The sequence below is a fragment of the Tachysurus vachellii genome, chromosome 2, assembly GCF_030014155.1.
Source record: "Tachysurus vachellii isolate PV-2020 chromosome 2, HZAU_Pvac_v1, whole genome shotgun sequence".
Lineage (NCBI taxonomy): Eukaryota > Metazoa > Chordata > Actinopteri > Siluriformes > Bagridae > Tachysurus > Tachysurus vachellii.
The window spans coordinates 13,297,744-13,438,070 of NC_083461.1; the positions used below are offsets into that span (position 1 = coordinate 13,297,744).

Here is a 140,327-nt window from a genome sequence, read left to right on the forward strand (position 1 = left end):
TATTAACAAAATTAAATATCTAGCACCACACCTACTCATGGTATCACATCTGATAAACACATGTATAATATTATGAAAGAGGCCTTGTTATTAAAGCTTATTTGAGATGAATAGCTTAGTATATTTTCAGGACAAACCTGAATCCTCATGCTAGCACAAACAGCACAGTAATTTTTTTCAGTTTTGTGTTTAATATTTGGAAGGTTATTACATTACAATGGATAGGAATATTCTATACTATTACAAAGAGAATAGCTGAGATGTGATCACAAAAGAGAAGTTCAGAGCACAGGCTAGACTTCAGTAACCGTAACTAGAGAACTTCTCTCCTGTTATGAGAGTCTGATATTGGCTACCATGACCCAAGTGCATGTTGAAATCTGTCAAATGGGTAAAAACATTTATAATTACAATGTGTGTATACACATATATATATATTTATATATTTATATATTCATGGTCTTAATCTTGGAACAAGAAATTAATCGTAATGGTGCTTCAGTCAGCCCAGAGATGACCTGCAGTACAAAACAGTCTAATATGATGATAAATATACAAGTATTTCAAAATTCTGACTTCATTTTTCTTGGCTGAATCCTGATTTTTGATGATATATCTCAAAATATTTTGTACGCCTTTCAGTGAAGCCCATAATAAATATGGTGGTCCAAGAATCTCTTTTGGCCATTCTGTTGCACACTATTGTGGAACATGGGCTTTAAATAAAAATGTCCATGGTTTGGTCTCAAGATCCTCTTTAATAATGTATAGGAGTCGTGCCTTTAAGGTGATCCCAGTTGTTGTATAGGGCATATAATCCTGACATGGCTAATCCAACAAGGCCTCCTCTGGCAACTCCTTTTAGTCCACCTAACACAAACATAGACACAAATTAGAAATACCAGAACAACTAAAATTGCTAAATATTTACATGAAAAAAAATCACTCACTGTTTATGCTTGTGTTTTTTCTATGGCTGATTGATTTTTATGTTTCACTCACTTGTGGATTTAAACATCATCCCCGTTAACGTCCCAGCAGCTACTGTGTTAATGTCATCTTCTGCTCCTCTGGCCTTTTCTATAGCCACACCAAATGCACTGTACAGCAGAGCTGTGGAGAGACCGGGTGGTGATTTCAGTAAATGTACCTTACCCTAAGTGCTTGTGAAAGCAATCTATAGCACTCTCATTAAAATGCATCACTTCACATGTCTTACCTATTGATCCTAATGTGTTAGCCCATGATGCTCCCTGTCGTGTGACCATGTTTATTATTCTGAAATATAACAGTTAATGAAGAATGTGAGTACATTAGAAAGCTTTTCCATATTATTATTATTATTATTATTATTATTATTATTATTATTAATAATAATAATGCTTCTTATACACAAATCCAATTTCAACACCTTCATGTCATCCAGACAAAATATTATGGTGGAAACACATCTGAACAATTTGATTCAAAATATTGTTCAAAAGTAATTTGCATTTATTGTCCAAACCATAGAAACAAAGACCATAAAAAGATAATTTATACCTCAAATAACTGTTCAATATAGATGTATATTTAAAATGAAGCCACCTTCATAATACAGTAATGATTAAAATAATTAGTATTAGTCCCTTTATATTATATTGATATATGACAATTTTATCTTTACAAAAATCGTGCATTCAAAAAAAATGGTGATATTCAAGCAAGCTTATTATTTAGTTTATATATTTTTCCTTTCATTAAAACCACATCAGCTACACAATTTATGAGTTTGTAAACTCCAATTAATCAGTGGTCAGTAGTGACTGGGAAGATTAAGTAGGTTATGAGCCTATTTCAGCATTACATCATTTGATATGTGCACGGTCAAGATTCCACACTTACTGAACATTTCTGGGTTTTGACCATGCCATATCTCTGGTCTCCTTCAGACCCAGACGAAGCCCATTCACTGCTCCAAATGCGGTCCCTAAAACACATTAGACACAATCCTTCAAATACCAGAGTTCCTGCAGGTGAACATCGAAGACCCGGGCCAGACAAAAGACCATCTCACCAGTTATGCAGGATGCTCCAATGGTGAAAAAGGCTAGTTCAAAACGGCCACGTGTTTTGCTTGCTCCAGTTGGCAATATAAATTCTTCTGTGTCCTAAAGAGAGACGAGACAGATAGAAAACCCAGCTTTTACTACGTATGTCAGTGTTTAGCAGGCTTATTAATATAAAGATAAATCTAAACTCATTTGTCTCAAAAACATCACATTTAAAATAAATACATTTTAAAAACCATGCAGAAAATGACAATGCACAAACCTGCACAAGGTAGCGAGGGTCAACATTGAGGTAGGGTGAGATGGGGTTCATTCCAGTCACTGGGTATGAAAAGAACAGCATGAAACACCCACAAATCTCCACTTTACCACGTGTTCATGTGTTAAAGAGTTTTAAAGGTCACCAAAGCGACGTGATCTCCTTTAATGACGTGATCAACAAGCTATAGACGTGTGAACACCAGTGAATTATGGGATTTCATAAAATACTCTACATTCTCCACTATGCTTTTAGACAGGATGAAAAATGTGAAGGTTCAAAGTTTGACTAGCTAACAAAACAATCGCATGGTGTCAGTTTAAGCAGGTGAAAATAAACAAGGCTTTACTCACGTGGGACTCCAGAAAGCGTCGTGTTTGAATACTCAGAACCTCCTCCACCAAACATGCCACCAAATCCTCCTTTATAAGCACCAGATGCTGGAGCACTGTTATCCATGATCCCCACAATGACAGACTAAATCAAACGAACCTGAAGTGGTGACACTGGTGCTAACGGTAGCTACAGCTAAAGCTATGTGAGTAAATTATTCAGACTTCTTTACTAGGGGCGGTGACAGTACCTTTAATAGACTGTATACAGAGCCAATAACTCTTCTTGTTAATCACAACGCAGGATATTTGATTATGTATTTAAAAAACGAGTTCTTCTTGATCGCCGGTTGTGTGGAACATCATGTCTGACCTCCACCACGCCGTGCTGCCGGAAAACAGTATGGAAGGGCATCGCACTGCCGTAAATGAACCTGTGATACGGGTTAAACGCTCTAGAATTCAGTTGGAGACTGTTCTAAAAATCCAATTAGTCAGTTGCATAATTTAGTCTTAGAATCAAATCGAATATATCATCTTGAAAATGTAGTGTTCTTCCCACCTTTTTTGTTGTTGTTGCTGCATTACAGCATTACTATCATTTTACGACACTTCACGACAGTTCGTGTATGAGGTTGTCCCCTTCAAACACAGTTGAGTGTAAAACTGAATGTGTATTAACATAAGTGTAAGAAAAATACGTCCATTGTTTGTGATACTTTTGATCATTTTAAAGCATTTATAAAAACGGAATATATTAAATATGTCATGAACTTGAATCTGCTTTTCTGGCCTCTTTTTTTCTTTCTTTCATTGTTTATGCAAATATCCAGATATTAAAGTTTTAAAAAGCTGAAAATGTGTATAATATATTATATAATCATCACCATCATCATCATCATCATCATCATCATCATCATCACCACCATCATCATCATCACCAGCACCATCATCACATCATCATCATCGTCATCATCATCATCTCTTGAGCCTTGATTGGGCTTTAAACACTAGATGGCAGTCAAGAGCTAACTTAAAACACTTTGCTTTCAAATTGCTTAACGTCAGGAGGAAATCAATTACATTCCAATAACGAAAAGTGCATAAATGTGTAATAAATATAAATGATAATACAGTTTGTAAAAAAAAAAAATAAATAAAAATAAAAAATGGACCGGTATATATTGTTCTACACATTTGAGTGTTTTCCCAGTGCTAAAACACCAACACTCAGGAAGTGCTGTTAATCACCTGAATATTGTGATTAGGTGTGTTGGAAGCAGCAAGACTCAAAAACTCAAATATACAGGACAGAAGGTTCTCCAGGACCAAACCTCTGCTGTAGACTAATCGTGTTGATCTCCGGTAATCTCTAGAAGCTGCATAGCTTTGTGGGAGAAATGTCTGTTTGACTTCAGTCTTTATCAGTCACAATGGCTGTTTAAGCTCTGCTCCTTCTTTCTGCTTCTTTTCCACAACTTGAGGTGGAGCAATAACATTTGCCATTGTTGTTATTCTGTGAGCTCAGACTTTCTGGCATCCACACTAAATTATCCAGGGCTTTCTGTGGGAGCAGAAATGGCTCAGTGTTCCCCAACAAAAAGGCCATTGAGAGCCAGTGGAAGGCCTCCCATGGGCACCCACACTGTCGAACATACTAAATCGCTGCAGTGGAGTTGGAGAAACGGCTCCCTGTGGAAAATGGCTGATGTGGGGAACAAGTTTGATGTCATTGCACATGATTCTCAGACAATATTTATTTTTCACCATAAGTGTTTTTTCTTCACCAGGTTTTTTTCTTCCTTTATGGTTTATCATTTTTACTTATTTTACTTGCTTACTTACTAGATATTCTTTTATATTTACTTTCAGATTAAGCTTTTAAATTTACTTTATGGGCAAACCAAGGCACAACAAAGTATGTTTGATGAATTCAAATGGACACACACAGACACACACACACACACACACACACACACACCAATAGTACCCCAAAGGGACAGGGTTACCATGGTGACATGAAAGCTGTGCAATGCCTCTGTACTTCAAACTGCTTTGGACAAGATGAGAGGAAAAGGCAAAGCAGCTTTTTACAAAGCTTATCTGGAATCTTTAAGAACTACACATCTTAAAAATGTCTGTAATAAATGCTTAATTATGTAATGTCTGGGCGAGATAAAATGCAAATAGTTTTTTGTTTGTTTTCTATTTTAAATGCCCATACAACTGTATAACTTCTTCTTGTCATAATTCCTGATGACAGCCTTGATTAAAATTCATTCTGTACATGTTATTGGTCAAAGTCATACAATTTACATTTATTTTAAGTTTTCAGTTATATTTCAGAATCAGAATCAGGTTTATTGGCCAAGCGTGTTGACACACACAAGGAATTTGGGTCCAGCTGTTTGTGACTCTCAAAAGTACAGACATAAATAACAGACATAAGACAATGCAGACGATGAGAAACAATATAGACAGAATGAGTATTAAATATGAATATAGAATATGAACGATCAGTTATGTACATAAAGTGTGGGAGTGCAAATATCAATATTGTGCAATATTATGCTTTTTGTACAATATATAGCAGCAGTAGTGTGTGTAATATATACAGATGATGTGATGACTGACAGTCCTGATAATGCAGTACTTATAGATATGAGGCAGTGAATATAATTATGGTGAGTTGTTGATCAGGGTGATTGCCTGGGGAAAAAAAACTGTTCCTGTGTCCGGCAGTTTTAGTAAGCAAAGTTCTGTAGCGCCTGCCAGAAGGGAGGAGCTGAAAGGGCTTGTGCCCAGGGTGCGAAGGGTCAGTGGTCAGTGGGTTCTGTTGAAATGTCACTCAAATGTGTCTGAAAATCGGTTTAGTTTCAAAAAATATTTATTTTTTTACCATGTGGCATTGATTACAGATGTCTATGCAAATATTCAACAAAATAAAGGAAATTAGATCTTGTCCTTGATCCATTACTTGCTTTGTGTGAGTCCTGAGCTCCTCTAGACTATTGGATGCTGACTGCAGTCGTTCCTTCCCACCAGGTTTGGACAGTGTCCAGGACTGAGGAACCAGCGTAGGGGTCCAGACTGGAGCCAGACTGCTTATTCCCCCTCCTGAGGGTGGGCAGGAAGAGCAGCAAGATGAGGAGAGGAAGAGGAGTGGACAAGTATACAGAGGGGAATGGGACACAGACCAGCATGCAACACCACCCTGCTGCTCCAACCCATCTCCTTTCATGTGTTTACAACTGCATGTTTATCTCACACCTGTTTATCTAATTCTATTCAAGTTTCATGATGAGTGGAAACTTCAGAATTCAGTCATGTGTCAGTTCAGGCATTATATTATCTTTTATTCTCTCCAGTACTGAGTGTTTCCCTTTATATAACGAGCTTCTAAACTATTTCAGGGACCATTCAGACATAAGTGCATTACAGGAGCTCATATGGGCTAAAACAAATTTCCAGACACACTTTAGACCACAAGATACATTTTTTTAATCAAAATAATTCAAATATTAGAATTCTAGACACATCAGATACTGTAAATATGTAAGACACCTTTATTTAATTGTGCCATTAGCGATTATTTACCATTCCTAAATTTTCCTGAACCAAATTCAATTTTTTGGATCAAATATTCTGTATCATTTTATTGTTTACTTTTTGAATATATATTTTCCTATTTGTATTGAAATTTACATTTACATTTACATTTACAGCATTTGGCAGACGCCCTTATCCAGAGCGACGTACATAAGTGCTTAAATCTCTAACATTGGATACATTAATGCTGGCTCACTAAGTTACATACTGTACTTAAGATACCATGAGTTTAAAACATTTGTTCAAAGTTACAATGAAAAAGTGGCAAAGGGTGAAGTGGCAAAAGGCAAATTTCAGTTACATGCAAGTTAATGATATTTATATATTTATATTTGTCTTTATATCATAAAAAATATCTGACTTTTTGGAAAATAAACAAATCCCTGGGACAACTCGGCTCTCACTAGAAGAACCGTGGCTTTATATACAGTATATATGTAACTAAAGTGTGTATTCAGCAGTTTGCTGATTGATGCACTTGATTCTCAGATCTTGATACTCCAACTCTCCAAGACAATGTGAGTAAACAGTGATGGTTTCCTGTCTTACATAAAACTGAAAATATTTGGGAGAAGTGTGTGTGTTTGTGGAAAGAGATATCTCACACAATAGAAAGGAAGTGTTCCTCGAAGCATGAGAGCACACCGCACCCACTTCACATCCTCCTGCTAGACATGTCATGTTTGTGTTCATTGTTTCAAACCATTGTTTTTTTTTTACTACCATGGTTTCATTAAGCCACAAATCTCACACACACCGACACTCACAGTGGATCGATCAAACCATAAATATTTCATTATGTGAATGATCTTGCATCTGAGAAATTGGAAATATTAAATTAAAGTACATACTGTAAATGTAAATATATACATATAAATATATGGCATGTGGATTCCAAGCACGAAGAAATAGGAAAAATTTAAACAGAGTTCCTGTTAGGCTCATGTGAAGGGAGGAGATGGGATGATGTCCTCGGCCATGTCAGATCATTAGACAAGGAAGGAAAGAAGGAAGAGGAAGGAGGGAAGGAAACAGCTTCTATTTTTATTCAGTGTTGGGTCAGAGGCTCCTGAGCATGTTTGTAGGAAGGTCACATGCTTCCATTAAATGGGAAAGTGTAAGTGTGTGTCTGTCTTTCCACCCAAACCATCAGCTTGGCCCATTATCTGCTCATTAAACTAGCCTCCTGTGTTGTGCATCATTATTTGTGTATTTGTGTGACTTGGACATGGTGAGCTGAAAGGTCTCATACAGAGCTGAAGAATTCAAGGGATAGGAGGAGGCGTTAGATACTGAACAAGGGCAGACGAAACTGGGCTTTTAATTATAGCTTACAGAGATGGAAAAAGAGGAAGAAAAGACAAGACAGAATGGTCTTATATGGCAGCTAGCAATTTGGGTGAGAGAGGACTCATTTGCCACACAATGCTTAGCCAATAGTTGTTTTTTCTGTAGGACTTAATAAATCAATTTTGTTTGTTTGTTTTGTGCAGCCGTTATTTCTTTCTGATGATGGTTTTGCAGTATGTTTGTTTTGCTCTCAAAGCAAGAACACGTATCTATTCATCTTATTATATGAAACGAGTTTCCATAGAATAGACTTCTCAACCTGTGGACTTACCTGAGCTAGGAAAAATTCAAGGAACCATTTTAAATAGTTCTCCATTTCCACTGAACATGCTAGATCAATGTTAGCTGTGAAATCATCTCCCCCTCAATAGTTTAGTCATGTATTTAAAGCCAAAGTTCAGAGAGATTGTGGACTGAGATTTGTTGAAAGAGGCTAGGATATGCTGAGGACAGAATAAAGCTGTTTTCACCATTTCCTACATGTGTCTTCATTACAAAAAGTAATTGAAATAATCATGTTAATGTAAGTGTACAAGCCAGCTGAACATACGAGGAAAACAGCAGATGATGGGTGTGGTACTGGCTATATCATATATAATACATGCTGATGTCATTCTGGTTTCCTGGCTGTGTGAAATTATTTTATTCCCCAATCTCCTTCTTCAAAACTTGGAACACGTTAGATTCACATCTGTACTCCAGTAAGACACTGACTGTGGTGAGCAGTTGGTTCTACATCTCTTTAGTGTGGGACTAAAACAGCTACTGAGCACACAGCAAGGATGGAAAACACAAACAAATGATAAGTGGTAATAAATAAGGTAAAAGGCAGCAGATTTGTAAATTGTGAGTATTTTAATTTTTAATTTTTTTTTTTGCAAAGCTTAAGGCTCAGTGCTCTTAACGCTCAGTCCAAACTGTTACTGTCTACAATATGCCGTGGTGTATGATATTTTGCAGCTGCAGATCCACCCATGGGACAGCCGAAACAGTTCAAACTGCCATCAGCTACACTCTCGGCCTGCTGCAACCCTAGCTAAGATTAGTATGTGTATTGGCACATAAAAGCACAAGAGAAAAAGCGACAAAGTTAGTTTCTTTTAAAACTATGATTTTTAATATCCTGCTATTGCTTTTTTCAGTACAGAGTTTAGTCTTTAAAATGTCAGTTCAACACTCTTTTGCTTAATTTCACACAGTTTGATCTGAAAAGATTCAAAGCAGACAAATTATCAAAGTCGTTAAAGATAAAGTTCTTTAAATGTTAGTACCAGAGGCAAGAAAAGATTAATCAGATTATATAAACAAAACTGTTATTAGCTCACACTTTACATAGAAAGGCACAGAAGTCAAGCAACACTAAAACTCAAAAAGACAAACCAAATGGCCCAGCAAACTCTATTATGCTATATTAAAAAGGGAATTGAAGCAATGGCTACAACATTATGCTGGGTATTAAATAATATTGTTCTACAAATCAAAATAATAATAATAACCTGATTGGCATTTTGTCCCTATTAAAATGAATGATATTTTAACACCAGATTTCCATGAAATACCACAAATCATGATCGACTGAAAAACTTCTCCTCAAATATCAATTTCTGTAATAAGGCATAAGAGTTCATATCAGAAAACATGATTTAATGTTATTTCATACATACAAAATGTGATAGAAAAATACATTTTATAGCTGTTACAATGGTTATAAATAGGACCAGACATTTCCAATGGAATAAACATGACTGCTTAAAAAAGGGAGGTGCAGTTGACTGGTGTAGATCATATTCATGGAACCAAACACACACACAAACACACAGCCATTTACAGAAGTATAATACTGCTCATAAAAAACAAATGAAACAGGTAAAATTTAGAACCCAGTACTCCAGTTTCGAAGTTAATTGAGAAGTTGATTCTAAATATTTTCCTGTGCTGATTCCCACATTCCCAAAAAAAAAAGAAAGAAAAAAGAAAGAAAGAAAGAAAGAAAGAAAGAAAGAAAGAAAGAAAAAAAACAGACTTCCTAGACATTTAAAGAGTACTTTATATACGGCACTACATATAAAGAAACAGAAAAGAGATACTGAAGATCCAGTTATAACAACCTTGATTATTCTTGTTAATCATATTACAAATTCAAAAAAGCAATCTCCATATTCTCAATTGAGTTTCTAATCTAATCGTTTCCTGGTTAATGCTGGGCTCTGTAATCTGGAAGACCTGCTGAAAAACCTCATGTAACTTGGCAAGAGCAACTCAATTGCATAGAGTTTTAGTTTTAATTCTATTTGTTTTCTTTTCACAGTTCACTTCTTAATAGTGTACAATTAAAAAAGAAAATCACCTTCTACTGTACAACACCTGCTGTGTCATCTGCTAATTCTGAGAAATAATAGTAATAACTAAAAGCTTCTCTTTTTTGCTGAAAATATTGATAAATGCTGTCCTGACGTGAGCTTCCTAATGGCGGAGCAGATGTTACTGCTGAACCAGAGTGAGAATCACAAAGTAACCAGTAACTAATATACGTAGTCAAATGTTAGCAGGCATGAATGTAAATAAGAGTTAGAAATAATCTTTATGCATAAATGTTAAAACAAAAAAAATAAATCTAATTTGCTTGGTATGATTTTGCATTCCATTCCATTCCAAATTTAAAAAAAAATGGAGGAACTGATTATAATCGATATGTTGTCATAAACAGTGACGGATATCATTCAATCGCAATGATCATGTAAAATAAGGCACTTTAAAAGTTAAAAAAGACATTTTGGTCTCTAAAATCTTTCCATTTTGTAAAGAAATAAATTTTTTTCTTCTTTATTAATTTTGTACAGTTTGACATCACATACTGTTGATTTATAAAAAAAAAAAAAAGAAAGAAAGATATTGTGAAAAATAGAGTAATTTTACCTGCAGCACCCTCATATCAAAATGCATGAGCTAGTATTTAGTGCTTTAAAATTTTATTCTATTTGCGTTTATTCAAGATGCTGATGGGCGAGAATGGCTTTTATCGGTGTACATTTAAATATTGAATTATCTTCAAAAAACTTCGCAGACTTCCCCTGCTCATCTTCATACTCTCACAAATGAACATGCTGATCCACATGAACACATTACACAGCCACAAAGCTCCAGTCCTGTATGTCTCCACAACCTAATGAAAGCTCCAGCTTCATGCTCAATCAATATATTCTATTATTAATTCTGAAAACTGTTTGTGTGTGTGTGACTGTTTCTACATGGCATTCTAAACCATATTATTGCTATTATTTATGTTGCTGCAGTGCAGGCTGTGGAGACTAGATCACCTGACCCTGGAGGTCCTTGGATGTACAGTTGAGCTCAGGGGGACTGTCACTGCTGTGTTGTGTTGTATTTAGAGAATTCAATCTGATTCCTTGCTCACCAGCAGGCTGCGAGTACGAGACAAGTGAAGGACGAGAGCCAGAGAACTGGTCAGCACACAGGCAATGGTCAGGTCATCATTGGGTGAAGAGTGGAGAGCTCAGAGGGTCATTGGTTAGTTGCCGGTGGCAGCTGGGTGGTTAGGAAACAAACGGACAGACAGATACGTAAAGGGGAAAAAAACAAAACAAAAGAAAGGACACATAGGAGGACACAAAAGAAAAAAGATAGAGAAGGAGATTAGTGTCCGCTAGTGACAGTCAGATGACAACATGACATTACTAATCAGAGCTACTGTCAGAGAAACTGTTTAATATCTACATTAAATACGGCAAAATCATGATAGCCTCATGATTTCACGCAAAAGCCCAAACTCCCAGGTGAAAATGGTTAAAGAAGCAGAAAGGCGAATCAATTACAGAATTCAAAATTAAACCACCACTTAATGGTTAGTAGCAGTCAAAATATGATAGGTGAACATGATTTATAGACCAGAGTAAAGAGGTAAATAAATGAGTAGCTTGTCCTCTGACTGCTATTAAGCATTACAGTGTCATTCAGTCCAAAGTCATGAAGCTGCTAGTGATAATGGGTTTGAATTCATGAGTAGTTAAAGAGATGTGATTGCAGAAAATCAAGAGATAAAAAACAAAAAGACTGCATTTTTCCCTTGCAGAATACAAAAAATGGTCTTTTTTGACTCAAGCAAAGTTTATTGTCTTTAAAATTTGTCTATTTACAATGATACAAAAACACAATGCTAACGAAACAGAACACCAAAACAACTGCTGAAGGCGGGGTGAAGAATAATGAGAAAATAAAAATAGACAAAACTACAATATTTCATATGTCAAAGAATATAAAATGTACTACAGAAAATCATTGGAATTTCTATACTGTTTGCGCCTCTAGAAACACGTTCTGCATTTTTCTCTAGCATATATTTAATATTTTTCACATATACAATATAATCTGAATTTCATAAATTTTTGATGCTGTAGAAATATTGTTTTCATAAACGTAATAGAAAAACACTACACAAGTAAATACTGTTTTTTTCCCCCAAATAAGACAATGGCAACAATAAAAAAAAAAGCAAAGAACTTTACAATAAACCAAAACATAGAATATGTAATATTTCTTCAGTTCATCTTCAGTGTGCCAAGAGAAAGGGTTTCTCAATAACATCACAGAATTCTCATCAGTTTAACTCTTACAGAAAGGACACTCTTGAAAATATTGTGATGATCGTAGAGCTTGAAAAACCTCGGTCCCAGCACAGTCCACCATCCTGTACTTTGTCCATCAGTCTAACCTATGAGGTTTCATCTGTCTGTCTATTTCCTGACATTGTTTTGCTCTGTCTAATAACAGACAAAGATCTGTTGATTTAAGAAATTCAGTGCAAACGATGTGCTGTATTTTTATGAAGAGGTATTTCAGTATGGGGAACTATTAAGAGTTCATAAGCACAGCATATCACTGTTGAATTGAAGAGGAATGCACTCTGAATATCAGCTGTGTTGAGTCTAATACAGAAGTCTGCTCAGATTTAAAACTTATAATGACTCTCCTCCCCAAACAATTCATACCCTTCATAACATACTGTCAATTTCTCCCAGGTGACCCTGACCATGACCTTTGTCTTATGCCTAGTGACCTTTACATTGGTGACATTTTGCTATTTTGAGCTGCTGTGCTGTAGCTAAATACAACCTATTTAAATAATGTGATAATCTTTATTAATCTGTGACATTGTGATGAAATAAGCATTTAAACCTTAAAAGGTAGTAAGAATCCTAAAGAGTCATAACTCAGCAAGTTGCACAGCTCACATTTGTTGATTTTCATTATAGTTTTTCTATTAATATGATTAAAGACATCATTTAAGGTCATGGGCAGAAGGCCAGATGAGATATTTTGACATTTTGTGCAATTTTACAATTGTTTTTTATTAATCTAGTCAGTTTTATTTCTCAGTTATGTGTTATGTGTTTACAGTGGTAAATTTAATTCAATGTCAAATCAGTAATCTTACTATTACCATCACATTTAACTTCCATAAACCCAAAGAGTTGTTTGATATGACTAATCTAGTATAGTTTCATTATTGAGCCATCTCTGAAAGCTGAGTCCTTAATCCTCTTAGATATGTTTTTCTATAAAAACAATGGTCCAAAAGCCTTAATAAGAGCAGTAATTATGGAAAAATGTCACAGGTTCGTCAAATACAAATTAGGTGAAATTATATAAATAAAAATGAAATGTCATTACATAAAAAAAATATGTAAAACAATAAAGTTAAGACAAACTGATTACTGCTTAAGTTTGACAGAGTTTATATATATATATATATATATATATATATATATATATATATATATATATATATATATATATATATATATATATATGCAGAAAGTTACATAATGGGCATAATTTTTGTATTAAAGTAATTTTGCTGAGGAAAAGCTTCTAAACATGCTCTGCAAGGCTGATGTAATATTGCATAAGATGTAATACTGGGTTTACTACAGTACAATGAATATTGTTGCTTGTTGATCAATTTTACATTAAATGTGTTACACTTATTTGTAATTATGTTGGTCTTCAAATATCAGACTTATTCTTGTAAACATGGTAAACAAAAATAATAATAATAAAATCCCCTTTTATAAATTAATATGGAAAAAGTTAAAACACATTTCCAGGCACAGGATAAAACTGGCGGAATGGAAGACTCTAAACATGAATGTATTTAAGTATAAGAACGAAATACTAAGACACAGAAAGTGAAATCATCAGAAACTAAATGAGAGAAAGAAAGAGAGAATCTAATAAGTAAACTCCATTAGCCTTCATTGACTGAGAGCCATAAGGTCATCCCATGGTCATCAGTGTAATAGAGCTCTAGTTAACAGTCCATATGACTGCGAACAACCCAAATAACTCTTTCTTTAATAGCTGAAGTTTAACTCCAAAACATGCAGTGTGATAAATCCACCTGTGAAGCCATCCTGGATGTAACACTTATACCTTGCTTTGTAATAGTGTCATTAGAGCTGATTTTACACAGTGCATTAACATGTGCATTTGGAGATTTTGACCTCATGAGGTTAACAGATATGCACTAGGGTTGTACTCAGGATGTACAGGATGTTCACAGGGAGTACAGAGTATGTATATCCCACATTATACAACCACATCAAATTATTTAAAAATTTCATTTACCTCACTAGAGGAAAACTAAGTTTAATCCATAAAAATAATCTCTACCACTTCTTCTCCTGCCATGTGGATAACTACAGGCATACTCTATACTATACTTGTGATGCTAATCAGTTTAATAGCACAGTGTATGCAATAAACATCAATATTCAGATACACATGTTAATACAAGGTGTAAATGGAGCTTATGCATCATCTCAGTCTAATCTAATGCATGTACTTGGATGATCTATATTGGCTTAAGTGCTACCTTCTTAATATTACATTACTTACATAACCGTTTTAACATGATATTTTTATATATGTGGTTATAAACTAAATATAGTGTTATTCATTGTTGCCGCCACCACCAGTACATACCCAACTTGTGAACATGCAAACACACACACACACACACACACACACACACACACACACACACACACACACACACACACACACACACACACTTACTTTCAAGTTTAATACTTGCCATATAAGTGATATGTATTATAAACTAACAGTATCAGTTTCGGAATGGCTGAATAATTGTGGATGATAAAGATGCCCATAAATAAAATGAAATTTTTAGTTTGAACTAAGACTGAAAGTGTAAGAAACCTCCAAATTCATTCTCTCTCTCTCTCTCATTCTCTCTCTCACACACACACACACACACGTATTGCTTGAACACTGGGGCTAAACTAACCTCTTTCTGCGGTCACAACCCTTTGGTAAGGATGGACGCGCATATCCTGCCTTCGTACTTTAGTAGTCACTGCACCTGCTCAGAACGTAACATTACCAATAAAATAGAAAGTAACATCAGATTATTAATCATTACAGCGCATCAACAACAAAACACTGAAAAATAACTAAACGAAATACATCCACATCAACCTTGTAAAACACAAATAAATCACAAAAATAACAAAATGAAATTCATTAGAAGCTTAAGGGCTCTGTTTTCATGATGCAGAAATCTTCCATTGGAATGTGCAAACATTTTTAATAGATGACATAAGACAAGTGTTCATATTGCTTCACTTGCTGAATTATGACAACAGAGCCCTTATAACCATCTCTTTCTCTCTCTAAAAAAGGACAAACGTCTTTTACAAAGATAGATTAATTTCACACATAATCCTATAGCTAGATTTACATTGGCACATTGCAAGTGCTTCAATTGCTATTACAGTTTATAACACAGTCAGCTATAATACTGATAATACTTTGAGAACACTCAGACATGAAGCAAGCTCAGGGAATGTAGCTGACATGGTTTCAAACTGTAGGAGGATATTTAAATCACAGTGATAACGACAAAATTATTTTATTAATCGTTAATATTGTAGGTATCTTTAATTTTGAATTATTTCATAAGTCAAAGACAAACCAAAATAATCCAAAGTTTTAAAAAAAGGGTAAACTCTGGAAAGTTAAGACCAGTGTAAACATCAGTAGTAATGATTTCTTGTCTTGGTTTGTCTTTTTTGTAGTTAACAAACAGTTAGAGGGGTTTGTTTTTTTTTTTGTTCTGCAACTGCTATATAACAAAAAGTTAACATTTCTGAGGAATGCAGACTGTCCACGAACTGTACTAGCCTTTTGTGGGGAAGGCCATACCTAAAAGAGTAAGACAGAGTGCTAAAATTAGTTTTTTGATCCCAAAAATAACAGACAGCATCCGGAACAAAGATATTTGGTGACGGTAACTTAGAGTAGATTACGAACATGAATGGGGACATAAGCACAACACAACAAGAAAGAAACAAGTACTTACCTAATACACCACTGGAGTCAATAGGATATTCAAGGATAGAGGTGGCAGGGGCCAGAGTATAGGGATACTCATATGGGGTGTAGATAATACCCGACTCAGGGGTTTGCTGCATCAGGGTGGCAGTGTGGTGAGGGGTGCCAGCAGGCATGAGAGCAGAGGTCTGGATCTGTCGGATGAGAGGCATGAGGGTGGGAGCAGCAGGAGCAGGAGTACGCAGGGCTGCAGCAGGCATCACTGGGGAGGGGCCGGTGATGATTCGAGGAGCCTGGGCACTGGCAGCCAAAGAGAAAGCCAAGGCTGCTAAAGAAGAAAAGATAAGAGAGACACAGGTGCAAGAAAAAAAAATTTAAAAAGAGGTCAAAGGAAGGGATGCAAATAAAAATAAAAATAAACTGCTTACCGTGTCTTATTTTGTTGAAAACACAGCAGCAACATACCCCTCTATGCACATATTACACAACTGCAAATGTAAATATTGCTTATCTACACTACACTCTAACCAGGAGTACAGATTATTAAAATGTTAGCCCTTACATGATTTGATATTGGCATCTCGGTATGTGCCATTGAGAATTGCCAGCTCCATCAGCTGCATCTTTTTCAAGTTGTCTTCACCTTCGGCCTGCCAACACACACACAGACACACACAGACACACACAGACACACACAGACACACACAGACACACACAGACACACACAGACACAGAGAGAGAGAGAGAGAGCGAGAGAGAGAGAGAGAGAGAGAGAGAGAGAGAGAGAGAGAGAGAGAGAGAGAGAAACTGAAATCTAATGAAATGGCTTTGTAATATGGTACATATCAATGTTATTTTAAATTGTCATGGTTTTGTGTTGTTTTTTTTTTTTAAAGAACCAATTATGGAGACTATTAAGCAAAAGCTTTCAATAGACTCTATTTAAATACTCATTGTATTACTGTGTAAAAGCTTAGTTCATTCATTCATTCATTCATCTTCTACCGCTTATCCGAACTACCTCGGGTCACGGGGAGATTGTGTCTATCTCAGGCGTCATTGGGCATCAAGGCAGGATACACCCTGGACGGAGTGCCAACCCATCGTAGGGCACACACACACTCTCATTCACTCACGCAATCACACACTAGGGACAATTTTCCAGAGATGCCAATCAACCTACCATGCATGTCTTTGGACCGGAGTACCCGGAGGAAACCCCCGAGGCACGGGGAGAACATGCAAACTCCACACACACAAGGTGGAGGCGGGAATCGAACCCCGACCCTGGAGGTGTGAGGCGAACGTGCTAACCACTAAGCCACCGTGCCCCCCTAAAAGCTTAGTTAAACTGTGCAAAGATCCAATCTGTGTGTTACATTAGTGCTGGGTTTCAGATGTGCTAGTCTTGTTCTGTATATAAAAGATAGGGTTTCCCCACTTGCTAGTAAACTGAGTGTGAGTTGCTTCAACACTGTCCAAACAAACCAGCCAAAATGAACATGCAGAGCACAGAGGTTAAAGATACAGCTCATGTTTCTCTCAACAGCTTGGAATCAGTGCCTTAGCTTCTCATGTTCTCTCCCTCTCCTGTTCCATCTCCTTCTGTCACTTCACAGTCTATTCTACTTCTCTTACTGTCAACTTCCCATTCTGCTGTCTGCTTGTTCTGTATTTTAGCAGTTTACTCACTCTGGCCATTCCACTCATCCTTCCTTTACAGTCCAAATTCTCAGAGTCTCTAAAGTGACGGTCATTGTTTCTTCAAATTATCCAAACTCATATGATCATTTCTCCTTCTCTCTTTGTCCCTAATTTCAGTTAAAACTTTACCAAAATGAAACTTTACTTTCTTATAGAAACTTGGTATTTCGTAAAATAAGCTTAAAATATATAGAAGTTAGTAGTTCAAATTTGGACATGCACAGAACTGACTGTGCTCACAGCTGCAATGTGGAGAAGCTGTGAATATGGTAGTTTTAACGATCTGCTGGATATTACAGCATGGGTTCAGGTCAGGTCAGAGTAAAGCAGGCCACAGAATGATCTAAACTATGTCAGCAAGCACAGTGGAAAAGAAAAGCTGATCCATTCAGAGTAGGATCAGAGTGTGCATGTGAGTGTGCCCTTTGCTTACAATGCCGATGTCTGCCTGCCAAATGGCCTCAGAGCATGATATGGGTCAGCATGGGCAGTGCTTAGCAGTGATCAGTGTGATATTCACGTTGCTTTCCAAACCAGTGTAAAGGTTGCAAAGTGCATGCTTGACTGTGAGCTCAACGGTATAATAATACTTTGCAAACCTTTTTAAGCAAATGTCTTTCAAAGACACTTGTCGCACCACACTGTTGGAGCACGGTGTGGTCCCACACTGACACACTGTAAAAATAGACAGCTGGATATTTTTAGTAGTCTGGTAGAATCCACTCCTATCCTGTTAGTCTGGGTGGAGGCAGTGGAAGTGGAAGTACATTGTTAAACAGGACACCATATGCTTGGTTGTGTGCACACATGCATATGTGTGTGCTAATATATGTAATTTTTTTTGTCCTACGCAAAAGTGTTTTACGTTATAAAGGTGAAAGTGGCACTGTGTTTAATCAGGAAAGCTCTATAAAAACATTTTCTATATATAATCTGTGCAGACGAACTTTTCTTTGAGAAGTCAGTTTCTCCATAATTACACTCCCCACTTCCCACAAAAGAAAACACTGCCAAAAATGACCACAGCTTATGGAGGTTAACTGTGGTTGTGTGAATGTTATTCATCACTGATACTGAAGTGGAAGTTGGCTATTTTACCATCATCTGACAAGTACTGTACCACTTTTTGTTTCATTACAGTCTACAATTATACGAGATCTACCACAAATGTTGATCTTAGAGTTTGATGCATTTATCTTCAGCCAATGCCTCTTGATGTCAACACTGCTAAAATCTAGAAAGAGTCTAGCCTCCATTCACTATGTACCACCAAAAGGGCACAACTGTCAATCATAGATCATTGAAGTCCCAAGACGATTTCCATGGCAGCATGATGAGCCGCACATTCCACATCACCCCTGAACCTGAAGGTCTATTTCCAGTCACAATTACACACAGCCATTACACACTATAACCATTCTTCAGCATACTATTTATCTCCCACATTGAAGTCTTATGTTTCTATGGGTATAATATTTATGGACCATTTCACAAGCTGTAATATAGAGTGAATAACAGTTCAGCACATAATCTACTTTTCCCTGTAAAATGTACAAGTATCTCCTGCTAACCTGCTGTCACTTTGTCAAAACCTACAGCTTTATCATCATTCTGCTCTATGCCTGTTGACAACACAGAGCTTTCTGTGATGGCCCCAGTGGGCACCTAGAGTCCCGACCCCTCTGTCTCATGTCTCTCATTAAATTTTTAAGCACAGCCAATTAGGCCCATTAAAGCTGTCCACAAGGCTCACCTTTGAACATCAGAATCTAGTGTATGCATGCGGCTGCCTTTCTCTTCAGTGCCAGTCTTTCTTTCTGTCCCACACTCTCTTTTGCCTCTAAGGACTCAGTAAAGCTAGGGTGAAAATGGCTGTCATGCTGAGCACAGCTATTTGAGCAAATACATTCATCAGTGCTTATGCGGCACTTCTTTTAACCGAAACCCACAAGTCTTGTTTGTTGAACCAGATCAATGTGTTTTTGCCAATTTGACATTTTTCTTAAACTTGGTGTTCTGATAAACACATGCAGATTAAAGGGGGAAAGGTAAGAGTGTAAACATGCTACTCACTGCAGGGACAAGCAGCTTCTTAACTTCCTCCACAGCTCTCTTGAGTTTTATCTCAGCACGGTTCTGTGAGTCTTCAACTGTGATAAGCACATGCAAGTCCTCGTTCAGATGCTCCCAGTTAGGCTTTCCACGGTTCTGCTCCTCCTGTACAGATTAAAGGATGGGAAAGCATATCTGCGTTACAATTTGTATCGGCTGTACGTATCTCTACCACATGTAGAATTGACTTTGCAGGAAAAAATTTAAGTACTTATGTGCAGCTATACTACCATGTGCCATGCCCAGCTGCCGTATCTAAATAAATGCTCACATTTTTTCACCTTGACATTGGTTGTGACAAAACACATTTAAAGTGATTTACAGCACAGCACTGTTACATTATTGATTCTGATTGGCCAGAGGTTATTTTGTTTTTTTTTTAAAAACAGCATTATTGAATTCTTGAATCTGCCTGGACAGAAGGTATGGATTACAGATTTTTAGTAGCATGACCTGGTAAGCAGTGCTGACTACAAGGTAAATAATAAATGAATGCTTACCATACTTTCTTATTGTTTCTTTAGTAGCAGCTAATTCACATGTGGTCCCTTTACATCATTTCTGTCTAATAATGAATAGAATAAAAGTATGTATTTTACCAAGCAAAACGCATTTTTTGCTACAAGGACACTGTCCAGGACAGTTGTCTCAGCAACATGACAGGCTGTGTGTTGGGTTTTTTGAGTGTTAAAAGAGAGGATGATGGGAACAACTGTTTACAGCTGTTATAACGTGGTATAAGAAGAATAAAGCACTTTGTGACATGCTGTTATAATTCTAACTTTAGGTTACTGTTTTGGCCAAATGTGGTTTCATTAGCTGGGTTACCATCTCATTAACTTTTACAACTTTTACAACACGAAGCTTGGATGAACAGCACAATCATTTATGATAACGCCTTTCATCTTTGTGTAGTATTACATATTGAAGAAAAGTGGTTTTCGGATGTGGAAACATTAGAAAAGTAGCATCACAACAGGGATGCACTGTATTTACTAATTACTGTCTGCCTGCTCACAAAGGAGTAATTACTTGATCAAACATACAGTATACACTCAGTAACAAAAGATGTTCTAATGCTCTTGGGAGATAGTTTCATGTTAAAAGTGCTTCTTTGAAGTGTGGAGATAGAAGATGTGGAGATGGTTGGTGTCAAAGCAAGACTGTGCCATGAGTTTATGTATTTGACCTATTTGTTAATGACTGCATGTCAGAAATGGCTGACATGCCTAGGGGTCAAATTATTTACACCTTCAAGCAAGTAGTAAATCACTCTGTTTAGATAGTAAGACTGGAGGTGACTTATTGACCATTTTACAAATCACTCTGATTTAGAACCAAATTATAAGATTTAAATAAGTGTATATAAGTCCATATGTATCCCGGTCTAGTGAAGGTGATTATAACTAGTCATAGAAAATTAGGACATCAATCCTATAGTATTCTTTTAACCTATATACTCGTAGAAACAAACAGCACCCAAAGGCTTTTCTTTCATTTAGAAACATTACCAAACTGCTTCAAATTTAAATCTATAAAGCAGGGGAATGTTTCACACCCTCCTATGTGTGTTTTAAAGGGGTTGGGATTGTAAATCTACTTTGGGTGGAAAAAATAAAATAATACATGGTTCCAGATGGTATCTCTGTTTGAAGCCTGGCTTGTTTAGTCCTGGCTGTTTTCTTTACAGCCCCTTCTCTTTTTTTCTTTATTTATATAACATTTTATTTTTTAATGTCAACCATTACTGTAAAAACTCATTGGTGACTACTGTTAGCTGATAGAAATGGCAACCTCATAGAAGCAGCATTTAATTGCAGTGGTAAAATCCTATATTTCAGACATGCCTCAGCATAGAAAGCTCCAAACACAAACCTGCACCAACACATTTTCATCATGTCAATTTAAATACACTCTATTACCATCCGTCTGATGACAGCGCTGGTAAAATTTGTGATGGTACAGCTTGGAGAAAAATGGCACCATGCCTGGGGGATCTTAGTTCATTGCATTTCATTAATTCCCCCATCACTCTGAATTAGAAATGCACAGAATCACATCTGCTGTATATTTAGTGCTGCTCTGCTACCAGTTATCAATCTGCAACCACAGACAGATAGCTATGTTCTGCTACTCGATGGTCATATTCCTTCAGGCCAAAATCAAGTGTGCTGCAAACATGTACATTTCAGTGTTCATCAGCATGTACCACTTCTCAACTCGAATATACTGTTATTTCAATACAGTACTGCCTTTAGAAGATTAATTTAATTTGAAAATATAAGCAATATAAAATATAACATGATAGCTTGGACTAAATGGTAAAAACATATTGAAAAATTCACCCCCTCTTGCTCAGCTCTAAAAAGCAAAAACGCTCCCTGTCCCATCCTAAATGTCTTTCTCTAATAACACTCATTTTTATTTTAATTCAAGTCATTTTCAAGGCACCCTTGGAGGCAAACAAAAAGTCGTGTTGTGTAGGACAAAGAGATTCTGAAATTTCGAAATGAGTGGCCTAAATCTGCATGTTCACATGCATTTGATATGCACAAATCCAGTATTTACAGACATAAGCATTCATATAAGCATTCTAATGCAAATAAAATATCTATTGAAGAGGAAAAGGGCAAAAGAACAGCAAAAGCTCACCTTCTTCTTGTCTCTCATGGAGCCTTTGCCTCGCACCATTATCTTGCAGCCTGTCTCAGCCTCCAGCTGTTTGGCAGTGAGCCCACGTGGACCAAGGATTCTCCCCACAAAATTGAACTACACAGAAATGAGAGAAGAAGAAAATATGGCATTTAATTAAAAGACATGAACATTAATGCACTTGTTACACGTGTCTTGCTATCAAAACAGTCTAGTATCCTGAGGAAAAGACCGGTCACTGATAAGCTAAATCATAACAGCTGAGTGACTGATATGTTGACTGACTTACTTGTATGTAAATTTGTATTTAGATATACATCACTACATACTTTATATACTTTATACTTTTACATGCGTCACAAATTGCAACATAAATTTAATTACAGCAACATATGGGTTGTAACACATAACTCAGCCTATATTTTTTTGCTATTTATTAATTGTTTTGTAAAATTCAGAAAAAGAAATCTCGGAAAGAAATCACAGAACATCCTGTGACCAAGATCTCCAATGTTGAAGACACAAACACACTGTACCAACACTGTTTCATGTTGTTAAATGTCTAATGTGAACTAAATCGTGCTTAATATAATTTGATCAAAGAGGCCTGAGAAAACTCTGGGGAGATTCGGAGGAATAGTCTGTCCTCTGTAATGAACATCCAGAACTCAGTGATTCTTATGAATGAAGCATTTGTAAAGAGAGATCTGTCCCATCTTTCATCCCATGACACAGGTCAATTTTTCACATTGTGCTTCCAGGCCTAAAACAGCACGACATCCATTTAAGACATTTGCTTATGACAAATGCTTTGAGTCATTCAATTACTGCTCTGATTTTATCTGAGGTGATTTTTCTCTTTATATCTGGTCACATAAAAGTGCTTTTTTTGGAAATTCATGTAACAAATGGTTTGCCTATAGCATCTGTGCTTTTGAATAAGCTGAGTTGACCATATTGCCTTAATGCCTTGATATAAGTGGCCACTGTTTAAGACAGGTGTTCTCATTTCAAACCTAATTCATATTTAATTAATAAATCTGTAAAAAAAAAAAAAAAAAAAAAAAAAAAAAAAGGGGATTTCCACAAGGATTTTTTCTTTAAATTATGAACATGAACTCAAAGTACATTTCATTGAAGTTAATTTGCATACATCATTTTATGACCCCATTATAAGAAATATTACACATCAAAAATGAAAAAGCACAGATTCAGTTTCTTGTGCTATTAAATATGCTGAAACAGAGAAATAAAATGGCACATATGGAACAGAAAGCAGATGTATACACGTAATGATAAAGTTACCTGATAACATGACACAGCATACAAAGTAACACATTGAAAACTTTCAATTAAAGACAAATGAGTGTATCAAGACCTTAAAGAGGAGACTGTGCACTGTTCAAACTTAAAGACCTCCCGAAATTCACACAGAAACCTTAGTTATTCAGTGTTAACAGCATATGCAAAAATTACATTCAAAATATAGATATGTTCCTAACTGTGCTATACGTCACCATATCTTTGCACAACAAAATCAGTTCTTCAGCTGGACCTTATGGAAAGGCTTACAAATGACCCAGCATGAAAAAGGTCACATAACACTGAGCCAGTAAACTGAGCCGAGAGTTTTGACTGGCACGATAAGCACTGTGAACTGAATCGCTTAGAGCAGGGATGTGTAACAGGGAATATTATAAAGTTAAAGTTCATCAAATTAAATTACTCATTTGTGGCTTAATGTATTTTAATAGGATGTATCCAATAGCCACCTGGAATAACATGTTTTGTTTTATTGGCTGATGGATACACTGATCTTTGGGTGCTTGACCTTAACTGTCAGGATGGCAAAGTGATAAGCCAGACAGCTGTCTCTCTCTCACACTCAGGGTCACAATGCATTCTCTTCCTTTTAAAGCCCATCTCTTCTCAGCCCGATCACAGCTGCGGTGGCCACCGAGCCTCTGTGCTGTATATTTAGAGTTGAGCTCATCAGACTACCGTGCGGCAAAAGGCTGTCTGTGTCATTGTTGTTCACTGTTTTGCCAAAGCGTCATCTCTCCAGTACATCACAAGGTTAAATTTATGAGAATATGGGCATGTGCAAAAATCTGTGCACACAGACACGTGTCCTTTTAGTTAGGGTCACAGTTAGGGTTATGACTAACATTATAGAGACTGTAACAGACTTTGCAGTTCAGTGGCCCACGTAGTAACATCTCAGCAATTTAGTATGCTTATTATAGTCCTCAGGTGTGGCTCAGTCACAAACAAACATGCACAAAGAATATTAATGATGAACAAAAAATCCAACACATAATTGAATTTCTCACATCAGGACTTTTTTCCTTGTGCCGTTTACTAGTTTTGCTAAATTCATTTGAAGTGCTCAACTTTAAATTAACAACAACAAAGAATCAGACAAATCTCATTACCAACCAACACAGAGAACGAGATGAGGAAAGGAAAGGGGAGGGAATGAGAAAAGGGAGAGGGAAGAATATTAAGGGAGAGAGAGAGATTGAGAAGCAGGGGGCAGCAGTCTCACAATCACTCTCTGTGATTATATCGTGAAAGAGAGAGAAAGTGCAACAGAGTGGAAAAAATAATCAGAAGGTGAATGTAAACACCTCTCATCTCTGCCTCTCTCATCTCTCCATCATTTCCTTCAAAGCTCTCATTTGTTTTGTTTTTCATGAACAACAGGTGCTGGAGAGGCAAGAATAACTTGATAGATCATTCTTCCTAAATGAGGCAGCTCAGAGAGGAGACATAGTCCAGAGTCTTACGTGCCGCTCCACCATCAGCTCTGGGCAGTTTTACAACGCTCCCCTGTCACTGCTGAGGTATTGTGAGAGGCCTGTCAGGGATTATCAGAATACTGATTATGTTGCAGGAGATAAATGTTACACTCTAAACAAGCACAATGACTGATTACATACATCCTAACTAGGCACGTGTGCTTCTTTACTTAATCTACAACAGATGCTGCGTCTACTCTTCCACAGTGTCAATGTTTGTATAGTATTTCTATGTTACTTTATTAAATTCTTTGACAGTGTGAGGTTCAATGTCAAATTATATCCAGAAAACTCCAGTCAAACACCAGGAAAGCCCCAGTCATACTGACCTGTTATAAGCAGCTTCACTTATTGTCCAACTCTGACCCATATTTTGAATATTTGCAGTATATGATTGCAATGTGAATGTAAATTTTCACTAGTTTACAACCAAGATGCAACAATTATATTTCTTCCTGATATAAACAGCAAGAAAGAAAGATTAATAATAGCTAAACAACAGATAAAATGCATCACTCAGAAGCCTTTGCCATATGTTTCTCTTCCGAACTCAATTTCCCCGACCTCACTGTCCCCTTTATCATCTCTTTAAGAAAACAAACACAAATCACTCAACATATTATCTGTATAATAAACACAACCCGTACCCTGGCATGCCTCTATACAAGTGCCATTAGTAATAATAAATGTAGCACATGAATGTAAAATGTGGATAATCACACATTTGCTATTAGCTGCATTGTGGATGAATCAACAGCTATTTGCAAGTATTGGTTTCTATTCAGGTTGTTTAAAATCATTTTGAATACTTGTATATTACCCTTATTTTAATATTTATGATTTCAAGTACATACAAATTATCCTTTCCTACTGTTAAAATAGGCACATTTTACCTACACTAGTGACTAGCACATCCAATGTGGATACATGACTACAGTCTAACCAGAAAGATCCGTTTTAACCCCTTATAGTTAGTCTAAAAACAGTTTAAAGAAAATATGAGCTATTTGAAACAGCAGTAAATAAATAAATAAATAAATAAATAAATAAACAAATAATGACAAAAATCGCATGGTTGTTGTTTAACTAGGTCCAAAATGATGTTATTTCTCTAAATAAGGAGGTGTGGAATTAAATAATTAAAGAATGTGCCATCCTCCAAGGTTAATTACAGTCATTAATAATCAGCACAGAGTTTCTAATCAAAGTTCAATTCGCCATGAGACCTCAGTCATTTTTTTTTTTTTATCAAATTTCTATTTAAGTAAATTTAAATCAAGTCTCTTAACAAAACACATCATTGGTTATTACATAAGTAAAGAAATAAACACGTAGATAACTAACTATATACTATTCACATAAATCCTGTCAAACGAACAGCACAAACAGCCTCAACAACACAATGTTTAGAACATTAATTAGATCTTATTTCTACCAGTATATTGTGATGCAATAATTTTTTTTTTTTCTAATTTGGATGTTTTATTCAGCATTCAAAAATATACAGATACATAATACAATAAATGTAAAAAAGAACACAAGCACAATAATTTTACTCACCTGGGCTCATAATATTTCAAAAAAGAAATCTTTCAATCATTTTTTTTTTCAGTCTTATTAACCTTATTATTTGTCTAAATATAAACAGAATTAGAGGCAAATTTGTCATTTTAAATTTGTAATTTAATGAGCCACTGTAGTTGATTTCACTATTAAGATATCATTAACTTTGTAGCCCTGTCAGGTCAACCTTATCTTTTCTGACTTTCAGGTTTTTTGTGGTCTGTGGGAATCCTGTGACCAGTAGCAGCTGCCATAAAATATTAAATTAAACTGAAATTTGAAGTTGAATAAAAAGGTAATAAGGATGTCTAAATGGGGATTGTGACAATATTACCAGCATCTGTTTCAAGACCTTAAGGATAAAGAGAATAACTGCAAGGATAAGCAATGGTATCCCACTTACGTCTGGATATTCTTTTACAGGCACATAAAGTTTCTCCTGAAGCTGTGCGATAGGCCCCACGGCGTCTGGGAGCTCCGATGTCCTTTTGTCTGTACTACTGTTCAGTGTGTCATTGTACATGTCCTTCCGTACCCGGCCAATCTCTGCCAAATAGAGCCATAAAAACACACAATTACACAAAAGTACTGAGAGGAATGCACTTCTAGGGAAAAAAGAAACGAAAGAGAAAAACAATTCGAGAGGTTGTTAGGACAACTCAGAACTTCAGGTAAAAGATAACTTGGCTAAATCTCTTCAAGACCCTAAATCTCTCTTTGCATTCCAATAGGAACAAGCTTCCTATCTGAACACAAAGGCTGCCCTAAACGCTGCCTAACTTAATGCCTCCTGCTGAATAAAACATAGCAATAGAGATGAAAAACGTCTGTTTGTGATAATATTTACCGACAGATGTTCTGATAGTATTTATCCTAGAAAGTGTATCACACAGAATTAACTAACTCAAATGAATTTTATTACACTTTCATTTCACAATCACACTGCATGAACACAACTCCCTGAAGGAAAGTGAGCAAAACCAGTCATGCACATCAAAATTATCTTAAGTATTCACAAAGAATTAACCCAACAACAAATAGATGCAATTCAGAGGAGACTAAACAAGCCCATTATTTTTTACCAAAAACTCTTTGTAGAATATTGGATGAAAGAGACTCCATATATGAATGTCTGTTCAATGAGGAACAATGATGTTTGAAACGGCTACATCAAAGTCCAAAAGAGACTTGCAGATTGCTGTAATCTTAATATAACCCTGAGATGAGACACACATTGCCTGAAGGGCTCCCATCAGATTCTCTCAGCTGGAGTAAATCTTTGGACTGAGCATGCTTAAAGCAACTGCTCTGGTATAATATATATCACAAGCACTTGGCTGACCCTGTCTCTCAAACCACAGGGGTCCATAAGCATGTCATCGGCACCTTATGATATACAGCCCAGCCACGAACATGCACACAAATCAGCACATACCAAAATACTGTAGTTCATTAGTATTAACACTGCTACACAATATAGCCACTGGTTTATGAAGCAAGCCACGAAAGGGAGGGAACAGAAGAGGAGGAGTAGCAAGAAAGGAATTTTAGTAAAATGGTCTCAAAATACAGAAATAAAAAGTGCCAGAGAATTTGTATTGCGTAAATGTTGCTCAGAAAATTGTGATGATTTTTTTTCCAGCTAATGTTGCGATACAGGTGCCTTAAAGCAGTTAGCGTCCAACTTGACTAATGTACAGAAACACAACACCTACACACACTGTGTCACCGAAAGACATGTAAGTGCCCTTATCCTTAAACAGCTGGGGTGAACTATAATTGCCACATCCAGTTGAGGTATTATTACAGCACCTTCAATGGCACTAAAAGCAAACATTACAGTCTGCTGATCAGCAATACAAAGCCTCCCTATTGCACACCAACCACCTTACTGCAATCCATCATTTTAAAGTGAGGGAAGAGACAGCAGACAGATCTCAATTACAGTGTGTGTCTGTTTACTGCCATCCGAGTCCACCAGCTCAGTGCTCCATCATGATACAGTGGCTCAGCTATGCTATCATGTAATGACCACATCATTAAGCCATAAGGCATAAATATCACCTCCAAAATCTGGAGTGACGTTCATATGTCTTAAAAATACAGTGTCACTGTTGAACAATTTAATTGCTTTAATCTTATAATAAAACACTGTAATTTTGTGCAAAAATACATGCTCCAATGTTTTGTACCTAAGGTGCTGCAAAAATATCCACAATGTCTAACCTTTTACATTATGTTTAAAGCATTTCACTGCATGTCGTACCCTGTATGTATGTGTATGTGACAAATAAAATTTGATTTGATTTGATATTTGTGCAACATCACGAGTTGACTAAATACCTGTACTTGTATATATTGTTTCAACGTAGGACAACCTGCTGGGCAAAAACTGATCTGATATACTGGACAGTGTGTGAATGTCATTTGCTGAATAATGAATCCATTATTTAGGGAAGTCTGAAATAAAATAAAGCACAGGCGGTTTTAAGAACGTACTGTCCATGGAACATAGGCTCAGAGTCTGCTTTTCTATATAAAATAAATTCAATTTTGGATGTAAAAGCTGAAGAAAAATAGTTATATAGATGTCATTTGTTTTTAGCCACGGTGCTTTATGAATTTATTATTTATGCTTTATGAAATTAAATATTAAGGCCTGGCTATCAATTGAATTGTTACAGTCAAAATGGAAGTCAGAGATCTCATCTGGCAAAGAGGTGGACATGATTTAATGCCAGATGTCACAAAGTTTCCATGGTTGTTTGGAGAAAATATTCCACTGCCAGATAGAACTCTCAATCTTCATGACTATGAGGTATTATGGGGAGAGACAAAAGGGTCACTCTGCTTCACACCACCTTACACTGTGTGCAAGGAGAGGCAAAATGCCTGTATAAAATATATATACACATGTGTATATATTTCACAGGCTTTTTGTCTCTAGTGTACATACATACACACGCACACGTGCACACACACACACACACACACACACACACACACACACACACACACACACACACACACACACACACACACACACACACACCAACGTACAAAAAACATCTCCATGACTGAATGCTGCTGCTACAAAGCTAATTATTGGATGTTAGCATCCGATTTTTGTTATATTGATGCAGTTGCCCCCAACTATCACATTAGACTCCATGCTACGGTCTTGCATGCAGGGTGAGAGGATCGACCTCAGTGTCTTTTTTATAAGTGTATAAACAGGAAAAATCACACTGTGTAACATCCTCAATTCTAATTTAGGGCATTCTCATGTATGGCAATTTTGGCTATAGCTTTAAACATTCAAGAATTGGAAAAGATAGACATGCAAAGCTAAAAACAAGTCATGTGCACAAGATGTTTTATGATTATAGAGAGATGTACTTGAGTATGGATGTAATGGTATTGTGGCTAGCTTAAAATGTACAAAAAAGTGCTCACAAAAACAGAAGGTACAATTTATTACGCAAAAGTGTTCTGGGGGGATAAAAGAGCAGGCCTCAAACAGGGAAACAATCTGGGTACTTTTCTACTGCCAAAAAAAGAGCTTGTTCTTGACTCTCACACTTTGGGAGCCACCACACCCACAGCTAGTCCCAGCCAGAAAAGATAATCTTGTATTTTCACTTCCATCAATGTGAACAACCAGAATACCATATATAATGTGATTGGGGCAGTGGAAGCATAAACAACACTGTGATGATATATGGCATTGTGTTTGGATGACAGGTATCCCCTATGCGCAGAGTAGCTACGGGGCAGGTAGCCTGAAACAGCAAGCTTCTGGCAGGCATTTAGCGAGATGGCATTTAGTAGGAAAGTTAATTTTATAGAGTTAAGCACTTCTATCTTTGTGGAAAAACTGCAGTGATGTGATCTTAATAGACTAGCCTGACAGAGTGGTTCATCAGCAGTGCAATCACAAATAAAGAGATCACTCATGAGGAGTTTCTTGGTTTACATGGTTAAAGTGAACAGTGACATTGGTTGAGTCTAAGAAAACCAGTCTATAATAACTATAACTAAAAGAGATGAGATACTATAATAACAGTATAGTTTGAGGTTCTTAAATGCAGTTTCCACAGCACTGTCCTGATGAACACAGTGATGTAGTACCAGTAATAGGGGTTTCAAAATGGTAATTCCATCTCCTAGAGTTTCCTGGAAATCAGAGACACTCAAGGTGAATAGAAGTGTCAGTTTTTTCCCCCATAAGAGCATTTTTTTTTTTGGTTTGTTCTCCTTCAGTAACCACATTATCCTGGTCAGGGATTTAAAAGGTGGCCATGAGGTGGAAAAAAAACCCTGGAATGAAAGCCAGTTCACTGCAGACCACCATGTACACGGATATTCACACATTCACACCTAAGGCCAATTTAGTATGATTTCCATTTTCTAATGGAAACCCATGCTGACACAGAGCACATGCAAAATTCCACACAGACAGACCTAACTTCTTGTTTAACCAGAGACCCTAGAGCTGTGAGACGTTAACTCTACACAATGCATTGGTACCGGCTGTGCCACCAAGACAGCCACAGATTTCAGATCTAATGTAATATCATCCTTTTGAATGCTTAAGTCACCAAGCAACATCCTAAAAGTGTTCATGTCGCACATGACGTAACTGCTCCTTAAACAACTGGTTACAGCTTCTTAATTACAGCGGTGTCAAGAGCACAGAAGCATCCCTCTGAACACATATATTTAGTGACGTTTCACTCTGACTGCACCTCCTTCATAGTCTGATGTGGTTTCATTGTTCTCCACACTCTTCTGCATGTTCGCGCCTCTCTATCTGTCTGTGTAACATAGCCTAGCTAGAAAGTTATAGCTTAATGAAATTTAAATCAAAGGGCATTCATGTCACAAGTGTTCACCAACTAAAAGGTCAAAAAAAAACTCGCTCTGAGTAAATGAATAAGGTCACTGTAACAAAGACCTACGCTTTTTTCCTGGAATTCACTCCTAAGCAGCATTCTGTCACTCTACAGTCCCAATGCCATATTCAGTAAGTCTAATAGTAACAACATACTGATAGATGAGTTATGTGGTCTGTTACTCACTGTGGGTGCACAATGGGACACCAGTTAAATACAAACACCAACTGCAGCATGCTGAAGCAGAAAGGACACAAGGACAACCAAAGGTCATAACAAAAGAAACAAGCTCACATGGCACTTTGTGTATGGGACACCATTCAAAAATAAACACGCATGGCTTACAGCTTTAGATAATTCTAATAATAATCTCTTCACATCAAACATACATGACCAAGCCTTGTGTGAGGCGTCCACTAGCCTACACCTTGGCTTTTGCTTTACAAGCAACACATATTTTTGAGACAGCTAAGCCTACTGAAATAATATGGTACATTTGTAAACTCACCCAGACACTCTAAACTATAATTAGAGAGCTTCTTTTAGAGTCAAGCAAAGTGAATGAAGGCGATAAAATAAAGACTTCTCACAATGTAATTGTACAATATTTGTATTCTTATGTTTACCAGTCTCATCCAGTACACATATACTTCTACATTGCTACACTTTCACCTTTGCTCCCTATTACTAGAAAATATGTAAACAGAATGTGTTCAGTTGCTCATCTGTGTGTATCTGTATAAATCTTTAAATGTATATATGTTGTAGTAGAGTAATGACCTGTAATCCCACTATCTGGTGTCACCCAAGAGAGGACAGGTTCCTCTCAAAGTTTTGTTCATCCTCGGTCACCTCAGGGAGTTGTTGTTGTTCTCTGGTTTGCTCTTTAGGGATCTTAACTTATATTCAGATTTCTGTAAATAACTTATTTATTTGCTTTACAAATAAAATGGTATAAGAAATTTTATTGTCTAATCCTTTTTTATATTAAGACCTGTTAGAGAGAAATAGAGTAAAATTGTAATAATGTTTTGACCAAAATCTCCATGAAGGCTTATAAAAGCTATTATAAAAGATAACTATGTAGATCTTGTGCTGCTCTTACTAGGCTCTGGTTGTCTCTATCTACAGACTGCTGAAACATTCTACGCTGTCTGAATCAGACATTAATTAGGCAGGCTTTTCAGGCGCAGGTTCAACACGACTTTGGATCCTTTCCCAGATTTTGTTACTCAATGCTTTAATTAAGATCATTTAATAAGCTGCATAAAAGCAGAGTGTGTGTTCCTATTAGAAAACATAACATTGTCATGCACACAAAACAACACCAACAAACTAAAATCATTCGGCAAAAGACCTTTTTTCCTCTTCGGTCCTGTAATTCTGTCAAGTGTTGAGAGTTCACTAAAACAAGACTTGAATAAGGGGAAGTGAAAACAGAAGCTTGGTAAAGTTATTTCTGATCCACATAGCTTTAAGAGAACTAACCAGTTTAGTAGAACACAATCTGTGAGGTGATACACAGCCAAAGTCACTGTGCATATCAAGCAGCCTGGCTGAATAGCCTCCAACCCTTAGAGCCAATACTGAGGACATAAATCTGCCAAAATTTCCTTCTCTCCATGCAACCATACACAGTTACTCTTGCTTAATTCATCAAATTCAGCAATAAAGTAAGAAGGAACTAAGTCATCATCAGGAAAACAAGCTCAGCATACAAAAGATAACTTTCCAACTCTAGCCAATTTTAAGCAGTTAATTGTTTAGAATCCTAATGCATGATATTGGTTAACGCTATTAATGATACTTATTCATGTCTATTCAAGCAGGAATTTAATTACACGCTCACTCTTAGGCAGTAATCCTAAGTAAGTGCTGCAAGCCAACCTGTAAATCATTACTTCTTAAAGTGGGTGACTATGAAGCATAGCCAGATAATCCAGGATATTTTTTAATGATGTTACTGCATTTAAGTGATGTCATCTTAAATCTATAATAAAGTAAACATGTGGATGTTTCAAATCAACAATTTCTCTCAAGGTGATTGGTTTAGACTGCAATAGAAAGTCAGGTTAGAGGCTACATTTGCGTTATACGAGTAACAGTTTCAATGTCTGGTTATTTGAATTTGATGTTTTAGGACTGATGTGAGGGGCCCCACATGTTCCACGCCTTTCATTTGAACTGGCCAGAGCCCCCTGGTGACCGTCAGCGCGCTTGCGCACAAGTTGTGTGTTGACTTCCAAGCAGCAACGCCGCCCTCGCGCATTCTTCACCTACTTACAGTACATCTGAGTTTATTTATCATTAGGCAACACCGACCACCCTGCTTAATCTCACAGTGGTTACTCAAACAGTGCTTTTTTTTATTGTGCTAGTATTGCTTTAAAAAATTAGCTTAGTTATACACTGAACACATGGTCTTTCTTTATGAAAAATAAAGTATTAGACAGTGCCACATTTGGGGTGTTGCCTCCGCATCCAGCACAAGACGGAACTTTACGCACCGACTCTCTTCACTGTGATGGAAAAAAAGTATTTTGGCATCTGCAAAGCAACAAGCTACTGATTTAATAAATACAGAAAGATATTTGTGTAAGTTTTTACCTTCGTCCAGAAGCCGCTCTAGATGATTGAAAATCCCACAAAAGTTAGGCAGGCTGCTCATCAGTTTCTTGTCGTTCATGAGCTGCATGAGATAGTCGGGACTCGGCTTGGGTTTTTCTTTTGTTTCCATTTCCCCCACCATATTTAAAAACGTCTACTTTAAATGTAAGAAGATTCAGTTATGATGAGAACACTAGACTCCACCAGGCTCCACTAAACTCCACCAGACCCCACTAGACTACACTAAACTCCACCAGACCCCACTAGACTACACCAGACTCCACCAGACCCCAAGCAGTCCCCACTAGTCCCCACCAGACCCCACTAGTCTCCACCAGACCCCACTAGTCTCCACCAGGCTCCTCCGCCACAGGCGCTTTACTGAGTCTCCTCTTCAGTCCTTAGTTCTCCAGCGAAGTCCCGCTTTGACTCAGAAGATTTTCAGTGTCTTGCTTACAAAAATATTTGTTCAACAGTTCAACAACAACAACAAAAAAATAGACTTCTGAAATCACTGTTGTGCGGGAATTATAAGGGTCAAAAAAGCTCCGCAAACTGTCCGGACTCCCGCATGACGGGTCAGATTTGTTTTGTTTACTCTCGGAGATTGTAACGATATTTACAGGCCATTCGAAATCTTTGGACAGACACTTCTTGGTGACACGTCAAGATGATTTGTAGTACCGATTTGTAGAAACAGAGATCCTGAGAGCTGTTTGAAGTTTGTAGACGAGCTCTGGAGCTGAAACTCTTCTCCGCTTGGTGTGTCGGTATTCAAGAGACTCTGCTGCTGCGCTGCTGCTTTCCCAACGCCCGCGGTCATGTGACCATCCGCGCGCGCAGCCATCAACCAAGCCAGAGAATAGGAGGAGAACATTTCTACATTTCTACTCTCTCTCTCTCTCTCTCTCTCTCTCTCTCTCTCTCTCCCTCTGTCTCACACACACACACACACACACACACACACACACACACACACACGTTTCATTCACTTAAAGACCTCCACTGGTCCCACCAAGATAGAAAAATATTGTCTATTGTATATTTTGTAATATTTTGTAACCAACTGGTGTACAATAGAAGATAAGAAACCTGCAGACTGAAGCATTTGCCCATGCACGAGGGGTTTCTTTTGAATCTACAGTATTTGGTTAAACTGCTGTCTTTGGACTGAATTTGACCCATGTGGATTTCTTTCATTTCAGCGAAAGTGAATTTGAAGAAGACAAGTGACTCTAAAACAACTAACATAGAGCTTCAATAAACATAGTAAAGGCTCTTGAATTCCCCACTTTCTGTGTATTCCTTTGTATCTCATACGGTCGCAGTTTCAAAGGGAAAAGTGCAAGGGTTTAAGACTTGCTTCAAGCTGGGTTTAAAAGCATTCAAGCAACTCACTGGCCATTTGATTAGATTTAGCTTCCACATTAGTGCATTTTGAATGTATACAGTTCAGTACTTTTAAGTTCCTAGCCACCAGTGGAAAGGAACCACCATGATTGCACCAGTAACTGGATGTTATACATTATGTTTTTTGTAGATAACTGACTGTCACACTGTTACATCACATGACTGCCACATAGACCTTCTCCTCACTGTTTTTTCAAAGTTTGAAGAACACAGTTGCCTAGAATGTTTTTGTACATGATAGCATTTCATATTTCCCTCGCTGAATTTAAGGGGCCAAACCTGATCTAGCATTACATTGCACCTGTGCACAAAGACAGAACCATGGCTTTGTCAGGGTTGAACTGGAAGAATTCAAGTTGCTGCAGAGACTCCTCGCTTCAAACCCATTGAACACTTTTGGGATGAACTGGAATGCTGACTGGTCCACGGGCCTCTAATTCACACTAATTCTCTTAAGACAGAATGAACTACCATGCTACAAAATCTAGTGGAATACCAGCCCAGAAGTAGGGGGTTATTGTAGCAGCAAAAGTGGGGCTAAGTAGTTAGTGATTTGCTGGTGTTAGGGCATCATAAAACAAGGCAAATTAAATGCCAATATTACCATACTTGTTAATCCAAATCGTAGGTGTAGAGTTAGAGAGTATGTCTATTTTTCTGTAGCTTATTTGTCTTCTAGCACACCATCAGAGACAGGTTTTTGCCTAGATATAAATTTGATTGACAGAATAATGTACATAGAATCTAAAAAGCATACTCAGGAGAATAAAACCTCATACAGTATATATTTTAATATCCTACGTAGTATAATAGCCTACTATATATAGTATAATACCCTACATCTCTCCGGGTAAGAGGTAGGTATATAGCAATACTCTTTTCTGTTCTGGCACAGAGATGGTGAATTGAACTTCCCCTAGATATCCGGACAGCTGAGTCACTGGCATCTTCAAACGACGTGTGAAGACCTACCTCTTCCTGAAACACCTGAACTAGCACTTGTCCTTGTTTGTTATATGTGTATATTAAAAAAAACTCTGAACAGTTTTAGGTTGATGGTATGGTAAGCCTGTAACCTAGTGAACCAGTTAATGTATTCATTTTTGTATGTCGCTCTGAATAAGGGTGCCTGCCAAAAGCCATAAATATAAATGTAAATGTACATAGTATAAAGCCCTGTACTGCTAAAACATCTGCTAAAATGCTACTGCTTTATAAGTCTTGTGCTGAGAAGGGTCCAACCAAATAATGTCATGTCAGCAGCAGTCTTACACTAGTTGGGGTAAAGAGGGGCTTCCAAGCTGTGGCATAGAATAATTGTATTTCTATTACAGGTATTACAGCAATTCATCTTGATAAAGATAGGCAAGGTGGCCTCTAAGTGTAAATATTAATTTACAGGCAACTACTACAGTTGTGGTACAGGTCCAAAAGAAGCCAAAGTGATTTCTCAATGTTTGTAATATTTGTCCAACCATGATCTCCTCTCTCTCTGTCATGCAGACACACGAGTGAGGGAATCGGCTGGGTGTTAATTTGCTGGGCCGTGGAAATGAAAACAGGGATAGTGTTAGGCTTGCTGGCTGGGCATCAGAGGATCGGAATGCAGGCTGTTTAACACTAAAGTTCGACAATCTCTTGAGCCCCCACCAACACCATGGCCCAACCGCTAAATAAATAGAGAAGTAATTAAGAGAGCACTGAGAAGTAAGGCTGTGTTTCATTACTGCTGCTCCTCCTGAGGAAGCAAGAGACAAGCTATTACATAGAGATTATTGTAAGTACAATGATATCGGTCTTAAATAATAGCATAAAAATCCAGAACTCTTTAATAAAATGATATTTGTTTAACAGACCTCACACTGACACAGATAATCACTTGAAATGGTACAAATGTAGAGCAATATCTGACTCACTGTGCTGTTATTGCTTTTCATTGGCTTCACAGTCTGCAATTACTATAAGCTGACAGACTGAAGTGACAACAATTAGTGAATGAATAGATCTACATCCTTCTGTCCATTCCTTCTGTCCATTCCTTCCCTTGTTCCTTCAGTCCTCCTCTGTAGCTCTTAAGCCAGTGTCATGCTTCACAAAAACTGTTTCAAAATACAGTTGCAAAAATCTGAAGCGTTATGATTAAGGTCATGGCAGTAAGAGAAATGTAATGTAAGACACACTTTCTATCAGTATAATATCTATATACTCTTATGCAATACGTTCACTACATTGTAAATATATCATTATTGCATGAATGATTTTCTTAAATAATAGCGGTCATTTCTCTAGTGTATCAGTGGGTACGATCAAAAGTTGGGCAGAGCCCTTAATACTTTTTGCTTGGCCTGTACTTTCTCAAAAAATATGCTGCCATGGAAAGAAAGTGTCTGCAACATGAAACATGCATTTTAAAAAAGCTTGTGAAAATAATTCATGTAGAATATCCATCTAAAGAAATTAGTTTTAATTGCAGGAATCTTGAAGATAAATAGTGATAGTCAGGTGGAACCCTCAGCATGTTTATTTCTCACATGAGGTGCTGAAACAGATGGCAACACTGTTAGACAAACTGTAAGAAACATTCCCACCTGTATCCAAGTGTGTAATTACTTTGCTTTTAAAGACATTAGTGCATTAGAGTGAGAGAGCGAGAGAGCGAGAGAGAGAGAGAGAGAGAGAGAGAGAGAGAGAGAGAGAGAGAGAGAGTGAGAGCGAGAGAGTGTGTGTATGTATGTGTTTGTGTAAGTGTGTGTGTAGGAGTGTGTATATTTGAGCATGCAGTTTTTCTCAAATGTTTAACATAAAGCCTAGATCTGGTCAGAGGTCAGGGTCGGTGCTCCGTATTAAACTGGCTAGTTCAACAAAGAACATCATGATAATATTTAATGTTACATACACTAGAAATGACACATGCCTTCAAAATGATATTTGTGGTAAAGTAATTTGTGGACAAAATGTAAATGGAAAGAACCAAAAGAAATGCCTCTGCCTTGCTCTAAATGTTGTAGATACCGCTGGACGTCACCTGTTACTTGGTAAAACTCTGGGTGGCCTTCTCTAAAGGCAATTTTAAACTAGGAGACAATTCGTCCTGCGCAAACATAAATATCATTACTCATTTAAGAAACGAAATGAACAAAATAATTTGTTATCCATTGGTCATTTTTAACTATTAGTTATAGAAGGACTTTTACATAAATTCTTGAAATGTGTGGATAAATATAATCTTTATAACAATTAATTGTTTTTGTCAAGCAGCTGAGAATTTTTTCCTTTCTTTTTTTTTTTAAAGAATATTTAAAATATTCACAAATTGTCTTATTATTAACCAGCAATGACAATGGATTGTAACAGTTTGTACCAACAGCCTGAGAAACTCATGTGACATGCAATTCTATAACACCACCAAAAAGCTTGTTTTTTACTAGACAGATATAAAATATTTAATATATTATGTTGAATTTGGGAGCAGCACTATGGCACAGTGGGGATTTTTGCTATCCCACAGTCTATGTGTGGAGTCTTACAAGTTCTTCTGTGTATGTGTGGGTTCCCTCTGGGTTTTTTGGTTTGGACTGGCTTTTCAATCACAGTTATTTCATTGTACCCAGAGTTCTTAGTATAAACTCCAGATCCACTGCAAATTAATTAATTAATTAATTAATTATTCACTTTGTGTACTCAAAAGTAACAGCCCTTTCAAGAAATACATGAACATGGAAGACCTCTTTAAATCTGCAGTCATTTTTAGAGATTTAGTGATGTAAGCACATAATGTATGTGTGTACTGTCTGGCTCAGAGCATTATTATATACTATTTATCATCAAGATGAGTTTAAAATAGTTATTTTATGCTTTTTTTGATAGATTAAATTAAACAATTATTTTTAATAAGATATTGAAACCGATCTGTTATTTCAAGTCTGAAATTTAAGAAATAGCAGAAAGCGTTTACATATAAATTGAACCATAGCATAACAGCATTGACACCTAATGATGTGTAATAGAGAAAAGTATTTCTCTTATTGTGATGAAATATCCTCTACACTTCACTGACCTATTTTAGCTTTCTACCTCATATTCTTTCTTCCTCCTCTCTTTCTCACTCCATGAAGGCTCATTGGTATTCACTAATAAAGACCATAGAGACATAATGCAGGAGTCAAAGCCTTGTTACAGAAATAGATTTATTACTAATCCATTATGCATAGTGGGTAATGTAACATATCAGATACACTGGCTCACAGCAGGAGTAGAGAATTTAAGTGCACTGAACATTAGGCTGAGAGGCAGTGGGAGCAGAGACGAACCCACAGGCCTCTCAACATACCACCCTGGAATAGACTCATAATCATGCCCTGCAACTATAAGTCCACACAGACCATTTCCCTTTCTATTTTTTTGACGCTGACAAAATGAAAAAGGTCAAGAAAAGCTCTAGTGCCCCAAAGTGATTCCTAAAACGAATGAGTTCATTAAATGCTAAGAGGTTAGAATGGACATTTATAGTGTATGAAAAGGATTCAGTATGCATGCTGATACAAATGAAAAAACCCACATGCCTCCACTCGCTGTTACCATTATTATGTTATATTACACTTACGTTCAGCTGGAATAATTCTGGACTATGCATGACATATCCATACACTTCTACATTTTATTAACATAGCAGTGAATACATTGATTGAAAGAAAGGTTTAATAGAATTCTGTGGCCATAGCTCTCTTAAAGCAGTCATTTAATGATGACAATTTAAATTAATTGTAAAGATGATTCATTGTAAACTTTTGTCTCCAGGAGTTAAATCTCTGATGTCTCTAAGCATTTTGAATTTTATGAGGCATTTATGTGCTTGTGCCAAGTTTTTGGTTTAATTGTTTGTCTAAACAGCACTAAATTCTTTTGAATTTATATGAACTCTCTTGTCTCATTCTTATTTACATTGGGATTTAAGTAGCTGTGCTGCGCAGTGTTGCCAATGTCACAACAATTACTGGTGATATATTGGTGATGGGGAAGTTCATTATATTCTAATGGCCACTGGGAAGGAGAGGATAAGGGTTCTATACTTAGCTGTTTGTAAACCTTCCCCCAAATGTAGCACCTCACCTCTGCTTCATGTCACACATGCCTCAAGGTCTCAGTGCCCTTGTCACAAATCCAAATGAGAGACAGACGGCTGTTAACAGGGGGCTGGGAAAGTGTGACAACACACAACAATGTCCGTCAGGGAGAGGACTTGAAGATTACTTGTTTTTTCCACTGGATGATACAAACTGATTAGAGAGAATTAAAATCATCTGAAGCTTTTATTCTTCATATATTTGTGGAAGACCATGTATCAGAGGTGTAGAGATACTCTGAATTTACTGCATAACATCCATTTGGCAGAAGAAGCAAAGTTATTACAGTTTTAAAAAAACAGAGTTAATATAGTTATATATGGTTCTGATGCTAATTCACAAAAGGTACTACAATAAAATACAGTGCATGGCTTACATATATGTCAGAGTAAAGCGCATCAATCTGCATAACTTTGTACCATTGCTTGCTTATGCAAGAACTGCACAATTCTCAAATAAAATTGTTTCCAGAAAATGATGATGAAATACTCAGTCAGATTCAAGTTGAGTACAAAAAAAAAGATAAAAGGAAAAAACCCTTGCAATGATACTTTCATATACTTATTGTTTTTGAGTGTGTGTCAGATTGTACAATTTATGTTTTAGAATGATATATAACTAATGTGCTTTTTTTACCCAAAGCGAGAAGGGGAAGTTGATATTATAGCATTTCCAACATGTCAGAGAGGCTGATTCATTCATTCTGTCATAGATAATCCAGTGGTGTAGGTGTGGCACTGTGGATTTGGTTATATCATTATTGGCAGGCAACATGATCATGAAAATCTAAATTCTACTACAATGAAACGAACACAGATTTTATGAAGGGGAGTTTTAAAAGTTTCTAATATTAAATTTATAGTGTTTTTCAGCATAGAATTCAGCTTCTGAGTAATGGCTTTTCTATTTATTGTAAACACATCAGATCTCCTCTTTCTTCCTGTCACAATGAATTAAATATATCAATCTGATATCAGTGGGATTCAGCAATGAATGAAAATATTTATTTCCACATCACATACTTTGAGATAAAGGATTCTTCTTAAATAAATCATTAACATTCAGAGATTCATTTTTAATTATTCAAAGCTATACAGTTTGCACTATATCTGCGATTATCTATTTATTACATTAGTGGGTTTAAGTACAATTCGTTATAAAAATGTACTATTATGAATTATTGTGTTTTCGTCTGTAAAGCTGTGGTATATTTTGGTGTTTTTTTGGTATGCTGTGTTGTCTCCCGGGTTATCTGCTTTGAAACAGAGTCTGAACATATGGCCATTCTCAGAATCACAAAACTAATCTAAGGCTGAGTGCAGTTTTTGGCACGAGCTTCCTCTCTACAGAAGGGTGTTACACATTACACACGCTCGGTGAAGGAAATATCTCTAGGTTCCAATACGTAATGACCATCTGTTAGAGTCAGATTCTCTCATGCTACAGTACACTGATCTCATGGACTTCCATGCACAGTTAATACACTCCCTGACTATAGGCTTAATGGCATTCATTTCACTGTGCAACTGAAATTTAGCATGGAGAAGCAAAGTAATATGAATCATTTGTAAAAATCAACAAACAAAATCAAAACATTTCAACTGTAATTTTATGATATACTATAAAGAGTATTATTTATTATACTCCTAAAAGTAACATTCATATATATAGGTCTATGGTCAAAAGAAGGGGCTGATTCTATTGTATAGTAGAGGATAAATACTGTCATAAACATTTGAGATACTGAGAGCATGAGAGGAAAATACACAGCATATACATGCAAGTGTTTAAGTGAATTAATTAAAGCATATCATGTTGACTTTTATGCATATAAAGGAGTCCTGTACCTACTGGCATATTCATTGGTTACACTGTGGTTGATGATATAAAATGTTTAGTAGTAGTAGTAGTAGTAGTAGTAGTAGTAGTAGTAGTATTGTAAATGTAGTAGAGGCTACTGTCTGTGTGGATTGGATAAACTAAGTGAATGTTTGTGAGTGTGTGTTTGTGTTTGTGTGTTTGTGTGTTTGTGTGTGTGTGTGTTTGTGTGTGTGTGTGTGTGTGTGTGTGTGTGTGTGTGTGTGTGTGTGTGTGTGTGTGTGTCCTGCTATGAGTGTCTTATTCCCAGTGATCCAGAGTGGGCTCCAGATCCACCAGGATGAAGCAGATGAAGATATTGACATAAAAGCCCTTATTTTAAAACTCTCTTTTAAAACATCTTTCCAATTTGAAGCAATGTTAACATTTGTACATTTTGACACTAATTGTTGATGAAATGCTTATGATTGTTCAAGGAGGAAGAAACACAATGAATAATAAAAATAAAGCAGACACAAACAACCCTGACTTAACCTTCAACCATTAGAAGATATGATTCAAAGGCTTAATTCAATTGTCATGATAGATTTATTTGTCTGACTTACATCTGACATATTGTTCAATTTGAAACAAAAGATATATGATTTTGTCCATTAAACTAGACATTGTAAAAAATGGTGATAAAGGAATGACAGAAAATATTAACCTTACAATATTGATTTTTTTAGGATTTTTTCTTTTTTAAATTCCAATGTCATTCTATATAGAAACATTTCTATCTGAATAGCATTTGAAGTTTGAAGTAATGGATTCTTTTTTATATAGCAAATGTCACAACCCATAAAAGTATTTTCTGCTGAATACTGTGCACCTGCACTCATTTTCATTAGGAAAACCTAAACACTTATTTTCTGTGGATATGTAAAAAAAATGCTTATTGGTTATAGTTTTGTGTATTACTGCATGAATATTTGTACCATGTAGGAGATTCTTTAAACACAACTTCATTATTTGATCACAAACATTTTAGTATATCATTTCCAACATGTTGCAGAATAGAGGAAACCCATTCAGGTTTTTATCCATATGAATACTGTGTCTTTTAACTTTCGTACTCACGTTCATTGATTCTGCATTTGTAATTTAATGACATCAGAAACTAATGCATTTAACATTGATGCATAATAGGATAAATAATAGGATAAATGCATAATAGGATAAATGCATAACACATTATTCTATACTCTGTAAGACTATCCTGTAAAACACTGTTCTTCTCATTATATACATGCCCATGCTTCTGTATAATATTTGTTCACTCAGTCCGTTGCCTGGTCCAACTGTGTCTTACTGTGTACTTCTTTTGTGTCACCCAGAGACAAATATGCAACAATGTGAATATTCATTATGGTTGCTGTCCTCCCCCAGAACAAGCTTTGCAGCACGCAGTCCTGGTATAAGAACAATTGATCCAAGTGTCCATTGACCAGCTATGGACAACGGCAGTCTTATGTGCCTGCATGGTGTATGGGCGTACAGGCGCTGTAAGGGTGGCGGTATAGTTCGTCACTACCAGCTGGTATGGCGGGTATCTCTGGGTGGAGGAGGGCCATTGTTCTTACACTGTCCAAACAATGGCACATTTGAGAAGGACACACTGTCTCCGAGAGACAAGACATGTTCTGACTACGGTGAGGGAAGGTCAGAGACAGGGAAGGCATGTGATTTGAGCCTGCTGACCACAATAGCTGGCTGTTGATTGCTGTTTTGGCTTTCTGTCATCACTTTGCCTTGGTACAGTGCCAGTATTTATGCCTACTTGGCTTGAACTCAAAAAGGTTGGGTCATCACACATAGGACAGAAACACACATACAGTCACATATAAAGCTGCAAAACTGCACAAGCACTGTTGTGTCTCATACTAATAAGATTCAATGGAGATCTACAATAGAGTGGGCAGATCAATATTTCCCATTAACACTCTCTAGCTGCAAGTCTTCTGTTTTTATCTACTTTTCCCCGTTGTTCACCCCACAGCACCACACTCTCTCAGGGATCAGAGGGACAGTGCAGGAAACTCATTTCCAGATAAATATGTTGCATTTTTACACCTGAAATTGTCCATCATACACACATGCAGTGGAGATCTACAGATCTACAATCCTGCCACAGATCTACATACACCAGGAGCACCTTTTCAACACTTTGTAGCTTATACATAAATATAAGTCAATTATGGCATGGTTCTCCCTGACAACATAGATCATTCCTTGCCGGTCACAACAGACATTTGTAGATGTCGCCCTTCTGCCATCCAGCAATTCTTTCTTTCTCAATCCATTGAACACAAACAGAAATTGTTTTCTTGGCAACCTGAGTTACGAGGGTAGAGAAATAGGACATATAACCTGCCAGTGGGATTGATTGAAGGAGGTGTGACTCTGTACTGTGTGTGTGTGTGTGTGTGTGTGTGTGTGTGTGTGTGTGTGTGTGTGTGTGTGTGTGTGTGTGATTGCTTAACTAGAATCAGGTAATATTTTTTTCTTCCCCAGATAACAAATTTCACTGGCATTCACACAAAGCCTTCCTCAGTGGAGGAAACATTACATGTATTTTCCTGAAGAGGTTGAATATTTTACCTTCCTACCTCAGGTTCTTCACACCTTCCATCAATCAAAAATAACTGAACATTTTATTTGAAGCATCGAACATAGTGAAAACTGGAAAACTTGTATGAATAGATATGGAAAGATATGTAGTGATAATGAATTCTTCTATAGGAGGACAGAGCAATTTTGGCAAGAAGTAGACTGGATGGGGTCACCTCTGCTGTAGCAATGCTGTGATCTCCTGATTATTGCTAAGTAAGCAGTACTGCTCATGCAGACAGTCCTGCTGTAAATCATTTAATGAAGTATTCCCATGAAGTATCACTCTGGCTGTTTAATGCTGCCCTCTGAGTCGGATCCAACACTCTAATCAGATCCATCGCTGCAGTTTTCCCCTCCAAAACACACATCTGCATCTTTAACCTGCCAGTCTCTCTCTCTCTCTCTCTCTCTCTCTCTCTCTCTCTCTCTCTCTCTCTCTCTCTCTCTTCATACTAGCTGTATAATCTGCAAATGTGTGTAGGTAAGTAAGACACGCGGAGACATGCATGTATAAATATTTGATAAATTGTATTACTGTCTATCAAAGGAAAGTACATTTGTGTGTGTGTGTGTGTGTGTGTGTGTGTGTGTGTGTGTGTGTGTGTGTGTGTGTGTGTGTTATTTTTCCTTTCTTAATTGTGGTATCTCTGTCAAGTTAAAACCATGGGAACACTGCCCCCATGAGGAATGATAGATGATGCGCATGTTTTCTCACCTTGAATTTCTCACCACAATGTCCATCCTGACATTGATGGAAACCTCCTGACACAAAGAGATCAAAGTCTGGTTTATTACTAAGCTTCATGCTTGCACACAATCATACACAGACACACAGACACACACACACACACACACACACACATGAGATACATACTCTTTAGGCATTTCCCTACCTCTAGTTTACTTATGTTTATGTATATATTACATAATAGAACCCTTATTAAACTATTCATGTACATGATTGTTGTTTTTAGACACAGTCATCATTTATTTTGTTTCATGCATTTAGGATCTATCTATCTATCTATCTATCTATCTATCTATCTATCTATCTATCTATCTATCTATCTATCTATCTATCTATCTATCTATCTATCATAATGAACTGAATAATAAACTGATGATCAGAGAAGATCATAATTACACTTTGAAGCTTTGAAGCATTTTGTTTCATGATTCTGTTATTCACGGGAATGTTTTTTGCTGCCAAACTAATAGAGTTTGATATCATAACATGAGGGCAGTGCATAGAGATGTGAGCTTACGATTTGGACAATAAGAATCCAAGAACATATTTTTTTTTACATAGAATCAGATAGCGTGTATGTTTTTACTGCAAATTTTATCTTGGGATTATATATCCTATGATATGTCCCATGACAGTTCTGGTTTAAAGGGCCAGTTCTGGTTTCTGGTATATTTTTTTCCGAACAAGAAATGTTAGAAACTCAATCTAGACTCAAGAAACTGGTGATGGCATCAGACAAAGTTGAGGTCATTTTATTACTATGATAATATGCTTGCAAACAGTGGTCATAGGTTTCGAAATAATTTTAGAAGAACTTAACACCAAATTTGTGACTCAGTGATCTATGGAGAAACATATACTGTCAAATTTAGAGCAAATGAATAGTGCCATGGTAAGCAGCAACACGTAGTAATTAATAAAAAGATGGAGCCACAAAACAACCTGGAGATCAGGGGCTCTAATCGCCATCAGCACTGCTTTAACCTGGAAAGAGGTTTGAGGAGACAATCCTGAACATACAGTACTGGAACAGTAATACTTCTAAATGGCTTCTAAATGTCTACAGCTATTTTTTTCTATTTATTTGAGACTTAGAGTTTTCTATTCCTGTTCTATCAAAGGAACAACATCAAATCAATAGTTAATAACTCTGAGAAAAGTGGATTATGATTTCTACTGCGGAATTTCATTCATTCATTCATCTTCTACCGCTAATCCGAACTACCTCGGGTCACGGGGAGCCTGTGCCTATCTCAGGCGTCATCGGGCATCAAGGCAGGATACACCCTGGACGGAGTGCCAGCGCATCGCAGGGCACACACACACTCTCATTCACTCATGCACTACGGACAATTTTCCAGAGATGCCAATTAACCTACCATGCATGTCTTTGGACCGGGGAGGAAACCGGAGTACCCGGAGAAAACCCCTGAGGCACGGGTAGAACATGCAAACTCCACACACAAGGTGGAGGCAGGAATCGAACCCCGACCCTGGAGGTGTGAGGCAAACGTGCTAACCACTAAGCCACCGTGCCCCCCAACTGCTGAATTTAAAAATAAATAAATAAATAAAATAAAATAACATTGAAGAAGAATGTCATGGAAGAAGGTTACTCAAACACAGAATTTGTTGTGATTACTCATATAAGCTAGCAGCATCCCTACCCACAGGTATAGGAATATTTAACTTCACTGCTTTTCAATGCTTACACTGGAAATCTATTTAATTTCTAGCTGTTTTACTTGTCAGGTTTTGTGTTAGGAGTTTAATAGTTAGATATTTGTTTGTGTGTAGTTTCTCTAGTTTACTTTGTAGGTCATTCAGCAAAGTAGCTTCACTCCTGATTAATCTGGCATATAAAGTTTAAACATTTTAAATATGTACTACCCAAACTATATCTATTCACTGAACACACATTACTGATAAAAATGTGTCTAAGAAATAGGGGAAATCTATAATTGGCAATAGGTAATTATTACATAATTAATTATTACAGAACACACAGTTGTATGGAGTCTGTTTCAGTAACAGCTCTAATAAACTACAGTTGCATCTCCACCACAAATCATGTGAAGGCACAAAGCAACTGGATGAGGATCAGACAACTCATTTATATGAACTGGAAGTTGTTTATTTATTAAAACTTTGATTCAGATTCAGATAAAATATTTCCTGAAGCTAGCACAAACGTGGTATAACTCCGAATATCTGCAGCTGGAGAAATGAAGACTAAGGCCTGAAGATAAGGCAGAAAGGAGAGAGAGAGGGAGAGAGAGAGAAAGGGAGAGAGAGAGAGAGAGAGTGAGAGAGAGAGAGAGAGAGAGAGAGAGAGAGAGAGAGAGAGAGAGAGAGACTTAATTTAGTATGCCTGATAAGAAAGAGATGAAAATGATAAAATGAAGAGCCTGTGTTTTTGTAAATTGATTGTACTGTATATTGAGCAACTGTGAAAACACATTTGTCCTTAATTCTAGGAAGTGTTTGAGTTTTCATATAGCATCCTAGCTATAGACAGCTATGAATACAATAAACAACATAACATTTTATTTTATTTTTTTATTTCAGACCAATCATCATTTATTTCAACATTAATCTTATTAATATTTAAGGTTTTATCAAAAAGAATTACAGCTAAATAAAAGTTTACATTAGATTTATATTATATTAGATCTTTCTGTACTAAAAGTCATATATAATAACATTCCTACAATCAATTATTTATGTCATCTTTGGTGATACTGAGGACAAAACTTTGCAGCTTTCCTCTGTGAGACTACAATCTGTGCAAAGCAATCAGTGCAGTGCATACATGCCTCCTAGAAAAATATTAACATCATTAATTCAGATAGTGTAGTTCTGTCTTACATAAAATGGACTTGTCCAGTCAAACTGTGTAATGCCTTATCCACTGCAGTCCTGAGGAAATCAGACATGTCTGACTGGGTGAGAAGATCAGACAGATGAATGGTGTCTTGTTCTGTTAGTTCTTTTGAGAGAAAAACATACAAAGCAGCAAGAAACTTTGTTGAATGAGAGAAAATGAGAGAAAAACATTAGAAAGCAGCAAGAAAATGAGAGAAAAACATACAAAGCAGCAAGAAACTTTGTTGGATGAGAGAAAATGAGAGAAAAACATTACAAAGCAGCAAGAAAATGAGAGAAAAACATACAAAGCAGCAAGAAACTTCTGAACACTCAAATAAACAAAGCTGAACACCTTCCACAGCTAAAGCCAAAACTCCTCTCTGAAGATTTGAGTACACTGATACTTCTTTGACATCAATGTCACACTCTCTGAGGTCTTCCTTATAGAAGATCAGGTTGCCTAACTGTTGAAAAGCAAGTTTTCCCATTGCAAGGATATGCTCTCTGATCTGCTGAGAATCCAAGTTACATTTCTGATGGTACTTTTGTTCCCTGTGTTTCATCTGAAAGATCAAGGAATATGTGAAGATTTGAGTCTTGGGGATTTCTCCATTCTCTACTTCTCTTACATTCTTTCTATAACATTGGCTGAAATCCAACAAAAGACTAAGGTGTGGCACATGATGTAGAGACTTCTGGAAACTTCAATGTGTGTGATGATTTTATCATCCAGGCTTGGATCTTCATCCTGAAGTATTCCTCCTCTGAGGATCATTGAACCCTCATACCTCTGTTACTTGGTTTACACACAGGAGGGATCTGACCGGCCACTCCAGGCAAAGAGGTTATCCACAGGATAGCAGATGGAAGCAGATACGCTTTGCTGAGGTTTGTCAAGAGCATATCCACTGAGGCCTACTCTGTTCATCAGACAACATTTGAGTGTTTTGGAAATTTAGATGAAATTGACACTCTTCAAGATAAACATTATTCTGTAGTTGTTACAGTTTAATAACACCAGTTTTATAATTTCTGGGGGAAAGTGATAGAAAAGTTCCATCAGACTGAGGTTTTTCTGCTTCACCAAATTCTGTTCCCTGAAGGGAAGTGGAAACATTAATACGATGTCCTGATTTGCTTTTCCTTCGTCCAGAATGATCTTCCGCACAGACCGTTTTTCAAATTTCATCTACTAGTTTTTTCAGTGCAGTTCTGATGAACTTAACTTTAAAGAGGTCATTATATTTGATCGGTATCTCCTGTGACACTTTATTCCTAAACATTGTCTGAATCTGTTTCAGTTCATGTTCTTTACTTATGTATTGTTCTAGTTATTGTTATTCCTGTTTTTGAGCCCTGCATGGCCTTTTGATTATTTTCTTGTCATGTCATATTTTTCTGTCTGTGACCTCTGGCCCCATTTTTGACATTAAGTTTAAATTGTTTATTCAAATCTGCAAGAGTGTGTGTGTGTGTGCCCTGCGATGGGTTGGCACTCCGTCCAGGGTGTATCCTGCCTTGATGCCCCATGACGCCTGAGGTAGGCACAGGCTCCCCGTGACCCGAGGTAGTTCGGATAAGCGGTAGAAGATGAATGAATGAATGAATGAAAAATCTGCAAATGAATCCTCACCAATACTCCGAATTTTACAATAGCACAGCAGTTTGCCATCAATTACAATTTTGTATTTATTAAAGAATTACATATACTTTTTTCCAGTTATAGTTAGGGTTTATGTTGTGGAATGTCATCAAAACATGTGAGATTATGTGAGCTGATACCATAATGATATAGAAATGCATAGCATAGAAATGATAACGTAAGAGATAGACAGCAGAATTATAAACCTGTGATTTGCAGGTTTTTATTCTTATTCTTTACGTCCTTGTCAGAGCATGTAGGGAAATTTGGACTCAAAAGCTTTTTATTTGTGTGATGTAGTTGGGATCCAGCCTGTTGTTGTAAATAGACAGTGGTCTGTGAATAAAATCATGTGTAATATGTTCAGTGCATGTTTAGAAATACAAAGAATGCAAAAATTAACAGGTACTCACTGAGCATCTACACCTTTAAGGTATTACTCTAATATAAACTATTTATATGCCCAGGGTCTTGCAGTGAGCTTCTGTACCTTTCTTTCTGCCAGACCAAAAGCTGCAGTAGCTGATGAAGCTCGAGTAGAGCCTAACAATGCAATGAGTAAGTGTGATCAGGTAGAAAACAGCTACACACCATGTCACTATACTGACCTCTGTATCAGTAGTACAGTCTTCATCTATGGACAGATTTGGGAGTTCCATTGACTAATCAGTCTTCATGGACATACAGCTGGGTTCTGGGAAGTCTGATCTGTTAACCATCATCATTAACTACACGTTATTAAAAACAATATTTAAAGTAAAGTGTTTTTAAAATATTTTTACAAACAATTTTATAATTTTATATTGCCATTGAATTGCCCATATGGCAGTGTTTCACATAACCCATTAATAATTCCAGCCTAACTTAAAAAGACAAACACACCTTTGTTGTCTGAAAAGGACAATTCACTTCTATCTAGAAATCCTAGAAATCTAGAATTAGTGTTCATAACTTCTGGCAAAATTACAGCAATATCAGGAAAACATGTGGTAACACATGTGCCCCACTAGCATGATATAGCAATGCCAATACCCAATCATGGCCAGACTGTGTACACAACCTTGAGAATGGTTGGAATTGTAATACATTTTTTAAACTTTTAAAGGTAAACTGTAAAGAAAAAACATGTCAGAGGGTTACTCTGTTAATTGACACGTTAAATGAATGTTTCATGTTATCATTTTATTTTGCACTCAGGTGTACAGTGTGTTTTTCTCTGCAGCTGGATCTAATAAGATGCACTACAAAAATCCTAAACCTGTGTTTAATGGTAATGAAGGTAAAAGCTACTCACCTCGCATCATTCTTTAAATGTCCCTGTCCTTTGGGGTATCTTCTGAGTACTCAGGTTTCCTCCACCAGTCTAATGACATAGTTGTAGGCTGATTTGCATCTCTAAATGGTCTGTATTGAATGAGTGTCCAGGGTGTCCCCTGCCTTGTGTGCGAAGTCCCCTGGGACTAACTTTAAACAAGATGTTCTACACAATTTTGTGCTTTCTAAATTTTTGTGGCAGCAGGATGTGGAAAGCTGAGATATGGATATAATATACACATATGGATCAGATTTCCACATACTTTTAATCCTTTTAATACTTACAATTTATATATAAAATGTTTTATATATTATACTCAATACATTTACTCATATAAAGCAGAAAAAACATAAACCATATATGGAGATTTTCTGTCATGATAATCCAACTATGACACATAGTGTGATTTACCATGTTCTGGTACAGCAGATAATACTGTAGCTTTCCAGATCACTTCTCCAAATCAACTGGCAGCAGGCTAAGCTGTCTGCACTATAAAGCTGCTTACAGTTTTTATCAGCTTTACAGCAAAGTTGTCCTCCTTACAACTGTCCACCTACATTTCCATGTGTGTTTCTTTCTCTTCAGGTTGTCTACCTCACAACAATGTAATACTCTGTCTATTATTAACAAACTTGGTTTACATTTTAAAATAATACAGAAACACAGATGCACTGTACTATACAGTATGTGACAAATATACATACAGTATAAGTGAATGTGGCACAGGTTAACCATGATGGGATTCATTATAGGCTAAATGTGATCGGTTTTGACCAAATTCTGTCATTTTTTAAATAATCATTTGAAAGGATAAACTGAAAAACGTTTACTAGGTTGCACCCATTCATCTGTATATTATTTTGTATATCACTATCATTCAGTTCAAGAGCTAAGGTATATTACTGGTAGCTGTCAAATAAAAAAATTGCATGATTCACACACTACTCTAAACCCTTAAGCAGACCTCATGCAGAGTTCCCAGAAATTTGTATTGCATCTGTCTTAAAAGAGACAAATATAATCATAATCTTAATCCACTTATCCAGTTTGCTATGGTACATTTTATTTACAGCAACATGTAATACACATTAATATAGTCTCATTTTTAAATTAAGATTTGTTTACATTTATTTACTTGAAAAAGTAGAGACATAGAACTCTTACACTATTTACAATGAAATGAGTACATTTCTGATTATGTCTTTAATGACTGCTCACAGAAAAACATAAAAGTATATTTTTAAAGCATGGGGACAAAACCGGTGAACTATACAATGTTCAGAGGTCTCAAGTGTTTAGCTGCCACTTCTAAAGCATCCTGCTGAACTGTTTGTGTTACTCTGACACTAATACACTTGTTTCTTATTACCACAGTTGCAGGACAATTCATTTCCATTCCTTTAATTTGCTCAGGGCGGAATAACGCATCACAGCACAAAGATGTTTGATAAATGGAAGAGCAAGCATCACATTGAACACGCTTTCCCAGTTAAGATGATCTTAACTTTGAAATGTTTTCTAAAATACATTCTATACTTAAAATCAGTATTTATTGCATCTATGTGTCAAAAAAGCAAGAACCTCATGCCAAACCTCATGCGTATACCTATTTAAACAATTTCTGTATTTTAATTCGCTATGTTAGCACCACAGAAGTATTTAACTGGCTAAACCTGAGGATCTACAGTAGGTACTCTATCATTTAAAAAGTTATATGTGATAAGTGAAAGTGATATGAGAGAGACTTCTATGATCATTGACGTTTCAGTTTTACCTGATTTGTATGTGCTGTTAAGCAAAGGAGCCAAGTTCATTCTTCATCTTAAACCAGCATTGCTCACTACAGAACACAGACGCAAAGAATGATGTGTGTAACTAATTTCTTGGAACGTTTTCTCCAAAAATTACCTCACTAATTAATTAGTTAATACACTGCATTGCATTACTCTGATCAGGACAGGATTTGGTTTATTTGCAGTGCACCTTCTTTCTATAAAATGTACACAAAATATAAGTTAATGTATAATGTATGTTATTTGTTCAGGTCATATTCGTATATCTTTGAAAAATGGTTGGATTATAGTATTTGTTTTGTAGTGTTTTGTATGTAAATTCATTAAGAATTGATATGGTTATGCTATCTGTTTTGCATATTATAGCCAGCTAATGCCATACACAATCCATAAGCAGAAAAACTAAGATGACTTGCTATATTCGTAATAGATTATAGCTAATAATTGATGTCTTGAAAATATATAGTATGGAAGAAGTAAAACGTTTGAAAACAATATGATTTCAGGTAAAATTGCATGGAGAGACATTTACTAATTTATATTAAACCACATAAAATGTAGCTGACTGGATCTTCATGCTGTATAATGCCAAATAGGCAGTCTCTACTTTGGTAGGAACGGAGTAGTCAATGTTCAATAAGCACATTCAGCTCACTGTAGACACTGCCTGAACTTCCACCCCCTCTTCCACCTGATTGTTTTTTCCCATTGCCTTCATTTTTGCTATGACATCTGTGAAGGTTTCCTTGAATGATTTCTCCAGGATCCAACCCTCACTTTCACTTTCAGGGTCGTCTGGGTTGACAAGTGTGGATAGAGATGTGTTCACATACTGTAATCCTACCATCACAGCAACCTGAGACAGGAAAAAGTTAAAAAAAAAAAAAAAAAAAAGAAAGAAAGAAAGAAAAAAAGTCCACCATAAAGTGAATCACAAGCAAAACCAGAAATTTGACCACATTAAAGAGAAGAAAATTGCGGGTGTTATTAGTGTTATACTGTTAAAGACCTAATCAATGATATGATTTTATCCTATGTGTGCTGATAAATGTAAGGGCTACATTAACACCAATTATGGTCTATTATTTTAAAAAAAGTACATTTATAAACCATACCTCAAGAATAGTAACCAAAAACACCAGTACGCCAATAGTGTTCATCAGTCCTCCATAGTAAACAAGTAAAGCTTCCCTACAGCCACGTGTGAAGATGTTCAGTTCTTCAGTATGGTGGTCATAACTATAGTGAGCAGAATTGTTGGTGATTTGATAGTGAATGCAGGGCCTTGGTGAGCTGGGATTGCAGCAGCTGAAAGGGACTCCGTCCAACAAATATTGTCCATCAACATTGCTGCTGATTCGGCTACAGACAAGAGAACCAAGATTAGATGTATTAATATCACAGAACTGCTACAAAAAGGGAGATGTGTGTACTTTAAACTGTTTAAATAAACACAGATAAACACGTGAAAAGGGCATTTCCACTACATTAACTGTACATTCAAATTATTTTTTAAGGATTTGCTTGAAGTGAAGTGAAATGACATACGGCTAAGTATGGTGACCCATATCTCTGCATTTAACCCATCCAAAGTGTACACATACTGTACAGCAGTGAACACACACACCGTGAACACACAGCCGGAGCAGTGGGCAGCCATTTATGCTGCGGCGCCAGGGGAGCAGTTGGGGGGGGTTCGGTGCCTTGCTCAAAGGCACCTCAGTCGTGGCCGGCCTGAGACTCGAACCCACAACCTTAGGGTTAGGAGTCAGACTCTCCAACCTTTAGGCCACGACTTCCCCTTGGATAATGAAACATCAAATGCTACTATAACAAATCATGATTAAAACCTCAGCAACATTAAGAATCAAGGTCTCTCTACAGCGTCCTCATCTATTCCCAGCTAGTCAGCCTAGTCTTTGAAGTGATTGAAAAGGACACTAAGCTCTGAAAGACGTTCAAATGTGATTCAAGAAGATTATCACCTAAGTCTGATCTGGCTCGCACACAGCATTTGCACAAACTGACCCTACACTGTCAACTCACTACTGTAAAATTAACAGTAAAAACAATTTAAAAACAAGTATATTATTGGAGATGACTGAAATAATACAACCTATGACAGCAGCTAATGCTTAGCAATATATCATACAATACACAACACTTCAAATCAACTATAATTAATAAAACTGAGTTTCATTCACTTACTACACATAGCAAGAGTGCCATCATGCTGCACTATTTATGCATACTCATCAAATACTTGATGACAAACACTCACTCTTTGACCTCTTTAGAGCTGAAATCCAAGTAGCGATTGCTAATCCACTGGATCTCAAACCAGTCTTTGTAGTTGTTGTTTCCACAGCAACGAAACTCCATCTGCATTAAGTCCAGAGTTCTCTTCATGTAGCAGCGGCCAGGTACATCTGAGTCCTTGTAGAATTTCATGCCATTCTGCAGGCCTTCTGCCAGGGTAAACTGTAGGGGGATGCGCATGGTGAAGCACAACAGTGCAGTGAACAAGAGGATAGCACTGAAGAGCAAACAGCAGATAAGGAATGGATTTATAAATGTCTTCCACTTTGTAAACTTGGAGGAATCCAATGAGTCATAACAGATCTTGCCACCAAAGGCACTGATGCCGCAGGTTAACAGACCCACACAAATTAGCAGGTTGGGCACAAAGTGGCTTTCCTTGTTGTCCATTAGCTCACTTTTCTTCCGCAGTTCAATTTTGAAGAAAAGGCCCATGCTGAAGACAAGCACTCCAGCCATGATAGACACCCAATACATGAGCCATAGCATCTGGGCCAGCTTTACCCTTTTTTTCAAATCAAACTTCACCTTCCAAAGAGCCATCTTTTGCTTCTAGTATCTGCAAAGAAAGAAAATGTCTACTTTTTTGGTTCAACTCTACCTGTACACTACTTCGATGACCTCTGCAACAGTTTTAGATCGAAATTACTGTCTCAAACAAACTTTAGATGTAATCTTCTTAGATGTAAATCTTCAAACAGCAATTTGTAATCCAATTCAATTATTTCCATGTCAGATTTCAGCTGGCATAATGCTGACGTATTTTCCTTTTCACTCTACAAAGAGGTTTGATAAGATACTGTTGTCCGTTCTCCAGACTGAATGACCAATACCAATACAATTAAACCCAGAGTTATGTTACATCGTTCTAAAGCACTAATAAGCATTATCCTATTTACAGAAATCCTCTGCCAGCAGATCAGCCAATCAGTAAGTTGTTGTTGTAGTGTCTGATTGGTTTGATTCATCATGTGGTCTCACAAGCAACACTCAAAAGTCACCAAAGGACCAGAACATAAGAGGACTTGAGACCACACTATTTATGCTCTGAGATCTTCATGTTCAGTTTAGTTACAAGAATTTGTAGATTAGTGTACAGGGTTGTTTATATATGAATTTTAAAGAAGTGACTTCTTTATTTAGTCACATTAATGAATATGAAATAAGGAACTGTATGTAATGACTAGACAGCACTGCCTGATGTGCCAAAAACATTACACATTTTATCAAGATTTATTACACAATATGCAAGTGTTTTACATAATAATGCATTATGTTAAAGATGTGAATATACAGTATATGTGATTCCATGTGGTCACTAATAATGTTTTTACACCATCATCAAAGAAACAATACACTTACTGGTATCACTGGAGTTCAAATAGCACTGATGCCACCCATTTTCAGATCTTAATGAGTTATCTGCATTATATGCAGTAAGGCTGAGGTCAGAATCTGGATTAAAAAATTTTTACCTTTTTTATTTTTAAAGTGATTTAATTGAATTGGTCCTGGTTGGTTGAGAAATTATTCATGCAACTTTACTGTGTGGAGATTGAAAGCCAAATACCTCAAAGGTTATTTTAATTAAAAAAAATATCTGAAATCACACTCTACAATTCTTACACTGAATTCAAACCAATCAACACAGCTATAAAATAACAAAATATTCTTACATGAGGGAAATCCATGTAACATTGTAGTGATCTCCATCATTAATGTACACTAATCAACTGAACGACATTATAAAACATTCATATACAACATTTAATATACAAACGTTCACCCTCCAGGAAGTTTGATTTTAGCAACAAGAAACCTGATTTGTTCTGAACTGGAATGCTAGTTGCATCACCCATTGATAAACCTTATTAAAGACAACCAGTAGTAGGAACGGCTACTTGAAGATTTAAAGATGTGACTGGTGTGCATGTGTGAACATAACTTAATATTAAAAAGGTGAATAATGAATAAAGACACAGTGCATATAACTTAGCCAAGTTTATTTTTACAAGGGGATTTTAAGACATCTCATTAAGTAAAGTATCTGTTAGAATGAGAATGGCAATCAGAATTTGGCTATATCATTATTATTATTATTATTATGATTCATTATTTAAGCAAAGATTTAAAATATATATGCCAGATCATGCTGTTGGCTCTGCAGTATCCCAGCAAGATTTTCTCTCAGACTCTGGAATTACAGCCCAGTTAGGTGAAGGCGTTCCAGCAGCAAGCCAGTTGAAATCATCCACCTCCGACCAATTGTTTCTTTTGGGGTCCAATCCAGACACTTTAAAATCATCATCCAGTCCATGATACGTCCAGTTAAAAGGAGCAAAAGAGATCTCATGACAGTCCTCTATTATTGCTCTGCTTGTGACATGGAGGTATATTTGAGTCAACGTGGTGTTGTGGGTTCGCAGCTGCTGACAAGCCAGTACCAGAGTGGAGTCTTTACACTCATCAATGAAAACTGAACTGGACACAGGCCCACAGAGGATTTGGCAACCGCTCACATGTTTAATGTGCACGGTACTCGGGGAGCCATAAAGTCTCACCTTGCAGTTGGTCAGGTGAGACAACAAGACATCCCTTTGCTGGATCTCTTCTGAGTGTTTGATTATTATTTCATTGTGGATGTTTGAGAAACAACACTGTTCAGCAGTGATCTCAGAGTCCACCACAGGATCTGTGTGTAGTTTTCCTTCAGTGCTGGACGCAGTGACTGAGGGCTGCTGACTCGCCCCTGCAGTACGGGTCCTGAACGCGAACTTCTTTTTGGGCATTACCTCTGCTCTTTTCTCATCTATGGAGCCTTGCAATTTCTGGAGAGATTCTTGTGCTTGTCTCAGTTCGTACTGGGTGAGAAATACCGTGCTGTCGTTCAAGAATTTTCGGAGGTGTTGAATCTTGTTGGTTGCCTCCTCTAAAACCTTCTGATGGTCAGTTTGTGTGCAGCTTGATATCAAGCCCTGAACATCAGTCTCTTTGGCGCTAAAGGTAGCCCTGAAATAACCGATCTTTTCCTCCGTAACTGCCTGGCTCTCTTTGGCATGTTTGCGGCGCTCTAATTCTTCCAATCTCGCCTGATCACGGCGTAAAATGCTTTCAGGGATTTTTACAGCGTCATCCGTACACAGATCCGTTGACATTTCATCCATGTTGATCGAAACAATTCCTCTGCTCAACCAGGAAGTAAATAACCCGGATCACGCGTTTTTTTCTGATGAGCTGAACAGTGATTGGACAAAAAAAATCCGAACGCGCCTCTTAGCTACAATTTGATTGGTGGATTCATTCTAACGGCACTCACAATGAAAACGGGAAGAATAGGGGAGTGTAAAGTCCTGTACATCCTGTAATAAGTAATAAATTAAAAATATTTAGGAGTTTTTCTGACACAGCAGTCTCTATAGTTTACACAGAAAGAGTGTGAACGAATTATTGATAAGAAATGCTAGGGGAAAATGGTGAGATTGGTTTGAGCTGCCAAGGAAGTATAGTAGACAATTCATAGTATAGTAGTATAGTAGTAGATAGTATAGTAGTATAGTAATTCATTAAATATTGACTGTTTTAATGTATAACTTTGATGAACAGAAAAGCATTGCAGCATACACCAAACATTAAACCTTGATACGGACTGGCTAAAACAGCAGAAGGCCGCACAAGGTTCCAAACTTATTATCCAAGAATAGGACTCAGAGGCTAGCAATAAAAGCAATAAAAAGAACACACACACACACACACACACACACACACCTGGTCTTTTTCCAGATTATTTTTCTTGGTTGACAGGAGGGATAACGGTTGTGTTCTAATACTGTAGACTATCTACCTGAAGCATTGATGTGCATTCTGAGATGCTTATTTGCTCACCATGGTTGTACAGAGTCATTATATGAGTTATTATTGACTTCCTGTGAGCCCTGTCCAGTCATTCAACACCAATTTCTCTCAACAAGGTTCAGTCCAGCAGTTTCTTAAATATTCAAACCACATGATTGGCTGATCGGATTACTGCACGAATGAACGGGTGCAGAAGTGTTCCTATTAAAAAGTCAATGTAATTTACCCAGAAGTATTTTCATCTGTCTTAGAATCTAAACATTAGTTGTCAATAAAGTCCTATCATTACATGTTGGTTATGATTATTCTGGATCTTCTGTATTCAATTCTTTGTATTGTTGAGATGTAAAACTAAAAGGGGATAAATGTCTACAAATACTTTTGTCCCCGCTGCACAGACCCCAATACACCCTTGTAGTAAACAAAGGGAAAAAAGCCACATTTGTCAAATAAAAAAGTTAGATTTGTTGTAACAATAAAACAAGTCAAACACTGGTTTCCTTGACGCGGTTAATTTTATTAAATGTCTGTGAAAGAATTATACAACACTGTAATCATGTAAGACTGTAAACATTGTAGGACAATAAATACAAAATAAAAAAATAAACTAACAATTTCACATTTAATTCCAAATGAATGTGTCATTTTGGCCACGAAACCTGTATGTAATTGTGATCAATTGCTTTTATTTGTAATTGCTATTATTGTTAGCAAAGTGCATTACATAAATACACTTCTACATATCTTTATAATTATTAACTTAATTATTCAATGTAACAAATAAGACAATAAAAAGTTCTCCACAAATATACGGTCTGGTCTTTATCAGCAATCAGGTCTGTGCTGAACTCAGAGGTTACGCTGACCCGTTAGTTCCTCAGGAGCTCTCGGCTGCAATTTTATAAACTTTTGTAGAAAAGACATTATTTACATTCACATAATTTACTGTAGAGCGTCACCCAAATGAGGATGACGTTCCCTTCTGAGTCTGGTTCCTCTCAAGGTTTCTTCCTCATGTCCTCTCATGGAGTTTTTCCTTGCCGCCGTCACCTCCGGCTTACTTGTTAGGGATAGGGATAGATATATATAATATATCAAAATTTAAGTTAACCTTTTAAAATAAATTTTAAACTTTAATTGTATATATTAATTAATTTATTTTTATCCTTATTTATTCTCATTATAATATATTTATTGTTTTTTCTCTCTTCTGTTTCCATACTTCTGTAAAGCTGCTTTGAGACAATGGGAAATTGTTAAAAGCGCTATACAAATAAATTGAATTGAAAATATAATTGAAAATATAAATAATCTTCACTGAAACTTAATTAATTATAGTCATTTTCATTTACCATTAATCTTTGGTATAATGAGGGAATGTAATTAGAATAACACTTAATGATTGGCTATTTTGGGTGTGGTTCCAGTCATGGCTCCGCCCCCATAGCTGAAATTCAACTAATAAGCCAAAGGAGGATAAAAGTTACTAAAATCTGAACTGATTGTAGAGCGTCACATTGACCTGTAAGGTCAGCCTGTATGAGTTAACGTGAAGTGTTGAGTTTAAGTGAAGTGTGGTAGTGTTTATGAGCGAGTGTGGTGTTTTGGGGCTACAGTTGGTGGTGGTGTTTCCCTCAGGGCTGCAGATGCGCCTTCTGCTGGAGCAACGTTGCCTCAGCGGCCCGTGCAGAGATGGCGAGGAAACCCCGGTGACACGGCACTGCTTTTTCATGACGGTGAGTTTCCCTTTGAGTGTATTATAATTTTGTGATAAAAATTTCAAGGAAAAAACACACACGGCCTCCTTCCACCCCTTCCTTCTGGGAGGGAAGAGTGTGCGCGGAGAGAAAAATCTATCTGAGACAGAGCAAGGACAGTGAGGGGAAAATATATGAGTGGGAGAAGAAGGAGGAGGAGGAGGTGGTGGTGGTGGTGGTGGTGGTGATGGTGGAGAGGAGGGGGAGCAAATTAAAAGTTGCCAAATGGAGATATTGGGTTTCAAGAGGAGTGAGACAGGAGTAAGGGTTTGCCTCTTCTTCAAAGTCGTCTTTATGTTATGCAAATGGAAATAAATATTTATTGTTCGACACTTCGTTATGTTTTGTCGTCGAATCGGATCCGTTTCTGGACAGGAGAGGAACCCTAACTTAGCAGGCTAGCGTTCACTCCTGAGCAGGCCATTAGGTTAAAAAAAAAACCAAATGCTAAGCTTTATTTAGGTTGATCTGTTTTCTTCTCGCAAACAACGACGACGACGACAACAACAACGACGTAGAACGCGTTTGTTTTAAGACCAACACCCGAAATTATGTCCAACCGACCAAACCTGTGAACGGTCGCTAATCCAATGGTGGCCGTGTATTTCCTCGCCTTGTGCACCTGAGCAGGAATAAAGCAGGACAACTCGAACACTGAGCTCCCCACAGTCCTGGATAAACTCAGAGATTCTGTTCTTTTGGACGTATTAGCTTTGTGTGTGTGTGTGTGTGTGCAGTCCAGACTATTCAATTCCGAGCCTAATGGCTAAGCTAATAAAAAATAAGTAACCCGACAAAGCTTTCAGTTGGAGATCCGGTCGAAGTGTAGATGGAGTGAACAGTCCCCCTGTCTGCCAGAGTTTAAATTAGGATGTATATTGAGGGTTGATGCTTTTTTGCTGCGTCTCCTTTCCGCCCCCCTGACTGCAACAATCGAAGAGCTAACGCTTTGCTAGCTGGCTATGTTTTTTTTCTTCTTCAGAGAGGAAGGAAAAGAGACATTTCTCCTCCCTTGTTTGTCTAGAAACGTATTAACGTTACTGTGACTAACCAAATGTGTGCTGTGTAAACCTGACTATCTATATATCTTTATATATATAAACAAACAAAGGGCTACATTCACATTGAACGTTATTTCAGTGTAATACCGACTTGAAGCAGCCATTACACACAACAGAAAGTGCCCCAGCCTTTCAGAAACATGCTCGTGTTTCTCTACGACCTTAAGTGGCACAGAAAACCCTAAAGAAAGTTAACAACCCAAACATTTAATAAAACGTTTATTTTGATAATGTGAAAGTGATGAACGTTACTTTATCACCGTCTGCATTTAAAACGAGTGACAACTGGTTCAAACTGGTTTTTTTTTCAGTTAGTGAGTGTGTCGGCGATATAAATCCTATATATATATATATATATATATATATTCAGGAAGGTATTTAATTAAGATTAAATACCTTCCTGAAAGACCGGTAAACTCGTTAAATATCTGATCACTAAGTCTTACCCTTCCCCCACACGCATATGCGTTTGTCCCCGATTTTTGTTTAGTTTTCGTGTTTGTTTTTGTTTTTAGCTTCGCTGTCGTTTCTGCTATTAATTGTTTTGCGAGCGATTTACTGTTGGTGTCTGTACATTTTGCCTGTGGTTTGCTGAATGGCGCAGTTTCAGGTAGCACCCGCCATTTTATACTCAGCACGAGGAGTTGCTTTGTGTTCTCTGAAAACATCGAGGACAAACCCGCAAAGTCCCCACACACAAACACTTCAGTATCAAGCCTTTTTAGATCTTGTCACATTACCAGTAAAACCCCCCCTGACCACAGTTTTTTGACAAAACGATGGTTCATTATACACCGAAGTTTATGCTTATTATAACTGAACTCAATACATATACCAGAAACTCATCACACTACAGGGTTTAAAGTGTTTAGTGTTTACACTACAGGTTTACAGGGTTTAGTGTTTACACTACAGGGTTTACAGGGTTTAGTGTTTACACTACAGGGTTTACAGGGTTTAGTGTTTACACTACAGGGTTTACAGGGTTTAGTGTTTACACTACAGGGTTTACATTACAGGGTTTACAGTGTTTTTAGTGTTTACACTACAGGGTTTACAATGTTTACACTACAGGGTTTACAATGTTTACACTACAGGGTTTACATTACAGGGTTTACACTACAGGGTCTACAGGGTTTAGTGTTTACACTACAGGGTTTACAGGGTTTAGTGTTTACACTACAGGGTTTACATTACAGGTTTTACAGTGTTTTTAGTGTTTACACTACAGGGTTTACAATGTTTACACTACAGGGTTTACACTACAGGGTTTACAGTGTTTTTAGTGTTTACAGGGTTTACAGTGTTTTTAGTGTTTACACTACAGGGTTTACAATGTTTACACTACAGGGTTTACATTACAGGGTTTACAGTGTTTTTAGTGTTTACACTACAGGGTTTACAATGTTTACACTACAGGGTTTACAATGTTTACACTACAGGGTTTACAGGGTTTTACACTACAGGTTTACTTTACAGCGTTTAGAGGGTTTACAGCGTTTACACAGATTGCACTACAGGGATTACACTACAGGGTTTACTTTACAGGGTTTACAGCGTTTACATGGATTGCACTACAGGGATTACACAGCACATTTTATTTTAGTCATAAAACATTGCGATTTATCCACATGATTTCTTATCTTGTGTATTTATCATGCCCATCTCTGTATCTTAATTCAGATTTAACTAGTGCAAATGTGTATTTTCAATCATGTTAAATGTAAATGATAGTACAATGAAAACATTTGTTTATAATGTTTTGGATATAAATGATCAAAGAAATATATCGGATTAGATCTTATAGTGTTGCACAAATTGAACAATATACTGTGTAGGGTTACTTTTCCTGACTAAATAAAAAGGTGGCTGTATGTCAGAGCAAGAAGCTCAAATGTGTGTATTTTTCATTAAATTTAGGATGATGGATGATGAAGACGATCGCCGTCTTCTGGATTTTATTGGGTGAGCAGAATTATTAAACTTTACTGATTATTACTTCCATTTATGATAAACTATATGGACCAAAAATGAGTTTAATAAATTTAACATGAACGACTTTTGAATCAATTGTACAGTTAATGGAAAACGAGTTACGAACAAATGAATGTTTTTTTTCTATTGCACAGAAAGGTTAAATTATGCATGTCGGATTTAATAATACATAATTTTAAAAACATATTTGCTGTGACTGTATCCCCTAGCCACAGATGGTATGTTTTTTTTTATTTTCTAAACAGGGATGTACAAGCTTTAAATGACTATCTTCATGGCTCCAATAGCAAATCGGTAAGCCTGACAGTATTTTTCAGTGGGTTTTTATCGTACTACATTTCATTTTTGGAGTACTCCACATCATCCAGCTTTTGCATTCACTATCATTTAATGCATATTTTCCAGTCTATAAAACCAATCAAGACTTTTATATATACAAAATATGATTCTTGTCATGGTTTCCCTGTATTATGTTGACATTCATTTTGTGACATTTTGACAGATAGAAGAGGATGACCTGACAAATGCAGCATATGAATCTGCAACCTCATTTTTCTCAAATACCACGGTAAGAATACTTTCTCATAATCTAGCTCAGGGTTTTCCGCGGGGTCATAAAAAGTCATAAATTTAACAATAAGAATTTAAGGCCATAAAAAGACATAAAAACGTCTGGATTTTCCATACAAGGTCATAAAAAAACATTTAGCCACGTCTTAAATTGATATGCTCGTCCATTAATTTGTTCTTCAATCAAAATGCGCTCGCGGCGGCAATGGCATTCATTTGTTTCGCCTGTTGTAGTTCTGTATGAGGAATCTGGGTGGTATCACACTGGTATCACAGCGTTCCAGAACTACAAGGTCCATGCGGCAGCATACAGACTTGTCGGAAGGACTTTCACAGAAACCCGCGCGAACTCCGAACATACTGTATCATACTGAGTCACTGCTTAGTTTAATTGAAATCATCCTGGCTATCACAATGGGAAAATGTACCTTTAACGATCTGTGGCTCGAAGACGGTGCGTTTAGTAGCTGGCTCAAGCCCGTCGCTAACACTCGGTATCAAGCCTATTGCACTCTGTGTAAGAAGACGTTGGAGCTGTCTAGGTTAGGCATAAAAGCCTTGAAGTCGCATGCAAAGTTGGAAAAGCATATCGTTGCTGTAAAAGGCCTGCAGCGGGTGCAGGCGATCCGTCAGTTTTGTTCGGCTCCGTCACTAACGTTACAATTGTTAAGTGTTCCTGTGTTCTTGATACTCAAGAAAAAGAAGGCGAAGGCTTCAGTTTCTTAATCTTAAGTAAGAAATAATAGAATTACTCTTTAAATAATAAAACTTGTTACTTTCAATGAAAGTCAATAATAAAGACTTTTGAAAGGAATTTTAATGACTGAAGTTATTTATCGTAATTCGTGTAGGTCATAAATTCAAATCATAATGGTCATAAAAAGGTCTTAAGAAGTCTTAAATTTGACTGATTAAACCCTGCAGAAACCCTGCTAGCTAATCAGTTACTTCGGTGTAAGTGATGCTGATTATTCCATTTTTTTATTGTCTCCTGCTTAGGTTGGCTCTGATGAAGGACTTGGTGAAGCTGGTGAATCTGGACTTTCCAGCAGCCTTCAGTTTATTGAAAATGAGCTTGAACATGGTGTCTCCCCTAGTGACAGGGTTGATCTTGGTAGTGAGGACCAACCTTTTGATATTCTCCAGAAATCTTTATTGGAGGCAGATATCACGGAACAGACATTGGCCGAAGAGGCGTTGTTGGACTCTCAACCAGCGCTGTGTCCTGCTGCAAATTTCTCTGGAGGACTTGGAGGTGTTTCAGGAACTGGACTAATGGCCCCAATGCCTGTAGCGGGGGCACAACCTCAGGCTTTTATTCATCAAGTTCCCCAGCTGCCTTTACCAAATGGACAAGCAGGACACATTCAGTTAGTGAGCTCTCTTAATGGAAATACTCCCCCCATGATGACTATCAAGAGCCTGGAGCGCCCTCAGATACTCTTGAGGCCTGGTGGAAATACAGTGATGGGCAGTGCTGGTCAGGGTACAGCTTTTGTTCCATCTACACCCGGGCAGATATCTGTTCCCTTTAATAAAGGGCCAATACAGCTGCAGAATATTATTATTCAGAGAGGCCCTGTACCACAGTCTTTGGTCAGACCTATTCAGCCCAAGGCCCTCCAGGCAGGTGGACAAACCGTGTACAATATAAGCAATCTAGGGATCCAACCCAACACCACTACTATTGCAAGCCCAGCCAATGCTATTGCATACACAGCCAATGGATCGCCACAGACTACCCAGCAGGTAAATGTTGTGAGTCAGGGCACCAGCATAGTAGTTCATTCTTCCTTTGGACAGCAAGGACAACCACAGGTCCAGGCCAATCTTTCCCAGGGGCAGTTTTTGCTACCCTCTGGCAGCACTGTCCATGGGCTCCAGGCAGTGAATGGGCAGGTTCTTCAAAACAATACTCAAGTGGGTGACCCATCCTTAACTAGCACCACTACATACTCTATACTGACAAATCAGAATACAGCTGTGCAGATAATTGCTGGGCAAAATTTTGCAACTGGTGGGCGGATGATTGTGAATCAAGGTATGGTTGGTACAGGTCAGATTGGGCAAGCTTCACCTACAGGGGTAATGCAGGTTACTCAGAGGCCTGGTGTCTCAGCCAAAGTCTGGACTGCAAACCCATCACCTACTCCGACTGCTGTACAGGCTTTGCAGGCACCAAACCGTCTCACCATGGTAAATTCCTCAGGCCAGCCACTCCAGACTCATCTACAGATATCTGTTAGCCCAGGACAGCGTCTTCTGGTGCCTGTGGGACAAAACAACACAGACTCTTCACACACAGCAGTCCAAGAGACACAATTTCAAAGGCAACAACAGATACCTGTCAACCAGGTAAGTAATTTGTTAGAAATTTCATGCTTTTTCCACTTACTTTTTCATTCTTTATCAAATTGATTATAAGCAATTCTAAATAAAACCTTTTTCTCAAAGGACTCTACATTACCAAAACAAAAAGCTCAGACACAGCTGGTTAATCTTCTTGGTACAAAAGGTATGATTATGTATTACATGTCCATTTTTTTCTTTTGCTGCTAAGTTTCTGCAAGTTTAAACATTGTAAAAACGTTTAAATTCTTAGGCGTGAAAACTCCTGCCAACCAGGAATTTCTTCTCCTCAGTACTTCAAAGATACCTGAAAATCAGCAGCTCAGCAGAGGAGGAATGTAAGTTATCCAATAGCTATTCATTTGCTATTTTATTAACTAATATATTATAATATATTATAATAATATTATTGTTATATTCTACACAGGGTTCTTGAGCAGCTAAGGAGAGATCACACCAGGGTCCTGTCTCCAGAATATACACCCTTTACTTCAATAAATGATGTCCTTGACAGATTGCTGCCCTATCATGTGTTCCAAGGGGAGCCACCCTGTGAGGAGGATTTTGCCAAAGGTATGATTTTTCTACACTATTTTTTTCAAACTCAGTGTGTGTATGGGAGTTTTATAATGCAAGTGTTTAATGCTATTTTTCTCTGCAGTGGATGAAGAATTTGAGGCAGCTTCCACACAAGTGTTAATGAGAACACAGTCAATGGTGAACAAATACAGGCGTTTGCTTATGGTGGAGGCTGAGGTAGGTTTACCTCAAAGTAAGATGTGTGTGGGTGGTAAACCTTTGTGGGGAAACTTTAAAAAAAAAATAAAAAATACCTGGCACAGAAGTGTTTATTTAAAGGGATTTGTACTTCAGATTATGAAGAAGCACAACATATAAACAGATTTCTCAGATCTGGATTTTATTTTTACAGCGGTCTAGCCCATCATCCGAAATAGTAATGATTGACAGGACATTCAACCAAGAGGAACGGAACAACTTGACTCAAGACAAACGAATGGTACTTGTAGACCCAGGTAAAAAATATGCTTTAACTTTTTAAATATATATTAAATATTAAGACATTTATGGTGACTGTACAATACTGTTCTGTGTTGCAGATGGGTTTCTAGAGGAATTTTGCTGTGGACCTAAGAATTTGACCTCAAACTCGGAGGCCATGGATTCAGATGGTCTTGAGGAGAACACCATTTTTATGGAAACTTCCCCTAGCCAAGACACATCACACATACAAGGATACAGAGAGAGGACAGAATGCCATATAAAGCCTGCTTATAGGACAGAAGCCTATTCAGCTTTTGAGGATCCAGGGGGTGGTGGTCATGAAGAGACTTTCAGTAAGAACAACCTAGACATGAAGAAAATGAAATCCAACATAATCAGTAGCAGCAGCAGTCAGCACCACCAACACATTCACCCTGCCCACTACTCCACATCTCCTAGCCATTCTCAGCACAGTTCTGGCAATTTCTATCCCTCTGAACAGCTCCAGTCATTTGAGCATGGTCATGTCCAACTATCTGACACTGATTCTGTGCTTGAAGCCGCGGTGAATAGTATATTAGACTGTTAGCATTTTTTTGGTTTGTTTTATTGTTAGATACTGTCACAATCGTGAGTTGAATCCTGCAACGTGAGACTGAGAGATGCACTTCAGCAAAACAATTGTTTGTACACACAGTGTCCCTTTAGTACATGGTAAGCGGTGTAGAGAAGAAAAATGACTGTGCCTACTGTTCTGGAAACGTTTACATGAGAGCCCTTTTGGAAGATCACCCACACAAAGCAGTAAGTTCTGATGTTTGAAAAATGCTAGTTACACAATTATTCATGTGTATGTTTGACGTGTGGTATGTGTGTATGTGTTAGTGTCTATCCGTAGCTCTGCAACATACCTACTCATAGAAATGCTTTGATCAGATCAAGAATACTCTTGTACTTAGTTACACTATATTTGGAGGTTTTCTTTGTCCTTCCCCCATCCTTTTCAAGTTTAGGTGTAGGTGGGTCTTGTGTGTCTGGAATAGCAGCCCTTCATAAGACTTGCTGCCTATGGCTTATAGCTGCTGTCCTTTATCTTTTGTTAAGATCGTTGCAGTAGTGTCTGACCAAATGAGGCATCTTAATATAGACACTCTTGTTTTAAAGTAGTAGTATTCAATCATAGTCCCAACCTCCTTGCACTGCACATGTGTTTTCATTCTTCTTTTAAGTTTTTGATTTACTTATAGAAGAGCTAGAATTAGCTGAATGAATGAACTGGTCGAAATCCTAAACTATGCAGTCCAGGTGAGGAATTGAATACTGTTGTAAGAGCAATGACACTGCTCTGCTTTTCTTTTATTTAGCATTTAGTTTTGTACCTTACAGGTATGTGACCTCCTGTCCACAAAGACAAGCTCACTTTGAGTGTTTTTTTTTTTTTTTTTTTTTTCTGCAGGGGAAACCAAGTCCTCAGATTGAGGGTACAATGTTACATTCTTTTATGCTTTATTCATTTTTGTTTTAAATGATTTTTTTCCCCCTTTATGCTGCTTATAGCCCTGAATAGAAAACCTGCTGGTGTGTAACTGTAGGTTGCAATTCCATGAGCCCAGAGATATACTGTCCTAAACTATTTCATTTCCCTTGTGGCTGGTGTTCCCTGCTGGTCAGGTTATATTCTCTCTGGTTTTCATTCTTCGGTTGTAGCAACAAACATTTGCACACATAAACACACTGTCTTTTAGACATCTGTGTTTTCTGCAGCTTGACTCCAGTCACTATTTGGTAAGTGATTTTGAAGTACCAAAATCATAATATGAAGGAGACTTAACGTTCTGCCTACCCGTTGGGTTATTTAACAACGATTGACAAGTTACCCATGTGTTTACCAAGTTAATTTTATCATGAGAACAAATTTTAAAGCCACAATCACAAATTTTAAAGCTACTTTATATATTTTGGTATTAGTTTGGAGAATTAGAATGATCTTTAATCATCAGATGTATGAAATGTGAAGAACACAGACTTCTACACCATAACTGCTGTGAGCCAAAAACATTTTAGATAGATTTTTGTAGTATTTCTAGAAATCAGACAAAACTGCTTCGTTCTTCTTAGAAATGTAGTTCTTTTGAAAAACATCATTACACCCAGAGCTTTATCTAGTCATTTTAAGTGGTAAACTGGATCCCTCCTGCAGCACAAAGGGATTTCTTTGCTGCCAGTTAGTAGTTCTGAAATTTCTGACTGTGGTTTTTTCTGATTGCATCTAACAAGTTAATAACTTGTTTACCCTAACAACAGAAGTGAGACCAACACAGCATAAACAGCAGTGAATGGCTTGATACATTTGTGTATGTATGTTTTTGTGTCTGCATGTTGGTATTGAAAGGTTGATTGTGCCTAAAATATAATTTCCTTAATCAACAACACTATACTGTATATCTTTCCCAGCAGTTCAACCAAATATTATGAACAAAAGTTGTGATGTGATGTCTGTGATCTGAGCTTTTGTGGGTAAAGGAGGTTCAGCCTGAAGACCTTTTTGTTTGAGGGGTTTCTTTGCCTTAGGAGAATGTACGTGAAATCAGTTTGGAAAATTATTTGTTTTATGGTACGCGTGTGGCCTTCAGTTAATCCCAATACCTTCATGCTGAAAGATTGAAAGTTCTGTGGTTGTAACATTTCATTTTCATACAAAAGTTTATTTGCAACATTTGTTTTGTATTAAAAATGAAAGTACAACAAAAATATTTATAATTTTTGTAAGAAAAGTATGGAAAACGAAACGAGGAAGTTATTTTTTATGTTGGGTATAACTTGATTATGTGAAATCAAAATATATGGTCAGATATTGAATTAATGTTTAATTTGTGCTCACTACAACAACAAAGATCAATCAATATTAAATTCACTTTGAATACAACAGATACTTCATGTGGTACATGGTTCTTTTGTTACCAAAACTGTTTAAACTATTATTTAAATACTGACATTTAGCGTTTATTAATAAACAGAATGTTTGTCTTAAATTGAAATGGAAAAAAGGACGAAACATTTTCTGTACAATTTTCACACCAGTTCTGCAAACAAATTAGACACCATGACTTTTAAAACAAAACAAATCTATGTAAGTGCACTACATTCTGCATACATTTCAAAAATAAATATAAAAAGAATATTATTTTGAGCATGTCTGACATCACCCTAAATGCATAGATGGATGTCAGTGAATGGTTCTTTCTGTATCAAAGTTAAGTGTTTACTTGTGGTAACTATATTACATAACTATACAAATATTTTTTATTCACTAATAAACCTACTTCTGTTGGAAGTAAGTCAACATGGAGGGTTTAAGTAATAATTAAGTTTGTAACAAAAATTCATTATGCATTAAAAATGTAAAATAAATGACTGTATAAATATCTAGTGTACAAGTATTGCAATGCACATATTGCAATACTCTGGCATCAGTACAGTTGAAAAATGTCCACCAAATACTCTAATGGTACTTCCTCCAGCGGTCTTTTTCTACAAAAACAACAGAACACACAGTAAGCACACATTAAATGATCACAAATAGTATTCTTATACTTGTATACACCGTTCAAGATTAAATGATATTTAAAATGATCTTACTGATATGGGGGTAACTCCAAATGTAACTCAAGACACAGTAGCAACCAATCAGCATTGCAATCCCACCAATTCCTCCTTTTTGCACATCAATGTACTTCCTGTAATACCACTGCCAACCTGGTAGATGTGGAGGTACAGAGAATTAGTTAGAAGCTTATCAAAAAGGCCTGAAAAGAATTCTTTGTTCCAAACGTCTAAACATTTAAAACGCATCCATAGAATAAGTGCATTTGTATGACTATATATAAGTGCTTGAATCATTGAAAGTGTAACACACATCAGACTGTCTGAAAACTGTCAACTGTACAGAACTTTGATTAAATTCATGCACACATTGTCTATAGCAACTCATATAGAATAATTTTCCAAAATATAAATGGAAATATACCTTTGTTAAACATTGTCACAGCCTCCCTGGGTGATTTTGGTGTTTGAGCACCAAGCCAAGAAGCAAGCTCATTCAATCTCACATCTCTAAGTCTCAGCTCTGTCATTAAACCTGCCCAGACAAATACAGAAGCTCCAAGTGAGAATTTGTTCACAGTGTGCACTGTGCTGTTACGGTTATTGTTATTACAGACCTATATAATGAAGGCTTAATCTAAAAACAAGTTAATGAATGTATTATAGAAGTGGTGGTTCAACAGGTAAATAGTTAATTCACGTGTGTAGAGCAAAGCTAAACCTAGTGTTCATTATCGATACCTTTAGGGCTTCTTTGGCAAACAGGATGCAAGTAAATATATTTCAGTAGCTGATAGAGCTGCATTACATGGATGCTCTGTAATATAGCAGTGATATACCTAATATTATTAAAGTGGTCTTTTACTAACGAGGATACTCTACCTTGTCTCTGTGATGAAAGCTTGGAGGTTTGGCACTTCATCAATACATTTTCATTAGAGGAGATTTCTGAATCAGGTGAGCAGAAAAATGTTCCACCATAACCTGTTTCCATCTCAGGTGCGTATGGCAGAACGGACAGGTTTTGTAATCGTGAGCTGAACATGTCTTCAGCTGGTCTTTGGACAGAGGTTTGCAAAATAGGAAACTCTCCAGGTGAAGTCTTCATAGTAATGTTTTGATCATTCCCTGTATGAGGCTTGAGTACAGACTCTAAAGTGTTTACACACTTGGCAAAAGATACTTTGTGTGCTGAAACTATGGGAAATAACATGGGAACAATGTCGTATCTACTTCTGTGAAGTCCATGTTTAATGTGGTCCCACACACAAGTCTTAGTTTGAAATGTAGATACACCTTGCTCTTTACATCTTGTAGCCAAAGTATATTCTTTGGTCATAGACTTTGGACTATTTTGTGTCTGGTCCACTGGAATACTTTGCTTATCCTGACAGCCTGTGGTCCAGGGAACTCTTTGAAAGGGATCTGACACACTGCGGTTGATCTTGTTGTTTGTTAGTTGAGAAGTCAAATTAGTTCCTGTAAGCTGATTTTGCCCACTGACAGTTTCTTTCGCTGATAAATGTGTGTCTTTTACTGGGGTTTTAAATGTTTTACTGCTATACTTTTCCTGCTGAGAAACTGAAGTGAATTTGATTCTAGTCTGTGTTTTAAGTTTAGCTTGTTTTAACATCTCTTGCTCTCTTTTTGCAAGCCATTTTGTTTTGGGCTTCGACATGTCTGTGTTCGTTCCTTCTCTGGATAGTATCTTGGAGGCGGTGCTTGTTAGTGCGGAGGTGTTTTGTAAAAGTTCCTTATTCACCTTTTCAGCATTTTTGGATCTGGATTTGGTGGATTTTGAGGTTGCCTTAATTGTTGAGCAATTCAAATGAATGTCATTATTTTTAGTATTTACTTTTGTAGTCTTACCCTTATTCATTTTTGATTTAAAAGTAGTAGTCGGTATTTCTTTAGATTTGTTAGTGACTTTGGAAGTTTTAGACCCAGGGGACATGTTGCAGTAAGACAGATGTGATTTGAGCCTTTTGAACGACTTCCCACAAAATGGACATATCTCTGTATAAGAAAACAAAACAAATGAAAGAGCTTGGATGAGTATTAAAATCAACTAAAATGAAAAGAAATTAGATCCAAACTAACAGTGGAACATTTTTGGGGGGGCTGAACATAAAGGAATTAAAAATGTAAACAAATTTATATGTAAGAAAAAACAACAACAACTCGTGTTAGTATTTTTCAGGCTAATACTCACCTAAGCTCATCTTGAGCTTCACTAAATGCTGACTGTCACTTGAGTTTGATAAATATAAACATGACAATCACCTACATTTACTGTAACATCTCTTAGAGACACTAATTTAACCTTGCGCTTAGCAACAAGAACCAAGGACCCATTTTAGTCCCAAATAGCAGCGCCTGTATATAACTATTTACATACTAATTTCATTATAAATGTTTATTTCAAAACAACATCACATATAAAACGCAAAGAACCCTAATCAATACCTAATCTATCTGTATATCTATCTATATATCTATCTAGTGATACTTGTTTTTGTTTCTCACGCAGCGTTACGTCACGAAAACGTCACGACGCCGAACCCGGAAGTATCCACCAAACAAATTTACCTGGAGAGAAATGTTAGCTGTCACGCAACCTGCTTTCGATGCCGTTCAGTTAAGTGGTGTATATTAGGGTTTAGTTTTCTACGCGGTTTAGTTTATAGTGTTTACATAATCAAGTTTATCTTGGGAGGTGAAAGTAAATCCATAGTCAGCAGGAACGAGCTGACTGCTTTTGACCTGTTGTTTGTCTGATAAAAAAACACTAAGCTTGTGATATTTTGGTGTTACAGCTGCAGCAGGCTGAAAGTGTCATATAGTGTTTATAATCAACGTGGATTCAGAGAGTTAATAAAGTTAAAAACACAATATATTTAGTGCATTTTGTGTCTCGCCACTAGCTATGCTGAGCACTAAGCGTTAGTAAACAGCTGCTAATCAGGTTACATGGCTATGTGGATTAGCTAGCTAACAAGATTGAGTGATTAATTGATTGATTGGTTGTCAATTCAGATCTATTTTCAGTCTACGTTACTTTTTAAGGGTTTATCATTAGGAAGTGAATATGTGTGGTTAGTTGCCTGGTTATATAGTCACAAGAGTTAAAAACACTGAGCTGTTGAACCACAGCCTCCCTGTTCAAGGACTAACTCTCAAATGCACGGCTTACCCATGCTGCCAGAAAGCAGGTAAGACTTTAATGATTGACATCTTTTACCTCTCTTATGATTCATATATATATTTTATATATATATATATATAAAATATATATATACACACACACACACACACAGGTCTTTACATCGAATACATATTACACTTGCACTGTACATGATGTGTGTGTGAATGCACTGAACACTCCGAATGCTACTGAGACTAAGACTGAGAATGCTACTGAGACTGAGATCTAATGAGGTTTTGTGTGAATAAATATCACCTGATATAAAGCAGCAGCGATCTTTATGAGGCATATACTGTATGATTAAAGCAATAATCTGACCACTGCATCTGTAGCCATCAAAAAAAATAACAATAATCTAATAATTATAATACACAGGAACAGTGATACATTATAGAAGAACAGATGAGAAAGACAAAAGGAAGCCTTACCAGATCAGATTTGTGGACTATCGAATTCAAGAAACGTGTTATTTACGTATTAAAAAAAAGGTTTAATCTGTTTATTTTGTGAAACTTTGTGTAAGGAGACATTTATTTCACATTTATGGAAGGAGTCTCTGGTCACAGGATAGTCATGCGAACAGAGGACCTTTTTTTCTTCTGGATAACTGCTAACTACAAGACTGAGGGGGGAAAAAAATTACAGGAACCGATTAATGGAATCAATGGAATAAATAAAATAACGTTTATAGCTTCTATAATGTACCTGGAAATCAGAAGTAAATTGTTTCATGGATATTCCATAAGAATTTAATCTCTAACTATAATGCATAAATTAACAATTAATTATATAATTTTTTATATAAAATAATTTTCCTTTAACAGCACATGTGAAGTGTTTTATTCCTTACATAGAAAGGTTTCTATTAGACTTCCGTTATATGTGTTTGGAATAAACTGGTTTTCCGTTCTTTTCTAAATTCAGGAAAACAACTTTTTGGCCGTGCTAATTACACATACGCTACAAATGTTATAGATAGAGATTAGGCTGAAAAATCACTTTCTCCATATCTTGAGGTGTAATAATTAAGGATGTTATGGTGAATTACTCCACTGACCACTGAAAACTAACGAGTATGATCATCTCCTAACAGAAAACGGCATCATAGCTGTGATGCTGAGGAAGAACAACTTCTGCCTCAAGCTAAGAGGTTTCCGGGTCATCCTATCTTTTCTGAGCTAGCCCAGGATGTTTGGGACTTTGAGGTGAGTATGCAATGATCAGTTTTTCCTTGCTTTAATCAATAATAAAGCCTGTATAAAGTAAACAACCTAAGCCCATCCTTAGCTTAGCCTTATTGAAGGATGTATTCTTCTCTTCTCAACAGTCTTCCAGTAGTGATAGCAGTTGCTTTAGCAGCCCAGAGAAGCTGACAGGAGCTGGCTTCATCCACGAGTCTGCAAAAATAAATGGAAAGCGTGCCCTTGAGGATTCCTGTAGCCCTAGCACCTCGGGGCAGTTTGGTGAAGAGGTGGCCTTACAGTGCAAATCTGATGACTCTTACCATAATATCAACCGCATCCTTAGAGAAGCTCACTTCAGCAGTCTGAAAACTCGTGGCCAGCCAGGAACAACCTGATCAACACTGGTTACCCCAAACATCTGGCATTTAACGGCACCACACAGGGAATCTTTTACATCGGTGGCACAATGTGGATCCTTCTTCACTTTGGCTCAGCTGCGTTGGTACCCATATTTACAGCACTTATTCATTATCATCGTCAGGTTTTGTTTTAAATCTCTATTTGGGTGCTATAACAAAAAAAATCTCAGACAGCATGCTATGTGATTGTTACATGTAAATCGCTATTGCTAATTCTGGCATATATATGGTGCTACATACTAAATAATCAAGTCATACACAGTTAATGTTAAGTTAGACAGCGTGACAGTGTGAGTTGTTGGTGTACTTTGTAATGAGTGTTGAGCTAAGTGGAAATGGTGCACATAGGAATTATTATTATTATTTTTTTTACTTTTTTTCTCTTTCTAAAGACCTCTGGGATCACACATGGTTTGGCTAAGCACATGGGAGCATTCAGAACGAATTGATAATAATTTTATTACCATTTCTAATCCATATACGTAGTACCTGGGGGTTACATCTTTTTGTTCCTATTTGATTGGTAACAATTGCGTTAGTTTAGTCATATATAATATTTTTATTTTAAAGCAACTCAGGCCATTGTGATCTCTTTCCTGTGTGCCATGAGGTCAAATTGCTGGCAGGTTGCTAACTATAGTACAGATATGTGCCACACAAGCATATTTTTATGTTCAGTCGTTTTGTTTCATTTTGCCCGTTGCTTAGTTCAAACTATTTATTTCACTTTTGGATTTAACTTTAGCACGTCTGTATTTAATTATTGGATTTTTTTTAATTCAGGTGTCCTGTAATGTGCCCTTCTTCTGGCACTTTTATTAGTGAAGTAAACAAAATATTCAGTGACTTTTAATTGATGTGTCAGTCTGCGACGACAATATCATTTTAATTCCCAGAATATTTTGCAGAGCCTAAAAACAGTCATTGGCCTTTTCTGCTGATGATTCAGCCATTTCATAGGAACACAGGAAGACGCCTTGGTCCAAAAATAGACTTTTCCTTAAATAGCGGCTTAGGGCCACAGTACCACCACCTCTTAGTCATAAGAGGCATGGGATGGTTTTAGTATCTTTCCATACACCACGATTTTTCCCCATGCGATTCTCATTCTTCCCTCCAGCTGAATAACGGACAATTATATCAGAAAGTGCTACAGCTTGATCATCCCAGAGGCTGTAGTCTTGTACGTATGTAGGATCATATTATGTATGTGTTCAGAGGACATGTTTGAGCTTCCATATGAACTGTTCATTTGAGAGTTTGGGTGAGATATAACTGATAACTTGCACTGACGAACTGCATTACATCCATGAGAAGGACCAGCAGTTCTAGGGGGTTGCAGGACAGGTTTTACAAAATAGTTCACATGCCTATACAATAAAAACATAACCCTGAGAATTATTTTTCCTCTGATATTAAATGCATGTGAGCACATGTTTCAAAACTACACAAATGCTCAACCTTCATGGCCATGGACCCGACCTTCATGCCCATATTTCTCATGCGCTTTTTATCAACTCATTCCAGAGGCAAAAACAAAAAAAAACCCCACGAGTATGCAGTGTTGTATGTTCTGAAATGCTTCCTCATTAAATCAGATGCTCTTAAATGAACAAATGTTACTTTTATTTGAACATGTGGAGTGTGCACTCAAGCAGCAAAACAGACGTTGAATATAATCCTGACAATAATCAAGTTTGATGAAGTGCGTGTTGCTTGTACTGTGTCTCAGGGGAATTTATAGAGTGGTGCACGAACCCCAAACTAAGTTTCTGAATTGTTTTTGAAAGGCTTACAGGGCAAAAAAAAAAAAAGGTTGGAAGTAAGACTATCAGTTTTGAAAATAATAATAATCACTTTCATGTTTTGTATGTAGAATTGTACATAACATAGCTAACTCATTTACAAACAGTTATTTTCTCAAATGATCATCTTACAATATCAACAATAAAAGTTTTTAAATAACAGTGTTGACGTCCATCTGTAAATGAAGATATGATTAATACATTGTGTTTAATGACACGTGGCTAACTAGATCCATATCTCACACACAAATACACGGCACAGTTCGTAAAACCCACGGAGCTGATTTCATTCATTAAAAAACATTGAAATGTGTTTGTATGTTAACGCTTGCATTGTGGTTTTAAAGATTTTAAATCACTGGAAGACTACGGTAGCTTTGAGGAATAACCCCATAGTGCAAAACATAAATAATTATTACATTTCTTGAAGAGACATAACGTGTCATGCAAGGTAAACATTAGAGGAACATAATCCTGAGGTACGTCTCCTATTCGTTTTATCTCGTCAGCAAAACACAAGTCCATAACTTGTTCTGCTTAATATATAGACACTGACAGCTGTGATAAGAGTCTGGTCTCAGAGGATTCTCGCACTCATTCAGTAAGTGCTTATACTGATCAGGGTCGTGGCAGAGCCAGAGCTTATCCTGAGATCACTAGGCATACAGCAGGGAAACCCCCTGGACCACCGTACAATATCATGAACAAACACACAGGAAATTCATCTTTAGCCAAACCACCTACTGAGCATGGTTTTTGCAGGTGGCAGGAAAACGGAGAACCTGGAAAGAACCTACATGGACACGGTGAGAACATGTGAAAGTCCACACAGTAACCCGAACAACTCGAATATGGAATACTGACACCGTTTGGCCATTTTCTCAGGTAATACTATTGAATGTTTAGTAACGATGTAAAGATACACAGACTTCAAATCCAATACAGTGCTGTCTTGATACTTGAGATTTTCAGCAGTGCAAAAGCAAACATTGCCTGATTATGTGCCTTCAAATTTCAACACTGTAAAGGTTTTAAAAACAAACGAATAAGCGTTCGTGTGAACCATGAAGCCTGGTTAAGTAAACATTAACACTCACTCATCAAGATTTCAACGAGGTGATTCTAAAGGGTGTGTTTCTAGATGTCAGCCATCACTCCGGAGCTGAAATGTGTTTTTGTTTGATAAACATCAATTGCTGCTGTGATTTCTTCAGCCCTGAATTGAGTCAGCATAGTATGTTAGCATATTAGCTTGTGAAGCCTGGAGATAAATAGGAAGCTTCTTTCTCCTTTAGAGGAGGTAGCGTTGGCTTGATTAATTTTATTACACCTCACATGATGACAAATTGTCTCCGTTATTATTACACTGTATCTCATCTGTTGCTGCTCAGTTTGCCAGCAACCTTCTACCCAAAATCCTTCCCAGTCCATTTGTTATAAGCCACTAGCAGCATCTGGACTTGCAACCTAATAGGACAAACTTGTGTGTCCTTTTAAGTAACCATATAATCTATAAACTGCCCTGATGTAGAGATCACTTTACTCCCAAATATGACTATGTGTCAGACTGGATGTTTTGTTAATGGTATCTTTTTTTACCTTTCTGTATCTGGTGTATGCTTAAATATTCACAGATATTATTCCATTCTAGTCAATTTTCTCATATGATGACTGGTTCTACCCAAAATATTGAAATTTACAACAGAAAGTCATCTATAAGTACAGCAACATGACAGCAATCACAAGGTCAGAGGTTGAGGAAGGAGAATGCAGACATTTGTGCACCACTAGAGGGTGATGAGGGCTCTGCTGTTCTTTCTGAGCTCTTCTCCAAACCCGTGGTGATGTTGTCATAGGCTTCTTCTCTGGTCTGGGTATCTGTTTCTACAAGAACAGGCTCAACCAGACACACTGGTTTCCCTCTGTTGATCAGCTCCATGCCACTAAACAGTGACAGTCTGGGAAGGTTTACAGACGACTCAGAGCTCTGACAAGAGTCTGTGGTTCCGTCTTCTCTTTCTAGAACAATCCGCTCTTTTTGTATGCTCTCAGAGTCAGTAGAAATGCCCTCCTGGTCTTCTTGTCCAGCAGAGAGAGCCTGTGAATCACTTACAGATGAAAGTTTCTTGACTGCAGCATTCAGAGGTGTTGAGAGAAAAGGACTAGTGAAGGATGGATTTAAAGGCTGATCTGAATGTGGAGTAGTGGATGATTCGGAACACACAGTAACATCATGCTTGGTTACTTCCAAGGAAGAACCCAATAGAGCTTCAAACTGCCTAAGAAGCTAAACAGACAAAAAAAAAAGCATCAAAGCCTTGTAGCACTTATTTATTAAATAACTGATTTTTTTTAACACAATGCTCTACTTTATACTTCCCTCCTATTCCTTACCTTGGTTGCCTTGTTCGTTACAGGTCCTGCTGCCCCCTTACTCAGCTGAGTGAGGCGTACATGTGTAACACTGAAGATCTGCTCTAAAGAAAGCAGATCTGTGCACATCAGACATGCCAGTCCACACAACGCCCTCTAGAGAAATAAGGATGCAATGACAACTGTGTTAGATAAGAGATGATATTCTCCATTTCTTCAAGCAAAAACCAATGTGAACAGTGACACTGAGCAAATCAGTAATGGGCTGTATTTAAAAAAAGTGGCGTGACAAGTATGGGGGTATGGGGGGTTTGTCGGTGCCTTGCTCAAGGGCACCTCAGTCGTGGTATTGCCGGCCCGAGACTCGAACCCACAACCTTAGGGTTAGGAGTCAAACTCTCTAACCATTAGGCCATGGAGCATTAGGCTAAGAGCATGTTTAAATTTGACATCTACTTACTAGAAGTAATAGATCAAATTAACAATACCATTTGGATGGTCTGGGAGGGATCCTGGAGTTTGTTACACAGAAGTTCTACCACAACCTCACAGTTTAAGGTGGAGCACCTGGGGGTGGGTGGTGAGAGAGAAAGTGAGAAGCACAAATTATTCCCTCCGACAAAATTGCTGATTCTGTGAATTCTACAGAACATTCACAAGAACATCTGACTCAAGATTAAAATGTTTACTGATCCAACATCAACCCTTAGAAATCCATTCGGTCAATTTTAAGTAAATGACTTTTCAGTTCTTTTCTCAACACAGCAAAACCTTTGTTTCTGAAGCATTTTAAACATCACCACTCACTCTTTGATGAAACGCTGGCTCTCGTTTCTGGACAGGAAGATCTTAGATCCATTTGTCAGTCTACTGATCAGCGCCATCTCCTGGCCACAGTCACCCAAATGTACAGCCTCCACACTGAGAAAGAAGAGCCAGAACCAAGCAACTCTCAAGCAGAGTGACATGAGGAACATCTCAGACTAAAAAGATCTGAAAGTGAAGCTGCAGCAAATAAAGATTTTCAAAAAATGAGTTTTAGATGAATCTGTAAGTGATGGGTTTGTTCTACTTAAACGGTAATATAGAGATTAAGGTTCATTTCGTTGGAAACCTAAAATTCATATAAATCATCCAACATGTCTGAATGACGACATGTTCACTCTCTGAATCATGGCACCATGATGGACAGGCAAGTAGAGACATTCTCCATACTGACTGATTGTTCATGGAAAGGTTACATCATAGTTTTCCCCAATTTAAGATAAGATAGACCTTTATTCGTCCCACAATGGGGAAATTTCTCTGTTACAGCAGCAAATAAATAAATAAAAAAATAAATATTATACATACAGTCAGGTCCATAAATATTGGGACATCGACACAATTCTAACATTTTTGGCTCTATACACCACCACAATGATTTGAAATGAAACGAACAAGTTGTGCTTTAACTGCAGACTGTCAGCTTTAATTTGAGGGCATTTAGAAGCATACTGCAAAAGCAACCAAAGAGTTTTTAAGGGGAAAAAAGTGGAATGTTATGCAATGGCCAAGTCAATCACCTGACCTGAATCCGATTGAGCATGCATTTCACTTGCTGAAGACAAAACTGAAGGTAAAATGCCCCAAGAACAAGCAGGAACTGAAGACAGTTGCAGTAGAGGCCTGGCAGAGCATCATCAGGGATGAAACCCAGTGTCTGGTGATGTCTATGCGTTCCAGACTTCAGGCTGTAATTGACTGTAAAGGATTTGCAACCAAGTATTAAAAAAAAGTGAAAGTTTGATTTACGATTATTATTCTGTCCCATTACTTTTGGTCCCTTTACAAGTAGGAGGCACATATGCAAACTGTTGTAATTCCTACACCGTTCACCTGATTTGGATGTAAATACCCTCAAATTAAAGCTGACAGTCTGCAGTTAAAGCACAACTTGTTCGTTTCATTTCGAATCATTGTGGTGGTGTATAGAGCCAAAAATGTTAGAATTGTGTCGATGTCCCAATATTTATGGACCTGACTGTATGTGTGATTATATATATATATATATATATATATATATACATACATATACACACACACATTATATATATTATATATATATATATATATATACACACACACACACAGTATAAACACACACAGAATAAAGACATAATATAATATACAAAATACAAAAATGTATAAAAAGAGTAGTGGTTACACTGAAGACATATTGCACATAGGTAATATTGCACATTTTTCTAAATTTCTGTTATTGCACATGTTTAAAATACTTTTTTATTGTTATTATTGCAGTGAAACAGTAATAACAGTGTGTATTATGGTGACTAGTTCACTGGGAGCAGCTTTGGTTGTAAAGTCTAAAATATTGGTTATTGGTTGTAAAATCTAAAATTACTGATCCTGAAGCACAACTGAGGCCAAATGTGCACAAATATTACAAAATGTCCTGATTTAAATTACTGACTTTAACCTGGAAATTGCCATTTTTAGCTCCTGATGAATCAGTGTCAATGATCCCAATCTTTCTTGCATAACCCAATCTCTCTTGCGACTCCCATTAAGCCTTCATACACTGCTACCAAACTGTAAACCTCATTTATAAGCTCATATTATAGCTAATTTTTTGCTCCTGGGCTGTACAGTGATCTTTACCGTTCTGATACGCTGTCTCCGCTCTCTCCACTGCCCCCTGAGTGGCTGCCTGTGTCTATTGACTTGCTGCTTCCCCTTACTGATGTGTGAATGACTGGCTCATTCTCCACAGACGAGTTGTGAGAAGAGCTGTGTCCACTGCCTGTTTCCTCCCAACCGCCACTTGCCTTGCCCGGGCACCTGTGAGAGACTGAGACAGGAAATAAATCATTATTAATGCAATAACTAATGCAGTTAACATCATTAATTATACTGACTTGTTCCAAAATTCATATGAAATAATCTGCCAGGAGATTAAATACTAAAGAGCATGCACATCACACCCATAAGCACACTTTCACGACAGAAGGTGTAACAGTGTGCTATGATCAAGTACATTTTTGGCACAATGTATACAAAGTCAGATTATTGAACAGTGCATATACAAACTATAAACAGACACCCTTTAACTCATCTCTCTCTCATATTATAATTATATTCTCAAATACAAACGTAATATATGCAATTGCCATTTCCATTAATCAGGGTTTTATATTAGAGTGTCATTAACTGGTGGACCACAGTCCGGATGGAGACACTCAAAGTATTTCAGTGTTCAAAACACTGCATGCATGACCCTTTTACGTAGCAGGACCTTCACAAAATTTAGATGCAAATCCCTGCCACGGAGCAAAATCATTTATTTGTGTACCTTTGTAACTGTGTGAAGGGACACTGTAAGCACAGGCAGGCACTGCAACCTCCACAACAGCAGAGGGCGCTACTACAGCCCGATAGTGATTATCGTGGAGCCGAATCCCAGGGTGCTCTGTAGGTGGAAGAACAGCGCTTGCCACCACCTCTGCAGCCTTCTGAATCTTATCCAAAATACCCACAGAACCTTATGGAGAAGATGCAGAGAAGTTGTTGAAACTAGAATGTTAACAAGAGAGCGATGTGGAATATGAATCACAAAATGTAAACAAAAGTCTTGTCTTACTGGATGATTTTCTCACTGGGCTGTTTCCAAATCCCAGCATTCCTGCTCGGAGATACTCTGATCCCATTCCTATCAAAAGAATGATCCACTGTTAAAAATATGACACTTGACAGATTTAACACTCAAGTCATGGAACGTTTGCTTTTTGGACTTTTCTGTTGGTGATGGAAGATCTCAGTATCTTAATGAACAAACACCTAAAGGCTAACAACAAATTAAGTCACATGATGATGGGAAAATGATATCTACAATACACAGATATTTAGCATTCAATAAAAATAAACCCTGAATACTTGAACTTTGAATTCATCTTCAGTTTACACTTTATGCTGATCAGGAACATAGTGGATTCAAGCCGGTTCACACTGGGAACCTGTAACCCACAGGGGTGCGTCTATCACAGGGCATCATGCACACACATTCACACCCGAGGAAATTTAGAAATCACCAAACAACCTACTGACATGTTCTCGTCAAGTGAGAGGAAACCGGAGAACCCAAAGGAAACGAACACGTGGAGATCATGCACAGAAACGCAACAGAGGTGGACAGTAACCCGAGCTCAGGACTAAACCTGGGACACTGGAGCTCTGAGGCAGTAACTCAGCATACCCTGCTAAATCCTGTATAAGGATGCCTTTTTGTTTAAATGTATAAAGATGCATCTTACTGTACTGCATGTTGACAACAGTAACTCCTGGGTTGAAAAAGTCAAATCAACAATTATGATACTTCACAAACACTTGCTCACATACCTGTAGTTGGAGCTGCTGCTTTACAGGGAAAGACACCAGACCCTGAAGACATCATGTCACTGAAGAGCACACTGGCCAATTCCTATAGAGAAGAGGTCAAGGACAAAATAATATTGAAATTAGTGCAAAAAGAATGGAATCTTGTTTAAATTAATGAAAGGATCTCAGCGGGCACCTGAAAATAGTGTAGCTGGATGTGAGTATTTTACTATTTACACACTATAAAGAATAATCTGAAAAACATTAAATATTGAAAGAAATAAAGTTCAAAATATCTCACCTGTGCTGAGACCCTGACTTTCTGAAACAGTGCGTTGCCATGAACAGAGTCTGGAGGACCACTATACACTGAGAGAGATACCAAAAACATTTGTTTGTTTTTTCTCCCTAGCAAGTTCTTGCCAATTCCCTCCCAACCACAAGCAAGCACTCATCCATCATACGACAGCTACGCTCTGAGGTAAGTTAAGGGTTAAGGGCTCCCTCTGAGTCACATGAAAACAGCCAACCACAGCTTTTCGAATGCTGCATCACAGGGCAGCATGAAGTAAATATAACTTAAGGCAAGTTAAAGCTCAAAAGACTAAATATAAGACTAATCCGTTGTAGATAAATCAGTGTTTCTCAAAGATTTCTTAACTGAAAATCTATACACAGTGAAGTGAAAATTAAAATGATGGGTTCTTAGGTATAATTTCTCTGGTGTTAGATCCACATGGAATCGCTGTACCTGTTACTTCCTGGATGAAAGTGGCATTTCGTCTCATCTCCGTGACAAAGTGTGGAGGACTGTGGCCACAGAGATGCAGCAGGATCTTCAGAACCTTGGACAGAGAACAAAGTTTTAACAAATCGTGGTTAATAAATCAGCTTGAAAAAGGTTCTGGATGGAGGTTCAGTAAAAGTTATGCTTGTGTTATTCCTTCTTATATAAAGGTGACGTTTGTTTATATGCAGTGAACAATTATAATAATATTTAGGCTGCATTTTGCACATTGCACCACACCGGTCATCTGCACTCAGTACTAATGTGGACAAGTTCCAGGATTAAATCACCATAGCAACCTGCTCGATTTGTCCATTTGTTTCCTTACTTTAATTTTCACATGACATGACTCAACCTGCAGCCTTTCTAGAAGGTACTCAAGAAGACACTGACAGCAGCCCGGTGACTCATGGGAAATTTCTGGGATGTTTCACAAGTTAAGGCCTTTATTTGAAAGCTGAATTCTGTAAAACTGTAAACACAACACAGTGCTGGAAAAAAAGATACTGCCAATTTCTTCAAAGAGGAACCCAGGACAAGGCGCTTCGTCATCTGCAGTCGCCTTCATTAGAGTCGGCATCTGAAGAAGCACAGAAACACACCTTCATGTTTACATTAGCATTGTGCTAACTGGCTAGTTAGCTAGCTATGGATAAACAAGTTAGCTAAAAACATTTCAAGGTAAAAACTCATACGTGTTAATACTACATTACACCATGCATATTACCTACTTTTTGTAAGAAAGCCAATCGCTCCATTAATGTAGCCATTTGTTAGCGATCTGAGGTCATTCCAGTGTCTGTGTATCATTGCTGACTGGGTTAGTCTGATACACCACACTTACAACCCTCTGTTCTTGCATTTCATTGGTTTGGCGCCTTTACGTCACCATTAGAGTCCACCAATGAGTGCAGTCGTTTGTGTTATTTTTTTTCTCCACCTTTATTCGAACCTGTCCACCTTTCTGTACTGTGATTGGATGGTCGCTCTCGTTTTAAAAATAGATCAAGGTTTGATCGAGTCTAGTGTGAACCAATCAGATTGCAGGAGGTGGGATCTGTCTCAATACGGGTAGGACGGTGTTGCTGCCTTCAAGCGGTGTGAAAGTTAGCGTTAACTTGCGTTCCTGTCCTTTAAGTTCCGCACGAACGTAAACATTCTGTTTCAGTGATCTTCAGAAATAATTTCAGACTTGTTACAATTGCTTCACACATCATTTTAGCCGTGGTACTGACTGGACAAAACTGCTCACAATTACAACTTGGGCTTTTATGGAATTCGAGGATACAAGGAGCGCTTGAAGAGAGCATAAAGCTAGTCTACAAACATGGCGCTGCCCTTGTAGAGTGTTATGTCTTTCGGGTTTGGTTTGTTTGCTAATATACTGCGTGATAAAGATATAATTTTGTAACCGTGACCTTTGTTTATTGCACTATGAATCGAATTCATATCGATGAAAAGGCTTTTTATCAAACCTAGAGGGTAGTTTAGGGAGCTGACTTTTGGCACATGCTGTATGTAGTGTATGTAGTGTATGTAGTGTAAGAGGCGGGACTTGTGCGTGCTGTCAGTCATGTCAGGGAGAAACGTTTGGTCCAGTAGCAGGCAGAGGATGAGGAGATTCCCTGAGCTGTTTGCTCGGTGCTCAGAGGAGGTAAACGTCAAATTCGGTACGAAAACGTTTTGGTGTTTAACCTCACTGTATCTCTCTGAACTAATATGTGAACTGTTTTGTGTTTTAGGCAGCTGCTTATGGTAAATGCGTGGCTTCCACTACAACTGGGAAACAGGAGCTGAAGAAAGATTTGTGTCTTAAAGAGTTTGAAGCTCTAAAGAGATGCTTCATCAACGCTGTTAGTTCTACTGATATACAGCTAAAACAATATTAGCTATTTCATACTGATCTATGCTTCATTAAAGTTTTGTTAGAAGTGATTAGATCTTATTAACACTGTATACAGTTTAATGCAAATGTGCATTTTTTTTTTTTAGGAATTTTTTTTTTAATTAATTTTTTTAAAATGTATAATGTCCTTCTTGACAATACAATTATTTCCTGGGATCTTTCTGCTTTGTGCTTGTTCTGATTGTTGTTGTTTTTTTACCCAGAAATTGTAAAGGCTATAGATTTGTTTAAGCTGCTGTTTTGCTGTAGTTTACCTTTTTTTTAAATACTTAATAATAATATTATCTACATAGAAAATAGTTAGCAAAACTATCTCTTTATTTCTTTTCATGTTTTACTAAACTACATAGAACACAGTTGAGGATAAACTTGAATCAGAACTCTAATGAATTCATTTTTCTTTGCAGGCAAATCAGCGTATCAAGTAGAGGAAGAATACAGTTTGTATGCCTTGTTGGATAATTACTTGCGGCTGAGACATTCGTTCACTTATCTTCAGGAAGTGCTTTATCCTGGTCAAGGTCATGGTGGATTCTGAGCCATTTCAAGAAACATTAGGCTTGAGACTGGAATAGATGCTGAGTAGGACATTGATGCATATACTTTCAAATGTAGAGGCAATTTAGTAAAGACAATCCACTTAAGGGCATGTTTTTTTTAATTGTTTGTTTGTTTGAAAAGTGTGAGGAAACCAGAAAACAGAGAACATATGAAACACCAAACAGACAATAACCTGAACTTTCATACTGCCAGACTGCTGTTCATTTTTTTTCTTGTTGTGCTTTTTGTTTAAATGTTTGAACATTCATAACAACATCTTGGTGCATAAAATAAACGATTTATATGCCTCAGGTTTTGAGTGATCAGTGGGAAGTGTGTGGGGAAATTTTCCTGCAGTGTGGTTTTCCATGCTGCTGCAGTAACGTATGGACAAGTTGTTCTCCCACACACTCTTTCTGTCTCTATTATCTAGAACAATTTAATAGATTAGATCAAGATGTGGATAAAGGACTTGAGGGAACCAAAAGCAGACTATTCATTTGCTTTAGAGAAAGAGAGAGAGACCGAAAGCGTGCTGGGGAGTCTGAGTGGCTGTAGGAGCCAAATCAGACCAGATGAGTAATGAGGTGTGTTATGACTCTAAGGGTGGCACAACCTGGCCTTCACTCCTGATCTTGGAGCTGATGTGAAGAGGCACCTTATAAAGACAGAGCTCGGAAGAACTGGTCCTGGCGCAGTGTGAACAGGTGATAAACATAAAAGGCTTGATTAATGTATTGCCATGAGCTTCATGTCACACACATCCTGAAAGCTCATAGACCACAGGTCTGCACATATGGAAACCCAGGCTGCAGTGGTGTTACTGACACCCTGCTCAAGAACCTAACCCCTTGTTATCCATGTTAATTGATGGGGTGGCCATAAAGTCCAAGTCACTAATGACTTGAGATCAACATACAATCTAAACAGCCAATTAGAAAATTTACAGACTCTGGTTTCTAAACGTTTACAGCTAAAGTTAGGGTGACTGTAAAACCTGCTTGATGTATATGTAGAAAAACACAGGGCTTAAACTTTGCAGTTCGTCTTCAAGTGGAGTAAAAGGTGTTAATTAAAAGGTTCTGGCCCTGTGAAAATTCTTCTATTCTACCAAACCTAGGTTTATTAAGCTTAACGGTTGACTGAAGCTGGTTTATTTCATTGAGTATGTTGTCATTTGTCACGATATTGACTATTACAGTTTCTCTTCATTACTGACGCACAATAATAACATCCCAAAACAATGTGAATGCTTCATTAATTTCTTATAGAGGAACAATTGAAGTTTTTTTTTTTTTGGTTCAATTTTCAATCTATCATAACACTGGGCACATGATATATTTTTTTCCTTAATGTAAATGAGTGACTAATAATTTTCTGCTTAGTGCAATTTTCTTCACAATTATATAATAATGATAATTACAGAACATTTAAAGTCATTTACAAAAATGTTACAGGATTTGAAGTGTGCATCAGAACATCATGAGCAAAAGCAAAGTTTTAAAATATGGCAAATTAATTTACAGCTATTGTGAACTTGTAGGAAGCAACATTGTTTAAACGCAAAAAGGCTTCGATCTCAGTGAACTAACAAATAATGAAGGAATTTTTATTCATGAAGGACGATGGGACAAAATGTTTCTTATATAACCCTCTGTGATTGCAAAACATGATAGCTGTATGACCTATTTAATGGCGGACAATAGATTTTTTCAGACACACAATTTTTGCTACGGCTTTGCAACTTTCAATATAACTATAAAAGAGACAAAAAACGATATTGGGTCATTCTTTAATAAGCAAAAAATGTAACTGTTGGAGAAATGCTGTGTTGTAAGAGGATGCAAACAAGATGACATATAAAGCATGTTTTACAATGTCAAACCAATAAACTGCACTAAAACATGAAAAATACATTGCTTAAACAAAATTAACAAGCATTTTCATTTAATTACCACCTGAGAGATGATGGTAGGTCATTCTTTTGTACGTCCTCCTCCGCAAAACACAATTTATTTTTAATATTTTCAATACTTTAAACATCTGAAACACCAGGTTCAGGTTGGTAAATGTACAGGCTGTAGAATTTACAACAGTTTAATCAGCTTTAGCTCACCTGAATACTAAACACACAAGAGATATATTAAAAGAATAAACCCTGAAAGTAGGCCAGAACAACAATAACAATAATTATATTTATCAAACCATAAACTTCGAGGCAAAGACTGAAGAAACAAAAACAGCAAACTCTTAACGTGTCTCCTACAAGAAAACAGAAACATTAAATATTTCTATGCAAGAGCGAGGGATGTAGAACAAGAAAAACACATACACAGATAAATCTATACACCGGCATGACTCAAGCTTTGTAAAATGGTCCAAATTGTGTGTTATAGTATCTCTGTACATACAAAAAAAAAAATCCAACAACTGAACTAATTATTGACAGTTTGCTCTTCTGTAACCTTTTTTTTTTTTTTTTTTTTTAAACACAAAGTCACTCCGAAAAGGAGAAAAATAAATTATAATCTGATAGGCCTAGAAAAATAAACATTTCTATAAAACCTTTCCTGGACAATAATCTTTTGGTTTATTGTTGCATTAACAAAGTGCTCAATAGTTGCAAATATTCATGTTCAAATCATGGCTTGAGCCCCAAGACTGTTCTCCTTTAAAAGAATAAACACATTCATTATAAGGAAAATGCTCTGGTCACTGTTTACTCTTTATCACAGAATGGAGCATTATGAGACAGGATAACTTTAGTCTTTACCTCCAGCTAAGTTTAACAGCATTGGGTAGCAGTTAAATGCTGTTATATTACAACAAAATCTTGTAATCAAGAAAGAAAAGGTGGCAACTTGGGTTCCTTAACATGAGAAGTGTTTGGTCCCTTATCTGGGTTTATAAATTATAAGTCTAGTATTCATCTACGTTACATAGCCAAATGTTTGTGGACACCTGACCATCATACCCATACATTCTGGTTTAACACTTTTCTTGTTCTTGTCTAGTCTCCGTTTCTGTTATAACAACTTCAATTCTTCAGGAAAGGCTTTATTAGATTTTGGAGCGTGACTATAAACCCAATTGTCTATTCAGCCACAAACACATTAGTGAAATCAATGATCATTTTAGACAAAAATGGCTGGGGTGCAGTCGTCATTCCAGTTCATCCCAAACATGTTCAGTGGGGTTGAACTCAGGGCTCATGCAGGCCACTTAATTTCTTCCACTGCAATCTTGGCACTATATCTTCATATACCTTATTTTATACACAGGAGCATTGTCATGCTGGAACACGTACAGGCCTCTTACTTCCAGTGAAGGCAAATTAGACTGCTTAAGTATACAAGGACACTTTATAGAATTATGTGCCCACATATGTGTGATGGTCAGGGCTCCAGCTACTTTTGGCCTTATGTTGTACATCTTTAACAGACTTTGTGCACACATTTGTGTTTAAATACCTTTTTCTTAAGCTGATTGAGTGAAAGTAAGCTCAAGCAACTAGGAATCCTGCAAATACAGACACGATACCAGAAATCGATTGTGTCGTGACCTCATATAAATAACACAATGTTAATGGACTGGTGGACACAGTTCATGTGGATTGATATTACTGAATGCTACCCAAACTACACAGAAGTGGAATGAATGTGAGGAGAAAGAACAGGTCTGTGAAGTCTCCCTGCCACAATTCTGGTGTGTGTGTATGCGTGTGTGTGCGTATGCGTGTATGCGCGTGTGTGTGCATGTGTATGTGTGTGTGTGTGTATGCATTCGTGTGCGTATGCATATGCGTGCGTATGCGTGTGTGTGTGCGCATGTATCCGTGTGCGTGCGGGTGTGTGCGTGCGGGTGTGTGTGTGTGTGGGTGTGTGTTCATGTTCCACTAAAACTCTTGGTCTTTACTTTATAGAAAAAACACCCAAAAGTGGAAGTAAACACTAAGCTCTCACACTAATAAAAGTACAGAAACAGTATTATCATTTTCAGGATGTTAAAGATGTTTATGGAAACTTTTTAACAGTTTAATTGCTCAAAATTGACCTGCTGCTATTAAATTTGAAGAGATTTATAATGGACCCACTTCAACCTTTAGGATAAATGTAGAATATCTAAATGACCACGTACATGTATGCAAATCAACAGTGACCTTTACACTGACCTTCCAAATGCACCTTGGTATTAATCCTTAGTTTCCAGAAATCTTTAACGTGTCTATTTGGATAAGAGATTAAATGCCAACCATTTTCTTTTAGATCACTGTTAAGAAAGGCAGATTTCTGTAGTATAGAGTCCCTATAAAGCTAGAAATCTGAAAAAACTACTCATCTTTGTTCTGCTCATGTGAAGTCTGTTTAATCTGCCGGGAATGAACTATAGCTCCAGCCAGCAGCTGAGCTTCGAGTGCTACATGGAGGTCTGACCCGCCCAGCTCCAGCAGCGGTTCCAGTCCAGGCACTCGTCTCTCACCAGCCCCCAGATCCCTGCGTCGCCTCCTCAGGTCCATCTCTCCTTCCTCCCTGCTCTTCTGTTCTTTCTGAGGTCCCTCTTCTTGAATACCCAAATTCACCTTTAAGTCCCTACCTCCTTTCTTCACAGGTTGTGGAACTCCCTCCGCTTTACGAATGACCTCATTCTGATTGTTGTATTGACTGTCAATTACCTTCTGCAGCTGGAGCAATTTTTCCCTCTGCTCCATCAACTTCTGCTCCTGCTCAGCCTGCTTTACAATTTCTTCATCAAGCCTGGCCTTCTCATTTTTTAACCTCTCTGCTTCCACCCTCTCTTTCTCAAGCCTCTCATTCTCCAGTCTTTCCTTCTCGAGCCTCTCCTTTTCCAATCTTTCCTTCTCGAGCCTCTCATTCTCCAGTCTTTCCTTCTCGATCCTCTCCTTTTCCAATCTTTCCTTCTCGAGCCTCTCATTCTCCAGTCTTTCCTTCTCAAGCCTCTCATTCTCCAGTCTTTCCTTCTCGAACCTCTCCTTCTCCAGTCTTTCCTTCTCGAACCTCTCCTTCTCCAATCTCTCCTTTTCAAGATGTTCTTTCTCAGCTTCCAGCTGGGCTAACCTTTGTCTTACTCGCTCTTCCTCCTTGGCGATATCGTCTGAATGAAGCTCTTCAAGCTTATGTTTAGGAGTGTCAAGCTGATGCTGGCGTAACGGCACCCCTCGTGCCCCAAGTTCTTTCTGGGTGTTACCATCTCCATGCACTGCAACCTGCGGAGGCTGTTTCTCCTGTTTGACTTCATCTTGTGCTGGGTTAAATGGCGCAGTATTCTTTTTGCTCTCTCCTGCTTCTTCCAAATCACTTTTTATAATCGGGTCTTTCACTGGTTGCATTTGAGCCTCAGCTACAGGAGCTGCATTCTCAGGTTCCTGGTGGTTGTCTGAGAACTGTTCTGCGGCTTTCACCTGTCCATCTCCATCTGCTTTGTCATTCTGCTTCATTTCACCTGCATCAGCTGCAGCATCACCTAAATACAATACGTGTTGATTATTGTACTGTATATAGACATACATTGTGGTCCAAAGGTCTAAGACCACATTGAAACTTTAGAATTGTTTTTTTCTTTTTCTTTTTTAAATTGGAAATAATCAGAAGATTTTTTTTGTTTTTGAATATTTGAAACAAATAAAAGTGAAACTTGGACAATAAATATTTCTGCACCATTTTGAATTCCATATTTAAATAAGTAAAAATGTTTTATTGACCATTGTAACTGCTTTATACAAAAAGTCAGATTTTTTTCAAATCTAATCTCTTGAAGCATGTGTTCCCATGCAGAGGTGGGTAGTAACGAATTACATATACTTCGTTATATTTACTTGAGTACATTTTTTGGGTAACTTGTACTTTTTGAGTATAATTAAAGATGCGTACTTTTACTCTTACTCAAGTAGATTTTTAGTGCAAAAACTTTACTTTGACTTCGCTACAATCGGCGGCGTAACTCCGTTACTCAAATGGTAATAAATATATTAATAAATAATAATTCGTTTATATGACAAGTCTCTCGAAACGTTGGAGAGGCTGCTTCACGAGAGTAGCCTATGCTGCGCATCCCCCTGCTGAAGTTTAGCACGCCTTTAGTTGGAAGATGATGGCTGAAGCAGAGGAAGACGTTTGCGCTTTATCAAAAGGCAGATCACCCGTGGCCTCAAATTAATTCTATATTTTCACTCCAAGATGTAAAAAATAATAACTTTATAATGCGATGCATTCTGTGTGCACTAAAACAGACATCGCAGCTTACAAGAATTCCAGCTCCAACCTAAAAAAGAACACGCAGCGGTAAGTGTCAAAATTATGCCTATTTGATGGTAATTTGGTAACTATGGGCACTTTGACCTTAACATAATACTACATTTCACACACTGTCTGATTGTTTTCCCTCATATACGCTCTCGTGCAATCCTGTGAACACTACAAACAACACGTTCATGAACAAACGTTCATTATGAGCGTCTGCATTTTCATATCCATGTTCCACAAAATAAATTGAATTGCATGCTGTAAGACGTTTTGCATTTATACGCAAATCCTGACATCTCACTTAAGTTTTTTTTGACTAAGTTTTTCCACTAAAGTGTAGAACATCTACACAATAAAAACGGGATTATATTTTGTTTTATCCCTACCTAAAGAATACATGTACTTACTTATAAAATGTACCAAATGTAAGAATAAAGTAAATTATTCTTAAAAGGAGGAGCAGGTTAGCCCAGCACATCATTCATTTACATCATTTTATTTATATATATTTCACACACCTCTCCTTAAAAGTCTCTTCATTCTGCTAATATAAAACACAGGTTGGTGTGCGTGTGCGTGTGTGTGTGTGTGTGTGTGTGTGTGTGTGTGTATGTATATATATATATATATATATATATAAATATATAAATAAACACACACACACGTACACACACACTTCAACCTGTGTTTTATATTAGAATAAAGAGACTTTTAAGGAGAGGTGTGTGAAAGCTCTCCAAGTAGTTTGAAAATCAGGGTTTTTGCTTCATATCAGTCAGATGAGAAGTAACTAGTAACTAACTACTTGAGTAGTTTTTTCATCGGATACTTTTTTACTCTTACTCAAGTAACTATTAAGATTGTTACTTTTACTCTTACTTGAGTAAGTATTTCCATAAGTACTTGTACTTTTACTTGAATACAGATTTTGGATACTCTACCCACCTCTGTTCACACGACACACATTTGATCTTAGTCGAATGTAAATATTTTGCCCAAAATCTTGGAATCCATGTCAGCTCAAGTGCACGCTGTCATTAAAGCAAAAAGAGGACGTACCAAATCCTAATAGAGTCTGAAATTCATGTAATGAATATATATATCAGAGCTTCTTCTTTTCACTTACATTGTTGTGATTATTATAATTTGTAATAAACTGTTGTATTAAAGTAGAAAAGTATGCAAAATTGAAGCATTTTCACTAGTGCTCTCAGACTTTTGGACCACACTGCTTGTGTGTATAAACTCTTGAAAACACATTTTTATACCATCTTAGTATTGGATGCTTTTAGTAAAGCTTTTGGTATAGATTGAATTACTGGGGACTCAAAAAGGCTTTCAAATAACCTGCAGCTTTGGGTTCCTCCTCTTCATCCTTTTTCTGATGGATCTCTTTGTGCTGCTCCTCAATTACAGCCAGGAGTTTCTCCTGTTGGTCTAGCAGCCTCTTCTGCTGCTCTTGCTGCTCTTTGATTACCTGCAGTAGCACAGCATGGTCCAACGCTCCCTCTGAAGTAAGAGATAACATAAGAGACATTCAGAGACATTTGTAGTCAAAATGAATAGCTGCTGGTATTGTAGAGCTAAGTAATATTAATTATTTGATTTGCCTTTATTTAGAGTTAGGAAATTTAAGTAGAGGCTAACTAGGCTACGTGTAACAAATAATAACCACGTAAGCATTCATGCGTTCTTTCAAAGGTTAATGAATCAATCTGCATTAAACATTTAGTATTTCCACTATGAACCTCTTCAAAGTGTCAGAACAAATCACATCAAGATCATCTGGTTGTTAGTAGAATTGTTGTTCTCTCAGGAACACAAATAAATTAAAAACAAGATATTTAGGAAAGGAGTTAGAGTGGACAGAATAGTGTAGCGTTAGGTGACGGTGTCTAAGGTGCTACTGTCAAACACAGCATGTTAGATGTCAAAGGCTAGGGCGTCATACCTGCGACGATCTTTTTAATCACTGTGTCAGGAGTCCATGGCACAACAGAGCAGTGGAGGAGAGACAGAAAGAAACAGAGTAAAGAGTGCCTTAAGAGTGCCTTTATAAAAAAATCAAGCCAAGCAAAAGAAACAGAAGTAAGATTCACTGTGCTTTTGCATGCTATTTCATCGTGATAACCCAAAACACCTGTCATGCAGGGTCAGCTTTTAGTTACTTTACAAAATAACTTGAATCAGGAAAAAGGAATTGAAAAGAAATGACCTATTGACTAACATATTTGCAGGTTAACAAAACTGGTTAAAAACCAAGAGAATACATATATGGATATACAAAAAAATTTAACATTTACACTTTTACACAGTAACATGCAATTTATGTATTTCGTAAACTCTTCGAAATGATATGCAAAAGACTAAAATAAAGGATGGTGTAAATGACAACAAAGGTTTGTCTTATTACATTTAATTCTACTCATGACAACAGAATGCTCTGGTCCTGGTCCACTGTTTGGTCTAGGATCAGCTGAATCTGACTCTTCCATTAGAGCAAACTTGTTTACCTTCCATCTTGTCTCCATCTCCTTCATTGGTGTCCTTCCCATCCGTTTTTTTCTCTTCTTTATGCTCTTGATTGGCAGCCACATCATGCACCTCAGCCAAATGGCCTGCTGGGTCAGGGTCTATACAGTGGATCAGTCAGTGAGTGAGGTTAAATAAGCACATTAAAAATCCCTAGTAGTTTCAACCATTTCAGACCAAGCAACATTCACAAGTGTCTCAGTGAACTGGTGACAGAATTCGATACAGTATGATTCAATTCAGTATAATTTCATTTGTCCATCACGGGAAAGTCTTCAGGGAAGAAGGCTTTATGCTTTCCGGTTTAATGGTAACTTGAAACCTGTGCTTTTGTGTCTTATTAATAGTAGGGAACAAAGAAAGGCAGCTAATAAAACCTAAGTGACAGAAGAATTAACTTGTATCATGGCAATATTTTGTGGCAGTGTTTCACATATAGAAGGTCCTTTTATTTGTAATAGTTCTAAGCTTATAAATCAAGGCAGCTGACTTGCAGATTGTATGAATGATTTTTAAATTCAAATGTTTTCACATTTGTTTTTACACCCCTACTTAATATATTCTGAAATGTTGTTTATAGGTACTCACGTTTAAGAGGCTCAGAGTCAGCGACTTGTTTATCATTTTCCTCTGATTTCTTAACAGCTTGCAGTCTGTTCTCAGCTTCCTGCTCTTTCACTAAAGATAGTTGTTCAGACTTATGCGCCATTACAACTAACTCTGGCTGCTTCTGTTCTTCTACCTTCTCATGGATCTCATTGGACAGGTCCTGGGCCACATGAACCTTTGCAGCATCCTGCTTTTTCTGCACCACCTCATTCTTGCCTCTATCTTCTGCCAGCTCCTGCTGCTGGCCTGCCCCCTGTTCTGCCATCTCTTCCTCTGCAGCAACTTGATTCTTTTCTTCATTGAGCTCGTGCTGGTTCTTGCGCTTCTCTATGTGAACCTCGTCATGAGGGTTGGGTGGTTCATGGCGGTGAGCTTCACCATCAGGCACTGCAACTTCTGGGATAGTAAGGTAGCAAATATGGGACGCGCTCACAAAGACAGACTTTGCCCAAGTTACACAAGTTTACAAAGATTGTTGCTCATCATTTTTTTAACATCAAATCAAATGATGTTAAAAATTAATTGAGCTAATTAAAAAAAATTAAAAATTGTACATTTAAGGTCTTAAATGAGTAGAAACTGCTAGGTCTAATAACCTTGCTTCTTTTCTTCTAACTTCATTGTTATAAAGCAACTGCAAACTTCAGAACACCTATTTTGTAATTATCAAGGATCTGTAGGATTTTGTATTTTATTTTTACCGTGATTATAAAAATAAGAATGTACAACAAATGGGTTGTGCAAGCTGGCATCTTTAATTTACTGAATTACCTGGTCCAGGACGGTCCAGTTGAACCTCCTCGAGCTTCTTCCTCTCAGGCACTTCCATAGGTACTTTTATCTGTGGCTCCTTTTCCTCTGTGCTCTTTACCTCCTCTGCAGGCAGGATCTGGTCCACAGCCAGAATAGGTTTGTCTGGTTTTCCTGCTACAACTGGGGTTTGATCAGCTGAACAGAGAGAGAAAGGGATAGAGGATACTTTGGATTACGGCTAAAAAGAGCTGTACGAACACCTCAATGACATCAATGTCAGTTCTTTCAAAGTGACATAACATGCTTATGATTTCAGTGGACCGCAATGCCTTTTAAAGCAGATACATACATCTCTGGTCAACATATCTCTCAGAATTTTTAGAATGAATTTATAATTCACTTGAGAGAAGCAAATGCTTCGATCAGCAGGTGGCAGCAGAGTATGTGTGACCACCGAAAACAGATACTGAACCTGGAATTCTACTTGAGATAAGCAATGGATAGATGGATAGTACTTTCCATATAACCTTGCCATTTGTCCTAAGGTTAAAAAAAAAAAACAGAAGCCTTTGAATATTTACACTCTTCAGTTCCTTTATCCTGGGGCTATGGTTTTCTTCACAGCACCAGGCCAGGTATTTTAAGATCCATTTTAGGTTTTGTTGCCTTTTAATCCAGCGCAAGTAAAAATTAATTAAATGAAAACTGCGAGAAGCAAGCCTAAATATTTACATAGTAAAATGAATGATGAATGGAAATGAATTTATCCACTACATTTACATTTTATTAAACGATTGAAACCTATATTGTATTGATCAGATAAGCTACTGTGCTGAAATTCAGAAATCAAACTGTGTTCAGTTTGCCCACCATGGCCTCCAGGGAAATAACACAGCAGGGAGGAGTGAGCAAGGACAAGAACATAGCACAAAAAATGTGAAATGCAAAGCATGGAATTTTGGTGTCCTGTGCCTGCAGACGCACTTCTTCACGTCTTCATGGTTATTCTACTCACTCCCCCGTTCACACTCACTCATGCCCTGAGTCCTGTGTGTCCACACAGCTGCCCTCACCCACATGCCGTAAACAGGAAACAGGTGTGGAAGTGGGTGTCCACTCAGTGATAAATGCCAGTGTCAGTCAGAGGGGGGTGGGAGGAGGTAAAGTGTGATGGGAGGGAAAAAGAAGGAAAACAGCAAATAGAACACGAGAGGAAAGAAGAGTGTAAGGACATAAAGCTTTCTGAACTGCCCTTGTGCAGCTTTTTTTTTTTTTTTTTTTTTACAACCCTCGTCCCTTTTTACAGTAGGGGGAATTTGAGTCCCTCCATCATTTCCTTTGCCCTATTCTGTATTTGGATGCCCTCCCATCCCTCTCTCCCTCAGCAAGAGTTTGAGCAGGAAAACGCCAGCGGCTGTCTCGCTACTGCTCTGGGACAGAGCATGTTTAGGTTTGAAGGGCATCTTTTAGGTCACAGCAGCACAAAAAAGGAGTTTGTCCTGCTCAGTCTACACCAGCCTTTTCTTTTTATGATCCGTTTCTCACTCGCTATTTCCTTCTTTTTCAATCTGCATTTGAAAATCTTTGTCCCATTGGTCTCCTTCCTCTCACTCTCTCATTTCCTCTCTCCACATCATTGACTTACCAGGATGTTTGGGCAGCTCTGGCACAGCAACAACAGGCGGTTTGTCATTAGTATCAGAGACGATAGCAGGAGGCTGTACTTTATCTGGCTCACTGGAGATGGACATAGTGGTGAAGGTGCTTAAGAGTAGAATCCCAAGCCCAACCAACAGAACCAGCTAGAGAGAGATAGAAAGAAAGAGAGAACAAAGCTAAATTTGTATTTCCTTTCTTTGTAGGATTAATAACATTTAAAACTAAACTTAATCTATTAGTGAAAGCTTTACCAAACATGGTATTTCATCACAAGTGACACAGGTTGCTTCAGGCTACTTGGCTTAGAAAAAAGGGCCACTATCCTGGCAGGGGGGTATTACACTCTTATGCCAACCCAAACACCTGCTGTGGCCATTATGGACCAAAAAAAAATTCCAAATTATCTTTTATGCATTCCCCTAAATTAGGACAAAACCCTCTTGGACAGTCTCTATTGGCTGGCAGACTCACTGGGCAGCCATGGTGATATAGAGATGATACAAGAGCCTGTGACCACCAGCAATGGGCAAAACATGTCACATCCGCACGGCAGTATGTAAATGAACACCAAGGTGCTGCCTACTCTGGACTAAGGTCAGAGATGGAGCAGAAAGAAGAACAGTGACAAACCTAAAATACATACAAGTCAATATCTGTACATTCCTCTACACTAACAGCAGTCTCTTAGCTTACAAATGTGTGTATATGCTCTCACATTTGAGCATTACTCTGTCCCCATTTCAATCATTTCATACAGAGACATAAAATATTCTCATTTCATATTCTGTAAATCAGCAGTACCTGAGCAGCAAGGCCATTCTTCATGATCTTTCTGTATATGAGAGCAGGGCAAATGAAGCAGATCAAGCTGCCCATAGTGGCTCCAGTCAAACCTAGGATTGTCTCCACTACAACACACACACACACGCACAGACACACACACACATCAATCATGCATTATAACCCATTCGGTAATAATTCACAGACAAATATATATAAAATGGCAGACTTAAATAAAACCAACATATTCAACAAAAGTATCTGAAGAATTTTGGATCTAAACAGCCAAATCGCTGTTGTTATCTTTTCTCCATGGTGGCCCCATGTCACCATTCTGGGCTTAAAGCCCATAAAACATCTTTCTTCTAGGAGCAGCCATATTGTTTTACTCAAATTTATGCCCTACGGTGTCTGTTTACCTACAGCTGGATTTGTGGCTACAGCGACACTGGCAGGCAGTGGAGCCATCACTGTAGACAAAGCTATGCTTCCTTTTCATTACCATCTGAGTACCTCACCCTCTTCCAGTATATTAGATTAATTGGGTTCACAGAGCAAAGCAGAACCCATGTCAACAAAAGCTCTGATGTATGAATAAAACATAGATCTTCTTCTCCCCAAAACATGTGTCTCTTTTATCTTGCTTTGCTATAAAGGAATGAACACTGCAGAGTTATAAAGTTTGCTGTGATGGAGCATCTGTTACCATTTTCAAGAATGGACTAAAGTGGAGTGTGATGTCAGCAAAGGTGACTGTGCCATTAAGGCAAAGATGACTACACTTGAGTTGTAGAGATTTAAACAGAACAAAGATACTGTATATGCGCAAACAGTTAAGCCGACATTCATACATGCAGACACTAACCATTAGGGATGAGGATACCGCCCAGCATAGTGCCGAAGACGATACACAGGGTAATGCTCTTGAAGCGAAGGGGCGGCATGTACCCACCGGCAGCAAAAGTGCCATCCTTCTGCTGAAAAACACCAAAAAATACAAGCACATGCAGTGGCAGTTCAACAGGCAGTTACATAAGAATACTTGTTTTAGTGTTTATGTTCCTAAAAGGACCTGCATAAAATTACGTTTTCTCAATGGGACAATACCCTTCAGTGTGTTGGCAGAGTTTGCCTCTCTGTGCTGGCACCCAAGCTGATTCAGCACAGCGGCAGTTACACAGCGAGCCAGTGTCTCAGCAGCTTTATGGAGCAGCTCTCTCATTCTCTTCATCAATCATACACTTTTATGCCCCTCCTGAATCTGTCTGCTGTTGCTGCTGGCTAACTCCTTATATTATGGCTCCTATTGCCACCGAGATCTTAGAAGACTTTAAACTTGAACTGGACCCTGAATCCACCAAGAAGGTACACGCCAGAATGATAAACGAAGCATTCGTAAAACATACTGAGAGTCTGTTTAGTAGGAATTCTGACATGGATCACGTTTCCCAAAGCTATTGTGGTGCAAGATGCCATAGTCAAAAGTAAAGCTAGGGTACAGTCCTGTCTTACCTGCTGCTCAAATAGCATGGTGTTGATGGCCTGCCTGCAGGGCAGGATCATCATGGGGAATCCCACGGCCACTGACATCATGAAGCCCACTCGGATCATCTCCGTCACAAGGTTAGAGGGAAAGTTCATCAGCACATTCCCCTCTATGGTGTCTGTAAAACTTACATAGCCAAAGAACCCAACCTGTAATAAAGAAAAGGAAATAAAGACAAAAATTAAAAACACGAGATTATAAAACACAGAATATTCCAATTTCAAATATATTATTGTTCATTGCATTCATTCTTTTTTGACTACACTCTGCAGTAATATCACTTATAATATTACTCCAGATGGTGCAATGGTAGTGTTTATATGTCAAAACAATAGTGCAGAGCTATGCAAGAAACATATTTTTTTCAAAGGTCTTTTGATCCCATTGGCCCCTGCACGCTCACAGTAAAGAGAAAAAGCAACAGAACCCTGCTTCTCAAATCGGCCTTGATCTATCCACAGAGGTAAATAAAGGGTTCCTCCAGGAACAACACCATACAAAAGTCCTTGAGCGTACCACAAATCTCCTGCACTACCCTGTACACAGCCCCTCCTTCACTGCATTTGTTCAGGGTAAGAAAGCAAGGGGGCTATGAAATACAAAAGTGGAATTGCAGGAGCAGCTGAAAAACACATGAAAGCACTATTGTCTCTCAAGGTAACGTTTATTTGCTGCTGTATGAGAAATAGAACAAAGAAATCTGACATGGTCTTAAATAACATTCCACCTGAAAATATTTATTGAGGACTAAAAGAGGGTGGTGTCGGAGACTGATGAAGTGGGCTGATGTTTATGTGGTGGAAGAAAAGTGCCATTCAGACTGTTTCTGTCATTCGCACTTGAAGCTATTTCTTTCTGTTTAAACTGAAATAGTATGAGGGTGCTGCCACACTGAGACAGAAGAGAGTAATCACCTGAGGCAATAGATGGAAACTACAGACGCCTGATCTCTCCAGAGGACTAAGGAGGACTTCGGGTCTGCCATGAATGGCCTCTTAATTAGTGGCGTCTCCTGATGCTTTTATCATTTCAACCACAATAACCAAAAAACCAAATGTGATCCTCTAATGCTGAATGCCATGAGAAGTAAGGAAATAAGAATGAACATTTCTGTAGAATACTGAAAATAAATGTGAACAAACAGAAAACAGGTAAAGCAGTATTAAGTAATGTATTAAAGGTGATATGATTCAGAATTTCTGAATTTTTAAGTGTGACCGAAAAAGAATAGCTTTCTCTACCAATTGAGTGATATTAAATCACTTAAAAAAATATATATATATATATTGCCTTGAAAATTACAATTTCAGTTACTACACTCTTTTCACCCAAACCATTGGCAAAAGGCTAAAAAAATTTTAGTAATAAAAGCTCTGAATGAATTTATTGGAGCCTTAAGCTAATACAGGTATTATTTTCAAATTAGACAAGAGCCTCCTGATAAATAAACCAAATTCTACGGATAACTTTAAATACAATTTGGAAGAAAGCAGCAGCACAGCAATTTCACATTAAGATTCACATTAAGATTAAGATCTGTAATTTGCAGTTGGAAATGCACTAATTTGCATGTATGAAAATGCTCAGTGGGATAAGCGTTGTTCTTTTTTTTCTTATTAATTCCGTGCAGAAAGCTTGCTTCACTGAGAAAATAACAGATGCTATAGATGGTGTGGGAAACAGGATGCTCACTACTAGTGAATTTCCTGGGAATGTCCCGTAAGAGGACTCTTGTGGGTAAAGGTACACAGCACTTTAGGGGAATATATTTAACGTTTTCAATTCAGAAGAACTGTTCCTGTTATTTATTAGAGTTTTCTTTCTTTTGAATGTATGTAAAGAAATGCTCTAACAAAGCAGCCTTCATCTTCCTCATAAAACATATTTAAGGAAGTTCATAAAGTAAACATTTAAACAAGCACAGTCTAAATGAGCAGCTATTACTAGGGTGTATTAGAGTTTCAGTCTGCTACACTGTGAAATAGGAATAAGACAAGTGTGTAAAACTAATCATTTTAATCTAGTCCCTGGTGTAGTAAAGGGGAAATGGGAAAATATGTTCATCTAGCATAGATCTACACCATTGCTGTCAACAGGAAACCAGAAAACGAGTCAATATCACCATTTTTAAGCTATCGCTTGAAATAGAAACAAGATTCTCACACACACACAAATACACACAAATACACAAACGGATACATACTGTGATGTAAAAGGTGGTGACAACGTTGAGAGAAGATGTGAAGATGGTGCTCATTCTTTTGACTGAAGGCTCATCAAGGCTGTCGTAGGTAGGCAACACCTGCCTGTGGAACAGAGGAGCTTTTTTTTTTTTTTTAAACTGAACACATCAAGCCCCCCACAAACACACCCCCACAAACACCACAAAACTCTCTGACTGTTTGTTCTGCACTTTAATGAGAAATTATTGTAAAAGCACTATATGAGTATTGAGTGTCACACGAATTCTATTTTACGTACATAAATTAAACATGCTATACTACTATGAAACATATTTAGCTAAAAGGTGTCAGCAAATAAAAGAAAAGCAGGAATTTGATAGAAAAGCTCAATATTCGTTTCACACAAACTGAAGACAAAACCTATAAAAAGAGAAATTAGGGAAAAGACAAATGATGGGACGGGCAAATGATGAACAGCTGGATATCTCTGGGAAGCACAAGGGGAAAAAGCACAGAAAAAGGAAAAAAAAAATCCATGTGTCATCAAGACAACTAATAAAACTAGAAACCGATGAAACATTAAATGGTGAATTTACTATGGCTATATATTAGCGACTAAAGTGCGAGCCAGATTTTTAGAACGTTATAAAGTTTTCTGCCAGGTCGGGCTTTTGTTTGGGTCCTTTTTCTTTTGCCCACTCACTGCTCTCTCTCTCCATTTCACACACACACACAATCTGAGCACATTCTCAGTTTTATTGGAATATACAGCACTGTGTTATGTGCTCTTTACCCAAAGCCTGGTGTGATGCCAGAGGCCAGCCAATCTCATAGCTGGAACCCACTCATAATAAAACCCATGGACAGGGGGAGATGTAAGAGAGAATCACTTTCACTGAGTAGTACCGACAATCAATTGCATTTATAGCCATCCTACAAGCACAGCACTGAGCCTCTTTTATCAGAAACACTAAGAATGAAATAGTAAACCCCCACCTTACCAGATTCCGAAGGAAAGGGTGCATTGCAGCAATTACTTCAAAGTGCTAAAATAAATTTGTTGACACTAATTATTTTGTGATTCAACTAAAAGATTGCACCTACTGGAAAGTGTTACTGAAGTGTTTCTCAAGTGTGTATATATATGTCATGTCATAAGTGTTTTATGACAGAAATAACATCGGTGTTTTCACATTATAGTGCCAACACCATACAGTACTAAAACTGGGATTAAACTGATTCTAATCATTTTTGCATGTCAGTTTTATTGACATCTTTACACAATCTACCTTCTAGATCCATATTTTTCTCCCACCAGGAAATAAGGTATTAAGCTGTATATGATTTTTTTGATGTGAGATATAGGGCATATTATTGCGAAATAAACCTAATTAGAAATATAAACAGTGTGCTGAAAGGGCTGCTTTGTGGTCACATTGAGTCAAATGTCCTTACACAAGGGACGTTCGCCTTTGCTCTAATGACTGGCATAAGTGGCATCATGTGTCACACTTTCTGACCACTGTCCAAAGAGCCTGAGCCAAGCGTCACTCATCACCCTAAGAGTTGTGTGTTTGTGTGTGTGTAGAAAGAGGCTAACAGTTTACTAGGGCTGTATTACATCATTGCACGCATTAACACTGTAACCCACTACTTATACTTCCTTCACTATATCACCATCACACACACACACACACACACAGAGTCCTGAAGCTCTGACACACCTCTCACACAGTTATGTTGACAGGAGGAAGCAGGCTGTGAAAGAACATGCAAATGAAGAATGAGAGTGAAGGGGTGCTGAATGAATAAAGATGAATAGAGAGAGAACACTTAGTTCTCCCTTTCAAAACACTGACTCAGGGGAACCTAGACTATAGTTTTACAACAACATTAACAACTACACAAAAGACAACAACATTCACACAAGAAAGCTAGAAATCAGAAAGATTTAAAAAGATTTTTGATGCATCTTCTAACTTCACCCTACCCTGGGAAAATGAGGAGCACCACAGAGAACCCCGGTGTCGGGAACAGAATTCAGAGTAAACAGAAGTTAAACCAAATGAGGCAGTGCCTTATGGAAAGTTTTGTGGTTTTATTACACTACCTATTATGGGCCATTATGAGATTAATCGAGTACACTAGATGTTCTCCACTACGGATATCAGTACATTATATAACAAAAAGTCATTCCATATGAAGGCTATGTGAAAATACTTGTTAATCTGAGCAAATACGGCACAAAGCTTTCATAACTCTCCCTCTACAGAATAAGGAACACACACCTTGGAATTCAACATTAAGAAATTGAGAAACAGTTAAGACAAACGTGAGGCACAAATAAAATTTTCTCTGTGTAATGTGAAGACAGAACCCCACATCTCACAGCTGAAAAGTTGGCTGTCAAGTTGTCAAGGGCATATACATGATGTCCTATGTTAAAAAAATTTTAAGACAGGTCAAAATGAATATAACTAGCTGGCTTAACTAGTTAGCCTTAGTTACCATGTGTTAGCCTAGTCAAATATGATTCCTGGTAACCTAACCATGGAACACCGGAGCACCCTGGTGCTTTTTTTTTTGGCTACTTGGGCCCTCACAGCTGTAAATCTAACTGTAACATCATTAGACAATAAACATGTTCTTCTGGAAGTTCTAAAAGCCAAAAAACTGCAGTAATGTGCACTGTCTATGACTAATTCAGAAAGATGCCAAAATGTTTTTCTTTAGAACATGATCCGCAAAGCCTATGATACTGTGTAAACTCTGTTAGAATGGAGTGCTTGATTAATGGTGACTGCAATGGCAAAGATCATTTATCGCAGTGAGAAAGTTAGTATCATTAGTACCACACTGCAGTATTCCATGTTAGAAAGAAAGGAGAAAAGGAATGATTTTTGCTGATTGTTTTTGCAGAAGGAGTTCAGTACAGCCGCTGCTAGCAGTTGGGGTTCATTTTCTCAGTGTTCAACACCCGACACACCGACAGCTTCCAGATTCCTGCTGCCTAAATCACATCAATATCACACACTCAGACTGATTCTGAGGGAAAAAAGCTCAACACCTGCACTGGTGTTTTTGCACAATGAAAAAATAGAGCCCTGTGATAGCCAACATTTACTAGTTTATCCCTATGAAGTGACAACGACAGAAAAAAAGTCACTACAGCCCATCATGTAGAGAGGAGAAGGGAAATGGAACAGGGAATGGGGAGTACTTACGACTGACAGGCGAATGCCATGCCACAGATAGGGATGCAGCGAAAGACGCCGTCCCAGCGTACGTAAATGACCCTGCTGAGCCACAGGCCACTGAGGAGGCCATGTTTGAAGGATGAGAGCACGATCTGTGGTGAAGGGGAAAGCAGTAGGGTTACAGCACGTCCCATTATGAAAGAGTTTGAGTGGAAGATGAGGGGAAACAAACTTTGACCAGGCCATCACATTGGCCGTTAGAAAGAAAGGAGATCCCTAGTTAAAGAAGAGAAGAAAAAAAAGGCTGATAAACAATGGCGAAAGTTTCAGTTCCACGAGTGACGGATTCAGCTGTATCTGTGCCCTCCCTCACTACAAGCCTTGCTATTTTTAACTTACTTTCAATCTACATTGCCAACCACTTGGTGAAATCAAAAATAAGAAACAAAACATTCCCAGAGCAAAAAAATGGTGAAAAAATATTCTCTGTCACAGGAAAAACAAAGGATGAAATGAAAGAAGTGACCAAGAGTTAACCATATTCCCTTAACACTCCAGATTCCATCTCTTCACTGAACCACAAGCATAAGCCATGTTTAGAAAACCATAGAGAATATCCTTTTACACACTCACATACACTCAGACAAGTGAGACTCAGATGAGTTTAAAACATGATGTTTGATTGTGTGCAGGTGGAGAGAGTAAGGGGAATTGGGGGGTGATGCAGTGATCAGGTTGAATCCATGATGGTAGAATGCCTCGGTCCAGGGCATAGGCTACTTACGGGTGGCAGCAGAAGGTAGTGGCGATAATTGGCAGACATTGCACGACCCCCTTGATGCGCCACAGATGCACGCTGTCCACCCATGACCCACTGATAATGCCGTAACGCAGAGAGGACAACACTATCTAGAAGCAGCCGAGGCAGCGCCCATCAGGAAGGCAGGGCACATGAGGAGTAGAGTGGTTCAGAGAAGGGGGCAAAGGGAAGACACATTAAGGTTAGAGGGTTAAAGGCCAGACCATCACAGGCCTGGAAGGGTTCTTGCCCAGCAAAGTGGCTCAAGTATCAACACATTACAAAGCAACTAAAGGCATGGCCTGAATCTACACATTAAAAAGCTGTCAGATGATTTGATGACAGTTAAGCTAAGGACATAAAAAAAGGATGACATTAAGCATCAGATACAACTCTGTAAAACTATTGTAACAGCACTGTTATTGCAGTTGGTAGCGCAGCCAGAACACATTATATCAGATTTAAACCATTATCAAGACTGAATTATGAGTCATTTATGCCTAGCCATGCCATTACATGAAACGAAACATTATGATGCACTAGCTGTGACTGAGAAACATTCATTAGCTTGTGATGGATTAATCTTAATATTACAGTAACTTTTTCTAATATATGCGTAATGCCTTTCACTAGAGGTTTGTATTGTTGCAGGGAGCAAAAGAAGTTTAAGCCTCTCAAAACATGAGGACAACTTTTAAACATGTCAAGTGAAAAAAACAAACAAACGATCAATATGAACCAGTGAGGCTCTGCACCCATACCAAAGATTTGTAGCTTGCAATCAGAATCATTTACAGTACACTACATAAAGCTACATAGGAAACACCAGGTGAGAGAATTCTGTTAAGCAGTGATTTCGTGAACAATAAATGTCCAGAGATACTTTAACATCACAGTTCTCAAGACATGCTGGCCCACAGGACGGGAAAAAGGAGAGCAAAATGACAAGCGGCACGAAGGCTGAATAAAATTCAAAATGTTGCACACACAATCTTATAATCACTAGATAGTGAAAGCTCCTTTCTTAAGTCAAGTGTGGGTATAAGCAATACATAAAACATGTTAAAATACAAAACTACCCTGGACCTCTTTAGAAGATATAAAATAAACCAAGTATGTTTTGACTGCCCATTCCCTCAGGGTAAAATACAAAAAGCCCTTAACAAATGTTAATACCATAAAATCACAGCAGAGGAGCTCCACGTTATTGAAAACTATAATGTGAGCGACTCACCGTAAACATAAAGAGTGTGTAGAAGATCAGTGCCATGGCTGAAAATGACTGGATAGATGACATCATGTTCCTCTGCAGACTCAGAGGTAGCACGATGAAGAGTGACACAGCAATGAGCAACAGGACACGGAAACTGCGTGTTACCTGAGGAGGTAAGGGGAACGTGGTCTAGCATCACATATCTCAGATAAAGAGGTAAATATAAAGCTCTGCTCACATTTAATGCATCTGCTCAATACAACGTTTGTTAATTATCATCATAATTATGAGAAGTGATATGCAACAGAGCCCTCAAACAAATCACTTCTGTTCAATTTTCCAAGCATAATCATCATCATTTAATGGATGTTTGATCCATTAAAAAAATAAAAGAAAATAAACATGTATGGACAAATTCATAAAGGCTGATCTTTGACCAAAACACATTCCAGGTTGATCAGATTTGTTTGTGCTATTTTAATCCATGTAAGAAACCTTATTTTATGTAAGAAACATAATTTCTGAACACAGCACAGCATTTTGAAGCAATGTTCCAGATAATCAGACCATCAAGACAGAATTAAGCCAAATGCGACTTCTGATATAGCTTGTGTTACACTGGTCTAAAAGGAAGGAAATGCTTACCTGGAGGCCTAAAAGTTGGGCAAAGAAGTTTGAACCAAGGTCTGCAATGACCACGTAGAATGCAATGCATGTTCCAAGCATCAGGCCTATCATACTATTATATCAGAGAGACAGAGAGAGAGAGAGAGAGAGAGAGAGAGAGAGAGAGCGAGAGCGAGAGAGAGCGAGAGAGAGCGAGAGAGAGAGAGAGCGAGAGAGAGAGAGAGCGAGAGAGAGACACAAGGTTTTCAAAGTCTGATTGGAATGATTAGGTGGAGAAAATATCTTAAGTAATGATCACATATCTGACCTCAGCTCCACAAGTGCCTTTCCTGGTTTACCAAATGCATGAAAAGCTGCAGAGAAAAAAATATATTTAATCTGTACACAGCTGTTGTGGTATTTGAGTCTGAATAAACAAAAAGAATCTAAATATGCAGAGCAGCCACTGTGAACCATCAACAAGTTTGTGTTGCCAAATGTCACTTTCAAAAGGTCAGCGGTGTGTTTGTCATTCTTACCCAGTCCAGCATAAGTCCTGCGCTTAGTGTTGCTGGCTGCATGGACCAGAAACATGCAGGACTGATGGGTCATCCATGAGCAGAAGACAAGCAACAGAGTGCCTAGAACTATACCACACTAAAGAAAAGAAGAAAAAACAGATATTACATGAGACTGATTAAAGGATTTTTCCTTGTTAAAACACAAGCACACGTTGTTTTTTAGCTGACAGGCCTACACGATTTGCCTAAATTTAACATTTTAAATGACGCGCCTACTGCAGTCTAATCACTACCTGAATATAAACACAAATTTTGTAATGGTGGGATGTCATTTTCTTCCTCCACTGGAACAGAATAAATAAAAAAATCACTGTACCTCTAATACATATTAATACTCAATATGTTTACAGATTATTATTTGGTACCTGAGACTGATTCTGATATTGCCATTAGTATGGCAGATGAGCTCAGACTTCAGCTGTAAGGATATCATCTCGTTTAATAGCAGTATACTTAAAGACAAATCCTTTAGTCTTGTGTACAGGCTTTGTTGTGTCAGTCTACATCACATTTATTCATGGCATTAAATGTCAGTGGACCCCCATGGCCTGTTCATGAATTGGCATGCATCACAAATGAAAAATTAATCAAAAACTATTAATTGGCAGACCAACATTTTTTAAGAACACTATACTAATTATGGCGAGGGACTTCCTTTGCTCACAAAAAAAGCCTAAACAGTCCTTTGATTGACATGATTGCATCATGCAAATCTTGCAGATATTTTAGAGGTGTACATTCATGCCGTGAATTTCCTGTTTTACCACAAGCCATAGGTGTTCAATTGGATACAGATCTGTTGACTGGAGAGACTAATGAAGAACACTGAACTCTGTCATCTAATTGTTCAAGAAACCAGTTTGAGACAACTTTTGCTTTGTGACATGGTGCATTATCATGCTGGACATAGCCTTTAGAACACAGTAAACACAGTCAGCGTCAATATTTGTATAAGCAGTGGCATTCAAGACTGATTGTCTGAATGACTGGTATTATTAGACCCAAAGTGTGCCAAGAAAACATTCGCACACCATTTACACCACCTCCATCAGGCTGGACTCCAGCTCTGGACTCCATGAATTCAGGCTGTTGATGCCAACTTCTGACCGTACCATCTGTGTGCCTCAGCAGAAATTGAGGTTCATCAGATCAAACCACTTATTTCCAGTCTTCAACCTTCCACTTTTGGTGAGCCTGTGCTAACTGCAGCCTCGTCTTTTTGTTCTTGCCTAGCAGATGTGGAACCTGACATGTGATCAATGTGGTCATTCTCTGTTATTCTTTCTCATGTTGAGTCCATGTCAGCAGAGCAGGACTGGATGCTTTTTCTTTATTCCATAATTCTCAGTAAACATTGTGCATGAAAATCCCAAGAGTTCAGAAGTTATAGAAAATCTCAAACCAGTCTGTCAAAACAGTCAATTGCACTTTTGCACAATACTTTACATTACCTCATGCGACTGCTGCTATAATACTGTGTTTATTCCAGTATTTCTGCACACGCAACACTGATTGAACATACAGTATTTACACTGGTCTGCGCTGTATTTGTTTATCGTCTTGTATATTGTCTTCTGTGTGATGTCTTGTATTTTTGTCTTGTCTTGCACTGTTTGCGCCAGGTTGCACTTAACGTGTCTCTGACTAACACTTAAATCCTTATAGCTCTGTCTTTGTTTTATGTAGCACCACAATCCTGGAGAAACATGGACTGTGTACTACAACAGCTATATATGGTTGAGATGACAATAAAAATCTTTTTGACTTAACTTGACTAACATTTGTAATAATAACCGTTTTTTTTCCCCCTGTTCGGATGGTCGATGTGAACATTAACACCTGAAGCTCTCGGACTGTATCTGTAATGTTTTGTACATTTTAACGCTGCCATATGATTGGCTGATTAGACAACTGATTAAATACAAAGGCGTTTCTAATAACTGTACATGTGAATGAGTGCATTAGGCATAGAACAGATTGTAATGAAGCTAGGACTGTAGTGTAGAAACACTTAAAATCTTCCTGTTTACCTGTTTGAAGCAGAAAGGCATGGTCAGCACGCTGACTCCTACAATGCTGTTTACCACGTTCATTATTAAACCCCAATTAGACGACGTCATTTTAGCTTCCTTCAAGGGTTTATACAGCCTTTATACTCGAGTGTTTTGGGACAGACAATCAGCACTGGTACAGAGTTGTAGCCTTTGTTTTTATTCTGATGTAAATCCAGGAAGGTCCCTGTGTGTAAGTGAGGTTTCCTGCAGTGACGTGGCGCTCTGTTGTGAACAAACAACACACACTGAAGGGCAAAATATACACAATACGTACATATTTAACCTCTGAGACACAAAGCGTTTTAATTAACAGATCTGGAATAACTTCAAAAAGCCAAGCAACACAAAACAGTGTTAGTCACATGAATAATAAACGGACAGTTATTACATACCACGTCCTCACTTCCCATCAGACATCATTTCCTATGTTACCATCGGTATCGTTAAAGTGTTTCATTTCCTAGTTTGTCTAGTAATAACAAGCCGCCAACTGCTCGGGTTCAAATCGAACCTGGTTATTAATGCACGCGTTATAACTGGGGTAAATACTTTAGAAAGAAACTTCACGATTCCGTATCCAATAACAGTGTTTCCTCGATGCGTAACCAGGAAGTGAGTCGACAGCATCAGGCACCTGTTATGTGCTGCCCCTTGTGGCCAGGAGGAGAAGAAGAAAAAAATCCATCCTTCATGATACCTTTTCTGTAGAATAGGATGTTAATACAAAGAAAGGCTGAACATCCAGAGTTCTCTTGCACACAATTCATAATTGATAAATGCGAATTATTTCCGCAGTCTGTTCATCGTCACTTAATTCTTTACGTGGCGTCGTTTCGTTTAGATAGAGATACGGGCAGGAAAGCAGGAAAGGGAAACAGGAGTGAAGGATGGTGTTCTGCAACAGGAGCTTTGTGGAATCCAGGCAACAAGCACCTCCTGCAGTGCTAGTGCCACAGCTGGAGCAGTAAGGTTGTGTCCGGTGTACACCAACTGGGCATTAACATAGTCTCTAAGGACAGGATTTGAGACTGCAGATTTACAGAGTAGGTTTAAATGGAAGACAGGAAAAGTCTGGCTATTGTATACCACTGGCCTCTGAACCAACCTGACTATTCAGCTTATTGGCTGGAGGGGCTTGTCAGTCCACACATAATCCCTGAAAACTGGAATTAGGTCCCAGCAGAACAGGAGAGAAAGGGGCAGGACTATGGACCAGTGGGGCAGAATTCTGTGTCAGTTTAAGGGGTACTCTATCCAGGATGAAATTAGACCCAGGCATCCGATTGAACTGCTGACCTCAGGGGAAGCCCCTGGTCAGTGTGGGGTCACGCGAGCACAAAGCAGAGTGCTGAACTGTGAGAGGTCAAGCATGCGTGCAACTGAATGGGAGTCTTTGTGAACTCAGGCATGCACAAAATTTCCCATGAGCCACCAAACCTCACAGACTCCCTCAGGAACTGAAGGAAGGGGGATGAAACCTGCTGCTACCCTCAAGTGTGTGCGGGTATGTGAGCGTGCATCTGCGACCTCAGTAAGGACACACACAAACTGCCTCAGTAATCACATTTAATTACACATCAACCAGGCCTGTGAATGGGGTTTTTAATGCAGGACTTCTCCACACACAAAAAGACTGACATGCCCAGCTAAACATTGCCTACCTTTGTTCTCCTGAAATCTATTAAAGCATTCTCTCGTAACCATCAGCGTGCTAAAAGGCTTCAGATAACGCCTATTATGTTGATAATCATGAATAAAGGGAAGACAAGAGTGGTATGCCATTCAACCAAAGGTCACAACTATTTATTATGGAAGCCTGAGAGGATGTTAGGGTCAAATTAAAATCACTTTTCAGAGGTTTCTAATCACTTTTCAGAGGTTTCATAGTAGATGCAATGGCCCAGCAAACATTTTGCTGGTATATTAGTATACACTATGCTTACTCTTTGGCCTAATGGTTGTACCTGATAAATTATAACTGAATGTTTTGATTTTCTGTTTAAGCCTTGGGTTAATTATTTGTTTGTTTGTTTGTTTGTTTATTGGTTCAGAAATAAAATGGTTTAAATAAGTTCATAAACAGTACTACTTTGAGTGATAGAGCTATCACTCAGTAAGGGTCAGACAGTTGATGCGAATTTTGCCTGCTCAAAGTCACACTTGGGCATGGCTCATATTTTCGGGAATGTGTGACTAGACAGTAAATCTGTCAGGGTGACATTTACACCATTTGCTACAACTCAATCTCATGCGTCATTCATACTCTAAGAAAACCATAGACATAAAAGAAGGTAATTTTATATAGAAAAGGGCATTTATTTTTGAAGTCCTTGACGTTTTTAATATTGCTTACCTTTGCACTCAAAGGTGGGACGTAATTAAAAATAAACTGTGTATTCTTTCCAGATTATATATTCTGGCCATTTATCAGTTGTTTATCTGTGAGTGCTTGAATGTGAGAAGCTCTATACTTGAAAGTTGCACAGAAAGCAGAACTGTCTCATTTCATTAAAGGGCTCTTGATGCAGACATGGCAGGCGTCTTTGCCCGACAGTCAGGCCTCTCGCCGCCTTCCCTCCTTCCTTCCTTCTTTCATTTTGTGCTTTTACATACATCCAACCCTCCCCCCACATCGTCCAACTATTGGGACTGTGTGGGCATCTCAATTAGGTCTTCATACTGAATTAGGCTTAAGTAACTCCACTCAAACCCCAATGAAGTAGAAAAACTGCCATAAATCTCTAGAGAAAAAAAAACTCATAAAAATGGAGGGGTGACAAGAGCGGTGCTGATGGGTTGATCTATATAGCCTCTGCTCCTCAACTTGCTACAGCAAGACCCTCCAGCCCACCATATATCAGCCACCAGGGATGCAAAGACTCGTCAAAGGCTCAGCCTGTTACCTGCACACAGCACAGACAGAGCCCCTGTGTTTGGTTCTACTGAGTCACTCCTATTAAAATACCTCCATACCTCCATGAAGCTTGGTGGTGTGAATGCCAACACCAGACTGATTTTTGATATACAGCTTTTTGCATGACTGCATAGTGGTGAGAGAAGACTAGTATGTCTAGGAGGTTTCAGATTACTCTAAAATAAGAGGTCTTTCAGGACTTTAGGGCACAATCATTTTAAGAAGCTAAATGTTATGATAAAATCCTTTGGTTTTCAGCACAGTTTAACTAATTGTGTGTTAAACTAATACTGTATAACTCATCACTGCACATCACTAGAGCTGTTTCTGTAGTTAGTTCACTCCTTTTAGGCCTGACTCTCTCAGGAACTGCCTGTCTGAACCTTTTCTTTCCAGGAGAGAGGGAAAAGTAGTCAGAAATCTCTAGTTCACCCTGTGTCTGTATTTCAACAGAATGTCCATAGCTGTTTTTTCCCTTTCAGAAACTGACCTGATTTTAGACACTAACTGCCTCTTCCTGTTAAGAATAGACAGAGCTCAGGAATACTTTTCCTCCTGTTCTCCTCTAATGCTCAATCCCATTTCCATACCAGCCTTATAATTTTTATAGCTGAGTGGCCCCAGGATTATGCTTTCTTTCTATCTTACTGGCTGGTTTATAAGAACAGTGACATCAGCTCATAGTTTGTGCCTGGATTTACTTTATTGTTAAATGTGCAAAGATGTACAATATGGTGATTCTTCCAAGTGCAGATTTTCAGTTTCAAAATGAAGTAACGTTTCATTAATAAACCAGGCAAAATATGCATTTGCTACACATGAATACTGTCAGAATAATCCAATAAAATATTATTAGCATTATGGGTATACTTTATATGACAATCTTAACTTCAAACATTCCATTTTGCTCCAGAATATGATGTTGCTGTTGTTTCATATTGACAATGAAAGTTATATATATATATATATATATATATATATATATATATATATATATATATATATATATATATATATAACACTTACCTCAATTGCTGCTGCATTCCTGAAAGTGAATATAGAACAATGAATTAAATGCCCTTGCTAAAATGTCTTAATGCTAAAAGTGTGAATCTCCACGTTCCAAGTATTGTGAAGCGTGCGCAGAGAAGAGATACTGTTTGCAGGAGTGCAATTTGATTTGTAAATAATTCAATATTTAATGATAACCTATTTGATAAATCATAAATGCACATGTATAAATGAAAGCATCAAAGTAAGCTGCTAAAACTATATACACTTCATTAGTTTTTTCCCCCTTCACCTCAAACACCTGATGGGGTTGTTGGGGTAAAATAGTGCTTCATGCTGCACATGTTGCTTATAGACCCCAGAAGGATAGAGTGCTACCTTGACTAAATTCAGAGGAACTATAACAAAAAGTCACCATATCAAGTTGATTGGAAAGCCAGAATGTTTTAGTCTCATTCAGTTTTCCATGTGATATGTAATCACCTCTGTATTTGGGACTTGAGTGCAACCTACTGGCACATTATGAAAAAGCTTATATATAAAGTTATATACAAAGGTTTATTGCAATTTGTTGTCAATCTCTCCCAAAGTACAAACAGAATATGATATATTTTCGGATATTGCATCGTTATATGGTAAACTAACTGAATTAATTACAAATAAAATACATGGGCATGACCATATCTTAAAACCTTTATTAAAACTAGGCCTGCTGTATTCTGTGCACATTGTACTTTTCTTTTTTTATCTGTAAACTGAACACTCTCCTACTTTACTTTCTAGATCAATTTTCTCTCTTTCGTAATATAAACCTTGGTCCACACTCTCTTCCCTTTTCTGCATAGTTTACATATCTCTCACTATAATCTTTGCCAGCACTCCATTCCCATTCACGTCAGACCAGCAGTAGAAGTGAGAAGGAATCAAAGACACATCAGGGATTTTATATTGGCCCAAATGGCCACATAGTGGTGACAGGTTAGAATCAACATCCATCCATTTTCTCTCCCAGTGCACACACACACGCCACACACTCCCGCCTGGAATCTCAAACCCCCTCCTCATGCGCTCTCATTCTCTCACTCTCACTTTTTATTGCGCTGTTTCCTCCTCCTCTCCCTTTCTGTTGGTCCGAAATATGAGCAGAGTGCTATAGGACAGCTGGCGTTTAGAGTTTTGGGGTTAGCCAAAGAAAAACCCATTAACGCTGTTCTAAACAGGAAACATCTTTTTAAATAGCAATAAGTAAAATTCATACAAGATAATTGATTCTTAGTATCAAGCTACTTTTATATTTCCTGCTGGAAAACTATGTGTGTATAGAAGCAAATACAAATATTGTACACATTCAATAATAAGTCTAATTTTTTCGAGCACAGACAATGTTATGAATGAGTCTGTATGAGCTCTGAGGTTAGTACAACCAGGCAATCAGTGTATTTGATTTTCAGTTTGTGCTTATGTCTATGTAAAGACTACTCTGTCCTCCGTATCTCCCCTTTGTTCTTATACTGGCCTGATCAAGGACTCCTTCAGACTCCTTAAGCCTGGTTCTCCATTACGTCTTCTCCTACACTTTCTTCTCCTCTTTGAAAAATTCACTTCTGTAATGCTTTTCTTCTCTCTGCAGTATAAAGAAGAGAGTGAGTCGCTCTGCGTGATGTGTGTGGTTGTTGTGAGAGATGGCCTCATTCAGTGAGCTGGGTCAGGGTAAAGAGCCTCATGAAGGAGCGAGGCAGAGGTGGCCAGTGTGGTTACAGAATTAAACCGTCGTCCCTTTGTCATTATGTTTTCCTCCCTGCTCTGTTTTTGAAGTGTCCTGAAACAAAGCAGCTGCTCTGGGTTTCCTGTAATTGTAGTTATTTGCTTTGCTTTGTTCGGATTGTGCTAAAGCCACATTTTTTCTGTATGGTTTTGAGCTGAAAACCATACAAAGGACGCCCATGGTGTGTATAAATATTTGGGTGATGGGTTAATAGTGGGTGGCCCTCTCTGTCTGTGGTAGGGTGAGAATGCTGCCAGGGTACAGGGTTGTGCCCAGGGTCCCCTGAACCTCAGACATTGACCTTTAGCACTTTTATCAGCTCCTAGGGAACGACAGCCTTATTCATTTTAATAAAGTGAACAAAAAAGATACTAAAACTTTATAGTTAGAAAGAAAAACAAGTATTCATATAAAAATAACCATTTAGTTGATAAGACATTCTTGTGATGCCATGAAATATAAAATTACTTTCACTGCATAATTGTTTGTTTCAGTTACTTTCCAACACCACACATACAGTAAGTAACTCCCAACCTCAACCGACACACACAGAGATCTTGTATTCTTTTACCTCAAGGTAGCTTATATGTTTATATGCACACAAGATTTGAGCATGTGAAAACATGTATAAATACCATTCCATATATTGAAGTGTCAGCATTAAAACTAACAGAACCAAATTTTCAATCTTTTACATTGATATTGAATTATATATTACTAGTCAGATTCTGCAAGTAAAAATAGAAAAAATACCACGTGCATGTTGTGTGAGTTGTTGGATCTAAAATATAAAATAACAAAGATAGATTTCTTTCTGTTTTATGAACCTGTGCATCACATGATCTCCCCAAAACGGCAAATCTGAATGTTGTTACATAATGAAAGAACCCGCAGGCCTTCAAATAAGCCACAGCATGTTCGGTGCATCTCTGCATCTCACCACTTCAAATTCAGGACTCTTTTACTCATTGTACCCCTGCTGACCAGAATCTACCCACTGTATCATTTAAAAAAGAATGTAATTACATCCTTGCAATACTGAAGATTCTTACCACACTGTTTTTTTCAGTGCCTCTGAGTTGCATGAATATCCAGTGAATCTGTGAGCTTCTTTATCCTGTTCAGGATAAGGTTGGTTGACAAGGGTCTTGAGTTGTCAATGATAGGGTGTAAATACCCACTGGGCAGATGGACATGCAGCCCTTGAGCATGTGGGTGTAGTTTTGTGCGACCTAACCAGCATCACCCTAGCAGCTTCACTCTAATCATGGCCTTCATGTCCTCAAGCTACACAGTGTGGTCCGCAGACATTCTGGCTGCAACTGAGAAACCGCTCTCGGCCAAATAAACTTCTTTTGTTTTACTGAACCGCGCTAGTGACCTCCGTCTGGCCCTATGCTCGCCCTGACCTCTGAGCTTCCAGTGCTGGACCAGAACAACTTAACATTCTACAGGTCTCTTCTTCCAAAACAGCCAAAAGCAGAGTCAAGCTTCTGCCTGCGCCTCTTGTAGAGTTAAGGCAATCATTTCATTTCCAAGCAATAAATCTGAAGTGCTTTCGTTCTCCCTGCTCCTGGCTTGTGTGTACATGTGTGTGTTTGTGTGTGTACATGAGTGTGAGTGTTTGTTGGTTCACCGCGTGCCGCCTGCTGCGTGTGCAAGCCACAGGTTGCGCATTTGGTTTTAATTGTGGCCATTTCAGCCCCCTGTGCAAATGGAAAGCACATGGGCACTCCTCCACCTGCCTCCAGTCAGCTACTGACAGAAAGCTTTACTGACCAAAGGAGGAACAGTAGAACAGGACAGATTGTGAATAGCATGTGTAGGTAGACGGAGTACGTCTGGATGTTAGAAACAAGAGTAGCTTATTTTTAGAATGTGTAATATAACCTGTAAGAGTTTAAATGGAATTTCTAAACATGATGTTTAGTGTCAGATGTTGGAAATAGAGTGTAATGCAGCTCTAGGTCTTGCAGGCAGAGGGAGCAGTGAATTCTGCACCTCCTGTGGCTGCATGGGCCCCTCGTCATTGAACAGTTTGGACATGTGTGTGTCTGTATGGCTTGATAAGAAACACATGCAATCTCGTCAAAGCGATTCTTGTATGTTTCCCTTTGCGGAGGCGAAAACATAAACAAGCTGATTCAGATTAAAGAACACTTTGTCAAAATATTTAAATCCACACAAGCCAGGCTGAACTGAAATATCCATGGGAATATGATGACTGCTGCCCCATGAGATACCTGCCTAAATGCTTGACAAGAGAGGCACTTTGATGATGAATCTGTTTCAGTGTCTGGGGCAATTATGTGAAGACGAAATGAGTAAGCAGAGTTGAATGAGTTGCAGAAAGCTTTCTATCAGTCAGATATTTCAGTTCAGGGAAGCCTGAGTCTTGTCATTATCAGAAGATTGTTTAAATATGTGTAATATCATTGCTGTAGGGAGAAATCTTGGAAAACATGTTGGCCCGAATTATCATTAAGTGTTTTCTGTCTTCAGCAATAAAAGGGTCTCTAGAGGTTAAATAGTTGGCTTGTAAAAATAAAAAATAAAATAAAATAAAATAAAATAAAATAAAAAAAAATAAAATAAAATAAAATAAAATAAAATAAAATAAAATAAAATAAAATAAATAAATAAATAAATAAATAAATAAATGTTGGAATCACAAGAGCAACAACTGTATGAAGGCTTAAAGTCATGAAACCAAATGAATGTGTGTGAATTAATCAATGTGAACCGAGAGAATGTAAACAGAATTGTTACCGATATTATGTGGGTTATTTGCACATCTTGCTTAATCATAAGAAATTTTTAGAATTTTTCCTTTGCCAAATGAAGTATTTGTTTTTTAATTAAATGTTCTAGAGGAAATAGTTTGTGTTTCTAATATCTGGATGAACAAAAAAGCTACGTACAAACATTTTTTGAAAACCTGAATGCACAGAATCATGAGCATATATTCAGCAACCACTGAAACAAACGTTGTCACATTTTTAATTTGCTGTCTCCTGGGACCAACTTTTGAACAGATACTTATTGACAATTGGGGACTTGGGACATCATTAATGAATATATATAAAGTGATGCCTTTTAATGTACTTTGGGTTAATGACTCAAAGATAACTTTCTAATTTTTCATGGTAGGGCCAGCACAATCTTTAATTGGATAGAAACTGTAGCAGCTGTTCAAAATCAGCTCCAAGTACTCATGATTGCCTTTATGAAGTGGTGCTTCCCTTCATACTACACAAACCAGCTGCCGTATAAAGATCATCTTCCATTTCATTTGGAGTCACTCAGCTCTGCTCGGAGCATCCCCTCACCTCCCCCCTCTCTTATTTATACCCTTCTGTTCCATTTAAGAAACCTCAACCCTTTCGAGGTCACTGCCAACCAACCAAATGAGTTTTGAATGTTCGTGTTATTTATGATTAGGTATCAATTCACAGTACAAATCCTTTGCAGATGTTTGCATCTTCCTGATATGTATGTATGCATGTGTGTCTGTGCATGTGCACCTGGTGTGTGTCTTGTGAGTGTGTCTTGTATGAATTATACGTAAAGCAGGTGTTACTGTTTAGTGCTAAGGTCTGCCTTTAAGTCCTATAGAGACACCAACCCTTTAACACATGCACATCCAATATATAAAGAGAAACCTAAAACTTCTCACAGTTTAAAAAAGTTGAGCATCCTCTGTAAATAACTATAAGTTCTATTGGTGCTGTAACTAAATGAGCTTGTTAAATATTATTTCCTGCTAGGCTTTCAGGTTTTGTTTGTCAGAATGATATGATGTTGATCTATTTTTAGTACGATCACTTTACCAGTACTTTAGTTTTTTTGTATCTCCTTGGTACAGGATGACCCATCCATCCTGACCACCAACACATTATTATTACTGTTTGAGAGAGCACAGACACATATTCAGATTTACTAATATTTTTTTTCCTAGTTAACCTAGGGATGATGTTTGATAAGACTGCAATGTGCTATCAGACCAGCAGATGGAGTCTTCAAAGCTCTGGTATGTCTAATCTAACAATAAACCTATCACTTGTCTGACTTCCAAACATAAACTAATTCTGGATTGTTCATTTTTCTTCCCTGGTCCAGTGACTTATGGCCTGTTTTTATTTATGTTTCCCTAGATAGGATATATTCCTTTTCATTTTAATTCTTATTTTTTTTCAGTTGAAATGTTACACAGCCATTTCTTCTAACCTGATTGTGTGCAAACACTCAGTAAATAGACCATGATCAACTACAACAGCTAAACAGACACCACTCATGAACACGTCCTCACATGCATATATAACTCTGTCTGCCGTGTATGTTGAACTGCAGCGCACACTCATACACACCACCCAGTGTGTACAGGAGGTAGAGAGGGTACAGAATGAGAATGAGACGAGGCTAAACGCTGAGGGATTCAAAGGACAAGAGAGGCAGCATGCATGACCTTGCTCAGCCCCTCCCCTTCTGCTCCAACATCTGGTTTGTCCATCGTTAGTCCTGAATGTGCTCCCTTTGGCACACACCACCTTCCACATACACTTATTTAACACAGAATACTGAACACACACGAACACACACATATATAGAACTTTCAACCTAATGCCTTTTAAACATACTGCCATGCCATCATGTAGTCTCTTTTTCTTATGGGTAAAGTAAATCAGTGATGTGAAAATTATGGATGAGCATTAAGCAACAGAAACATCAGCTAATCTTACCTGCTCCCTTCCCCCTCTTAGTCCCTGTCTCCCTCCAAGAAGGACCCCTGTCCTCTCCAAAAGCCCTGACTTCTACTTGGCTGACACACCTGCCCCCCTTGATCTTTTACAGCACTTCAGAGGGAGGAGTTTTTCAACCCTTTATTTGGGATGTGTGTGACAGAGCTTAGAAGAACCTTCCATGGAAATACATTCTGCCTCCTAGAGAGCCCCCACCCTGTGAGCCTGCATCTCATAACATGAAGAAAAAATGAGGGTTTAAGGCTCATTACAATACATTTAACTGTGTTATTGTAGCTGCCAGGGGGAAAGTGCATTGCTTCACTCTTGTAGTCTAAACTTTAGTTATTGAGAGTACATTGATTATGATTTTCAATTTTGTTCTGGGATGGTGATACAGTTATATTATAACTGCATATGATGTAATGCTCACTTGTGTATTTAAACAGAAATCTGTGCTGTAAACACTGGTGAAGGACAGTGAAAGCATATCATCTATAAGCACTATCAGTCAATTCAGAAAAATTCAATAAAATTATGGTTTGTGATGTCTTATAATAATCACAATTTAGAATAAATCAAGACATTTTGTGTATGTTGACTGTCTACCATATTTATGATTCAAGATCTTAATCATAAACTATTTTTCATTATCCCTTTCATTATACTATTTAAGTATATCACCAAAAATCTTTCCTTCATGTTTTTGGAAAGTCCCAGGACTGCCAATCTAGTTTTAAAAATTCTGAAACCTTCTTAGGCTATGTTTTTCCACTGAGGTATTATGAATAATGTTGTTAAATTTCTGGCTAGTAACTTGGGGAAAGGCATATAGATACAGAGAGACTGCATTAAATTATAAGAAATGAAGAAAAAATACAAATACAACAAATGAACTATATAAGCAACTGGCTTGTGCATATAATTTATTTAGTTATAGGTTTTTTATAGAAACTACTTAAGTAACCCCAAAAGAGAATTTTGGAGAGCAAAAAGGCAGGGCTATCTATAAGGGAATTGCCTGCCCAAGCATCTGACCTTAACCCCATTGAGCTGCTTTAAAAGGAGTCTGATTGAAAGGTAGAAGGCAAAGACAAAGATCTGTGGCATCCAGTGCCATAAACCTCTGGGATGTTCAAGAGACAGGATAGATCATATTTTTAAATGCTTGGAAAAACTGACTTCATAAATAAACAGCTAAATATTCTCACACTTTTGACATTCGGTAAACCTCAATAGAAATGACATATATGTACACATTTGAGACATCCTTCTGGTCTAGAAAGATTTTCAACGGCATTAGGATTAAGAAGTGGCCATGAAACCACTTCAGATGGTAACAGCACCTTCACTTGCCCTAAATGCCATATTGCTTAAGTCAAAGTGGGTTGAAGTCAGGTTTGCTGTATTCTTGACTTCCCTGTTCTTTATTTGCATGCATATAGAGTCAATACACTGTGATACAACCCCAGGAATCATAATTACATTAGTTGGAAAAGATGTTGGGGGTAAGTGTTTGTAAGGGAGGGGGTTCATCCTATTTTGTAAAAATGCTGAAACTCCAGGAGGTCCGACAGCCAATTAAATAAGCACCAATCCAGCTCCTCCCTACCCCCATGGATCCTGTGCTCTCAAACTCTTGGTCCCACCCCTATTCAATACTCATTCCTCACTGAGAGTGTGAAAGAGCAGAAGAGAGGGAGGGAGAGCTTTTCCATGAAATCTCCTGTGTCTCTGTCTGCTAGTCATAGCCATGGGCCACTGGAGGTAGAGCAACCAGACCAAAGAGCAGAGGAAGGGGGTTGAGACTTCAGATATGCCCAGTAGCCTACATGTCAGTGGGGTATTGTCTGCTGAGAGTCCACAGAGCCCAGTTTAGCCCAGAGCCCCTCAAATCACAGGCCTGGCCATCTACCTCACCAGCTGTTAATGAGAAGCTGATTATTATTATTTTATTTTATTTTTTTTATCACAATAATATCAACATGACAGAATTATTGCAATGATTGCTAAAATATTGTAAATATTTTGTGATACATTTACACTTTATCAATGATAAAACAATAATTTTTCACCTTGCAAAATGTACAAATGTCTTTCTAAATAAGTAGCCATGATCAAGAATTAATGATGCTCCCAAGCAATCTTAATGTATGAAATCTATTGCATCTGATGTGTAGTGGCACGTAAAACCTACAACAACAACAACAACAACAACAACAACAAATTATATTTTAAGAAGAGTGAAAACAAACAAATTATTAAATTTGGATACCTGCAATTGTTATCATTTGTATTATAAGTTTAATAAGGTGTATTTTATGAAAAGAGGAATGGCATGTCAGATTTATATATGATCATATTTTGCAAAAATAGTTTTATTACTGTCAAAACATTTGTAGAGGGATTAAATGTAAGGGTCTGACGTTAAAAACAAGCTCAGCATAAATTAGATATACAGATAGATTCTCCATACGGGGCCTCTTCAGTCTGAATGGCAGAGGAATGTCACAAAAGAGATAAATAGACACAGGCTAGCAGCAAAGACAATCACTGCATGAAATATCATTGCCTTGATTGATTACTGGTCATCAATCAATATTGCCTTCAAATGAACCCTGAAGCAAGTTTGCATGTAAAAAAAAGAAAAATAAATGTGAATTTTATCATATTTGGGTGTGTTTGATGAGTCCACTGGCGTTAGTGTGCAGATGTTGAACATGTCAGTCTTGTCAATCATACTGGTTTTCCTCTAATGTACTTATTTAAAATAGTATAGTATAGTGTAGTGTAGTATAGTGTAGTACAGTATAGTATCCATGGTGGATTAATGAAAGTACTTATTCTGGACTATGATAATAAGGATGTAAATAAACACACAACCTTTATATTTTGAATATAAAATACGCATATATCAAATTACAATTTACTTTATATTTATTAATAAAGCAGCCAACATTTGATCTTAATTCTTAAGACTAAAATGTCTAATTCTACGTCTTAATCCACGTTACAGGAATTAAAGGTCTTAATAAACTAGCACCGTGTGTGTGTGTGTGTGTGTGTGTGTGTGTGTGTGAGAGAGAGAGAGAGAGAGAGAGAGAGAGAGAGAGAGAGTGCGAGAGAGAGAGAGAGAGAGAGAGAGAGAGAGAGAGAGAGATTTAAGTGTAATGTTATGGCGCAAAAGGACGCTTCTATTTACAGATTTACAGATTTTAGATGATTCTAAGCGAGCGCAATCGCACACACACACACACACACACACACACACACACACACACACACACACACATACACACACAACGAGTAAAAGAGACGTATAGATTACACCGAAAAAGCTCACACTAGCGTACTAAATAAGTATGTCCAAACAGTATAGCACTACTTTTGACATATTATATCAGTACGGCAGTGTGTGGTTTTGAAGGTTGTCGCTTAACTTTTGTCCCGACTGTCAATTCTAAAAGATTAGCACTTTCTATGAATAAAATGTCACATGAGCACTTTGGCCGTAGGCTAAAGCTTTGAACAGCTAAATGAAGCTGACCACAAAACGTATAAACCCCCCTTAAAAAAAAGGTAGACCAACTGCTAAACTGAACTCTGTCGAACTGGAACAGTGTTTTGTTTTTCGGTTCATCTAAATGAGCAACACTTAGAAAAGACGTCGTCCAACAACCGCAATGTTTGTCTTTAGCCTGGAAGGAATTTTACAAATCTTGCGCAAAATGCAGCTCAGGAACCAAAAGGACCTGGAAATAGTCTTTAAAAAAGGCGAACTCGCTGTGTTTGTTAAATCATTTCCAAATTGAACGTGGTGAAATGGTGAAAAGCCAGTAGCTGTTCACTAGAGCAATGCCATGCTGTTTGCCCCAACAAGTACCATGAAATTAAAAAAAGCGTTTTAAAAATGCAAACCGTTTTTAAATACAACGTCATTTCGCCTCATGTGCCAACGTGCAATTTCCTCACACGTCTCCATAAGCTATCGCTTAAGAGTTTTGACAATGTCCCATGTTTTCAGTTTATTTTTGGTCTTTGGAGCTTCTCATTTTACCACGTTATACGGGAAGCTTAAATGGTTTGCGCAAGACTAAAAATGTAACATTCTGTTTATACAAATATGTAGTTTTATTTAGGCACAGTAACTATCACTTTGTAGCCTATTTAGGCTAGGAAAGGTTGACTAAATAAAGGTTCTGAGCAAATGGACAACATATAGCTAAAATGAATGGAGACATCTTTACGCATTTCGTTTCTAGGCATAATGGACATTACAGCAGAACAGGCCCTGTGCCGTGTGTTATATAGCTGCAGCAGGGGGGTGAGACACGCTTCACTGTACCCTCAGCCCTCCCCGTAGAAACGGCTTAAATCATTGACGTTTAATCTTCTGTAATTATAAGAGCTTTTTATCAATTATGAGTGTGTTGGACGGTTTGGACCACATTGGCTGCATGCTCTGCGCATGGCCAAGCAGTAGGCAAATACAGGAAATAGCCTTGAATTCATGACGTTTTGTCTTCAGGGTTCTAGTCGGAGCTGCTTTATAGTGACAATCAAACGACAGATTTCTAGATCAGTTTCTATGAATTATTTGATACTGATTAATGGAGTAGCAATGTAAAGAGCATATACACAGTAGCTAAAGGTGTGATCATTTCTATATTATAGTTTATTGTTATCAACATTTCCATTTATGTTATAATGTAGATGTATAAATAGATGTATGGAAGAAAAAATATCTAAACACATAAACTAACGTAATATGTATATAAACCTAATATAACTAATAAGGCTACAATATTTGGAAAATTTAATTAACAAAAATGTAAGAAATTACCAAATACAATATCTTCTCTGAGTTCCCAAGTTGTATCCTAACCTAAAATCTATCCGTAGACTGACACATTTACAAAGGGACATACTTTAATATCATTTTGTGCAGTTTGTGCCTGAAAAACATGAACAACAGGTTGTGAAAGTTGTGAAAAAGGTCAAAATGTGGGAAATGGTATAATACAACAAGAAAAAACACAATAGAAGGTTTTTAATAAGGAAAGTTTAATAAAATCTTAACACAATTTGCTTCCTTATGAATACATATTGTAAATATATTATTTATTCCAACCAGAACAGTGTATATATATATATATATATATATATATATATATATATATATATATATATATATATATATAGTATAACTACTCTCAGGCTAAACTTTTAGCAGCCATGTGTATAAACTTGCTTTTTTTGGTTAAGGAAACGTTCAATTTGACAACCATGAAAGATTCTAGAAGATCAAACAACACTAGCCTTTTTTATTAAAGATGACGTTGCCTAATAATATTATTAATACAACAACCGTTGATTTTCTTTGAGTTTAGTCTTTTCCTTCAGGATTATTGGTTGTGTTATCGGCATGCTCATGGTCATACAGCAAAGCTCCCCCTCCTGCTCTAGTCATCTTGAATTAAGTTCACACACGATGCTGCACTGCGGCCCCAACTGTTCTGCTTAACTACACTCACAAAACTCAATATTGTGTGCTCTTTTTTCCCCCAAGAATTTGTGCAAAATGTGAATAAATAAATAAATAAATAAATTGACAATGATAATAGTAACAATAACCAAACATGTCCAGTCCATTATTATAATTAATATGATCAAACGTATATTGTTTTCAATATTGTTGAATGCCAAAATGTGTAACTATTTTAAGAAGTAGTCTTACACGTTTAAAAAAATTGTCTCTATCAAGTCTTACATGATCTTTGTAAAATCCAACCAAAAAGTGTTTCCCTATATAACATACAAAACCCATTTAAGAGAATCCTTAATAAATCAGTAAACCCATAAAGATTTTTTTTTCAATGAACATACGGACAATAAAAGCAGTTTACATTAAAAGTAGCCCATCACAAATTTTGATCTCTAATGCTGTCCTAATGGCTAATTCATAATTATTCCTATGTTACAGAAGTCATTATGACACTGAACTTAAACAATTACACATTACTGCCTATTAAAAAAAATGTTTCAGCCAGAAGACAGAAATCCTAATGAAAATACAGCATTAATTTGTTTATCAAGACAATGTTAGAGTTACGTGTAATTGATATTAGTTATATATATATATGAAAGCATTTGTAATTCCGTTCTAAAATCTTTTTTTGCTTTATATTATTGTATCCGTTTATATATTATTGCGTATTGAATATGAAATCTGTTAGAACCGCTTGTGTTTGTGCAATATACTTATCTATACTAGGAATCTTTAGTCATCATAATACTGAAATTTCTTTCTTCCTTTTGCGTCTTTTAAAAAAAAGCAAAGGTAAGAAATAGCTCAATGAAAATAACTTCGTCTGTTTTTTCCCCCAAAATGTTCCACACGGCATCCGTAAAGCTGCATTGTTGTTTTTCTAGCGACGCTAAACACCAATAGGTTTACCATATAACATAACATTACCTGTGAACCATCGACAAAATAACAAAAATAATCACTTAACAAAAAAATCCTAAAATGTGATTTTTCTCCATGTTGAAGCATGTTCGTGTAACAAACCTGACCTGTATTGTATCCATTGAATACGGCTAACTAAATGCAATTAATCGTACTTCAAATCCATGTTGAGTAGGAACACAGGAATTTCTGAAACTGATTTTTTCAAAGGTATTACATTTCACAATTATAGAAAATTAATTGTAAATTTGCATTGCGATATGTCACGAATCTACTACAAAACGTGCATGATTCTTTAACATAGCATTCCTGTTATTTACTGTAAAGATTTGCAATTATTTTGCCACGATTAAATTGAAAGAAAATATACTACCATATTACATTATATTTACATTTCTTAAAAAAAACGAGTTTGTGCATACTTTAGTCGTCTGTGTAGATAAATACGTGGTTCATTTGGGGATTCTTCAACTAACCACACACACACACACACACACACACACACACACACACACACACACACACACACAAAGAGCACCGAATTAAAATCGAACACTGCGCGTGACCACAAGATAAATGCATCAACAAAATCTACAAATCCAATGTGATAACATATGTGACTGACTGCCCTTATTCTGAAATATAAAATATAAACATGCTGGTTATTCATTTAGAACACAAGTGGTAATGTGTTCAGAATAGCCTGAATTGGTTTATAAGTTAACTTGAATTATGTTCCTCCAAGTGTCCAGCTTTATTTTAGGCTACATTATATTTTACCGACATTAGGTAATTCAGGATGATGACAATGATAATTATCATCATTCTAATCATTATTAACAATAATAATGTAAATAATAATAATAATAATAATAATAATATATCGTTGCTGTTGTATAGCAGTAAGTTAAGTTGCTGAATACATTTATGTTTAGTTGTATCCCACCTCTTAGTAAAGCAACCTGCAATATATTCCCAGAGCAGAAACAAAGTTCCAGGTGAAAACACTGATTTTTTTAAAGAAAAACGACCGGGTCTTGTGTGTTTTGCTGTCCTCTTTTGAGAAAACGATTATTTGAAAGTCGCGCCAAATCTCCTGCGGCTGTATTTGGCTTCTCCACTTCAGCAAGGCGTTTGGGGGAGAAAATAAAAAAGGGAAACACAACGCGCTCTCATTTCTCATCGCCGAAATATGCATTCAGGCTGCTTACAGAACAAGCCCAAACCACATGTACCAAACGCGTGATAGACTGACATTCATGCTCGTTTTCTCAGTAACAGTCTAATAAGCCATTTACTTGCCTTTCCGAGTTAAACAAACAAACAAACAAACAAAACACGGGACTTGCGCTTTAGCGCGTGGAATCAACCCTCCCCCTTCTTTTGGGGAATTAGTTTCCTCTGCAGCAGAAGCTTCCTCCTGATATATTTCCACCACGACACACCCAGAAGTCTCAGAGTCCACGTTGCCTCTTCCTTCTCTCGATGCCAGTCCACGCTCGTCCATTTGCTCAGGAGTTTAGTTAGGACCGTAGCGCTCCGCTGAGTCGCCATTCTCCTCCGGATTAAAGCGAGTTAGCTTTTAGAGCGAGCTCTGCGCTCTGAACGGAACCGTGCAGGGAACCCCCTCCTCCCCCTCCCTTTTCATCTCCCCCTCCTCCACCCTGCGCGCTCCCGACCCCGCCGTGCTGCAGAGGGGGAGGGGGAAACCCGTCAGACCGGCAGGAGGGAGCCCCGGGCCGACTGAACAAAAATCGGTACGAGGAATTACAACCGGTAATTGCGCAGATTTAAGGGGAACCTGCATATTTACAAAACGCAGCCTATGTGGCTTTTGTAGCTGCATCACCAAAACACCGCTGGCGTATAATGGGATTCTTCTTTTTTTACCTCCTCCTCCTCATTCTTCTTCTTAAAATGCTTTACCAGTACTTTGAAGTCATGTGTGATTTTAATGGTCATTTCTCTATTTAGGGACAGAATATCGCATGATCAGTGTACTAGTGCAACACATCACTCAGTATCAAAGTACACACAACAATAGTCTTAATGCAAAGGACCGTTCACACTAAGTAGACCAAAAAAAAACAGCAAATGGATAAAAAAAAACAGTTCAAAACTGATGGCTGCTTGCTGCGATTTTAAATAAAGTAGGCTAATACGAAGAAATGTACGAAAGTGTAGCAGCAAGATCAGCAATAAACCAGTAGTAAACCGGTCTCTCATTATGTTCTATATTATTTATGCCATAGTTTATATTAAATGTGGATAATTAGAAATAAATAAAATCGCAGCTTTAATGGATTGTGAATTTAAAGATTTTCTTTATTTATACTGGGTCTTTAATCTATATCGCAATGAGTGAAATAGCAGAATCCATTACTCTGGGGGTCTCTGGCAGGTTTAGATCACACCTATGTAAACGCACCCAGGAGGACAACAGCTTTATTTGCAAGAGAACTAGTTTACCCCTCCTGCTCACCCTCAACCCAATGATGGATGGTCGATCTCCCTTTGTCTCGATGCAAATAGGCTTTAACTCGGAATTGAAGGCTAACTCCGAAGAGGGGTGATTACTCGACGCCCGAGTTTAGCTGCTTTTCTTCAAACCCGTCTGTCACCAACTACACGACCAATGATAATGTGAGGCGCATTTGGCGCAACCACACTATGTGTAAATTACTTTCACACTCCAGAGACGTAGAAACTAATCACAAGTGAGTTGACTGCAAACTGCTTACCAGTTTACAACGTTTTATAACCATTTATAACCATTTTAGTAAAACGATTTAAGTATATATTTAAACTTTCTTTCTTAAAACGTTAGAATTTATAAACGTTTAAATTTTTATTATTTTATTATATATTTTTATTGCAGTATTATTTAGAATTGGAATCATTTTAAAGAATTCAATTCAATTTACTCCTTTTCTGTTGCATTCACATTTAAACTATTATGGATTAAGATTTTTTAAGTGCAATTGTCAGAACCTTGCAGCATCTTTATAAGAAACTCTGTATGAATAAGGACCCAGGCAGGTTTTGGTCAAGTAGCTTTTGTAAACTAAGTCGCACTCATTTCAACACTATTTTTCTCCTGTCTGATGATCCCCTTTTAGCAGTGGGGACTAATATTGGCCATTGTGTGACCTTTTGACCTCTATATTTGGAGAATAAATATTTTGAAAGGGAACTGAGGAGTAGAATGAAGAATGAAATCATCAATTTGGGCTTGCCACCATTATGTGAATTTTTGGTGAGAAATGAGAATGGAGAAAGAGAAAATTGGGTCTGCATGCATTTGTTCCTGTGTGTGTGCCTTCACATGCTTGTGTACTGATGTCCTCAGGCCTCTCGCAATACTCCTACATTATGACCATGGGTACTAAAATTTTATCTCCAGTTCACATTGTCAGGTTATGGAGTAGCTTGGTGTGTGTGTGTGTGTGTATGTGTGTGTAAGATAGCGCTATTACATTTTGCCTGGCCAGTGTTTGCTCTTGTAACCAGTAAAACTCAATGTCTGGGCACCTTATAAGCCTTTCCTATGAAATATCACTCATGGGCTTCCTGTTCAGCTCTAAAACAGCCATCAGGATTTGGAATTAATCTAAAGGAGAGGCCACCTGTTGCAGAGAGCAGTAAGGCACAATGAAAGCCATTTCACCACCCACTAGGATGTATTTAATGACTTATCATGTAATGTAACCTATGCTGTCACATAAAGCATTCTTTGGAAAGAATAGTAATTTTATGGTTAAATATTAAAATGCTGATAAATAACATGTCAATTGTATCTAAAATAATACTCAATAGTTTGAATATATATTTTGGAACAGATATCCAAATAGCTCTTCTGGCAAAAGTCATTTTAATGTGCTCTCTCACACAAACACACACATACACACACATACATATATATGTATATATGTCCACTTGCTGCCATGCTCATGGAAAACATTCAGCAAGAAATGTGATGCAGCCCAGAAAGAGAGAAGTCATTGTTGTCTTGGCAGATCCAGCACTTGACTGAGATGCTCCCTGAGCCTTTAACTGAGTTCTGATGCCCTGATAAACTTTTCTATTTTTTTTCTTCCCCCAAACAATAGCAGCTACTGCTCACATTAGCTGCATGCCCTACCATGTGATGGCACTGCAGATGTAAGAAGGGCAGTTTTTTGCAGTTGGGGCAAAAAGCAAGTGCGTCAGAATCAGCCGGGTGGTCACAATACAGACCTTGTCTCTTGCTCCCAGCTGCTGTATTTAACAGCTGCAATAAAAAGGCTTTATTTGAAAAGTCTGGAAAAAATTGTAGCGAATGCCACTGAGCTTTTAAGAGATGTCTCTGTTTGCTTTCTTCTCTGTATTTAGCATCTAATGCTTCATGCATATGTATGTAAGCTCTGTTCCTTAGAATGAAGAACAGATGTAATTCAGACATGTTCATTTCCGCTGACCCTTTGCTCCCTTTGATATGTCATAGCTTTTGAATTATGGTGACTAGGGACATTTCCCTCCTTGATCCAAAGACACCTAAAATACAGGGAAAAGCATTTATGATGATCATATCCTCCTGTGATTTTGCCTCTTAGCTTCAGTAGTAACATACAAAAGTATTTGTGAAAGCAACTCTTTGTTTGTTTGTTTGTTTTAATGAAAATTTTAATTCTTACGCAAGAAATTGCAGGTCACCATATTTTATTCTCTTGACAGGTTTTTGCATTTCCCAGCACTTTGGAACATGGAGAGGAGTGTAGCTTTCCCAGAGGTACTCTGTATGCATAGTCCTGTCTCAATCCAGAGCTTATTCCTATGACCAGGGCAGGTCAGTAGTGTAGGTTTGTACCTTCTAATGTATAACTATTGCTTTTCAGGCCACCAGGCCACCTTTGAGAAGTTTTCAATTTATTTGAGTGAACATGGCTCCAGATTGAAAGCAGTGGTTCATATCTTTCAATTTAATGTTTGAAATATTATTAATCTTAAATATTACAGTCCAATCTTTGCAATAAATTTACCACCATGACCTTGATCATACATATATGGTATCATTTATTGCATTGGTTTGAAGACTTGGGGCCTGTTAATTGGTACGTATGTTTAATTTGTTGTTTTGTTTTTTTTTAATTAACTTTATTGTAAGAAAAATGAAAATATTCATTGTTTGCTATTCTACATATACTTAAAAATGCGACCTTCGCAATTCCATGCATAATATACATAGACTTGAACAGTTTTATGCATTTAGTTCCCCGCTGCTGCTTTTAACTTTACTAAGTTAAGACATTGGTGTTAATTATACTAGGGTACGTGTATTGTAACCACTTTCATCACTTTCACGTGCTGTTTGGAAAACAAATATGGGATTAACAAAAACACACAATCAAGATGAATATTTGTTCCTTACTGATTGCTTTATCTTCTGGCATCACAAGCTCAGGACAACTGTAGAACTAAAAGGTCTAAATAAGCCAGTAAATTGGGAATGGAGCTCATCTTGTGTTTTGAGTGAACAGGAAGGGGTTAAAATGTGACGTCATTGTCCGTGAGTCGGTGACATTAGAGGAGTGGGTGGGGCTAACATTAGCTCCTGGGGTTTATGGGGAAATGTGCCTCGTTTTCAGAGCAAAAAGCTTATTTGGATTTTAAAATATACGGTTTGTTTCTAACCTACTTTAAGAGATGGCTATTTATTTTATTTACAGAAGTCTCATGTAATGGATGCATTTTGCTCCAAGGTAATTCTGTAACTCGATAAGTAAAATTCAGTCGAAGCGAACGTGTGTTTGTGTTGTTTTTGCAAACTAGTCTAACAATTATGTCTGTGTTACTTTGTTTTCGAACACGTTTGAAGCAAATGAACAAGAATATCACGTTTATTTCTGTTTTTTAAAAGCTCTTCACGTGACAATCCAGCCGCTCGAGGTGAATTTCTAAACGTGATTTTTGGTAGTCAGCTTGAGTAAGGTGAGGGTTTTAAAAGGAAAAAAAGTCCCCCAATATGAAGAAGCAGAAGAGAATAAATGCGTCTAAGGTCTTCCCGGAGAAATGGGGAAGGGGGTCGCTTTTTCCCAGTAGGACCTTTATAATAATAATAATAATAATAATAATAACAGTACAAGGTGTGACAGAGTGGATGTATGTTATGTATTCGAAATGAAAGAAAATGCATGTCGGGAATATGTGAAATTGAGGTAATCTCTTAATCAATTTTCAGATTTCAGTCACTGAGCTGCATTGTGGGAGAAGGAGGACGCGTCATGCAGCAATAAATGTGTGATTAGACGCTTGCAGAAGCAGCAGCTCTATTCGGGCGGATTTACTCCGTGCACTAAACTGATCTGCGTTGTTGCAGGAGCTACAGACAAAACCCAGACCGTCTTTTAACTGGCAAATAGAAAAGACTGACCACGCAATGGTTATTTTTTTCCCCCCGACTCGAATGCTAATTTAAAAAAGGCTAGATCGTAAACTGAAAAACTTCTTTCCTAAACACTTAGGATTTTCGACTTTGGTGGTGCACTAAACACGATTCACCAAAGAGGGGAAACTTCAGAAGTCTTTTCGTTATCAAAGGCCTGAATGTACGGAACTGGCTTGTTTTCTTCTTCTTCTTTTGCCCTACTCTGCGTAAATCAATAGCCGGTCCCCGTTCAGAATAGATTTGTTGTCCGGACTGGCGTTTTTATAGGTAGGTGTTTTCTACTCCTCAGATTTTGATTTATCGCCCTCGCCTAGGATTAGCCTGTGAAATAGGTATTTCAGAGAAGAGTGTTATGTCCTTGCGCTTTTATTTTATGTATACGATTGTGATGAACACTATTTCTTAGCCTAGTGCTTGGAAACAAATACTAATACTGTTTTTAGTTCAATTCTATTTATATAAATGTATAGAACAGGCCATTTACAGGTAGCCTTTTAATTTAATTTAGCCTTTAATTTACAGGTATTGTGTATTTACTCCTAATGATTTATGAGTATGTCTTGGAAAGCGTAAAGTTCGTTTGTTTTGGATTATTTCGCAGGATGATCTTTTTTCTATTCAAAGATTATTCTCATATAAATGATTTTGGTGGCATATGTGATTTCCCCACATGCCTTTCTTTAAAATTCTTTCCTTCATGCTTAAAAGTGACCAGTACATTCAATGTAAGCAGGAATGTGCGTAAACCTTGGAGACAAACCGGCCTTATTCTGCATTTTGGTTGAAGTTTGCTTAACTTTTGTGTAAATGCCGGTGTGAAATCTTTGTGAAATGACCAGTACCTCACACAGAAGCGTGCACATAAACTTTGGTTGACTAATGCTAATTTGTTTTTGCTATCTTAAACATTTTGGAAGTTTTCAGGACAAGTTATTTTGGTTCACAAGGTGCACTGTAGCTGTGGCACGAAACGGGTTCTAAGGTGGGTTGAAAAATAAAAACAGTGACCTACAACGTTACGAATTCGTTCACATATCTAATAGAAACCTATGGTTAATCTCTCACAGACCAATGAGTTTTCATTTTAGGCCCCCCAAAGCCTCAAGTAGCTGATTGACAACGGCATGCAAAACCGTTGAATGCGCTGCTGTTCAGTTTGTAGGAATTTCTATTATTAAAAATTGACGTTTTTTTCAAGGCTTTACCACATATAATGCAAGACGCCATAATACATGGCGTATTTTGCATACATTTTACCGTCTCTACACAGGCGGATGGAAAATAAAGCAGGGAAGGGTTCTCTTTTTTTTTGGAAATTTTGCGTTCATCTACAAAAAGTGTTGTATTATTTCATGTATCATTTGAATCTATAGTATCACAACAGACCTAATCAAAATGCAAAAGTACTAATCCGCTAGAAACGACGTAGTTAGGTCGTAAATGCGTTATACATTGTATTCCTAGTGGAATTTACACGAAGGTTTCAAACTTTTGCACCTTTCTTGAATCTTAAACTGAGCAGGCGATGGCAATGAATGCTTGTTTTAAACCATGTGGCCTGGAGCCTAATAAATCGCTCTGTGGAAGGAAAAATACAAGGACCTCAGGACAAAGTCGTGTCTCGGCTCGACTTGTCTCTTTAAACAAAAGTCCCCCCATATCAATCATCATACATACTTTTTAGCAAATATGTATTTAAAAAAAATAATAATAAAAACAGCATTTCTGATATCATGATAAATGGGTCTAGATAACTCTCCAAACTACCTATTTGACTTGTTTGTCTGTCACACCAGGTTTACTGGATGATTTCTTTATAACGCGACAGTAATGAAAAGAAGATAATGAAGGTCTTCTTTAATCAATTCAACAGACTCATATGTCCAGTGTATTCTGTTACACTTCTTTACCCCCGTTTAGTTTGACTTTTAGCTTTTTCAATAAAACAGGTCGTAATGAGGGAGGTTTGTGTCATTTATGGGAGTGAGCCCATACTTGCCTTAATTGGACACAGATGGGTTTTCCTATTGATAACCTCGCAGTGGTACCGGACTAAACACGGCGGAAACGCCATTCCCTCGAAATTATAGACGGCGATTGGACTGATTGGACTTAGTGCCCTCCCTTGTGGGCTCGTATGTTTATTCAGTTAAGTCAAGTGGTGTAATATTGCAGCGCCACACATCCTAGGATTCTACTTTGTATTTAGAAAATTTAACACTTTAATGCATGTTCTTCTTTCTGTTACACAGTGACTGCATCATCGTATGTAGTGACTGCAGACTGCGATCTTCCGATTAGACAACTATGGCAAAGACTGTAGTAGGGCGCAAAGTAGTGCGCAGTAAGAGCGCCAAATAAAAGTGCATCCTATATTGTATGTATCCGTTTTGGCCTAAGACACGTTTGTGAAAGTAGGTGGCGGCTGAAATAAATATGTACACCCTGACAGTGCTGTCACCGATGGGATGAAAGGTGCGACAATTATAAGGGATACACGGCACAGCTTTGCTTTATATTGTTTATTGTATTTAGGGGGTGGGGTGGGGTGGAGAGGGGGCAATTCCTCTAACCCCGAACTGTCTCATCGCTGGAAAATGTTGTGATAATCACCTAATATGCCAAGTTTCTTTTGCTCTGACCAGACGATCACTAATGTGGACTTACATATAGCACTGGTCTGCAGTACTTTGAATAGCATGGGGTTAAAACAAGTGGTAAGAGCAATAAAAATAACCCGGTGAGTAAGTTGCCTGTGTAAGTTAGGGAGGGGTCACGAGGTTATAAAATTGCTTAACTTTGTCTTATTTAAGCACATTTCCTCCTTTTATTTTACAGTAAAAGTGAATCAATTTTTATTAATCATTTTGCTGATTTATTAAAGAGATGCAACGCTATATATAAAGTCTGCATGTATCGTAGCCTAAATTAAAATATAATAATAATAATAATAATAATAATAATAATAATAATAATAATAGATGGCTTAGAATATTTTTTTTGTGGAATCTACGTTCAGTAGTGTTAGATCAGTAAAAAATTGTAATGAAATAAAAACGCTTATTGTAATGTTATTTGCTTGAATTTATCAAACCTCTGGCTCAAATAAAACTTTCTCATGGACATGTATTCGCATGCAAGCAGCATCAGATCAGACAGGCAATTGGAGCGTCCTGTTTGAAATATTCTTTCCAAAGGCGAAGCGGGATGAACACGGCCTGTTTCAAACTGGTTTAAAACTGCGGCCTAAAACAATAACGGGGTCTTGCTGCAGCAGTCTTGGCCCGCGCTGGTGACAAACGGCCCGTTCCGGTAGTTTGAATGTGGCCGGGAGATGGAGGGAAAGTGTCAATCAGAGACGCTCCACCGATCGTGGACAATGCTCTTCGTGGGACTGGTCTGTTTCAAGAGCAATCAGTCACTCCGCATTAATTATCCCCGCGTCCCAC

At 37.6% G+C, this 140,327-nt stretch overlaps 10 protein-coding genes across 17 annotated transcripts; 3 read left to right on the top strand and 7 right to left on the bottom strand.

Annotated features, from left to right (window-relative positions):
- Positions 1-168: 168 nt before the first annotated feature.
- On the bottom strand, positions 169-3,052 carry timm23a (translocase of inner mitochondrial membrane 23 homolog a (yeast)). The gene is made up of 7 exons (XM_060890169.1): positions 2,664-3,052; positions 2,314-2,372; positions 2,057-2,150; positions 1,885-1,969; positions 1,220-1,278; positions 1,003-1,113; positions 169-870 (listed from the first exon to the last, which is right to left on the bottom strand). Exons 1-7 carry the CDS (start codon positions 2,767-2,769, stop codon positions 758-760), a joined length of 627 nt encoding a protein of 208 aa, XP_060746152.1. The 5' UTR covers positions 2,770-3,052; the 3' UTR covers positions 169-757.
- A 6,178-nt stretch (positions 3,053-9,230) lies between these two features.
- On the bottom strand, positions 9,231-35,124 carry qki2 (QKI, KH domain containing, RNA binding 2). 4 transcript variants are annotated; one of them, XM_060857229.1, is made up of 9 exons: positions 34,312-35,124; positions 27,213-27,355; positions 22,446-22,562; positions 19,755-19,898; positions 16,540-16,627; positions 16,006-16,302; positions 15,828-15,848; positions 14,932-15,006; positions 9,231-11,147 (listed from the first exon to the last, which is right to left on the bottom strand). In XM_060857229.1, the coding sequence occupies exons 1-9, from the start codon at positions 34,451-34,453 to the stop codon at positions 11,131-11,133; spliced, it is 1,044 nt and encodes a 347-aa protein (XP_060713212.1). In that variant the 5' UTR covers positions 34,454-35,124; the 3' UTR covers positions 9,231-11,130. The 4 variants fall into 4 exon arrangements, with proteins under 4 accessions (XP_060713212.1, XP_060713203.1, XP_060713229.1 ...); XM_060857220.1 differs by having other exon boundaries at positions 16,006-16,305; XM_060857246.1 differs by lacking the exon at positions 15,828-15,848.
- An 18,028-nt stretch (positions 35,125-53,152) lies between these two features.
- prph2a (peripherin 2a (retinal degeneration, slow)) lies at positions 53,153-56,799 on the bottom strand. The gene is made up of 3 exons (XM_060890176.1): positions 55,965-56,799; positions 54,799-55,045; positions 53,153-54,539 (listed from the first exon to the last, which is right to left on the bottom strand). Exons 1-3 carry the CDS (start codon positions 56,543-56,545, stop codon positions 54,330-54,332), a joined length of 1,038 nt encoding a protein of 345 aa, XP_060746159.1. The 5' UTR covers positions 56,546-56,799; the 3' UTR covers positions 53,153-54,329.
- A 1,189-nt stretch (positions 56,800-57,988) lies between these two features.
- Positions 57,989-59,209, bottom strand: tbcc (tubulin folding cofactor C). The gene has a single exon (XM_060890183.1). The coding sequence runs from the start codon at positions 59,164-59,166 to the stop codon at positions 58,150-58,152; it is 1,017 nt and encodes a 338-aa protein (XP_060746166.1). The 5' UTR covers positions 59,167-59,209; the 3' UTR covers positions 57,989-58,149.
- Positions 59,210-61,370: 2,161 nt separating this feature from the next.
- On the top strand, positions 61,371-71,518 carry bicral (BICRA like chromatin remodeling complex associated protein). Its single transcript, XM_060857257.1, has 11 exons — positions 61,371-61,590; positions 64,593-64,637; positions 64,913-64,961; positions 65,170-65,235; positions 66,237-67,592; positions 67,692-67,752; positions 67,840-67,924; positions 68,014-68,159; positions 68,248-68,342; positions 68,518-68,620; positions 68,705-71,518. The coding sequence occupies exons 2-11, from the start codon at positions 64,594-64,596 to the stop codon at positions 69,175-69,177; spliced, it is 2,478 nt and encodes an 825-aa protein (XP_060713240.1). The 5' UTR covers positions 61,371-61,590; position 64,593; the 3' UTR covers positions 69,178-71,518.
- On the bottom strand, positions 71,439-74,641 carry si:dkey-21c1.4 (uncharacterized protein C17orf80). The gene is made up of 5 exons (XM_060857281.1): positions 74,404-74,641; positions 73,074-74,207; positions 72,616-72,726; positions 72,228-72,344; positions 71,439-72,119 (listed from the first exon to the last, which is right to left on the bottom strand). Exons 1-5 carry the CDS (start codon positions 74,411-74,413, stop codon positions 72,091-72,093), a joined length of 1,401 nt encoding a protein of 466 aa, XP_060713264.1. The 5' UTR covers positions 74,414-74,641; the 3' UTR covers positions 71,439-72,090.
- Positions 74,642-74,755: 114 nt separating this feature from the next.
- si:dkey-21c1.1 (uncharacterized protein LOC100150256 homolog) lies at positions 74,756-78,966 on the top strand. The gene is made up of 3 exons (XM_060857293.1): positions 74,756-75,403; positions 76,490-76,601; positions 76,724-78,966. Exons 1-3 carry the CDS (start codon positions 75,372-75,374, stop codon positions 76,973-76,975), a joined length of 396 nt encoding a protein of 131 aa, XP_060713276.1. The 5' UTR covers positions 74,756-75,371; the 3' UTR covers positions 76,976-78,966.
- A 706-nt stretch (positions 78,967-79,672) lies between these two features.
- tepsin (TEPSIN adaptor related protein complex 4 accessory protein) lies at positions 79,673-87,229 on the bottom strand. Its single transcript, XM_060857270.1, has 13 exons — positions 87,070-87,229; positions 86,846-86,918; positions 86,667-86,758; positions 86,303-86,396; positions 85,853-85,920; positions 85,573-85,654; positions 84,818-84,886; positions 84,530-84,718; positions 83,839-84,028; positions 81,985-82,098; positions 81,666-81,744; positions 81,199-81,333; positions 79,673-81,091 (listed from the first exon to the last, which is right to left on the bottom strand). The coding sequence occupies exons 1-13, from the start codon at positions 87,106-87,108 to the stop codon at positions 80,552-80,554; spliced, it is 1,764 nt and encodes a 587-aa protein (XP_060713253.1). The 5' UTR covers positions 87,109-87,229; the 3' UTR covers positions 79,673-80,551.
- Positions 87,230-87,398: 169 nt separating this feature from the next.
- On the top strand, positions 87,399-89,095 carry ndufaf8 (NADH:ubiquinone oxidoreductase complex assembly factor 8). 2 transcript variants are annotated; one of them, XM_060857344.1, is made up of 3 exons: positions 87,399-87,992; positions 88,081-88,093; positions 88,652-89,095. In XM_060857344.1, exons 1-3 carry the CDS (start codon positions 87,912-87,914, stop codon positions 88,780-88,782), a joined length of 225 nt encoding a protein of 74 aa, XP_060713327.1. In that variant the 5' UTR covers positions 87,399-87,911; the 3' UTR covers positions 88,783-89,095. The 2 variants fall into 2 exon arrangements, with proteins under 2 accessions (XP_060713327.1, XP_060713335.1); XM_060857352.1 differs by having other exon boundaries at positions 87,431-87,992; positions 88,081-88,191.
- A 1,464-nt stretch (positions 89,096-90,559) lies between these two features.
- slc38a10 (solute carrier family 38 member 10) lies at positions 90,560-114,182 on the bottom strand. 4 transcript variants are annotated; one of them, XM_060857305.1, is made up of 18 exons: positions 113,949-114,182; positions 113,533-113,778; positions 111,461-111,578; positions 111,250-111,295; positions 110,961-111,054; positions 110,337-110,480; positions 108,331-108,455; positions 105,127-105,229; positions 102,890-103,072; positions 102,243-102,354; positions 101,399-101,505; positions 100,584-100,740; positions 98,957-99,133; positions 98,165-98,581; positions 97,558-97,677; positions 96,996-97,016; positions 96,392-96,553; positions 90,560-94,265 (listed from the first exon to the last, which is right to left on the bottom strand). In XM_060857305.1, the coding sequence occupies exons 2-18, from the start codon at positions 113,620-113,622 to the stop codon at positions 93,115-93,117; spliced, it is 3,327 nt and encodes a 1,108-aa protein (XP_060713288.1). In that variant the 5' UTR covers positions 113,623-113,778; positions 113,949-114,182; the 3' UTR covers positions 90,560-93,114. The 4 variants fall into 4 exon arrangements, with proteins under 4 accessions (XP_060713288.1, XP_060713298.1, XP_060713308.1 ...); XM_060857315.1 differs by lacking the exon at positions 108,331-108,455 and adding an exon at positions 109,088-109,212; XM_060857325.1 differs by lacking the exon at positions 96,996-97,016.
- Positions 114,183-140,327: the final 26,145 nt, after the last annotated feature.

Coding starts and splice junctions, on each gene's coding strand:
- si:dkey-21c1.1 (XM_060857293.1), top strand. CDS start 75,372: ATGCACGGCTTACCCATGCTGCCAGAAAGCAG. Junction 75,404..76,489: donor CCCATGCTGCCAGAAAGCAG/GTAAGACTTTAA, acceptor ATCTCCTAACAG/AAAACGGCATCATAGCTGTG. Junction 76,602..76,723: donor AGGATGTTTGGGACTTTGAG/GTGAGTATGCAA, acceptor TCTTCTCAACAG/TCTTCCAGTAGTGATAGCAG.
- prph2a (XM_060890176.1), bottom strand. CDS start 56,545: ATGGCTCTTTGGAAGGTGAAGTTTGATTTGAAAAAAAGGGTAAAGCTG. Junction 55,046..55,964: donor AGCTCTAAAGAGGTCAAAGA/GTGAGTGTTTGT, acceptor TCTTGTCTGTAG/CCGAATCAGCAGCAATGTTG. Junction 54,540..54,798: donor TTTTGGTTACTATTCTTGAG/GTATGGTTTATA, acceptor TTCCTGTCTCAG/GTTGCTGTGATGGTAGGATT.
- slc38a10 (XM_060857305.1), bottom strand. CDS start 113,622: ATGACGTCGTCTAATTGGGGTTTAATAATGAACGTGGTAAACAGCATT. Junction 105,230..108,330: donor ATGGCATTCGCCTGTCAGTC/GTAAGTACTCCC, acceptor TCTGTTCCACAG/GCAGGTGTTGCCTACCTACG. Junction 98,582..98,956: donor ACTGGACCGTCCTGGACCAG/GTAATTCAGTAA, acceptor TTACTATCCCAG/AAGTTGCAGTGCCTGATGGT.
- tepsin (XM_060857270.1), bottom strand. CDS start 87,108: ATGGCTACATTAATGGAGCGATTGGCTTTCTTACAAAAA. Junction 86,397..86,666: donor CATGTCATGTGAAAATTAAA/GTAAGGAAACAA, acceptor TCTCTGTCCAAG/GTTCTGAAGATCCTGCTGCA. Junction 81,092..81,198: donor TAACGAACAAGGCAACCAAG/GTAAGGAATAGG, acceptor TTGTCTGTTTAG/CTTCTTAGGCAGTTTGAAGC.
- qki2 (XM_060857220.1), bottom strand. CDS start 34,453: ATGGTGGGGGAAATGGAAACAAAAGAAAAACCCAAGCCGAGTCCCGAC. Junction 16,628..19,754: donor AGAAGCTGCTTGTCCCTGCA/GTGAGTAGCATG, acceptor GTGTGTTGGCAG/GCCGAAGGTGAAGACAACTT. Junction 15,849..16,005: donor TGACTCCAGTGGTGTATTAG/GTAAGTACTTGT, acceptor TTACTCTTTTAG/GTATGGCCTTCCCCACAAAA.
- ndufaf8 (XM_060857344.1), top strand. CDS start 87,912: ATGTCAGGGAGAAACGTTTGGTCCAGTAGCAGGCAGAGGATGAGGAGA.
- tbcc (XM_060890183.1), bottom strand. CDS start 59,166: ATGGATGAAATGTCAACGGATCTGTGTACGGATGACGCTGTAAAAATC.
- bicral (XM_060857257.1), top strand. CDS start 64,594: ATGATGGATGATGAAGACGATCGCCGTCTTCTGGATTTTATTGG. Junction 64,638..64,912: donor CGTCTTCTGGATTTTATTGG/GTGAGCAGAATT, acceptor TTTTCTAAACAG/GGATGTACAAGCTTTAAATG. Junction 67,753..67,839: donor TAATCTTCTTGGTACAAAAG/GTATGATTATGT, acceptor TTAAATTCTTAG/GCGTGAAAACTCCTGCCAAC.
- timm23a (XM_060890169.1), bottom strand. CDS start 2,769: ATGGATAACAGTGCTCCAGCATCTGGTGCTTATAAAGGAGGATTTGGT. Junction 2,373..2,663: donor GACGCTTTCTGGAGTCCCAC/GTGAGTAAAGCC, acceptor TTTCATACCCAG/TGACTGGAATGAACCCCATC. Junction 871..1,002: donor GATGATGTTTAAATCCACAA/GTGAGTGAAACA, acceptor TGTTTGTGTTAG/GTGGACTAAAAGGAGTTGCC.
- si:dkey-21c1.4 (XM_060857281.1), bottom strand. Junction 72,727..73,073: donor GCTTTCATCACAGAGACAAG/GTAGAGTATCCT, acceptor TTGTCTGGGCAG/GTTTAATGACAGAGCTGAGA. Junction 72,345..72,615: donor TGTGACAATGTTTAACAAAG/GTATATTTCCAT, acceptor CACATCTACCAG/GTTGGCAGTGGTATTACAGG.